This window comes from Hyla sarda, chromosome 12, assembly GCF_029499605.1.
Source record: "Hyla sarda isolate aHylSar1 chromosome 12, aHylSar1.hap1, whole genome shotgun sequence".
NCBI classification, from domain to species: Eukaryota; Metazoa; Chordata; class Amphibia; order Anura; family Hylidae; genus Hyla; species Hyla sarda.
The window spans coordinates 12579086-12723264 of record NC_079200.1 but is presented as its reverse complement, the minus strand read 5'-3'; the positions used below and the strand labels follow the sequence as shown (position 1 = coordinate 12723264).

Here is a 144179-nt window from a genome sequence, read left to right as displayed (position 1 = left end):
ATGCACAATCCCAATTGGCCTTTTTAACGGTAATTTTGGAAAATAGGACTTGTACCCCCAATTAAATGTCACATGTGCAAACTTAAAGGGGTACTCCATTGCTAGACATTTTATCCCCCTAAGATGTCTGATTGCGGTGTCCGGCTGCTGTCACACCACCTCCCATAGACATGAATGGAGGGGGCGTGATGGGACGGCACAAGGGGGCGTGGCTTGATGTCAACCATGGCCTCCCAAACCCTGCATTATGAAAATAATGTTCAGAACGCTGGGTGTTTGCACAGAGATCGTGGGGGTCCCAGCAGCTGGACCCCCATGATCAGACATCTTATCTAGAGATGAGCGAATTTACAGTAAATTCGATTCGTCACAAACTTCTCGGCTCGGCGGTTGATGACTTATCCTGCATAAATTAGTTCAGCTTTCAGGTGCTCCCGTGGGCTGGAAAAGGTGGATATATAGTCCTAGGAGACTTTTTCCTAGAAATGTACCCACCTTTTCCAGCCCACCGGAGCACCTGAAAGCTGAACTAATTTACACAGGATAAGTCATCAACTGCCGAGTCGAGAAGTTCGTGACGAATCGAATTTACTGAAAGTTCGCTCATCTCTAATCTTATCCCCTAGCCAAAGGATTGGGGATAAGATGTCTAGCAACTTGGTACCCCTTTAAGGCCCTTTTACACAGGCTGAATGTCAACTAAAAAAATGTTTATTAAAAAAAAAAAAAAAAGACCAACAATGGAGAAACTGCTAATTTGTGTAAATAGGGGATGTGCGTCCGACGTTGATGAAATGAAAGGGCTGCACAAATGATTTGTACCTGCAGCCTGAACAATAATTGAGCTGACCGGGACCTGATCTGCTCATGTAAAAGGCCCCTTGGCTGTGTTTTTTTTTGCCTTAATTTTGTCAAATCTGCCGGCTCTCCAACATTGGTAGAATGTCCGCACAGAAATTTTCCATGCCAGAACATGGCTTTAGGCGAGACCATAATGATGGGGAGAGGCTGAATGGTAAACCACAAAATGATTCCAGGTCTCGCAAACATGGCCGCCCAATTTCTCGTAGGTCCATTTACAATTCCTGACATGATAGCGAACTTTTAGGCGCTTTGGAATCTACAAGAAACAATCCTATCACAGGGACAAAATGCCACAAAAAATGCCCCCTCTTTTTTTTATTAGTGTAGTGCAGTGGTCCCCAAACTGTGGCCCTCCAGATGTTGCAAAACTACAATTCCCAGCATGCCTGGACAGCCGTTGGCTGTCCAGGCATGCTGGGAATTGTAGTTTTGCAACATCTGGAGGGCCACAGTTTGGGGACCACTGGTGTAGAGTATTAGGCTGCATTCAGACCACGTTTTTGCAATACAGTTCCTGTATCAGGTTTTGGATGAAAATCAAATTCCTCAAAACCAGACTAGGGCTGCATTCACACGTTTTTACGTTACGGGTGCCGGATCCGGCTGGGGGCGGGGCAAACGGGCACTCTCTTACCCCAGCCGGGCCAGCGCTGAAATCCATTTACTTTAATGAGCCGGTGTCAAACGGTGACTCCGGTCGGTTCGTTTTTGCACCGTATGCGGTTTCCTGACCGGACCTAAAACCATAGTATACTCCGGTTTTAGGTCCGGCCACAAAACCAAATACGGGTCAAAAATGAGCCGACCGGAGTCACCGTTTGACTCCGGTCGGCTCATTAAAGTAAATGGATTTCAGCGCTGATCCGGCTGGGGTACGGAAGTGCCCGGTTTGCCCCTCCCCCAGCCGAATCTGGCACCCGTACAGTGAAAACGAGGTGTGAATGCAACCTAAACTGTATCAAAATGTGTACAACTGTTAACCCGTATACAGTTAAAAATCGTATACGGTTTGAAAAATGATGTCCGGTTGCATCTGTTAAGGAAAAAACTTTTCCTTTTTTAACTTTTCACTCCATTATGAATAAAGTTTCACTTGTTTGATTGAAATTCCAAGAAAAAAAACTGTGCTAAGTAAAAAACTGGACAGAACCGTACGCACATACGGTTCTGAACGGTTCACATTGACTCCCATGTTAATAAAAAATAAAAAGGTAAACAGTTTATTATTATTATTAATTTTTATTTTTTTTATTTTAAATCAACTGGTGCCAGAAAGTTAAACAGATTTGTAAATTACTTCTATTAAAAAATCTGTACCCTTCCAGTACTTTTTAGAGGCTATATGCTACAGAGGAAATTATTTTCCTTTTTCATTTTTAATTTTTTTTTGGTCTTGTCCACAGTGCTCTCTGCTGACACCTCTGTCCGTGTCAGGAACTGTCCAGAGCAGCATAGGTTTTGCTATGAGGATTTTCTCCTGGTCTGGACAGTTCCTGATACGGGCATCACGTGTCAGCAGAGAGCACTGTAGACAAGACAAAAATGAAATTCAATAAGAAAAGAATTTTCTCTGTAGCATAAAGCTGCTAAAAAGTACTGGAAGGGTAAAGATTTTTTAATAGAAGTCATTTACAAATCTGTTTAACTTTCTGGCAGTAGTTGATTTAAAAAAATAAAAAATAAATGTCTTTCACCAGAGTACCCCTTTAAGGCACTTACCACAGCCCTCTGGGCACTTTGACCCCCACCTTCCTTGATGACGGGAGTGATGGCCTGCTTAGCAAATCACCGTCTGGGTAGGTGACTGATCCCAGTATAGGAGAATGCAGGGGTGTCCCCTAGCAACAGAATGTTATTGGTGAAAGATTCTATTTAAAGGGGAACTGTCAGCTCTAGATTGCATTAAAGAGGATGTACTGAGCCGCAGCATGCATGCCTCTTTCCTCCCCCACCTTAAAGAGGTACTCGGAGGAAGAAAAAATTTTTTTCAAATTATCTGGTGGCAGAAAGTTATACAGATTTGTAAATTACTTCTATTTAAAATGTTTAATCCTTCCAGTAGTTATCAGCTGCTGTATGCTCCACAGGAAGTTGTGTAGTTCTTTCCAGTCTGACCACAGTGCTCTCTGCTGACACCTCTGTCCATGCCAGGAACTGTCCAGAGTAGGAGCAAATCCCCATAGGAAACCTTTCCTGCTCCGGTCAGTTCTATATTTCCCTATTGCACTGTTTCCCCAACCAGTGTGCCTCCAGCTGTTGTAAAACTACATCTCCCAGCATGCCCGGACAGCCGAAGGCTGTCCGGGCATGCTGGGAGATGTAGTTTTACAACAGCTGGAGGCACACTGGTTGGCAAACACTGTCACAGGGGGAGATTTATCAAAACCTGTCCAGAGGAAAAGTTGCCCATAGCAACCAATCAGATCGCTTCTTTCATTTTGCAGAGGCCTTGTTAAAAATGAAAAAAGCGATCTGATTGGTTGCTATGGGCAACTGGGCAACTTTTCCTCTGGACAGGTTTTGATAAATCTCCCCATCTCTTTTGACTCCCTGCTAACCATGAGGCGAATTTGGTGAGGACCAATTTAATCTAGGGCAGCCTTCGGCACTGCAGATGTTTTGGACTACATCTCCCATGATGCTTTTGCAGTAGTTTGGCTGTCAGAGCATCATGGGAGATGTAGTACCAAAACCCGAAGGTTTGCCTGCCTATGCCTGATCTAGGGGGGGATCACATGACTTAAGTGCATATAAGCACCGCCCCGAGCCTGACCGATCACGTGGTCTTGACACTATCGTCAACGCCCCACTAGCCAATAAGGCTTCGTCTAGCGCTGCGCTGAGTGTACCTATAGTAAGCCCCTCCCCTTATTGATGACGTCGCACCGGATAAAGAAAGATGGCGGCCTGTCACTCTCCGTTTGCCCTTACAGTGAGATAAACAGACCAATCGCTGTGCTGCACCGTACGCGAACCCGGAAGTGGGCGTGGCCCGTGTGTCAGGATGCTGTGAGCCGGTGTGTGATGCTCGGGCTGCTGTATGTCGGGTGTGTGGGGCTGCTGACTGCTGTGCTGCCGGGACACGATGCCAGGCACAGCCCGATCACACAGCAGGACATGGCTAAGTATAGGTAAGACCCCTGGCCTGCTGAATGATGGGAGTAGTAGTCACCTTGCACACTTAAAGGCTTCTATTTGTGGGGGACTACAATTCCCAGCAGACCCTGGGCATGAAGAGATCTGTATTGATCAGCTGCAATGCCTCAGACGTCTTCACATAACGTAAACACCGGCAGAGCTGCGCTTTTTTTTTTTTCTTGTTGCGGTTTGTACGTTTTTTGCCGTCACTTGAATATTTTTGGTGTCTATTAAAACCTAAAAAATTTATAAAAAGTGATCAAAAAGTCTCCTCAAAATAAAAATTGTACCGATCAAACCTTCAGATCACGGCGCAAAAAATGAGCCCTCATACATCCAACTATACGGAAAAATAAAAAAGTTATAGGGGTCAAAAGATGCCTATTTTAAACATACTAATTTTGGTGCATTTAGTTATCTATTTTTTTTATTTATTTTTTAACCCCTTAGGGGCTCAGGGCTTTTCCGTTCTTGCACTTTCGTTTTTTTTTTCCCTCCTTACCTTTTAACCCCTTAAGGACTCAGCGTTTTTCCGTTTTTGCATTTTCATTTTTTTCCTCATCACCTTCTAAAAATTCATAACTCTTTCAGTTTTGCACGTAAAATTCCATGTGATGGCTTATTTTTTGCGCCACCAATTGTACTTTGCAGTGACGTTGGTAATCTTACCGAAAAATCCACAGCGAAACAGAAAAATTTGTACATTTTTGGGGGCTTCCGTTTCTACGTAGTACATTTTTCGGTAAAAATGACACCTTCTCTTTATTCTGTAGGTCCATACGGTTAAAATGATCCCCTACTTATATAGGTTTGATTTTGTCGCACTTCTGGAAAAAAACATAACTACATGCAGGAAAATGAATAAGTTTAAAATTGTCAATTTTGACCCCTATAACTTAAAATGTTTCTGCATATGGGCGGTATGAGGGCTCATTTTTTGCGCTGTGGTCGGAAGTTTTTAGCGGTACCATTTTTGTATTGATCGGACTTTTTAATCGCTTTTTATTCATTTTTTCATGATATAAAGTGACCAAAAATGCACTATTTTGGACTTTGAAATTATTTTGCGCGTACGCCATTGACCGTGCAGTTTAATTAATGATATATTTTATAGTTCAGACATTTTCGCACACGGTGATACCACATATGTTTATTTTTATTTACGCAGTTTTTTTGTTTTTTTAAATGGGAAAAGGGGGGGGGAATCTTACTTTTATTACGGAAGGGGTTAAATCATCTTTTTACATTTTTTTTTTCACACTATTCTTTTTGCAATGTTATAGCTCCCTCTAGTGGCTATAGCACTGCACACACTGATCTTCTACACAGATCATTGCCGTGCATTAACATGTAGATGATCAGTGTTATCGGTGGTTGAATGCTCCAGCTTGGATTTCAGGCTTGGAGCAATCAATCGCCGATCGGACGTGCCGGAGGCTGGTAATGGACCCTCCGCTCGCGTTATAGCTGATCGGGACATCGCAATTTCACCGTGATGGTATCGATCAGCCCGACTGAGCTGTTGGGAGTGTATTTTTGTTACTTTAGACGGGGTGATCAACTTTAAACCCCGTGTCTAAAGGGTTAACAGTGCGCAGCACAACAATCGGTGACGCACACTATTAGCCCAGGGTCCCGGCTTTCATTAGCCATTGGGACTGACCCGCTATGACGTGACCCCGTGCTATAGACCAGGCGCAGGGCGTACAGGTACGCCTTGTGTCCTTAAAGGGGTACTACCGTGCTGACAACTTATCCCCTATCTAAAGGATAGGGGATAAGTTGCCTGATCACGCGGGGTCACGCCACTGGGGACCCCCACGATCTCGCACACAGTACCCCGCTCTCATCAGGCCCCGGAGCGAACATGATGACGGGGGCCGGTGATCGTGACGTCACAGCTCCTCCCCCGCATGACGTCATGCTCCGCCCCTCAATGCAAGTCTATGGCAGGGGGCGAGACAGCTGTCTCGGCGCCTGCCATAGACTTGCATTGAGGGGCGGAGCGTGACGTCACGATACTCCGACCCCATGAACGGCAGTCATCAGACCCGGACCGGATGTTCTGTGTGCGAGATCGTGGGGGTCCCCAGCGGCGGGACTCCGCGCGATCAGGCAACTTATCCCCTATCCTTTAGATAGGGGATAAGTTGTCAGCACGGTAGTACCCCTTTAAGAGGTTAAGTAGTAAAATAAAACCTATATATATTTAGGTATCCTTGTAATTGTATGGACCTACAGATAAAAGATAGGGTGTCATTTTTACCGAAAAAGTGCACTGCGTAGAATCGGAAGCCCCCAAAAATTACAAAATTGTGAAATATTTTTTGAAATTTTTTTTTTTTTTCATTTCTACCCCACAAATATTTATATATATTTTTTGTTTTGCTGTAGATTTTGTGATGAAATGATTGATGTCATTACAAAGTAAAATTGGTGGCGCCAAAAATCAAGCCCTCATATGGGTCTGTAGGTGATTTTTAGAAGGTGATGAGGAAAAAATGAAAGTGGCAAATGAAAAATTTCGTCGACCATAAAGGGTCAAAGCAACTTTGTGAAGGCCTATAAATAAAAAAGTCCACATTTCGTTCTTTTACCACTTACCTCGCCTCTGAAGAATGGTACGACCCTGTAATAGGTCACATGACCATCCAATGCTTCATCACATGACCATCCATGGTGTGCGCTAGGATGGAATAACCTGTGGGTTGTACCATTTTTGCTTACTAGAACGGAGGGAGGGGATGCGGTGCCTTCCTTAGTATAAAGAACGTAATGTGATCAGAATTTTTAATAAATGCATATTAGAAAACTGTACGATTTCCTATTCTGTACGTAATAAACAAAAACAATACCAAGCAGACAACTGATTCGCCAGCATCGGTTAAAACAGTCGGAGATGTATGGCATAAAAAATTTGTGTTTTGGCTACAATTTAACAAAGCGCTCTTCTGTCCCTTATGTCAAACTTTGACTTTCGACCACAGCTACTTCTGCCTGCAGATGTTTTGCCGCTCTTTGCTTTATGAGCTGTGATCAAGTAGACAATAGTCTCCGACACCATCAACTCGGGTCACGGACGAGCAATGAGCACAAGTAATAAAGTTTATTAACAGCAATATAAGCTAAAAGGAGTGATGACAGGGGTGTCAGAATTTAAAGGGGTATTCCGGGCAAAAACATTTTGTCCCCTATCCAAAGGATAGGGGATAAGATGTCTGATCGCGGGGGGCCCGCTGCTGCTGAGGCCCCCCGCGATCTCCAGTTTCGGAAACCTCCCGGACTGGGGACGTGACACCGCGCCACGCCCCCTCCATTCATGTCTATAGACATGAATGGAGGGGGCATGGCGCGACGTCACGTCCCCAGTCCCGGAAATCCGGAGGTTTCCGAAACTGGAGATTCAGCACCCGCATAGAATGAGTGCTGCAGAGAGATTGTGGGGGGTCCCAGCAGTGGACCCCCGCGATCAGACGTCTTATCCCCTATACTTTGGATAGGGGATAAAATGTTTTTGCCCGGAATACTCCTTTAAAATTCTGACACCCCTGTCATGACCCCTTTCAGCTTATATTGCTGTTAATAAACTTAATTACTTGTCATCATTGCTTGTCTGTGACTAGAGTTGATGGTGTCGGAGTCTGTCTACCGGCAAAACATCTGCAGGCAGAAGTAGCTGTGGTCGAAAGTCAAAGTTTGACATAAGGGACAGAAGAGTGCTTTGTTAAATTGTAGCCAAAACACAAATTTTTTGTAACTTAACTGTAAAAATAAGGGGGTTTCGTTATGGATGAATTATATTCAGACGGTGACTTTCATTTCCAGGGATCGGGTGAAGTCCATGTTCTATCACGCCTACAACAACTACCTGGACAATGCCTTCCCTTATGACGAGCTGCGACCTCTGACCTGTGATGGGCAGGACACGTGGGGAAGGTGAGATATAGTTATACGGTCATTTGAGAAGTTGTTCTGCTTATGGTTTTCCAGCTTTTGACATAGTGACGAGTAAAATGCATTTATGTAGGGTTGTATTTGACATTCCTATTTTTATACATTACTGGGGCTATTAAAGGGAACCTGTCAGCAGACATCCTTAAAGGGGTACTCCCGTGGAAAACTTTTTTTTTTGTTTTTTTTTTAATTTTTTTTTTTTTAAATCAACTGGTGCCAGAAAGTTAAACAGATTTGTAAAACACTTCTATTAAAAAAATCTTAATCCTTCCAGTACTTTTTAGGGGCTGTATACTAAAGAGAAATCCAAAAAAAGAAATGTATTTCCTCTGATGTCATGACTACAGTGCTCTCTGCTGTCCATGTTAGGAACTGTCCAAAGCAGGAGAAAATCCCCATAGCAAACATATGCTGCTCTGGACAGTTCCTAAAATGGACAGCAGAGGTCAGCAGAGAGCACTGCTCTCCTCTTTAGTTTACAGTCCCTAAAAAGTACTGGAAGGATTAAGATTTTTTAATAGAAGTGATTTACAAATCTGTTTAATTTGACACCAGTTGATTAAAAAAAAAAAGAAAAAAAAAGTTTTCCACGGGAGTACCCCTTTAAATGGTTACTGTCATTAAAACTAATTTTTGCTATTGCACTCCTTATGGTAAATAAAAAATCTTTCAATATACTTTGTTTAAAAAAAAATAAGTTTTCTATGTTTTATTTGTTTAAAATAGCTGCCACAAGGTGTCTCCCTATTTGTCCAGAGCACATTTTCCCCATCTCTTGCACAGACTTTGGACTCCTGGCTGGCCTGGCAGAAGTCTATAATCAGGAAATGCATTCTGGAGTGCTGAGGGGTGTGTGTGTGTGTGTGCAGCCTTAGCCAATCATAGCTCATCTCACACTGAACTGCTCTGGGCTGTGTGTAGCAGAGTGAGGGAGGAAGTTCTCCCCTGTATGGCTTCAGATGATGTCACGCCTGCTGGGGAACGCCCCTTCCCAGTCTGTGAATCTGACTGAGACTGAGCAGAAAATACAGAGCAATATCAAGGTAGAAAACTAAAAAAATATAAAAATAAAGGCAGGGGGAGGTTTATCATGATGGGGGCAGTGACCTGGGAGGGTTATAAAATGTAACAAGATCATGACAGGTATTCTTTCAACATAAACCCTAACTGTAATCAAATATTTACCCCTTAACCTAACCCACCCCCGAAGTGTAACTCCAGACCCTAAACCTGTATATTACTGCCCCTTATTGTTTTAGCCCTAGGTGGGAAAGAGCAGCAGTGTCAGGAGGAGCACGATGAGCAAAATGGTAATTGATTGCTTCTGCCTGCCATGTCAGTTTTTGCCAAACACAGCGGGATGTGCCCATAGTAGAACGTGGGGCCGATATTCTCAGGGGCCGATTATGTGACGCGTCACTGGCAGACTATTACGGCTTTTGTTATACCGCCACCCGGTGCACATTTGAATGTAGCCTCTGAAGTACCCCTTTAAGGCCTATATACCAATCTCTACATGTAGTTCCTGCTAATAACAAATGCTTGACTTATCAACTGCAATCCTTAAAGGGGTATTCCAGGAAAAAATGTTTTTTTTTTGTTTTTTTTTAGATCAACAAGTTTAACAGATTTGTAAGTGACTTCTATTAAAAAAATCTTAATCCTTCCAATAATTATCAGCTGCTGAAGTTGAGTTGTTGTTTTCTGTCTGACAACAGTGCTCTCTGCTGACATCTCTGTCTGTCTCGGGAACTGCACAGAGTAGAAGAGGTTTGCTATGGGGGTTTGCTTCTATTCTGGACAGTTCCCGAGACAGGTGTCATCAGAGAGCACTTAGACAGAAAAGAAGAACTCAACTTCAGCCGCTCATAAGTACTGAAAGGATTAAGATTTTTTAATAGATGTAATTTACAAATCTGTTTAACTTTCTGGAGCCAGTTGATGTATATAAAAACATTTTTTCCTGGATAACCCCTTTAAAGGAGTACGCTGCCCCTAGACATCCCACCGCTGGGAACCCCTGCGATCTCTGCTGCGGCACCGCAGTTGTCCGGTGCACGGTGAGAATTTCGCTCCGTGCCTGATGACTAGCAATGTGGGGCTGATGTCACAGCCACGCCCCCTCAATGCAAGTCTATGGGATGGGGCGTGGCGACCTCCACGCCCCCTCCCATAGACTTGCATTGAGGGGGCGTGGCCGTGACGTCGCGAGCCTCTGGTGCAGCTGCCGGCGTTCTAAACGAACGCTGGGTGCTGCATGGAGATCGCGGGGGTCCCTTTGGATAGGGGATAAGATGTCTAGGGGGCGGAGTACCCCCTTAAGTACATGGGTGTTTTACGCTAAAGGCTTTTCTATACATCGTTACATTCACTGTCTTCTCTTTCATTTTGCAGTTTTTCTTTGACTTTAATTGATGCGCTGGACACGTTATTGGTGGGTATATACCTCGTGGAGCTCCTATACGCCAAACCTAGTTTATTGCACGTTCTTTTATTTTACAAAAAATAAAAAAAAACTTTTCACATGTCAGAAGGTTTGATCGGTCGGGGTCTCATTCCTGAGAACCGGCGGGGAGACATGAATGGTAGGGTGCTTCAAAATTAACTTTTTTTTAAATCATCTGGTGCCAAGTAAAACAGATTTGTAAATGACTTCTATATAAAATCTTAATCCTTCCAGTACTTATCAGCTGCTGTATGCTCCACAGGCAGTTGTGTAGTTTCTTTTCTGTCTGACTACAGTGCTCTCTGCTGCCACCTCTGTCCATGTCAGGAACTGTCCAGAGTAGCAGAGGTTTGCTGTGGGGATTTGCTTCTGCTCTGGACAGTTCCTGACATGGACAGAGGTGTCAGCAGAGAGCACTGTGGGCAGACAGAAAAGAATAACACAACTTCCTGTGGACCATACAGCAGTTGATAAGTACTGGAAGGATTAATATTTTTTAATAGAAGTAATTTATAAATATATTTTTCCACCGGAGTACCCCTTTAAGGAGGCAGCCAATTAAAATTTGTAATGACAATTGTACTATATACATAACACCTTCCATTTTACCATAAAATGTACGGCATATGATTTAGGGGGGAGGGGGGAATTGGGGGAAAAGAAACGCTATTAACCTTGCGGGTTTTTATTTTTATGCACTGCTCTTTATGGTAGATCTGGCATGTTGTCTTTATTCTGTGGGTCATTATCATTACAACGATCCCCATATTTGCATTGTTTTTGTATAATTTTACTACTAATTTTATAAAAATGTAAACAAAATCGGTATGCTTATATTCGCTCTATTCTCACCCCTCTAACTTTATTTTTTGTATATGGGGCTGTTTGATGTATTTTTTTTATTTTTTATTTTTTTTGCGCCGTGATTTGTAGTTTTTATCAGTATTTATTTTGATATATAATATATATATATATATATATATATATATATATATATATATATATATATAATTAACACTTTAGAAGTCTAAGTGTAGGGTCACACGTAACAGATCCGCAGCATATTTTCCGCTGCGGATCCGCCGGTGACCCGACCCATAGTTTGCCTCTCGGCGCCTCGCCTCGCCCCGCCCCCTGGCCTGCTCGCAGCAGAGCAGCCGTGATGTCTGAGTACACTGAACATGCACGCGGCGACTCGTAGGCCCCTGTGTGGCTGCTCATCAGATTGCTGCTGCGAGCAGGCTAGGGGGCGGGGCAGGGGGTGTTACCAGCTGGAGGCACACTATGGGTCAGGTCACTGGCGGATCCGCAGCATAAAATACGTTACGTGTGACCCTACCCTTAAAGGGGTACTCCGCTGCTCAGTGTTGGGAACAAACTGTTCCGAATGCTGGAGCTGGCGCCGGGAGCTTGTGATGTCATAGCCCCGCCTTCTCATTACGTCACGCCCGCCCCCTCAATGCAAGTCTATGAAAGGGGCGTGACAGCCATCACGCCCCTTTCATAGACTTGCATTGAGGGGGCAAGTGCGTGACATAGTGAGGGGGTGGGGCTATGACGTCACAAGCAGCGGAGTACCCTATTAACTAACTACTTCCGGCTGTCACGCCCCCTCCCATAGATTTGCATTGAGGGGGCGGGACGTGATGTAGTGAGGGGGTGGGGCTATGACGTCACAAGCAGCGGAGTACCCTATTAACTAACTACTCCCGGCTGTCACGCCCCCTCCCATAGATTTGCATTGAGTGTGCGTGGCCGGGTTATGACATCACGAGCTTCCTGCTCCAGCGATTGCAACAGTTTGTTCCAAACACTGAGCAGCGGGGTACCCCTTTAAAGGGGTTGTCCAGAAATAGAAAACCAGAGCTAATTTCTTGTTAAAAACAGCGCCAACCTTGTCTACAGGTTGTGTGTAGTATTACAACTTGTTCTCCATTCACTTCAATGGAACGGAGCTGCATTACCACACACAACTTCCGGACAGGGGTAGCACTGTTTTTGGAAGAAATTAGCTCTGGTTTTCTCTTGCTGCACAGCTCTACTCTGTGTGATCGCCGATCTACTGGTAGAGTCTGCCTAGGATTCTGCTGGTAGTAGCTTTCCCTTAGTCTATAAAGCCAGTACGGTACCTGTTCGTTTACTATCGCACGTACGGTTTCACACCCCTAGGGGTTAAAGTTTATTCTGTGTGAAACCGTATGTTCGTAAGTCTATTGCTGTTCTGTTGAGTTAAAGGAGTAGTCCAGTGGTGACCCAGTGATGAACAACTTATCCCCTATCCTAAGGATAGGGGATAAGTTTGAGATCGCTGGGGCCTCCCGAGATTTCCTGTACGGAGCCCCGACAGCCCGCGGGAAGGGGGCGTGTTGACCTCCGCACGAAGCGGCGGCCGACACGCCCCCTCCATACAACTCTATGGCCTTCGGCAATCTCCGGCTCTGCCATAGAGATGTATTGAGGGGGCGTGTCGGCCGCCGCTTCGTGCGGGGTCGACACCCGCTATCTGGCCGGAGAGCCTGGCCCCCGTACAGAGAGATCGCAGGGGGCCCCAGCGGTCAGACCCCCCGCGATCTCAAACTTATCCCCTATCCTTAGGATAGGGGATACGTTTTTCACCACTGGACTACCCCTTTAATAGAATGTTACAGATCCCGTACAATATATGAGAATGAATCTTTTCTGATTTGGAATTTTCACAGATTATTGGGAATGTCTCCGAATTCCAGAGAGTAGTGAACGTCCTACAGGACACCGTGGATTTTGATATCGACGTCAACGCTTCGGTGTTTGAGACCAACATCAGAGGTTCGCTGCATTTTAAATCTGTTTTATTGAAGGAGAAAAAAACCTTTGACAGTAGAAATATACATGCAAGGAAGACGTGTAAAAAAGACACTAATAATATGCATACAAGGCTACGTTTCTACTTGTTCTTTTTCTGGCAGTTTTTGGATTTCTGTCACTGCAGTTTTTGAGCCAAAGCCAGAAATGTATTCAAAAGGAATAGGACATATAAAGGAAGGACTTACACTTCTCCACCCTTATGGATCCACTTCTGACTGCAGTGGCGGTTTTCTAAAAACTTCCAGAAACAAAACCAGGTGTAAACTTAGCCTAAGGGTACGTTCAGACGAGCGGGTTTACAGCGTATTTCGCTGCGCATCCGCCACTGAAGGACCTCTATATGCTGCCTTTACACGTGCCTGCTGGGAATGGCAATACGCCGCTACGAGCAGACACACTGTGATGTGCGAGTCGCCGCCCGCATGCGCAGTATACTCGCACCTCGCGGCAGCTCTCGGCCTAGCTCATTGAGCAGGGGGGAGCGGCCGCGATGTCTTGCGAGTACACCGCGCATGCGTGGCAGCTCACACATCGTTTCAGTGTGTCTGCACGTAGCGGCGTATTGACGCTCCAAGCAGGCACATGTAAAGGCACCATACAGCAGTCCTTCAGAGGCGGATCTGCAGCGTAAAATACGCTGCAAATCCGCTCGTCTGAACGTACCCTAAAGGTACGTTCACACGAGCGGATCCGCAGCGTAAAGTACGCTGCGGATCCGCTCGTGTGAACGTACCTTTAGGGTACGTTTAGACGAGCGGATTTGCAGCGTATTTTACGCTGCAGATCCGCCGCTGAAGGACTGCTGTATGGTGCCTTTACATGTGCCTGCTTGGAGCAGCAATACGCCGCTATGTGCAGACACACTGAAATGATGTGTGAGTTGCCGCGCATGCGCGTTGTACTCGCACACATGGCGGCTGCTCCCCCCTGCTCACAGTGTGTCTGCTCGTAGCGGCGTATTGCCACTCCCAGCAGGCACGTGTAAAGGCAACATATAGAGGGTCCTTCAGCGGCGGATCCGCAGCGAAATACGCTGGAAACCCGCTCGTCTAGGCAAAATAGAGAACACATATCCGCCCATGAGCAAGACAGGTGCATGTCAAAAAACAAGATAAACAGACATTCGCCAGGGGCATATAAGAATGTACAGAAAAGGAAAAAAAAATAGAACAAAAAAACACAGCCCATAATAAAGCCCATATAAAAATAAAAGGAAAGAGACTGGGAAAGCCCACAATACACATTTAGGGGAAACGCCACAAGTAGAAAATGGGGGAGATTTATCAAAACCTGTACAAAGGAAAAGTTGACCAGTTTCCCATAGCAACCAATCAGATCGCTGCTTTCATTTTTAACAAGGCCTCTGAGAAATGAAAGAAGCGATCTGATTGGTTGCTATGGGCAACTCAGCAGCTTTTCCTTTGCACAGGTTTTGATAAATCTCCCCCGATGTCTACAAATAGGGGAAACCAATCAGAAATTCAATTATGGTGCAGGGGGGAGAGTCGTCCCAAAGTATTATAGGAGCACTGGGTCAGGGGAGAGGAACACCAAGGTCCCCGTACCTTAACCAATTTAGCAGGGCACTTCCTATGTTTGTAAACAACATGAGAGAAGGTTACAATAGCGTTAAAGGGGTACTCTGCTGCTCAGCGTTTGGAACAAACTGTTCCAAACGCTAGAGCCGATTCCGGGAGCTCGTGACATCATAGCCCCGCCCCCTCATGACATCACACCCCACCCCCTCAATGCAAGTCTATGGGAGGGGGCGTGACGGTTGTACATTGGCATCAATGGGAAACGCACATGTATACGGTTCCATACTGGAAACCGTATACGGTTTTTACTTTTACTGCACTGCGCATTTGCATCCTAAAGTCCCCACCCAACACCCCTCTCATTAAAAAGGGACAACATTTTCAAAAACTTATGTTTTTTTTTTTTTTATAAAAACGGACAGAACCGTATGCACTTTTAAAAACGCATACGGTTTACTTTTTTCCATACGGTTCTATCCGTTTTTTGCCATACGGTTTTCTTTAGAAAAACATATTGAAAACAGTATGATAAAAACGTGGTGTGAACCCAGCCTTACTGAGATAATAACCATGTTGTGTATTAGTTTTTCCCGAATATAATTTTGCTTCTATTCCAGTGGTCGGGGGGCTTCTGTCTGCTCACCTCCTGTCCAAGAAAGCTGGCCTTGAGCTGGAACCTGGTTGGCCATGTTCTGGCCCTTTACTTCGCATGGCAGAAGACGCAGCCAGGAGACTTCTTCCAGGTAAATACCGGGAGTGTTTGAGGGCTCATTCCCATTCAGAGTTGAAATTCCACCTAGAGCAGGCGCAAAACAAGTTGGTGCTAGGACCGCTCGGAGCTGCACAATCTCAATAGATGGCAATGCATTTAAAGGGGTACTCCGCTGGAAAACATTATTTTTTTTTATTTTTTTTTTTAAATCAACTGGGGCCAGAAAGGTAAACAGATTTGTAAATTACTTCTATTTAAAAATCTTAACCCTTCCAGTACTTATCAGCTGCTGTATGCTACAGAGGAAGTTCTTTTCTTTCTGCCTGACCACAGTGCTCTCTACTGACGCCTCTGTCCATTTTAGGAACTGTCCAGAGTAGGAGCAAATCCCCATAGCAAACTTCTCGTACTCTGGACAGTTCCTCACATGGACAGAGGTGTCAGCAGAGAGCACTGTGGTCAGACTGAAAAGAAAATTAAAAAGGAAAAGAACTTCCTGTGGAGCATACAGCAGCTAAGTACTGGCAGGGTTAAGATTTTTTAATGGAAGTAATTTAAAAATCTGTACTTCAAATAACATCCTGCAGGGAACACCGGCTGCAAGGTACCATATAATCAGAATAGTGTCCCAAATTGTAAAATTTAACTTTCAGGCATCAGTGGATTTAGAAAAAAAAAGTTTTCCAGCGAAATTCCCCTTTAAAGGAGAACTGCAGTCTTAGACACTTATCCTCTATCCGCAGGAGGTCCCAGCGGCCAGATACCTGGCGTACGTGGACCCGGCATTGCTTCTGCTTTGCGCGGCTACTGCGCATGTCGTCATCCATACTGAGGTCAATGACTCGCCCCCTCCATACAGCTTTCTGGGAGAGGCGGGGATGCACAATCGCTGCCTCTGCCATGGAGATACATAGAGGGGGCGCGTCGGCCGTGGTGTCATGCTGCGGCTGACATGTCTCCTGCACAGGAAAGGTGTCCGAACGTTGGGACCCCCCCCCCCGCGATTAGACACTTGTCCCCTATTCTGTCATTAAAGGGGTACTCCGCCCCTAGACATCTTATCCCCTATCCAAAGATAAGACCGCGGCGATCGGACATCTTATCCCCTATCCTTTGGATAGGGGATAAGATGTCTAGGGGCGGAGTACCCCTTTAAGGGTCTTTATTTTACCATTTTATTTACAGCCTTTGATACTCAGACGGGAATGCCTTTTGGAACAGTCAATCTCCTGAGAGGTGTTAACCCAACAGAGACTCCGGTGACCTGCACAGCCGGTATTGGAACCTACATCATTGAATTCGCAACCCTGAGCCGCTTAACAGGAGATCCAGAATTCGAAATGGTAGCGCGGCGAGCCCTCCGAGGATTGTGGGAGAGTCGCTCAGAGATTGGATTGGTGAGGAGAAGGTTTGGCTGTGAATCTGATGGAGATCGGAGGTGACTCTATGGGGGGATTTTACTCTGCTGACTTGCTAGTTGTAGAAAATAGAAAGATGTTAAAGGGGTACTCTGGTGAAAAACAATTTTTATTTATTTATTTATTTTTAAATCAACTGGTGCCAGAAAGTTAAACAGATTTGTAAATTACTTCTATTAAAAAATCTTAATCCTTCCAGTACCTATCAGCTGCTGTATGCTCCACAGGAAGTTGTTTTCTTTTAAAATTTCTTTCCAGTCTGGCCACAATGCTCTCTACTGACACCTCTGTCCATGTCAGGAACTGTCCAGAGCAGGTGCAAATCCCCATAGCAAACCTCTCCTGCTCTGGACAGTTCCTGAGACAGACAGAGGTGTCAGCAGAGAGCTCTGTCTGACCAGAAAATAAATTTAAAAAGAAAACAACTTCCTCTGTAGCATACAGCAGCTGATAAGTACTGGAATGATTAAGATTTTTTAATAGAAGTCATTTACAAATCTGTTTTAACTTTCTGGCACCAGTTGATTTAAAATAAAAAATAAATAAATTAAAATTGTTTTTCACCGTACCCCCTTTAAGGCTTTGTGTAGAGATGAGCGAACTTGCAGTAAATTCGATTCGTCACGAACTTCTCGGCTCGGCAGTTGATGACTTTATCCTGCGTAAATTAGTTCAGCCTTCAGGTGCTCCGGTGGGCTGGAAAAGGTGGATACAGTCCTAGGAAAGAGTCTCCTAGGACTGTATCCACCTTTTCCAGCCCACGGGAGCACCTGAAAGCTGAACTAATTTATGCAGGAAAAGCCATCAACTGCCGAGCCGAGAAGTTCGTGACGAATCGAATTTACTGTAAGTTCGCTCATCTCTAGTTTTGTGTTAAAGGGGTACTCCGCTGCTCAGCGTTTGGAACAAACTGTTCCGAATGCTGGAGTCGGCGCCAGGAGCTCGTGACGTCATAGCCCCGCCCCCTCATGACATCACACCCCACCCGCTCAATGCAAGTCTATGGGAGGGGGCGTGACGGCCGTCACGCCCCCTCCCATAGACTTGCATTGAGGGGGCGGGGCGTGACATCACGAGGGGGCGGGGCTATGACGTCACGAGCTCCCGGCTCCAGCGTTCGGAAAGCGGTTTGTTCCAAACGCTGAGCAGCGGAGTGCCCCTTTAAACATTTTGTTTTTTAATGTGTTTCCCTTACAGGTAGGGAATCATATAGACGTAATGACTTCCAAATGGGTGGCCCAGGACGCAGGGATTGGAGCTGGTGTTGACTCCTATTTCGAGTATCTTGTCAAAGGGGCCATTCTTCTACAGGACGAGGAGATGATGGCCATGTTTCAGGGTAAGGGGGGCAGCAGCGAGTCATTCTGAACTTCTACAACAAGATAGATGACCTAGTATAAAATGCAAAATCACCGAAATCAGTCCTAAAATAGGAATTCTGTTATGTAAAGGAACGGCGGCCACCTAAAACTGGTCGCGCACGTGAGAGATCTGTGGCTAAATGTTATTTCTGCTCCACCACATTCGTGCGAACTGAACCAAGTTTATTGCGACACTCCTGACTCCACCTGAAACAAAGGATCGGAGATGCTATTTAGAAAAAACATGTTCGTTCCTGTTTTTGTTTTTTTATTTTTTTATCAAAATCTTTAAAGGGGTACTCCAATGAAAAAAATGTTTTCTAATCAACTGGTGCCAGAAAGTTAAACAGATTTGTAAATGACTTCTATTAAAAAAAAAATCTCAATCCTTCCAGTACTTATCAGCTGCTGTATGCTCCACAGGAAGTTCATTTATTTTTGAATTTCCTTTGTCTGTCCACAGTGCTCTCTGCTGACACCTCTATCCATGTCAGGAAGTGTCCAGAGCAGGATAGATTTGCTATGGGGATTTGCTTTTACTCCGGACAGTTCCTAAAATGGACAGCGGTGTCAGCAGAGAGCACTGTGGTCAGACAGAAAGGAAATTCAAAAAGAAATTAACTTCCTGTGGAGCATACAGCAGCTGATAAGTACTGGAAGGATTAAGATTTTTTAATAGATGTAATCTGTTTAACTTTCTTCCACCAGTTGATTTAAAAAAATTTTTTTCCCAGCGGAGTACCCCTTTAATCATGGGAGAGTCTTAGGAGACCACTAGACACATTAAAGAGCCTGTCATCTGTTTTATGCTGTCCAAACCTCGGGCAGCATAAAATTGGATCAGGAATTGGGTTTCGGGCACACCGTGTATTACTCTGAGATGCTCAGGTGTTTCAGAATAATCATAGTTTTAGAATGCCACCGGGATCACAGGGGAGGGAAGAGGGTGCCCCTAGTTAACAGGGTCCCGAGGGTTTTGAGTAATTTAAAAGGGGTATTCCCGCTATAGACATCTTATCCCCTATCCAAAGCTTTCTATGCGGGACTGCTGCTCCAGTCTTTGAAACCTCCGGGACTGGAGACGTGATGTCACACCACGCCCCGTCCATTCATGTCTATGGGAGGGGGTGTGACTGCTGTCACGCCCCCTCCCATAGTCATGAAGGGACGGGACGGGGCGTGGCGTGACATCACGTCTCCAGTCCTAGAAAAACAGAGGTTTCCAAGACTGGAGCCACAGCCCAACACAGAATGCGGAGATCGCGGGGGTCCCCCCGCAATCAGACATCTTATCCATATATATATATATCTATCTATCTATCAATCTATCTCACCTGGCTTCAGAAAGTTAAACAGATTTGTAAATTACATCTATTAAAAAATCTTAATCCTTCCAATAATTATCAGCTGCTGAAGTTGAGTTTTTCTTTTTATGTCTGACAACAGTGCTCTCTACTGACATCTCTGTCTGTCTCTGGAACTGCAGAGTAGAAGAGGTTTACTATGGGGATTTGCTTCTACTCTGGACAGTTCCAGAGACACGTGTCATCAGAGAGCACTTAGAAAAGAACAACTCAACTTCAGCAGCTCATAAGTACTGAAAGGATTAAGATTTTTTAATAGTAATTAAGTAATTTACAAATCTGTTTAACTTTCTGGAGCCAGTTGATTTATATAAAAAAGTTTATTTTATTTATTTATTTTTTTTTTTTTTTGGATAACCCCTTTATAGTGTGTAGCAGCGCTTTCCACTCCTCGGCCAGGCTCCCAATCCAATTCGTTTACTCCATAGCCTGATGCAGTCGGATTTGATTGAGAGCCGGGGAGTGAAGCGCACCATACCACACACTTCACCTGGCTATTATTTATATTGATCGCAGCAGGTCTAAGGACTGAGACCTAGTGTGATCTAAACATTTGGCGTCTCTGGAGGACAAATGACAGTAGCTATTAGATTAGAAGTAGAGATGAGCGAACTTACAGTAAATTCGATTCGTCACGAACTTCTCGGCTCGGCGGTTGATGACTTATCCTGCAAAAATTAGTTCAGCTTTCCGGTGCTCCGGTGGGCTGGAAAAGGTGGATACAGTCCTAGGAAAGAGTCTCCTAGGACTGTATCCACCTTTTCCAGCCCACGGGAGCACCTGAAAGCTGAACTCATTTATGCAGGATAAGTCATCAACTGCCGAGCCGAGAAGTTTGTGACGAATCGAATTTACTGTAAGTTCGCTCATCTCTAATTAGAAGCTTTGGTCCTATCGGTTTCCCCGATCTCATAGTCACGCCTTTTGCTTTCTTTAGATTACAACAAGGCTATTCAGAACTACACCAAGTATGACGACTGGTATGTCTGGGTGCAGATGTATAAAGGCACGGTCTCTATGCCAATATTTCAGTCCCTGGAAGCCTTCTGGCCTGGATTACAGGTAATAATGCTGCTTTAAATACTTTCATGTAGATTTTTTCTTTTTTTATTCAGACTCTAGTCCAGTGTTTCCCAACCAGGGTGTCTCCAGCTGTTGCAAAACTACAACTTCCAGTATGGCCAGGCAGCCTTTGGCTGCCTGGGCATTCTGGGAGTTGTAGTTTTGCAACAGCTGGAAACACTGCTCTAGTCTAAAGGAAGAGGCCGCTTTATAGCTTGAACAATTGGTGGGAAAGATAACAACTAGAGATGAGCGAACTTACAGTAAATTCGATTCGTCACGAACTTCTCGGCTCAGCAGTTGATGACTTTTCCTGCATAAATTAGTTCAGCTTTCCGGTTCTCCCGTGGGCTGGAAAAGGTGGATACAGTCCTAGGAGACTCTTTCCTAGGACTGTATCCACCTTTTCCAGCCCACCGGAGCACCTGAAAGCTGAACTAATTTACGCAGGAAAAGACATCAACTGCCGAGCCGAGAAGTTCGTGACAAATCGAATTTACTGTAAGTTCGCTCATCTCTAAAAACAACCAACTTATTAAAAGGGGAACTCCACTGGAAATCATTTTTTATTTTATTTATTTATTTATTTATTTTATTCAACTGGTGCCAGAAAGTTAAACAGATTTGTAAATGACTTCTATTAAAAAAATCTTAATCCTTCCAGTACTTATCAGCTGCTGTTATGATCCACAGGAAGTTCTTTTCTTTTTGAATTTCCTTTCTGCCGGACCACAGTGCTCTTTGCTGACACCCCTGTCCATTTTAGGAAATGTCCAGAGCAGGATAGGTTTTCTATGGGGATTTGCTTGAAGACTGGACAGTTCCTAAAATGGATAGAGGTGTCAGTAGAGAGCACTGCGGTCATGCAGAAAGGAAATTCTAAAAGAAAAGGACTTCCTGTGGATCATAACAGCAGCTGATAAGTACATGGAAGGGTTAAGATTTTTTTAATAGAAGTCATTTACAAATCTATTTATCTTTCTGGAACCTAATGATTTAAAAAAAAGTTTTTCAGTGGAGTACCCCTTTAACCCCAACGCCCGCCCCCCCCCCTCGGTCTGCTGTCAATAACATTGAATGGGCGTGATGACAGGCGGAGCAGATGGGACTAGAGGTAAGCATATGAACATGTAATTTTTACCGAAATGTACAATTGGTCATACAGAAAACAAGCCTCATATGGATCTTTAGGAGGAAAATTGAGTGTTATGGCTATTAACAATAGTGCAAAATAAAATGCAAAAACAATAAAAATGTTTAAATGTCCTTAGGGGGTTAAACATTTTATTAAAAAAAGTTTTTGACTCTTTCACTTTCATAAGAAAAAACTTTTACTCACGGTTCAGAGGCTTCTGGGCTCCTGTGAAAGCAATACACTTGGGCAATAAAAACAAGGGAAGGGCTACTTAAAGGGGTATTTCAGGAATTGTTTTTGACTGTGCTACAGGGGCTGTAAAGTTAGTGTAGTCCATAATATAGTGTCTGTACCTTTGTGTGACGGTTTTCTCACAATTCTTCTGTGATTTTTGTCCCAATATTTATTTTTAACAGCATACAAAATGACTCAGGTCTCGTGTTTTCCCAAGTTGCAGTGCAGCTGAGACATGACATCACTAGTCAGGTGTGCAAAGGGAGCCTGTCCCGCTTCAATGGGTGGAATGACCGCTGGGTGGGAGAGAGTTAATTCTGCAACTTGTATTTTTGCAATAGCTGGAGGCACCCTGGTTAGAAAACACTGGTCTTTTGAAGGGAATGCAGCTCATTTGTGTTTTAAGGAGTGGGGTGGCTGATGTGTGGGAGGGAGGAAAGTGACCTCACACTTAAACAAGGAATCATAGGATTTGTAGTTTGAGAGAACGAACTCCAACAGGAAATGGCCAGTTCACAAAAAGAGAGCCTCAGTGTTATGGTAATCGCACAACATAGCCATTTAGCACCAAGAAAGCACACATCCTTCCTAAGCATGTCCATTGTCTGGCAGGTCCACTGTCTGGCAGGTACGTACTAAAATCACCTTATGGTGGAGAACCCCTATAAATCTCACTAATCCTATTTCCCATACAGTTATTTCTAAGCACTCCACATTGCTAAAGTACTTTTTTTTTTTTTTTATAAAATTTGTTTATTAAAGGGTTTTTCAGAATTTTATACAAACGAAACACAATGAAGAGTACTTATAACAATGGTACAGTGGAAAATGGACGGGATGCAACCCACCTAACATTAATGTACGGCTATCAAGCCAGTATATTCACCAGGGTCTATGGCCCATACAACCTCAGTCAAGCAGAATATTTGTATGGATAATAAGTTCACCAGACATGTACCCTACCCAACGTCCTAGCCACCAGTTTTGACAAGCAACCACTTGGACACCACATATTTCACGCATCCACACACTAAACAATAAAAATAGAAAATGGAGGGGAAGAGGGGGGGGGGGGATGAAGCGTAAAGGAAATTCAGGAGAGGATAGCCAAAGAGAAGAAGAGTCGCTCCTACTGTAATATCAGTCGCCCAGAAAGTCAAGCCAAATGAGCCGAGAGGCGCAGGGGACCCAGAGAGTCGCTGAGAGAGGCGAGGGAGTACCACTCCATATGACGGAATGGCCATACAATATCATCCATTTGGGCTCTAGTGAGGTGAGCAATCATAAAAGTGCGCCATTTGGCGAATAATTTATTCGCATTCTGTTCTCTGTGCCTTTCTGTGTCCAGTCTATCGACCTCCAGAAAATCTTTGAGTTCCGCAATCACTGCAGCAATGAAAGGCATAGCCGGCTTAATCCATTCCCGCAGGAGTATGCGCTTGGCTACTAAAAGAACAACATGAATACATTTCGGGACCGTATGAAGACCCACATCCTCGGGTAAGGAAGGATCGACAGACTGGAACAGGAGGGCCAAGGGTGTCAGAGGAAGACGAATAGTCAAGTAGCGAGATATATAATCCACCACCTCCCTCCAAAAACATTGTGACCTGTCACAAGACCATATGCCATGGAAAAAGTCAGTGCCCGGGACGTTGCACTTAGGGCAGGCTGTAAGCCATTCTGGGAAGGAGGGGGTGGCTGGCAAATTGAAGTCTAGATAGCCGAAGTGCATTAATTTAAAGAAAGTTTCGCGCCAGCGCTCACTTATGACATTCGCCCTGACTTTGGTCCACCCCTCTAAGATATGTTCCCCGACGTCCGGGACCTAAAGCAACGTGGCCCATTTGGCAAAAATGTTGTGTTTAGAAACTTTCAATATTTTATCATTCAAGTTCCTATACAGGGTAGAGATTGACAACTTCCTAGGTTGTAGTCGTACAAGGTCCTCAAAAGATGAGGGAGACACCTCAGGAGAGGGGTCGCGCAGTCTGGAGGTACAAAATGATAACAGTTGAGACACCTGGAGGAAATGAGTAGGCGGCAGATCAAAGGTCTGCAGGATTTCCTGTGGGGAAAGCCACCCCTTCTCCTCGACATGCATCAGCTGTTTGGCTACAGTCAATCCCCTGTCTCGCCATGCCCCAAATAATCTATTGTCCCTCCCCGGGATAAATTCCGGGTGGCCCCACAGATTGAGTTGCCCAGACAGCAGGAAGGGTAAACCATGTGCCTTACATACTGCTCTCCATGTCATGATGGTGTCTCTAAACAATACGGAGCGCTTAACATGGAGGGGAAGGCCCGAGATCCGTGCGTGGAGACAGGATGTCAAATTCCAGGGGGAAGCAAAGTCGGCTTCCAGTGTGAGATTAGAGTGGTAGTCAGATCCGTAGGTCCAGTCGAGCACATGGCGGAAAAGGCAGGCCAAATTATAGCCGCGCAAATTGGGGAGCCCCACTCCTCCGTCATGACGACTTAGCATTAATTTTTGTAGAGGGTTGCGCGGGCGTTTCCCCGACCATATGAAGCGAGTAAAGACAGAGTTAAGCAAATTGACGTCTTTGTGTTTAAGTAAGACAGGTAATGTTTGCAATTGGTATAATAATCTGGGAAAACTGATCATTTTAATTAACTGACATTTACCGAGGAAAGAGATCGTGAGATGGCACCACCGATTCAATTCGTCCTTAATAGTCTTAAATACGGGAAGGTAAATGAGGGCATACAGGGAGGAGGGCAGCTTACCTATCCTGATCCCCAAATAGGTGATGGATGTTTTAACTAGGGTGGTCGGGATGCCCATAGCAGTCCAATAGGAGGAGGGCTTGGGAACCCCTAATGGAAGGAGTTCACTCTTCAGTTGGTTAATTTTGTAGCCAGAAAAAGATTCAAAGTGGGCTAAGGCAGACATCAATTCAGCATAGTGGGTCTGCGGGTCAGCTAGAAAAATAAGGATGTCGTCTGCAAAAAGGGTTAATTTGATTGTTTCCTTCTGAATTTTAATGCCCCTATACACCAAGGAGTCCTCCAGGTGGCGGGCCAGTGGTTCCAACGCTAAGTTAAATAGTAAGGGGGACAGGGGGCAACCCTGTCTCGTCCCCTTAAACAGGGGGAAGGGGGAAGACAGGATCCCAGAGGTGAATACCCGGGCCATGGGCGAAGCATATAGGCTACTCAAAAATGTTCTGAAGTCACCCGTCAGGCCTATCTTGTCCAGCACCATCCCGAGCCAGTCCCATCTTACACTGTCGAACGCTTTTTCGGCATCTAGCGCCAAAAGTACTGGTTGCTCTCCTGGCTCGGGACAGTGCTGCACCCTATCAAGAACAGTGAGGACCTTGCGAATACTGGTGACTGCTGACCTATTGTGAACAAAACCAACCTGCTAGGGTCCAACCAATGAAGGCAAGAGCACACTGAGACGATCTGCCATAATTTTGGACATTAATTTAAGGTCCTGGTTAATAAGCGAGATGGGGCGGTAGGATTGGGGGAGCAAAGGGTCTTTACCTGGCTTCAACAGGAGTTTGATGACCGTTGTGGTGTTATAATGGAGAGGTAAGGAGCCAGTGTGGAGGACATGATTGAAGTAGGTCATCAGTGGAGAAACCAGTTGCTCGTCTAGAATTTTGTAAAACTCGCCCGAGAACCCATCCGGGCGCGGTTCCTCGGAGTTATGAAGAGTCTTAATTGTTCTGCGGACCTCATCCTCAGTAAAATCCGCGTTCAGAGCATCCCGATGCTCAGACGTCAAAGAGGGGAGGCGGACTGACTCCAGGAACAACCCACCAGCAACCATGTCCACCGGGGCAGAAGAGTAAAGCGATGTGTAGTAAGAAGATAAAAGAGAGTTAATGGTCTGGGGGTCATGATGTAGGGTCCCTGACTCGTCACGTAGGGAAGAGAAATGTTGAGGGGCTCGACGGCCTTTGGCCAGCTTCGCCAGGAGATGGCCAGATTTATTCCCAAACCGAAACAAATCAGCCCGGTATCGGCAATATGCTGCCAAACATTTGCGTTCTGACCATAGGTCAAAAGTGGTTTTAGCTGCCAGGCCCGACAAGCAGCCTCCGAAGGTTGGGAAACAAAAGGCGCCTCACACCGTGTTATTGGCTTCACTTTTTTTCTGCCGGTGGACGAATACAACCCCCGACACAATGTACCAACATAGACAAGGCAAATAATTCCCCACCTGTGCAATGCCCCCCACCCAGAGACCCGACCCCCCCCCCCCCTCTAAACCTGAACATATAAACAGTCCCGCAGACACGTACTTAGGACAAGCAAATAGAGGAAAACAGTCCTCCTAGGCAGCAGACGTCCGCCAAGGTAAAGATGTCAATAGACGAAGGCTAGAATGGAGAAACATAGTGAGCAACATTGAAACGGGACGCCCACAACACTGTCCAGGTTATAATCAAGAAATGCCCGCAAGTCCAGATCGAGTTCTCATATTGGGGACCTTGTCGCCTAGGGGAGCAATGTGGGGATTTCTCCCTAGGGCCTCCTTGTGTCCCCCTCAAACGTCCAGCGCCCTCAGGGCTATGTAGTGCAGCCTCAGCTGCCGTGGGGTTATTGAAGACTGATGAGGAGCCGTCACTGTGAAACACCCGCAAAATGGCCGGAGACTGTAGCTGAAATTTGATCTTGCGATTAAAAAGTTCAGAGCAGATGCCGCTGAATGCCCTCCGTCTCTTCGCTACAGGAGCCGAGAAGTCCTCAAATATAAGAACTTGGCTGTCCCAAATTATCAATGGAGCAGAGCGTTTACGGAACGCCCGCAAGATAGACTGGCGATCATTGTAGTCGAGGAGTTTAAGTATGACCTGTCTTGGGCGGTTGTGTTGTCCAGATTGAGAAGGTCTCAGAGCTTCCCCCCGGCCCGCCGGGTCCGGTCCCAGCCTATGAGCCCGCTCCACTCTACAATAATGGTCTAGGCCTAAAGCCTCAGTCAGTTCGATTTCGCACAGGTGTAGAAGGTCCATACTAGGCACTTGTTCAGATAGACCAACAATGCGCAGATTTTGCGCCGCGACCGATTTTCAAGATCGTCCAATTTCGCCCATAAGCTAACATTTTCCTGTCTGAGAGTTGAGTAGATAAATCAGACTGATCATGTTGGAGTGTATTAACATCAGTTTTAAGGGCAGCCACAGTAGCATTAGTTTGAGAGAGATCCCATCTCATAGAATCAAAGGAGGCCTGCAGAGTAGCTTCTAGTGATTTCTGAATATCAGGTACCACCTGCGCCATAATTTGTGCAGCCAGAGATTTAAAGTCAAAAGTCATGGGGGCCATGGAGTCGGGTGGCAAGGTGGCCAGGGCACCCGAAGCTCCCTCAGGTGGGATCATGTGAGTAGGGGTTCCTGGAGATAACAAGGTCTGCTGAGAGTCTGCATTGTGCGGTGCCTGGGCGGGAGGGGGAGCAGGACAACTCCCGGACGCCATTTCCCCACTATCTGCCGCAGCAGCATGGAGGTGAGCCCAGCAACGTGGTCACTGACCTGTACAGAGAGGATCGCTGGCGGAGAAGAGCGGTGAACTCCCTCTGGAGGTAGGCTGAGCCGGTCCGGAGAATGCCCGTAAGTAAAGCGCGACAGCCGCCCCTGCGCTTGTAATTTCGCGGCCGCGGACCCACGTGTTCACGCTGCCGCACACTGTGAGGAGGCCGCTTCGGTAGTGGCTGGAGCCGGGGAATTGCGGAGGCTTCGGAGCAGGTACCGCTCCATACAGGATCCCAGGTCAGGGAAGCGGACGTCCGGGAGGCTAGGGCGCCCAGGGGGGAGCTGAAGTGCCGGCAGAGAGGAGCGTTCAGGGTCGGGGGATGCAGGAGCTCCACTAGCTGTGTCCCACCATGGCAGTGCCGGAACCGGAAGTCTTGATAAAGTACTTTAATGAATCTGGTGAATAAAGGTTAATTATCCAACAATTGGACCCAAAAGCTACACTCAAATGGGAACTTGACTTTCACTAATCATTCACCTCTGTTATCATGATCCTAAATTTGTAATCCACTTTGTGCAGGGAAAAATGCATGTATAACCAAAGCTACCCGTGTCATAGTGCTATACAAAAATTATATACAAACCACCCAGTCCCAATGAGTTTTCTCCCATTAGTTTAGGGGTTTCTCAAGTGACACAATACCTATATACCCCATGATGGGGATAATGATGATCCTTCTAAAAAGGCAAGCTTAACCCCTTAAGGACCACAGGTTTTTCCATTTTTGCTTTTTCGTTTTTTCCTCATCACCTTCTAAAAATCATAACACTTTCAATTTTGCACCTACAGACCCATATTAGGGCTTATTTTTTTTGTGCCACCAACTGTACTTTTTAATGACATCAATCATTTGACCACAAAATTTACAGCGAAACCAGAAAAAAAAAATATTTGTGGGGCAAAATTGAAGGGAAAAAACGCCATTTTGTAAATCTTGGGGGATTCAGTACACTTTTTGGTAAAAATGACACCATATCTTTATTCTGTAGGTCCATTTGGTTACAAGGATACCCAATTTATATAGATTTTATTTTACTACATAAAAAAAGTATAACTACATGCACCAAAATAAGTATGTGTAAAATTGTCATCTTCTGACCCCTATAACATTTTTTATTTTTTGGAATACAGGGATATTTGAGGGCTCATTTTTTTTTGCACCATGATCTGAAGTTTTTATCGGTACCATTTCTGTTTTCATGGGACTTTTTGATCTCTTTTTATACATTTTTATGACCGTGCGGTTTAATTAACATTATATTTTCATAGTTCGGACATTTACGCACTCGGTGATACCACATGTGTTTATTTTTATTAACAAATGTATTTATTTTAAAAATGGGAAAAGGAGGGTGATTCAAACTTTTATTTTTTTTGCAATGTTATAGCCCCCATAGGAGACTATAACATGCAATACCTTGATTGCAGACACTGATCAATGCTATGCCGTAGCATTGCATTGATCAGTGCTCTGCTGCTCCAGCCTGGATCTCAGGTATGGAAAAGCAGAGCGACGATCGGACGGCGGGAAACAAGGTAAGAAGCCTCCTGCTGTCCTCTCAGCTGTTTGGGATGCCGCGATTTCACTGCGGTGGTCCCGAACAGCCCACTGAACTAACTGGCAACACTTTTCTTCCGTTTTAGACGCCGCAGTCAACTTTGATTGCGGCATCTAAAGGGTTAATACCGGACCTCAGCCTGCTTAACGATGTCCGGTATTGGCCGCGGGTCCTGGCTGCTGATAGCAAACGGGACCTGCCGGGTATGAAGCACACTCAGCTCCTGAGCGTGCTTCACATAACAGGAGCCGTCCACGAGCGTATATATACGCTCATGGTCGTTTAGGGTTTAAAGGGGTACTCCTGGGAACTAAACCCATAGCCCATACTTTTCCTCTCATCAACCTATTTTATTGTATAAATATTATTCATTAGCTATATAGAGCAGTTTCCCCTTTTCGGTTGTCACTTACCTGCATGAAGTGAGGATATGACACCATCCAGCCATCCACTCTGTCCACATCCCTCTCTGAAAGTAGCCCCCACCCTCCTAAGACACAGACCATGTGGTTTCTGCCCTGCACAGATGAGTCATGCTCTCTCTTATGCTAAGAAACTGGGAGGTGTGTGCAGCCTCTGCCAATAAGACACTAAACCTCTCTCTGCTCAGAGAAGGAGGGTGGGGGCTGCTCTCAGAGAGTGAGCTTGCTGGCAGAGCAGGGCTGCAATGATTGCTGGGAGATGTAGGCAAGGCGAAAGAAGGATGGCAAAGAATATCAAGCAACCAGAGAAGACGACAGGAGCCATGCATATCTGGCAGGATGTTTTACAGGGAACATATCCAGGAAGTGTGGTGGCTTTGGAGCTTTATATATACTTCCCTGGAGTACCCCTTTAATGGGGCCATTACTTAGAACTGGGTGACTGTATCTATCTTACCTATCGCTTTTCTTTGCGTACATTTCTCTAGAGCTTAATCGGAGACGTTGGAAATGCCATGAGAACGTTTCACAACTATTACACCGTCTGGAAACAGTTTGGCGGTTTACCAGAATTCTACAATATCCCGCAAGGATTTACTGTGGACAAAAGAGAGGGCTACCCACTTAGGCCCGGTAGGTTCTTCCAAAATCTTGATGATAGATTTGATGGAAAATCTTAGGGGAAAAAAGGGTTTCTAAAAACTCCATTTTGGACTAAATGCTTACAGAAATCCGTAGGATTTGACCTTTTGCTTGTGTTTTCTTCCAGAACTGATTGAGAGCGCAATGTATTTGTATAAAGCCACCAAGGACCCGACTCTGCTGGAACTAGGAAGAGATGCTATAGAGTCCATAGAGAAAATAAGTAAAGTGGATTGCGGATTCGCCACTGTACGTCCTTTTTATTGCTATACAGATAAGTCTAAAACAAAACGGTCTGTGTACTGTGTTGGGAACTATGAAATGCCTCGCCCACAGGTTGGGGGTGGTATTGCAGTTTTACTTTAATAAAACTGCAATACCAGGTGCAAATCATGAACTGGGCCATGCTGCTTACATATATATTTTACATTATATTATAAAGTGTGTATGTGTGTGTGTGTGTGTGTGTGTATATATATATATATACAGCAACAGGAGAATAATATATATAATATAGTATAATCTATAATATATTCAACTGAAATAGCAGCAAGAAAATCCAAGAAATAGGTCTCCCTGATTTAGTATTAGTGTCTGAGTCAATTGGGAATCTTTAAAACTTCACTTTTAATAAATCCTGTTAAAATATTATTGTAGAAAAAACTTGATAAAAAATTTCTGCAACTCCAACCGCCACCTTGATAGTAGCTTCTCCGATTGGCAGTATTGATAATGGCCACCTTAGAGGTCAGTCACTAGGTAAACAATATGTACGGTGTCCATTTTAGGACATCGTCAGTCGTAACTAGGTCCTCCGTCAGGTGAAACGGCGTCCCGCCTCCTCCCTTGGGCCAACCTCCGTCAGGTGTCAGCCATAACTCCCTCCTCCCTCCTTTGTCATCCTAAAGCCTTTCATCCGTAACTCAGTCATCCCTCAGACGAAAAACTTTCCTGCCCTGTAGCAGAGTCGAGTCAGTGTCGGCTCTCTGCTATACGGTTCCTGCTGTACGCGCTATTCAACGTCGGCTCTGCTATACATGCTGTGCAGCGTCGGCTCTGCTATGCGGCAGGAAGTTACGTCTGAGGGAGAATTGTCTGAGGCATGACGGCGTTTTGGGCGAGAGAGTTTCGGATGTGGGAGGATGGAGTTGTGGCTGAAGGAGGACGGCGATTGGTGTGAGGGAGGAACATGATGGAGGACGGAGTTGCGGCTGACGACTGACGGCGATTGGTCCAATCGAGGAGGCGGGATGCCGTTTCACCTGAAGGAGGACGGAGTTACGACTGACGATGTCCTAAAATAGACACCGTAAATATGACTTATTCACATCCTCTGTGACTTATAATGTCCATTTAAACACTCGACTCGCTTGGATACTGTTCACACTTGCAGCGTTCCCGGTGCTCAGTACAGGTTTGCATCGATATTCATAGAGACTTAGTACCGCTTTCAGTTATGCACTACATCTAGATTATCTTGTGATCAACACTAGATGCACTATGAATGGAACTTACGCAGGTGTGGACGGAGTCTACTTTCACTTTTTGACTTCAGGTGCGTTTTTGGCACATAACACTGCACATTGCGATACTTGTAAAAACGCCAATAGTCATGATGCTTGTATCACTGAACAGCAGTGACGTACTCAAAACTAACTCGGAGTGAAGCGTCGGGTACTAGAAGTGCATTCCTTTCCCACTTGTATTGCACTTGCCCCGTGCCGTACGTACACCTTTAGAAATTACAAGTGGGAAGTATGTTAGCGTGTTGCTGGCGTCTTTTACTCTTTGCCTTTAGTGTTAAAGGAAATCTGTCATCAGAATCACCTGCACTAAACCTGTTACACGGGCTTGTTGTGCGGGTGATCCTGATTAAAACGCTTCTTACCTGGTTAAAAATGGTTCAGCGGTTCTTCAGATATCTTTATTTTTAGTTTTCTGTTATTCCCTGGCTTGGGACTCAGTGGGAGGAGTTATCATCTGGGACTCGGCCACACGTCATTCTAGCTGCCGCCCGGCTCATGAATATTCATGAACTTATCCTCGTAATCTAACTCCTTTTTCTAGGTCTGGTGGGGAGGGCCGCGCATGCGCCGCGTTCCGTTCACCCGGAAGCAGCGTTCTCCCCCCGGCTTTTCACTCATGCAGCCCATCTTCTTACTTGTATTGGGCCGCAGCTCGAGTGAAGCCGGGGGGAGAACGCCGCTTCCGGGTGTACGGAACGCGGCGCATGCGCGGCCCTCCCCACCAGACCTAGAAAAAGGAGTTGGACTACGAGGATAAGTTCATGAATATTCATGAGCCGGGCGGCAGCTCCGCCCAGCTAGAATGACGTGTGGCCGAGTCCCAGATGATAACACCTCCCACTGAGTCCCAAGCCAGGGAATAACAGAAAACTAAAAATATAGATATCTAAAGAACCGCTGAACCATTTTTAACCAGGTAAGAAGCGTTTTAATCAGGATCACCCGCACTACAAGCCTGTGTAACAGGTTTAGTGCGGGTGATTCTGATGACAGATTTCCTTTAAAGGTGTACTCCGCTGATCAGAATTTGGAAAAAAAACTGTTCCGAATGCTGGAGCCGGCACCAGCAGCTCGTGACATCATAGCCCTGCCCCTCATGACGTCACACCCCACCCCCTCAATGCAAGTCTATGGGAGGGGGCGTGACAGCTGTCACGCCCCCTCCCATAGACTTGCATTGAGCCGGTGCCGGCTCCAGCGTTCGGAACAGCAGAGTACCCCTTTAAAGTGCATTACTTAGATTGCATATAGTCCTCAAGGTGCATGACTTAATCATTGCGTTATTGGACCTGCCCCATCCCATATGTGTTTGTTTTAGGACTATAAAGCGCTATTTCCTATACCCCTGTATTCACATTATGCAGTCCAACAGGGTAGGGATTAGTCTGTGTACAAGTCTTATGGCGGCTGTAGCAGATAAAAGAAATGGAAAAACCTGATAATTTCTCACGTGTGCAGATCCATTTCTGTTCATCGTAGATGGTATTCCGGTTCGACGCGTTTCTTTCAGCCAAAAGGTAATGGATTTAAAGGGGTATTCCAAGAAAAAACTTTTTTTTATATATCAACTGGCTCCAGAAAGTTAAACAGATTTGTAAATTACAAACCTACAATTCCGGTCATACACCGACTAAAGTCCATAAGTGCTAGAATAAACTAACTATAAACCTACAACCAGCATTCAATAAGAGTCCAAAAGTATAAATTCAAAAAGTGAAAAAAGCTTTATTTAGAACAATTCAAAAACACAATATGGGACCCACCCAATTAAAACAACCCACCCTTAACCCCTTAAGGACTCAGCCCATTTTGGCCTTAAGGACAATTTAATTTTTACGTTTTCATTTTTTCCTCCTCGCCTTCTAAAAATCATAACTCTTTTATATTTTCATCCACAGACTAGTGTGAGGGCTTGTTTTTTGCGCGACCAGTTGTCCTTTGTAATGACATCACTCATTATATCATAAAATGTATGGCGCAACCAAAAAACACTTTTTGTGGGGAAATTAAAACGAAAAACGCAATTTTGCTAATTTTGGAAGGTTTCGTTTTCACGCCGTACAATTTATGGTAAAAATGACATGTGTTCTTTATTCTGAGGGTCAATACGATTAAAATGATACCCATTATTACATACTTTTATATTATTGTTGCGCTTAAAAAAAAATCACAAACTTTTTAACCAAATTAGTACGTTTATAATCCCTTTATTTTGATGACCTCTTTTTTTTTATTTTTCCGTATAAGCGGCGGTATGGGGGCTCATTTTTTGCGCCATGATCTGTACTTTTTTTTGATACCACATTTGCATATAAAAAACTTTTAATACATTTTTTATAATTTTTTTTTAAATAAAATGTATTAAAAAAGTAGGAATTTTGGACTTTTTTTTTTTTTCGTTCACGCCGTTCACCGTAGGGGATCATTAACATTTTATTTTAATAGTTCGGACATTTACGCACGCGGCGATACCAAATATGTCTATAAAAAAAAAATTACGCTTTTTGGGGGTAAAATAGGAAAAACGGACGTTTTACTTTTTTATTGGGGGAGGGGATTTTTTTTACTTTTACATTTTTTTTACATTTGTTTTTTACACTTGAATAGTCCCCATAGGGGACTATTCATAGCAATACCATGATTGCTAATACTGATCTGTTCTATGTATAGGACATAGAACAGATCAGTGTTTTCGGTGATCTTCTGCTCTGGTCTGCTCGATCACAGACCAGAGCAGAAGACGCCGGGAGCCAGACAGAGGCAGGTGAGGGGACCTCCGTGCGGCGTTATGAATGATCGGATCCCCGCAGCAGCGCTGCGGGCGATCCGATCATTCATTCAAATCGCGCACTGCCGCAGATGCCGGGATCTGTATTGATCCCGGCACCTGAGGGGTTAATGGCGGACGCCCGCGAGATCGCGGGCGTCGGCCATTGCCGGCGGGTCCCTGGCTGCGATCAGCAGCCGGGATCAGCCGCGCATGACACGGGCATCGCTCCGATGCCCGCGGTTATGCACAGGACGTAAATGTACGTCCTGGTGCGTTAAGTACCACCTCACCAGGATGTACATTTACGTCCTGCGTCCTTAAGGGGTTAAAAATGAACCCCACAAAATAGACAGGGGATAGCTCATCTCTAGACCCTAGCAAAGATTTGTAAATTACGTCTATTAAAAAATCTTAATCCTTTCAGTACTTATGAGCTTCTGAAGTTGCGTTGTTCTTTTCTGTCTAAGTGCTCTCTGATGACACCTGTCTCGGGAACCGCCCAGTTTAGAAGCAAATCCCCATAGCAAACCTCTTCTAAACTGGGCGGTTCCCGAGACACGTGTCATCAGAGAGGATTTAGACAGAAAAGAACAACCTTAACTTCAGAAGCTCATAAGTACTGAAAGGATTAAGATTTTTTAATAGAAGTAATTTACAAATCTGTTTAACTTTCTGGAGCCAGTTGATATATATATAAAAAAAAGTTTAAAACTTTGTCTATTTTTTTTGTGCCAGTTTTGCTACCAGAACAGCTTTTCTCCGACCTACTTCAATAACGTTTCCTTTTATTTGCACCGTATTATTTCTTTCCCCCCCCCCCCCAGATCAAAGATGTTCGAGATCATAAATTAGACAATCGAATGGAGTCCTTCTTCCTGGCAGAAACGATAAAATATCTCTACCTGCTCTTCGACCCGGACAACTTCATCCACAACGACGGCTCAGCGTTTGACCTAGTAGTGACCCCCTATGGGGAATGTGTGTTGGGCGCTGGTGGCTACGTGTTCAATACAGAAGCCCACCCCATCGACCCAGCAGCGCTGCACTGCTGCAAACGGGACGAAGAGGAGAAATGGGAGGTGGAGGACCTGGTCAGCGAATTCTTCTCTGTGGAGCCAAAGACTGGGAAAGTCAGAAAAGAGAAAGCTGATGACGCAACGCGACCAGATCCGTTTCCTACTAGAAGACACAACAGAACAAACGCCAAGCGAACGTCTCTCCTCCATTGTCCCAGCCAACCATTTAGCTCTAAACTGTCCGTTTTGGGACAGGTTTTTCTGGAGTAATCCTATAAACTGGATTTTTATTTTGTTTAACTCCTTAAAGGGGTACTCTGCTGCTAGACATCTTATCCCCTATCCAAAGGGTGCGGGATAAGATGTCTGATTGCGGGGGTCTTGCTGCCGGGGCCTCCCACGATCTCCCATAGTACACGGCGTTCTAAACAAACACCGGGTTCCTGCAGCAGTGGTCGTTACGTCACATCCCCTCCATTCATGTCTATGGGAGGGGGCGTGTCGGCTGACACGCCCCCTCCCATAGACATGATTGGAGGGGGGTTGCGTGACATCACGAGGGGCGTGGTCATGACGTCACGGCCTCCGGCGCTGAGCGATCTGAACAAAGTGTTCAGAGCGCTGGAGCACCAGAGTACCCCTTTAAAGGGGTACTCCGGTGGAATTTTTTTTTTTTTTTTTTTTTTTAAATCAACTGGTGCCAAAAAGTTTAACAGATTTGTAAATTACTTCTATTAAAAAAAATCTTAATCCTTCCAGTACTTATTAGCTGCTGAATACTAAAGAGGAAATTCTTTTCTTTTTTGAAACACAGAGCTCTCTGCTGACATCATGACCACAGTGCTCTCTGCTGACCTCTGCTGTCCATTTTAGGAACTGTCCAGAGCAGCATATGTTTGCTATGGGGATTTTTTTCCTACTCTGGACAGTTCTTAAAAGGGACAGAGATGTCAGCAGAGAGCACTGTGGTCATGATGTCAGCAGAGAGCTCTGTGTTTCAAAAGAGAAAATAATTTCCTCTGTAGTATTCAGCAGCTAATAAGTACTGGAAGGATTAAGATTTTTTTAATAGAAGTAATTTACAAATCTGTTTAACTTTCTGGCACCAGTTGATTTAAAAAAAAAAAAGTTTCCCACCGGAGTACCCCTTTAAGGACATTGGGCGTAAATGACCTGAGCGGGCTTCATACCCGGTGGGTCCTGGCAGCTTCTGCAGTCAGGACCCACGGCTTATGCATTGATCGGTTCGATGTCTGCCATAAACTCTTTAGACTTCGCAATCAAAATTTGTGGTGTCTTAAATGGAGTGGAAAATAAACTAATGGCGGTCATGATAACCGTGACAAAATTGCGAAGTCCCGATCAGCTGAGAGGACGAGTAGAGGTCTCTTACCTTCCTTCTGCTTTTCCAATCAGCGCTGCTTTACTGTTGGCAGCCTGTAGCAATGGATCACCGATAAGACTGATCAATGCGGTTTTATGGCGCAGCGTTGTTCAGTGTTTGCAATCGAAAGATTCCAATAGTCCTCTAAGGGGACAAAAAAATTGTGAATTAAATGTAAAAAAAATAAATAGTTAATAAATGTGAATAAGCCCCTTTATTAATAAAAGTTAATATCAAATTTTCCTAAATAAATTTTTTTTAATAATGTTAACAAAAATAAACCTATGTGGTATCGCCGCATGTGGAAATGTCAGAACTATAAAATATGATGTTAATGAAACCGCACAGTGAAAGGTGTATACATAAAAAAAAAAAATAATAATAATAATAATTTGAGAATTGCTGATTTTTCCTCATAAAACAATAAATAAAAAAACGATCAAAAAGTGCCATCAAAACAAAAATAGTACCAGAAAAAACTACTGATCATAGCACAAAAACGACCCTCATACAGCCCTGTATGACAAATGTTATGGGGGTCAGAAGATAATTTTCATACAAAAAAGTAAAAAAAAAAATTTTTTTGAAAATAGTAAAAAGAAAAAGTAACTGGGGTAAAGTTGTAAACATAATAAATGTCATTTTTACCAAAAAGTGCACTGCGTGGAAACAAAAGCCCCCAAAATTAAAAAATGGCTTGTTTTTTTTTTTCCACCAAATATATTTCCACGATTTTTATTTTTTTTCCACTGTAGATTTTGTAGTAAAATAAGTGATGTCATTACAAAGTACAATTGGTGACGCAAAGAACAAGCCTCATGGGTCTGTAGATGGGAAATTGAAAGCGTTATGGCTATTAAAAGTCGAGGTGGAAAAGAAAAATCGCTGCGTCCTCAAGGGGTTAAAGGGGTATTCCAGGAAAAAACTTTTTTTTTTATATAGATAGATAGATATCAACTGGCTCCAGAAAGTTAAACAGATTTGTAAATTACTTCTATTAAAAAATCGTAATCCTTTCAGTACTTATGAGCTGCTGAAGTTGAGTTATTTTCTGTCTAAGTGCTCTCTGATGACGCCTGTCTCGGGAACCGCCCAGTTTAGAAGAGGTTTGCTATGGGGATTTGCTTCTAAACTGGGCGTTTCCCGAGACAAGTGTCATCAGAGAGCACTTAGACAGAAAAGACCAACCTTAACTTCAGAAGCTCATAAGTACTGAAAGGATTAAGATTTTTTAATAGAAATAATTTACAAATCTGTTTAACTTTCTGGAGCCAGTTGAGATATATATATAGATAGATAGATAGATAGATAGATATACATATATATTCTATCTATCTAAGTTTTTTCCTGGATAACCCCTTTAAATTTGTTTGTAAATATGAATAGAGTTGTTTAGATTAAACAAATTTGAATAGCAGAATGAATATAGTTGGATAAATACATTGCCTTGTATTATTTGTCTTGCTCCAATATTTCAATACCGTATATACTCGAGTATAAGCCGACCCGAGTATAAGCCGAGACCCCTAATTTCAACCCAAAATCCCAGGAAAAGTTATTGACTCGAGTATAAGCCTAGGGTGGGAAATACCTCATCCCCCCCTGTCATCATCCAGACCCGTCATTAACATCCTCATCATCATCCCCTTGTCATCATCCCACACATCCCCCCTTCATCATCCCCTTATCATCCCACACATCCCCCCTTCATCATCCCCTTGTCATCATCCCACACATCCCCCCTTCATCATCCCCTTATCATCCCACACATCCCCCCTTCATCATCCCCTTATCATCCCACACCCCCCCCTTCATCATCCCCACCCCCCTTCATCATCCCCACACCCCCCCTTCATCATCCTCTTCTCATCATTCGCCCTTAGTGGTCTTCAACCTGCGGACCTCCAGAGGTTTCAAAACTACAACTCCCAGCAAGCCCGGGCAGCCATCGGCTGTCCGGGCTTGCTGGGAGTTGTAGTTTTGAAACCTCCGGAGGTCCGCAGGTTGAAGACCACTGCGGCCTTCAACATCATCCAGCCCCCCTCTCACCCCCTTTAGTTCTGAGTACTCACCTCCGCTCGGCGCTGGTCCGGTCCTGCAGGGCTGTCCGGAGAGGAGGTGGTCCGGTGAGGAGGTGGTCCGGGCTGCTATCTTCACCGGGGGCGCCTCTTCTCCGCGCTTCCGGCCCGGAATAGAGGCGTTGCCTTGACAATGACGCAGAAGTACGTTGGCAATGAACGCACCTCTGCGTCGTTGTCACGGCAACGTGACTATTCTGAGGCCGGGCCCGAAGCGCTTAGAAGAGGCCTCCCCGGTGAAGATAGCAGCCCGGAACCAGTATCCCACCGGACCACCTCCTCACCGGACAGTCCTGCAGGACCGGACCAGCGCCGAGCGGAGGCGAGTACTCAGAACTAAAGGGGGTGAGAGGGGGCTGGATGATGTTGAAGGCCGCAGTGGTCTTCAACCTGCGGACCTCCGGAGGTTTCAAAACTACAACTCCCAGCAAGCCCGGACAGCCGATGGCTGCCCGGGCTTGCTGGGAGTTGTAGTTTTGAAACCTCTGGAGGTCCGCAGGTTGAAGACCACTGCGGGTGGGGGAGTTCACTCGAGTATAAGCCGAGGGGGGGTGTTTTCAGCACGAAAAATCGTGCTGAAAAACTCGGCTTATACTCGAGTATATACGGTAATTAATTTTGGTGTTTATGTCTTTTGGGTGTTGAAATTCTTTATACTCGCCCTTCCCTATATTAAAGGGGTACTCCACTGGAACACTTATTATTATTATTATAATGTTTTTTTTGTTTTGTTTTTTAAATCAACTGGTGCCAGAAAGTTAATCATATTTGTAAATTACTTCTATTTAAAACAAATCTTAATCCTTCCAGTACTTATCAGCTGCTATTTGCTCCACAGGAAGTTCTTTTCTTTTTTTAATTTAATTTCTGTCTGACCACAGTGCTCTCTGCTGACACCTCTGTCCATTTTAGGAACTGTCCAGAGTAGGAGAAAATCCCCATAGCAAAAACTATCCTGCTCTGGACAGTTCCTGACATGGACAGAGGTGTCAGCAGAGAGCACTGTGGTCAGACAGAAAGGAAATTAAAAAAGAAAATAACTTCCTGTGGATCATAACAGCAGCTGATAAGTACTGGAAGGATTAAGATTTTTTAATAGAAGTAATTTACAAATCTGTTTAACTTTCTGGCACCAGTTGATTTAAAAGAAAATGTTTTCCAGTGGAGTACCCCTTTAAAAAAAAAAAAAAAAGCATTCCTAAAGGCAGAATTGAAGACATTCCTCAAAGGCAATGTATCACCTAGAGCAGTGTTCCCCAACCAGGGTGCCTCCAGGTGTTGCAAAACTACAACTCCCAGCATGCCTGGACAGCCAAAGGCTGTCCAGGCATGCTGGGAGTTGTAGTTTTGCAACATCTGGAGGCACCCTGGTTGGGAAACACTGACCTAGAGGTTGTTTTTTTATTTTTTTATTGGAATTTTATAATCTATTTAATCTTTTCTTTATTATTTTGGAGGTAGCCAGAATTGTGAACTGAAAATTTCAGGATTATTTAATAATATAAAGAGAAAAATGGAAACTTAGAGAATTCTTTAATTCATAAAAATTATATATTTTATATAAATATGTTTTGCATAAAAACGTGATTTATCCGATAGATCATGTTCTGATGACATCTTCCTTTTAAAGGGGCACTCTGCTGCTAGACATCTCATTCCCTATCCAAAGGACAGGGGATAAGATGCCTGATCGTGGGGGTCCCACTTCTGCCCCCACCCTCCGATCCCCCACAGCACTCGGCATTGTAAACAAACGCTGGGTTCCTGCGGCAGTGGTCGTGACATCACAGCAACGCCATTCAGGTCTACGGGAAGGGCCGTGTCAAGCCAGCTAAAGTGCGCAGCGTTCTTCACTCCCCAGCTAATGCAATGACAGTCCAATTCTATTGCCAGCCGGGGAGTGAAGTGCATGCTGTCACACACTTTACCTGGCTATAACTCAGGACTGAGACCCAGTGCGATCTAAATCTTTACACGTCAAAAGTTTTTACAAATGACTATGAATATATGAAAGAAAAAAAATTCCAACGGAGTGTACCCCTTTAACCCCTTAATGACCAAGATTTCTCCCGTTTTTGTACTTTTAGTTTTCTCCTCCTTAAAAATCCATATGATGGCTTTTTTTTTTTTTTTTTTTGCGCCACCAATTCTACTTTGTAATGACATCAGTCATTTTACCCGAAAATCTACGGCAAAACGGGAAAAAAAAAATCATTGTGCGACAAAATTGAAGAAAAAACACCATTTTGTAATTTTTGGGGGCTTCCGTTTCTATGCAGTGCATTTTTCGGTAAAAATGACACCTTATCTTTATTCTGTAGGTCCGTACGGTTAAAATTATCCCCTACTTATATAGGTTTGATTTTGTCGCACTTCTGAAAAAAATCATAACTACATGCAGGAAAATGTATACGTTTAAAATTGTCATCTTCTGACCCCTATAACTTTTTACAAATTTTCTGCGAATGGGGCGGTATGAGGGCTAATTTTTTTTCGCCGTGATCTGAAGGTTTTATTGGTACCATTTTTGTTTTGATCGGTCTGTTTGATCACTTTTATTTTTATTTTTTTTATTCAAATTTTTTTTATGGTACAAAAAGTGACCAAAAATGCGCTATTTTGGACTTTTGAATTTTTTTGCATGTACGCCATTGAATGTGCGGTTTAATTAACAATATATTTTCATAGTTAATACATTTCCACACACAGCGATACCACATGTTTGTTTTTTACTGTTTTTTTTTTTTATGGGAAAAGGGGGCGATTCTGACTTTTTAGGGAAGTGGTTAAATCACATTTATTAACGTTTTTTTATTTTCTTTACACGTTTTTGTTGCAATGTTATAGGGGGCAATAACATGCATTCCACTAATTGCAGGCACTGTTCAATGCATTGCCATAGCATTGCATTGCTCAGTGTTCTCTGCGCTTGATTGCTCAGGCCTGGATCTCTGGCTTGGCGCAATCAAACGCCGATCGGACAGAGTGGAGCCAACTGTCCTCTCAGCTGTTCGGGACACTGCAATTTCACCAAACGGCTCTACTGAGCTAACCGGCAGCATATTTTCCCATTTTAGACACCGCAATCAACTTTGATTGCGGCATCTAAAGGGTTAATATAAGAAATCAGCCCGATCAGCGATGTCCGGTATAAGCCCCGGGTAGAAGCGCGTCTGTGGTCGTTAAGGGGTTTATGGGCCGTACACTGTCTAAACTGGTACACCAGACTCCGTTCAGCCATGAAAGGGGTACTCCGGTGGAAAACTATTTTTTCTCAAATCAACTGGTCCCAGAAAGTAAATTACTTCTATTAAAAAAATCTTAATCCTTCCAGTACTTATCAGCTGCTGTATGCTCCACAGAAAGTTGTGTAGTTCATTTCTGTCTGACCACAGTGCTCTCTGCTGACACTAGAGATTCGATTCGTCACGAACTTCTCAGCTCGGCGGTTGCTGACTTTTCCTGCATAAATTAGTTCAGCTTTCCGGTGCTCCGGTGGGCTGGAAAAGGTGGATACAGTCCTAAGAAAGAGCCTCCTAGGACTGTATCCTCCTTTTCCAGCCCACGGGAGCACCTGAAAGCTTTACTAATTTATGCAGGAAAAGTCAGCAACCGCCGAGCCGAGAAGTTCGTGACGAATCGAATTTACTGTAAATTCGCTCATCTCTAGCTGACACCTCTGTCCATGTCAGGAACTGTCCAGAGCAGGAGAGGTTTGCTATGGGGATTTCTTCCTACTCTGGAACAGTTCCTGACACGGACAGAGGTGGCAGAAGAGAGCACTGTGGTAAGACTGGAAAGAACTACACAACTTCCTGTGGAGCATACAGCAGCTTATAAGTACTGGAAGGATTAAGATTTTTTTTTTTTTTTTTTTTTTTTTTTTTTACAGAATTAATTTACAAATCCGAAATAGAAAAAAAAAAATTCCCACAAGAGTATCCCTTTAAAGTCAGTGAAGATGTGTGGGGGGAGAGAAAAAGAGATGCCGGGGGCGCTCCCTGTAATAGTATGTTCACTGATGTGCACCCTCCACCACACCAATCAGTGATATACCGACTTTAGGAGGGCCGCACTGGAACTAGTGCAGTCCTTACGACGTGGATAATGACCTTTAGTATGAGCCGCAGCTCTCCCGCCGGCATCGGACTTCTATGTAAGAAGCCGATAGGAAATGCAGGGAAACCATGGAAAAAAAAGCCGGGCTAATGAAGTCGCTGCTCACATGTCGAATTGACGGAGAGACTCAGGCGGTACAGGATAACGATTTTTATTAATGATAGGACAATGCGTTTCGGCATCTGCTGATGCCTTCCTCAGGTCCACTTAACAGTTCCCAAACTTCATTGGTGTTCAGTGAGGGACAACTGGTTATCGATCCTGGTAGTGTCTGTACCGCTGCAGACTTGTCAAAGTTAAGTCAGTGGCCAAGCCAGCAACACATTGGGCTATACACCAGAACCCCTTTTTGGCAGGTTGCCAATATATAGTCTGATATATATGTTGTTATGGGGGTATTCTGGCAAAATAGGATATTTTTTATGTTGCTGGGCATGATGTAAAAATAATAAACATTGGATACTTACCTACCCTGCTCCCCGGCAGCTCCTGTTCCATGCACTTCCAGTCCTGTTGTTTGTTTCTAGTGCAGTGTTTCCCAACCAGGGTGCCTCCAGCTGCTGCAAAGCTACAACTCCCAGCGTGCCCGGACAGCCTTCGGCTGTCCGGGCATGCTGGGAGTTGTAGTTTTGCAGCAGCTGGAGGCACCCTGGTTGGGAAACACTGTTCTAGCGGGGGCCTGCCAGCTCAGCCAATCACTGGCCAAGACCCTACACCGGGAACAAAATGAGTGTCATAGAGACGGATTCATGAAATTGTCATTTTCATCCAAACACCCCCAACTCCCTCATCAAATTTTTTATTTTTTTTTTTGGGGGGGGAGGGGGGGGGCTGAACAAAAAAATGTTCTTTATTAAAAATACTTGGCGCTGCACCCGGCCTATCTTGTCTATGTAACCAAATCTCGTGTTCTGATCCGGACAGCACACGACTATCACGGCTTCTATTTTTCAGCTGCTCGTCTTCAGAAACCGATCCGGCCATCTGGTAAAAGTATTACTTAAATAGTGTGTGCCTAAAATTGCAGTACGGGTAGGGCCAGCTAAACTTGTCAGACAGGCTTCTCTACGGTTCAGGCTGTGACACATGGATGATCTGCTTATTAGATCATGCTGAAGACTTTTTAGTGGCAACACAACCAAAAATGAATCTGTTCAAGTACAGATTAGTTATATTGAAATGCAATGTCAGATCCCCTAAAAATTAAATAACTTTGTTTTCCATCTGGGGGCATCAACTCCCATCATGGTCAGAAACTCCAGCATATCCCAAGCATGTTTAATGCTGTTACAGTCTGGTGAGTTTGGAGGCCAAGGCTGTGTGGGGAATGAATTAATTGTTGTGTTCCTCTAACCACTCCCTAGAGCCCGATGACATGGACCACTGTCCTGTTAAAGGGGTTATCCAGGAAAAAAAAACTTATATATATATATATATATATATCACCTGGCTCCAGAAAGTTAAACAGATTTGTAAATTACTTCTATTAAAAAATCTTAATCCTTTCAGTACTTATGAGCTGTTGAAGTTGAGTTGTTCTTTTCTGTCTAAGTGCTCTCTGATGACACGTGTCTCGGGAACCGCCGTGTTTAGAAGCAAATCCCCATAGCAAATCTCTTCTACTCTGTGCAGTTCCCCAGACAAGCAGAGATGTCAGCAGAGAGCACTGTGGCCAGACAGAAAACAACAACTCAACTTCAGCAGCTGATAATTATTGAAAGGATTAAGATTTTTTAATTAAGTAGTTTACAAATCTGTTTAAGGCTAGGTTCACACTGTGGAATTTCTGGGCAGAATTTCTGCCGGAGATCAAGCCGGCGGCATTAGGACCGCACGGACTACATTGCTGTCCCCATAGATGGCAATGCATTTCTGAGCAGATCTCCCAAAAGATTTACCCAGAAATGCATTGCAGTCTGCTCGGTCCTGGTGCCGCCGGCTCGATTTTCGGCAGAAATTCTGCAGTGTGAACCCAGCCTAACTTTCTGGATCCAATTGATAGAAAAAAAAAAGTTTTTCCCCGGAATACCCCTTTAAAGAGGACCTGTGGCCAACCCCCCCAAAAAAATTTAGATTTCAATGTCAATAAATAGTGTGGGGTGTCCTGATTACTCACCTTTTTAGGGTAGGGTCACATGTAGCGCATATTTTACGCTGGGCATGTGCTGACGCCAGTCCCTAGAACAAGCTCCCTGCTGCAGCCGGTGGCTGCAGCAGGGAGCTCACATTACTGACTGGAGTCGGTCCATCCGTAGCATGTAATGCACTGCGAATGCGCTACGTGTGACCTTACCCATACAGTTTCTTGATACGTCCTTCTGTTCCTGAGATATGATTTTTTTTTTTTACATTTTTTTTTTTTTACATTTTATTATATCTCAGTTACAATAATTATAAATTCGCCATCAATATCGTCACATATAATAGAAAAAAAAAAACCCTTACAATTCTCAAATTTGGGTCCAGTGCCCTTTCTATTATATGTGAAGATATTGATGGGGAATTTATAATTATTGTGACTGAGATATAATAAAATGTTGAAAAAAAACAAAAAATATATTTAATTTTTTAATTTTTTTATTTCATGCCAATCTGACTGATTCCTAAATTCCTAAAACCTCACCTGCATTTTTTCATGCACCTTATATCGGTAATTCCTCTTCTTCCCTCCTCTTCTTCCCTCCTCTTCTTCCCTCCTCTTCTTCCTTTTACCAAAAATAAAATATTAAAAAAAGAACCAACTCTATTTTCTTCCTCTATCTAGAGATGAGCGAACTTCCAGTAAATTCGATTCGTCACGAACTTCTCGGCTCGGCAGTTGATGACTTATCCTGCATAAATTAGTTCAGCCTTCAGGTGCTCCCGTGGGCTGGAAAAGGTGGATACATTACTAGGAAAGAGTCTCCTAGGACTGTATCCACCTTTTCCAGCCCACGGGAGCACCTGAAAGCTGAACTAATTTATGCAGGAAAAGTCATCAACTGCCGAGCCGAGAAGTTTGTGACGAATTGAATTTACTGTAAGTTCGCTCATCTCTCTCTATCTCTATCCTCCCCTCATTCTCTCTCATCTTCCAATTTTCAGTTTGGGCCCTGCCACACAATTCACAATCACCTCCTTCCATTTTCACGACTATCCTCTTTCTCCTATTCCCAGCTGCTTATTGTTTTCCAATAAACCATCAATTATGTTTAATTTAGCTTAGCTTACTCCTCTTGCCAGAAAGACATGTTGCCTTTCCGCGCCACCATCCTTCCTGACTCTCATGATCAACTGATGATATCTTTATTACACATTAGAGATGAGCGAACTTCCAGTAATTCGATTCGTCACGAACTTCTTGGCTCAGCAGTTGATTACTTCAGCCTGCATACATTAGTTCAGCTTTCAGGTGCTCTGGTGGGCTGGAAAAGGTGGACACAGTCCTAGGAGATAGTCTCCAGGCACCGGAGCACCTGAAAGCTGAACTCATTTATGCAGGATAAGTCATCAACTGCTGAGCCGAGAAGTTCGTGACGAATCGAATTACTGTAAATTCGCTTATCTCTATTACACATCCTCCAGGATCGGCAAGCGCGAGGAGAAACTACTACTTATTCAACTCCTGTTATTCAACTTTCTCCATTTTCTAAAAGTCTGGAAGAGGCAAATCTTCATTCATTCATCCCTTCGTTAATATAGTGGAAGGGCCCACAATCCCACATCATCCAATCCAATGAGGGGAAAGAAAATAGAGAGAAGAGTGGAAAAAGAAGAAAAATAATAATAATAATTATACCTTCCCTCTCCTCCTCGCCCTTTAAAAATTCCCATTTTACAATTTCTACGTTCCACTATATTCTATCATTGGGGTTGTCTTTGGTCGGACAGAGCACCTCCCTACAAAACAGTAATCCCCTACCAACCCCTCCCTCTACCCTTCCCAAAATACCCCCCACTCCATAGCAGAAGGGGAAAAAAAAATGTTAATAATGGGAGTGATGGGCCAGATTATACGGTCAGGGGGTGTGGATGTTTTACATTGAGGGGCCTGTTAACTCACCTTCCTTTGTTCCCCCGTTCCGCCGATATCGGTTTCCTGTTCCTCCGGAGCTGCTCTGCTTCCTGGGCTCGGATCGTCACACTGCAGTCAGCGCATCACCGGCCGCAGCGATGTCCCGCCCGTCATGTAAGGTGCCCGGGCAGCAGTGAGAAGGCGGGGCCCAGGCTCCTTACATTATAGCAGCCCCCTGTATGTAAACCCCTGTATAAGCTATGTAGGTAGACCACCGTATTTAGTTAGAAAATAACTCCCTCCCCCTTCTTCTGATGTTAAAGAATAAGAACTAGATAAATCATGGCACAACAGAGACATAAAAAAAAACTGGACGGACCTCCAAAATAAATAAAAAGATGAGGTAAACTGGTCAGGGAGGCTTCCGAGCAGCCTACTGCAACGTGACAAGAACTGCAGAAATTTCTGGCAAGTACTGGCTGTGTGCTACATGTGACAACAATCTCTTGTATTCTTCATTTGAATGAGCTATGGGGTAGGATGGTAAGACGGAAACTTTTTTTGTTTACAAAATAAAACATCCAAGCTCAGGGGGAGATTTATCAAAACCTGTGCAAAGGAAAAATTGCCCATAGCAACCAATCAGATCGCTTCTTTCATTTTTAACAAGGCCTCTGCAAAATGAAAGAAGCGATCTGATTGGTTGCTATGGGCAACTGGGCAACTTTTCCTTTACACAGGTTTGATAAATCTCCCCCATGGTCTCCCAAAAGCACGTGAGAAAGTGTGTCATGGTCTGATAGAACCAGAGTTAAACTTTTTGGCCATAATTCCAAAAGGTATGTTTGGCTCGAAAATAACACTTCACATCACCCAAAGACCACCATACCCACAGTGAAGCATGGTGGGGGCAGCCTCATGCTTTATGGCTGTTATTTTTTAGCTAGAACCGGCCCCTTAGTAAGGCTGTGATACGAGCGCAGGAGTTTCATTCCCGATCGCACTGATGTCTGCCATTAACCCCTCAGGTGCTGTGATCAATACAGATCACGGCATCTGCGGCAGTGCGGCACTTATAATAGCTGATCTGATCGCCAAGATGGCCGACGAAGGTGCCCTCACCTGCCTCTGTCTGTCTCCCGGGGTCTTCTGCAGACCAGAGCAGAAGATCGCCGATAATACTGATCAGTGCTATGCCCTATGCATAGCACTGAACAGTATTAGCAATCTTATGATTGCTATAAACAGTCCCCCATGGGGACAAAATATAGTGTAAAATAAATGTAAAAAAGAATGTGAAAAATCCCCTCCCCAATAAAGTTTTAAATCATCCTTTTTCCCCATATTAATACATAAAAGCGTAAAAAAAATTATAAATAATAAACGTATTTGGTATTGTTGCATGCGTAAATGTCCGAACTATAAAAATATAATATTAATGATCCCCTACAACGAACGGCGTAAGCGTAAAAAAAAAGTCCAAAAAACTGCAATTTTTTTTAATAAAAAGCGATCAAAAAGTCATATTAACGCAAATCTGGTACCAAAACAAACTACAGATCATGGCGCAAAAAATGAGCCCTCACATATCCCTGAATACGCCAAAATAATAAAGTTAAAGGTGGTCACAGTAGGGCAATTTAAAACATAGATTTTTTAAAAGCAGTACAATAATAGAAATGTATAACCATGGGTATCATTTTAATCCTATTGACCCAGAGAATAAAGAAAACATGTATTTTTACCGTAAAGTGTACAGCGCGAAAACAAAAAACCCCAAATTTACTAAATTATGATTTTCATTTACATTTCTTTACACAAAAAAAATATTTTTGGGGGGTTTACCGTACATTTTAGGGTAAAATGAGTGATGTCATTACAAAGTACAACTGGTCACGCCAAAAAACAAGCCCTCATATGGGTCTGGGAATGGAAATATAAAAGAGTTATGAATTTTAGAAGGCGAGGATGAAAAAACTAAAACGCAAAAATAAAATTGGCTGTGTCTTTAAAGGGGTACTCCGCACCCCTAGACATCTTATCCCCTATCCAAAGGATAGGGGATAAAATGTCAGATCGCGGGGGTCCCGCTGCAGGGGACCCCTGGTATCTCGGCTGCAGCACCCACCTGTACGGCTTCCACCTTACACCGGCAACGCTGGAGGCTTCGGATCCCGACCACAATGGCGGAAGAGCGTGACGTCACGACTCCGCCCTGTGTGATGTCACGCCCCGCCCTCTCCATGCAAGTCTATGGGAGGTGTGCATCCTGAAAGAGAAAGGGGGACTGTATAGGGAAACCATAAGTAATGTAGGTACTTGTCCCTACATTACTTACGGTTTCCCTATGTCCAGGACGGGTACAATGCACAACCTGCTGTAGTGCAGAGAGCTGGAAATTTTCAGCTAGGTGCCGACGTCACGCCACGCCCCCTCCATTCATGTCTATTGGAGGGGGCGTGACGCCGTCACGCCCCCTCCCATAGACATGAATGGAGGGGGCGTGGCTTGACATCACATCCCCAGTTCCGGAAACCCGGAGGTTTCCAAAACTGGAGACGCAGCCCCCGCATAGAACACGGGTGCTGCAGGGAGATCGCGGGGGGTCCCAGCGATGGGCTCCCCACGATCAGACATCTTATCCCCTATCCTTTGGATAGGGGATAAAATATTTTTGCCCGAAATGCCCCTTTAAGTGCACAGCTGCGCCTGCCTCCATGACGCGCATCTCGGGGCGGGCATGCGCTGAACCGGCTTCCCGGCTGTGCTCATGTCAGATAGAAGCAACTGATTATTCATGGCAGTGATTATATCTAAATTCTGGTTTATAGCAAACTGGTATAGTAGGCATATATTAATTGTTAGAATTGTGAAATAACTGGCATATGAGTATACAGATGTCAATTAATAGATGAAACGTGGGCAATTATCATTATGTGGTGTATATTTAAATCCCCAGGTATGTCCAGAAAACAGTACTACAAAGCCAGGATTTTCCAGGTACTTGCAGTACAATTAACAACATATGGGGGTAGGGTTGGGGGTATTTGCATCTAAAAAGGGGCAATTTCAAATCTGTATGTAGAATAGGGATACTGAGTTATAGAGTTAGGTCCCAGGGTACATCGGAGAGTTAACAGAATGGGAATAACAGTTATTATGGTAGTCAAAAGACCACCAAGTATCGATGTGCTCCAGGACTCTTTTCCTCAATTCCCTAATTGTTTTCCCTACATACCTAAGGGGACAAGAACAAAAAGCAACATATATAACTTTCGATGAACAGTTAATGAAGTTTCTAATTGGAATCGACTGTTGTTGATATGGAACCGTGTCACTTTTTAAAATGTATTGTCAAGCCCGACAATGACCACACTTAAAGCATCCAGATGTAGTATTCAATCTGTCCAACCAGGTTTGTGCTGAACTAGTATCTGGTTGGAGATGGCACCGGACAAACAGGTCCCCAATGCTCCGCCCCATCTGTATGTTATTTGGGGGGGTGAGGCCAATTATTTCCTGGAGGTTCGGGTCTATTCTTAGGATGTCCCAATGCTGGGTGATAATTTCCCAAATTTTAGGGGACATCCTATCAAAAGTTCCAATAAAACGTGCCACTTGGGAATTAGAAGTTGTTGGTTTCGGAACAAGTAAATCGTTTCTCGATGTAGTGGATGCATTATGGTATGCCTGTGATAGTACAAAATACGGCTAACCCCTATTTCTGAATCTCTGTCTCATGATTCTCGCCTCCCTCCTAAAGTCCTCTGGCAACGAACAGTTCCTCCTGAGGCAGAAATATTGCCCCTTTGGGATCCCCCTTTTTAGGGGACCCGGGTGGCAACTCTGCCACCTCAGAAGGCTGTTCGTTGCAGGTTTTTTTTTTACAAAAGATTGTGCTCTGTAAGTTATTATCTGTATCCTTATACATTTTGACATCCAGAAAATTGAGTTCACTCTCATGAGTTTCAAATGTAAAAAAAGAGTCCTAATTCATTAATAATAATGGAGTTGACAAGCTTTTCAAATTCCCCTCTGGTCACGCTCCACACAACAAACACGTCATCTATAAAGCGTAACCAGATGAGTGCCTGCTCAGAATTTTTTTTTCTTTTGTCACAAAACAGGTGTGTTGCCTCCCACCAGCCCAGGGTAAGTGTTTGCGTAAGTGGGGGCACATGGGGACCCCATGGCGGTCCCCCTGTGCTGGTGGAAGACGTGACCGTTAAAAAAAAAACTCATTTTTGGTCAGGACAAAATTAAGTAACTGTAATATTAGTGTATTATGTTCCTGAAAGCAAATCCCTCTTGTTCTAAGATAATACTCTACTACCTGAAGGCCAACTGAGTGGCGAATTGATGAATACAAGGCCTCCACATGAAGACTTGCGAGAATGGTGCCTTCTTTCATGTAGAACCCCTCAATCCGTTGGAGTAAGTCCATTGTATCTTGCAAGTGGGATGGGAGGGTAAACCCAAATAGTGTAAGGATTTTGTCTATATATTTATATATTTATATATATATATATATATATATATATACCCACATTTTGTGCTATGCCTCCTATGCCAGAAAAGATAGGTCGGCCTTTCAAGGGCACCAGGCCCTTGTGTATCTTCGTATGTTTTGTATCGGGGGCGTGGCTTGCCGCTGCCGAAGATGGCTGCCTAACTTCGGAGCTCCGCGCCTCGTGGCCATTAAATCTGTTATATCAGCACCTCTCTGCCCCATGCCGAGGGGAACCAGGCACCGCAAGAAGGTCCTGTTACCCGGTCTGGCCCAGCAATCAGCTTCTGGGGGGATCGTGCGCTACCTCCGCACTCCCTCCTCATCGGCCCCGGCCTCCCCGCCTACCTCTCCGGCATGTATACGCAGCCTGTGGTCGTGCTCGGTGGAACCTGCGGCTGCTGCGCACCGCCCGCTGCACCCCAACGACTCTCCTGGACCCCGGGGGTCTCCAGCATACCCCGGCCAGCTTCATATCTTGTGCCCGGGTCCCGGGCCGAAGTCTAGGGTGGAGGAGCTCCTGCCGCCGGCCTCCTCCTCGGCCGCTCGGCTCTCAGAAGGGTTGCCGGAGCAACCGCTGCAGGCCCCGGCTTCTTGTCCCCCTGCTGCCTGGGCTGCCTCTGTAGTTGGAGAAGCATCTGGACGGACCTCAGAGGTGGCTCCTACAGGATCCACGTCAGTTCCTGCCCAGCATCCCGCTCCTGTTACTGGGGGTGTCCACGCCCTTGGGGTCCCTCCTGCTTGTCCCCTGGGCCCAACATCGCACGGACGCTCTCCTGAGGCCATTCTTAAAGGGCCAGTAGCCCCTGCTATTACCTCCCCTGCAGGGGGAGAGGACTCACCTGGTGCTCCTTGGGCTCTGCCGGGGAACTCTCCTAAGCCACAGCGAAGCATGTCAACACGGGGGTGTAGTGGGGGATCCCCTGGAGTCCTACCCCAGTCGGGCCCCTCTCCTGAAGCTGAGTCCCCTGGCAGCCTCGGTGTGCCTGCCATTCTTGTTGAGAGGGATGGTAGCCCTGATGTTGCCTTGACCTGTTCTGGGGAGCCCGCCTCTACACCGCTTCCCATGGACTTCAGCCAATTACTCTCTCATTTCCCCTCTAGAGATGATTTTAGAACCCTCATTACAGAAGTTAAGGAAGCTTGTAGAGCTGAGATCTCAGCGATGCGTCAGGATCTCCAGCATCTCTCCAACAGAGTTGATGACTTGGAGGGGGCTCATGATTCTACCCGGTCCTACATTGCTGAGTTGCAGGGTACCCTTACTGCTCAAACCGACTTCCTCAATGACCTTCACTCTCATGTTGAGGACTTGGACAATAGGGGTAGACGGAACAACATCCGAGTGCGTGGCCTCCCGGAGGCGACTCAGGCAGAGGACTTACATGTTACCTTGGAGGCAATTTTCAACATGATGCTGGGTGAACCCCCGTCCCACAAAATCAAGCTGGATCCTGCTCATTGTGCCCTCCGCCCTTGCTCCTCCAATGGTCCACCCGGGGATGTCATTTGCTGTGTTGCGGACTTTCAGCTGAAGGAGCGCATTATGGCAAAGTCGCGCTCCCTCAGAACCTTTGATTTTGATGGAGCCCCCATACAGCTATACCAAGACCTCTCATGGATTACTCTTCGCAAGAGAAAGATGCTGCAGCCTCTCCTGTCATCTCTGAGATCTGCTCAAATTCCCTACTGATGGTCCTTTCCATTTGCCCTCCAGGCCAGACAGGATGGACGCTCTGCTGTCTTACGATCCTTTGCTGACTTGCCGGAATTCTGCGCTGCCCTGGATCTCCCTACTCCTCATCTAACTGATTGGGGCCTGGTCCCTCCCCCTCCAGCTCTTCCTCCGGTGTGGCAGCCTGTGCTGTGGAAACGCCATAAAGCTGGTTGTGCTGCATCCGCCGCTGGTTCCCCAAGAGTTGGTCCTGAGCCGCCTTGAGTCCTGCTTGGGTATTGATGCTGGTTTTCGGGACTTTGGCGTTACTTTCCCTTTGCATTGTTTTTACCCATGTGTTACATGCATTCTAGTTTTTTTTTGAGGTGCATGAAGAGGGCTCACACATTTATTGTTTCCATGGCCTCTGGGCGGGACTCTGACCCTCATGGGCGGTCTCTTTTTGGAGCATTCTTCCACTTTCCCCTCTGAGGCCATGGCACATAGTGAGCTACTGTTGTTGCCTGTTGTTTTATTGTGTAGTATTATCACTTTGGTCTCTTCACTGGCCAGTGTACCAGTGGTTCATTTAAGGTTCCCTTTGTTGTGTTCCCTTCCCCGTTTGTTCCCGTCCGTCTTCCTTTTTTGTCCTCTTTTCTTCCTTTTCCCTCGAGATGTGGTCTTTCTTTCTGGGTTTTTTTTCTCCTAGGCTGCCCAGTTTGTCAGTGCGGACACTCCTCTTTGTTGGGTCCCCCCTGAAATCCCCCACGCTACTGAGTGAGTACTTTACACAGCACATGACTTCCTCTTTACTATACCCTCATGGCTAAGTGTGTCTCCTTGAATGTGAAGGGCCTTAATACCCCGACTAAGCGGCGTTTACTGCAGCGGGAGCTAGTGGCCCTTAAGGCTGACATAGTATACCTTCAGGAGACGCACTTTGACAAGACGGGATCTTTCCACTTTTTACAGCATCTCTACCCACAGGCCTACATAGCCTCAACTAATAGGAAGGTACCGGGAGTGGCGATCCTGGTGTCTAGATCGTGTCCCCTGCAAGTCTCCTCCTCTTATGCTGACCCTTCAGGCAGGTTCCTCATATTGCAGGGCTCCTTCGGGGATAAACAGTTGCTCCTATGTAATGTGTATGCTCCTATTACTTCCCAGATCCCCTTCCTGCGGCGGGTTTTGAGGTCCTTGCCGCCCACTGCGCAGCTGCGCTTATCTACGCATTTTCGTCGACTGATCTGCTCGGCTGCACTTTTTGACTTGTGGCGCATTGACCACCCCACGGACCGCTCTTTTTCTTCCCACCCCTACAAGCTTTACACCCGCATTGACTATTTTTTCGGGAACCTCCCTATGGTACGCATGCTCTCCTCTGCTTCTTTCGCACCTATCTCCTAGTCTGATCATAGTCCTGTCCTAGTCACTTTCTCTCCATTCTCCTCTTTTCTCTGTCAAGGTCATTGGCGTCTTAATGATTCTTTGCTTAAATCCCCTCCTTCCCGGGACTCGATCCTTCAGAGCATCATTGAATATTTTGCCACCAATGATGGTTCTGTCTCCTCACAGGCCATATTGTGGGAGGCTCATAAGGCCGCGGTTAGAGGTCATTGCATAGCGCTGGGTTCCAAGCGGAAACGTGATGCTCCCGGGAACTAATTTCCGACCTCAATGCTCGTCTCCTCCTAGCTCCTTCCCTCCCTGTCCTGAGGCGTCTCAGTTGAGTGACTTGGCTCTTCCCAATGTGGAGCGTCAATTGCTCTATGCCAAACAGCGCTTTTATGAGAAGGGTAACAAGGCACACACGATGCTGGCCCGGCGCCTCCGGGACAGGGTGGTCTCTCAGACTCCCTCAGCTCTTAAGGACCCCGAGGGGACTCTTCACTACCATCCAGAATCCATCTCCCGCCTTTTTCAAGACTACTATAGTAAGTTGTACTCCCTTCCCTCTCAACTCCCCTCCGATCCTGAAGAGCGTGCAGCGGCCCTTCACTCTTTCCTCTCTAGGTGTAGCCTTCCGGCTCTCTCGGCAATAGACCGGGATGCCCTGAATGCTCCCGTCACTCTGGAGGAACTTTCGGCTGTCCTTAAGACTCTTCCGGTGGGGCGCTCTCCGGGAACTGATGGCTTCACTTACCTATACTATAAAACTTTCTCTTCTGTTCTTCTTCCCAAGCTTGTGCTATTGTTTAATTCTTTCCTGGGAGGGGAGAGTATCCCGCAGTCTTTTTTGCATACCCTAATTACGCTGATCCCTAAACCTGGGAAGGATCCCCACGATTGTTCCAGTTACAGGCCTATAGCCCTCCTTAATTCAGATTTTAAACTGTTTTCTAAAGTGCTGGCGTCTCGCCTGTGTACTTTTTTGCCTACCTTATACATAAGGATCAAGTAGGTTTTATCCCGGGCCGTCAGGGGGGTGATAATACAAGGAGGGTTGTTGACTTGATAGATGTGGTCAATCGGGGATCTGGACGAGCTCTGCTGTTAAGTCTTGATGCCGAAAAGACCTTTGATAGGCTGGGCTGGCCATTTATGTTTGCCACCCTGCAGAAATTTGGGATCTCTGGTAGCTTTCTTACAGCACTGCGGGGCCTCTACTCTCTCCCGACTGCTTCTCTTAAACTTCCCTATGGCTCTTCTTTGACTTTCCCCCTTTATAATGGCACTAGGCAGGGTTGTCCCTTGTCCCCCCTGATCTTCGCATTATGTATTAAACCGCTTGCAGCTTTGATCCTGGGAGACCCGGATGTCTCTGGGGTGTCTCTTCATGGTAGGGACTTCAAGATCTGTCTTTTCGCTGATGACGTCTTACTCACTCTTACTAAGCCCCTACTGTCCCTATAAACTTTTGCATGCCTATGGTGTGGTCTCTGGCTATAAAGTCAATCTCTCCAAGTCAGGGGCTATGCCCCTCAACCTTCCTCCCTCTGTGGTCTCTCTCCTGAAAGCCAACTACTCTTTCCGCTGGTCTCCCTCTGCTATTACTTACTTGGGAGTCTCTCTCTCCCCTTCATACTCCACCTTGTACTCAGCTAACTTTGCTTCCGTTCTGCGTGAGCTGCGTGCCTTAATGGAGAAATGACGCTCCCAATACATTTCCTAAACCATTCTTCCTAAACTGTTATACTTTTTTGAGACTCTGCCAGTGCGGGTCCCCCTGGCAGTCTTGCGCTCCCTTCAATCGGCTATTTTCTGGTTTATTTGGGATGCTAAGCGACATTGGTTGTCTATGTCGGTCATGCTGGCGAGTAGGGCTCTGGGGGGGCTGGGGGTCCCGGACGTAACCAAGTACTATTGGGCGGCCCACTTACGACACTTAGTGGTCTGGTCGACGTATCACGCCTACAGTAAATGGATGGAACTAGAGAAATTATGGTTAGCACCGCACCATCCTAATTCCCTCTTATGGACATACCCTCTTCCTTCTCCCCCTTGCCTTCTTCTCGGTTTGATGTCTCTTTCCCGCTATGTGAGGACTTATTCCTCTAGACGCTTCGGGCTCCTCTCCTCCTCCTTCCCTTTACAATCATTCCTTTATCGCCCAGACTTCCCCCCTGGAGTGACCTCCACTATGGTTAGAAAGTGGGGCTAATGTGGTGGATCCTCAAATCCGATCCCTCCTGCCTTTTGATCAATTGGTCTCCCGCTGGAGCCTCCCTTCCTCTGAGCTGACCCGCTATACGCAGCTTCGTCATTACCTGTCCTCGACTCAGGGATCTCTGACTGTATCTCTGCCCATGGGCTTCGAGAGGCTGTGTAGGAGCGGGCCGCAGACGAGGGGCCTGCTTTCCAGTATCTATTCCCTCTTAATTTCTCCTCTGGGTGGTGCAGCCCCGGCCCACCGCTACATGGATTGCTGGGAGTCGGCCCTTGGTACTACTATTACTATTCCTCAGTGGAGGGTGATCTGGGAAAGGGCTTCTAGGGCCTCCATTTGTACGGCCTATAAAGAAACGCAATTTAAGATGTTGATGGGGTGGTATCACACTCCGGTCCTTCTGAATAAACTGAATCACGATGTCCCTCCCCAGTACTGGAGGTGTGGGGTGGGCTTGGGCGACACCTTCCATATATTCTGGTCCTGTCCACTCATAGCACCATTTTGGGTTGGGGTTCAGAGGCTAGTTATGGGGGTATTGGGGATGACTGTTCCATTGGACCCCTTGATTTTCCTTTTACACTTATCCACTACTCTTTTGACTAAAAAAACATTCAAACTGTTCTTACATATTGTCCTGGCTGCCAAGACACTGATTGCAAAGTATTGGAAATATACCTTACCACCATCCGAGGATTATCTCTTAACTAGGATTCGAAAGATTCGCTCTCTCGAATCACTCACGGCCTCCTTAAACAATACTATTCCGTTGTTTCTTTCTGTCTGGGACCCGTGGGATAGATTCACTGATAGGCAACCTCCTTAATCTCTAACCTCTCTCCTGGGTTTGTTCTCTTTTCTACTCTCTCTCTCTCGTTTCTGTTCATTGTTTTTTTCGTTTTTTTTTTCGTATTTTGTGTTGTCCCCCCCCCCCTTTTTTTGTGGTCTGTAGGTGTTGTGTTCTCCATTCCATCTGATCCCTCCCTCCCCCTCCCCTATTTTTTCCTTGTTGTTCTTTGATAGTATTGGGTTAGCTGGATTTGTTACTGACTTAGCGTTATTTATGTTCTCTGTACACATTTTGTTCCACCTTGATGCTCGTATTTTATGCCATACCTTATGCTGTGTTTTATGCCATGGGGACTTGTTCTCCCTTGACTTTGTCTATGTATGTTCTTTATTTCAAAAAATTAATAAAAATTACAGTTTATAAAAAAAAGAAATGTGAGGTTATCTTTGTGATCGGAATGGGAGTTAGGGAGTGATTAAAGGTCCCTAAGTACAAGCTCTGAAAACACGTCTACGCAGGATCTGTCCCCTATGGGTGGAAAGTTTTAGGTCGGTGGATGGACCCTGACCTGCAGGACGTTCATTTTCATCCAGTAATGTTAGGGTGGGTTCACACTACGTTTTGTCCCATACGGGAGCGCATACGGCAGGGGGGAGCTAAAAGCTTGCGCTCCCGTATGTCACTGTATGCGCTCCCGTATGTCATTCATTTCAATGAGCCGACCGGAGTGAAACGTTCGGTCCGGTCGGCTCATTTTTGCGCCGTATGCGCTTTTACAACCGGACCTAAAACCGTGGTTGACCACAGTTTTAGGTCCGGTTGTAAAAGCGCATACGGCGCAAAAATGAGCCGACCGGACAGAACGTTTCACTCCGGTCGGCTCATTGAAATGAATGACATACGGGAGCGCATACGGTGACATACGGGAGCGTAGAGCTTTTAGCTCCCCCCTGCCGTATGCGCTCCCGTATGGGACAAAACGTAGTGTGAACCCAGCCTACTTAGTCTCTGGTGACAAGAAATTCCTCTGCAGAGGGGCCCAAATTATGACCCTCTCATCTATTACGTAGTTTGAAGAACTTGTGTCACCTGAGCTTTCGGGCAAATAGAATTATATCTTTTGTCCATTCGAAATGATCATGGTTAACAGTAGGGACAAAAGACAAACCCTTTAGGACAAGGTAACCTTGTTGGAGGTACTGAACCCCACCAGTTTCATGTGCACATTCACCGAACCCTTCTTAATTGGAAAAATAAAATATGATTTTTTCAAATGTAAAACATAGGAGGTATATATTTAAGTATATATTTATACATAGGTGCGCAAAATGAACAAAACCATTAAAAGAACAAAATCATTAAGAACAAAGAACAATCTACTGAGTAGATAAAGGCAGTGGTGATTCAGGTAAGTAACAAGGGCTGGAGGCAGGGATAGCTAGGTAGGGATAAGGTAAAAAAAGATTATAGGCACAGATAAACAAATATTGAATACAGGCCGTGGTGATTCAGTGTAAGGATAGGGTTAACTATGAAGTAGACACAGTTAGCCAGGCATTGAGTGAAGGCAGTGGTGGTTCAGTAAGCCTACCTGTTCCCGCAGTGTCCGTGCGTCCAGACTGTCTGCTTGTCAGAGGGACTGTCTGGCCGCGCCAGAAGTGGTGCGTTCCAGCGTGGGACGCATGCAGGCGATCGCGTAGGAGCGGTGCCACAAATGATAGGAGGCTTCCTTTACAGTAGGGTAAAACAGTACTCTGGGATCTGTTAGGTGGGACATGATCACCTGCAGACAATGATGGACAAGCGTGTCATCACGAATCATATGAGTTGGGTGTGTGTCTTGACCTCCGCCGAACCCGCCAGAATAACTCACTGAACCCCTGGGGTCCGATCGAACCCAGGTTAAGAACCACAGCTTTATAAGAACCGATTTCATTTTAATCCAAAGGATAGGGGATAAGATGTTAGATTGCGGAAAGGCATCGCGTGAATGGATGGGGCGTGGTGACCGGCATCGGCAGTCATCGGGCACGGAGTGGAGTTTGCTCTGTGCACCAAATGACAAGGGCGTCGCAGCGGAGATCACGGGGGTTCCCAGCAGCGGGACCCCCGCCATCTAACATATTATCCCCTATCCTATCCCTATCCAACAAAAAATTTTTTTTCTTCCCCCCTCAAAGATCTCAATTTGTTTTAAATTGTTCATGTTTTAGGTCACATTGAGGGTCTGTTCACCGATACAGTATCCTGCGCATATTCGATGCTCAGCATTTGAAGCTGCGTTCACTCATTTAGTTCATATTGAAATCTGCAGCATAAAATCATGTGCAGGAAAATGTACGTAAAAATACACCCTAAGGGTCTATTCACACGTACAGTATTCTGCGCAGATTTCAATGTAAACTAAATGACTGAACACAGCTTCAAATCCTGTGCATCAAATCTGTGCAGGATACTGTACGTGTAAATCGGGGCTAAAGGTGGAAACATTTCTGACATGATTTCCCCCATATTATGTAGGTGGTAGATAGTCCCCCATATTAGGTCGGTGGTAAATAGTCCCCTTTATTAGGTAGGTGGTAGATAGTCTCCAATATTAGGTAAGTAGTAGATATCCCCCATATTAGGTAGGTAGTAGACTGTCCCCCATATTAGGTAGGTAGTAGACAGTCCCCCATATTAGGTAGGTATTAGATATCCCCCATATTAGGTAGGTAGTAGACAGTCCCCCATATTAGGTAGGTAGTAGACAGTCCCCCATATTGGGTAGGTAGTAGACAGTCCCCCATATTGGGTAGTTAGTAGACACTCCCCCATATTGGGTAGGTAGTTGACACTCCCCTTTATTAGGTAGGTAGTAGATAGTCTCCAATTTTAGGTAAGTAGTAGATATCCCCCATATTAGGTAGGTAGTAGACAGTCCCCCCATATTAGGTAGGTAGTAGATAGTTCCCTATATTAGGTAGGTAGTAGATATCCCCCATATTGGGTAGGTAGTAGACAGTCCCCCATATTGGGTAGGTAGTAGACAGTCCCCCATATTGGGTAGGTAGTAGACACTCCCCCATATTGGGTAGGTAGTAGACACTCCCCTTTATTAGGTAGGTAGTAGATTAGATATCCCCATATTAGGTAGGTAGTAGACAGTCCCCCATATTGGGTAGGTAGTAGACACTCCCCCATATTGGGTAGGTAGTAGACACTCCCCCATATTGGGTAGGTAGTAGACACTCCCCTTTATTAGGTAGGTAGTAGATTAGATATCCCCATATTAGGTAGGTAGTAGACAGTCCCCCATATTAGGTAGGTAGTAGATATCCCCCATATTAGTTAGGTAGTAGACAGTCCCCCATATTGGGTAGGTAGTAGACAGTTCCCCATATTGGGTAGGTAGTAGACAGTCCCCCATATTGGGTAGGTAGTAGACACTCCCCTTTATTAGGTAGGTAGTAGACATTACCCCCATATTAGGTAGGTAGTAGATGGTCTCACCCCCAAAGCTGTGCTGTGATTGGTTGCTATAGGCTGTGCCAGTGCTTCCCAATCAGGGTGCCTCCAGCTGTTGCAAAACTACAACTTCCAGCATGCCTGGACAGCCGTTGGCTGTCCGGGCATGCTGTAAGTTGTAGTTTTGCAACAGCTGGAGGCACCCTGGTTGGGAAACACTGGACTGTGCTGTGAATAGTTGCTATAAGCTGTGATTGTTATAGGCTGTGTTGTGATTGGTTGCTATGGACTGGGCCGTGAACGGTTGCTAATGGCTACTAAGTGGGTTTTGCTTTACTTTTCAGACATTTACTGCTGATGTTATTTCAACTACAGGATTCTACTTCTGCACTGTCCTCACACACACATATATAAACATTTATGTATATATATGCTCCGAATATATATATATATATATATATATATATGCTACGATAATATATATATATATATATATATATATTAATGTATCTATGTATATGAATGTATGCTACGATAATATATATACATATATATATATATATATATATGTGTGTGTGCTGTGCATTTATATTGATTTATATTGATGTAGATAGATATATTGAGTTAATATGTAGGCACGCACGTTACGTTGGACTTCAATACCCAGCATACCCTGCAAATAACTTCCGGTGTGTCGTGTCAGCGCGTCCAGTCACATCCAGGAATGCATTACCCAACATGCTTCGCGCTGGATGTCGTTGAGCTGGACGGTAGGGGGCGCTGTATCCGGTTTATCCACACTTCCCGTTGTTCGCTGGTGGACGGATACATGGCCGCTGCTGGGGCTGCGTTTCCTCGGCTGGGCCCGGGCAACTGCCGGGTGGAGAATATCCTACACCGGGTCCGGCGGGGGCAGCTGACCGGGTGTGGCCTCACCCGCGGATCTCAGGTGAGCGGCTCCCGGAGGTCTCACCTGTGTGCGGGGCGGGGCGGGCCCGGGTGACGGCGACACTGATGCGTCTTAGGTGTTTGGATCTGGTGCGGTTCTTGTGTGTACAGTGACCACCTGTGTGCGCTCACCTCCCTCCTCTGTATAGCGCCCCCCTCTACAGCTGTCTCCTCTGTATAGCGCCCCCCTCTACATCTGTCTCCTCTGTATAGCGCCCCCCTCTACATCTGTCTCCTCTGTATAGCGCCCCCCTCTACATCTGTCTCCTCTGTATAGCGCCCCCCTCTACATCTGTCTCCTCTGTATAGCGCCCCCCCTCTACAGCTGTCTCCTCTGTATAGCGCCCCCCTCTACAGCTGTCTCCTCTGTATAGCGCCCCCCTCTACAGCTGTCTCCTCTGTATAGCGCCCCCTCTACAGCTGTCTCCTCTGTATAGCGCCCCCCCTCTACAGCTGTCTCCTCTGTATAGTGCCCCCTCTACAGCTGTCTCCTCTGTATAGCGCCCCCCTCTACAGCTGTCTCCTCTGTATAGCGCCCCCTCTACAGCTGTCTCCTCTGTATAGCGCCCCCCCTCTACAGCTGTCTCCTCTGTATAGTGCCCCCCTCTACATCTGTCTCCTCTGTATAGCGCCCCCCCTCTACAGCTGTCTCCTCTGTATAGCGCCCCCCTCTACATCTGTCTCCTCTGTATAGTGCCCCCCCTCTACAGCTGTCTCCTCTGTATAGCGCCCCCCTCTACAGCTGTCTCCTCTGTATAGCGCCCCCCCTCTACAGCTGTCTCCTCTGTATAGCGCCCCCCTCTACAGCTGTCTCCTCTGTATAGCGCCCCCCCTCTACAGCTGTCTCCTCTGTATAGCGCCCCCCTCTACATCTGTCTCCTCTGTATAGCGCCCCCTCTACAGCTGTCTCCTCTGTATAGCGCCCCCCTCTACATCTGTCTCCTCTGTATAGTGCCCCCCTCTACATCTGTCTCCTCTGTATAGCGCCCCCCCTCTACAGCTGTCTCCTCTGTATAGCGCCCCCCTCTACATCTGTCTCCTCTGTATAGTGCCCCCCCTCTACAGCTGTCTCCTCTGTATAGTGCCCCCCCTCTACAGCTGTCTCCTCTGTATAGCGCCCCCCCTCTACAGCTGTCTCCTCTGTATAGCGCCCCCCTCTACAGCTGTCTCCTCTGTATAGCGCCCCCCCTCTACAGCTGTCTCCTCTGTATAGCGCCCCCCCTCTACAGCTGTCTCCTCTGTATAGCGCCCCCCCTCTACAGCTGTCTCCTCTGTATAGTGCCCCCCTCTACAGCTATCTCCTCTGTATAGTGCCCCCCTCTACATCTGTCTCCTCTGTATAGCGCCCCCCCTCTACAGCTGTCTCCTCTGTATAGTGCCCCCCCTCTACAGCTGTCTCCTCTGTATAGTGCCCCCCCTCTACAGCTGTCTCCTCTGTATAGCGCCCCCCCTCTACAGCTGTCTCCTCTGTATAGCGCCCCCCTCTACAGCTGTCTCCTCTGTATAGTGCCCCCTCTACAGCTGTCTCCTCTGTATAGCGCCCCCCCTCTACAGCTGTCTCCTCTGTATAGCGCCCCCCTCTACAGCTGTCTCCTCTGTATAGCGCCCCCCTCTACAGCTGTCTCCTCTGTATAGCGCCCCCCTCTACAGCTGTCTCCTCTGTATAGCGCCCCCCTCTACAGCTGTCTCCTCTGTATAGCGCCCCCCCTCTACAGCTGTCTCCTCTGTATAGCGCCCCCCCTCTACAGCTGTATCCTCTGTATAGCGCCCCCCCTCTACAGCTGTCTCCTCTGTATAGCGCCCCCCCTCTACAGCTGTCTCCTCTGTATAGCGCCCCCCCTCTACAGCTGTCTCCTCTGTATAGCGCCCCCCCTCTACAGCTGTCTCCTGTAGAGCGCCCCCCCTCTACAGCTGTCTCCTCTGTATAGCGCCCCCCTCTACAGCTGTCTCCTCTGTATAGCGCCCCCCTCTACAGCTGTCTCCTCTGTATAGCGCCCCCCCCTCTACAGCTGTCTCCTCTGTATAGCGCCCCCCCCTCTACAGCTGTCTCCTCTGTATAGCGCCCCCCCTCTACAGCTGTCTCCTCTGTATAGCGCCCCCCCTCTACAGCTGTCTCCTCTGTATAGCGCCCCCCCTCTACAGCTGTCTCCTCTGTATAGCGCCCCCCCTCTACAGCTGTCTCCTGTATAGCGCCCCCCCTCTACAGCTGTCTCCTCTGTATAGCGCCCCCTCTACAGCTGTCTCCTCTGTATAGCGCCCCCCCCCTCTACAGCTGTCTCCTCTGTATAGCGCCCCCCCCTCTACAGCTGTCTCCTCTGTATAGCGCCCCCCTCTACAGCTGTCTCCTCTGTATAGCGCCCCCCTCTACAGCTGTCTCCTCTGTATAGCGCCCCCCCTCTACAGCTGTCTCCTCTGTATAGCGCCCCCCTCTACAGCTGTCTCCTCTGTATAGCGCCCCCTCTACAGCTGTCTCCTCTGTATAGCGCCCCCCTCTACAGCTGTCTCCTCTGTATAGTGCCCCCCTCTACATCTGTCTCCTCTGTATAGCGCCCCCCCTCTACAGCTGTCTCCTCTGTATAGCGCCCCCCTCTACATCTGTCTCCTCTGTATAGTGCCCCCCCTCTACAGCTGTCTCCTCTGTATAGTGCCCCCCCTCTACAGCTGTCTCCTCTGTATAGCGCCCCCCCTCTACAGCTGTCTCCTCTGTATAGCGCCCCCCTCTACAGCTGTCTCCTCTGTATAGCGCCCCCCCTCTACAGCTGTCTCCTCTGTATAGTGCCCCCCCTCTACAGCTGTCTCCTCTGTATAGTGCCCCCCTCTACATCTGTCTCCTCTGTATAGCGCCCCCCCTCTACAGCTGTCTCCTCTGTATAGTGCCCCCCCTCTACAGCTGTCTCCTCTGTATAGTGCCCCCTCTACAGCTGTCTCCTCTGTATAGCGCCCCCCCTCTACAGCTGTCTCCTCTGTATAGCGCCCCCCTCTACAGGTGTCTCCTCTGTATAGCGCCCCCCTCTACAGCTGTCTCCTCTGTATAGCGCCCCCCTCTACAGCTGTCTCCTCTGTATAGCGCCCCCCCTCTACAGCTGTCTCCTCTGTATAGTGCCCCCCCTCTACAGCTGTCTCCTCTGTATAGTGCCCCCTCTACAGCTGTCTCCTCTGTATAGCGCCCCCCCTCTACAGCTGTCTCCTCTGTATAGCGCCCCCCTCTACAGCTGTCTCCTCTGTATAGCGCCCCCCTCTACAGCTGTCTCCTCTGTATAGCGCCCCCCTCTACAGCTGTCTCCTCTGTATAGCGCCCCCCCTCTACAGCTGTCTCCTCTGTATAGCGCCCCCCCTCTACAGCTGTATCCTCTGTATAGCGCCCCCCTCTACAGCTGTCTCCTCTGTATAGCGCCCCCCCTCTACAGCTGTCTCCTCTGTATAGCGCCCCCCCTCTACAGCTGTCTCCTGTAGAGCGCCCCCCCTCTACAGCTGTCTCCTCTGTATAGCGCCCCCCTCTACAGCTGTCTCCTCTGTATAGCGCCCCCTCTACAGCTGTCTCCTCTGTATAGCGCCCTCCCCCTCTACAGCTGTCTCCTCTGTATAGCGCCCCCCCCCTCTACAGCTGTCTCCTCTGTATAGCGCCCCCCCTCTACAGCTGTCTCCTCTGTATAGCGCCCCCCTCTACAGCTGTCTCCTCTGTATAGCGCCCCCCCTCTACAGCTGTCTCCTCTGTATAGCGCCCCCCCTCTACAGCTGTCTCCTCTGTATAGCGCCCCCCCTCTACAGCTGTCTCCTCTGTATAGCGCCCCCCCTCTACAGCTGTCTCCTGTATAGCGCCCCCCCTCTACAGCTGTCTCCTCTGTATAGCGCCCCCTCTACAGCTGTCTCCTCTGTATAGCGCCCCCCCTCTACAGCTGTCTCCTCTGTATAGCGCCCCCCCTCTACAGCTGTCTCCTGTATAGCGCCCCCCCTCTACAGCTGTCTCCTCTGTATAGCGCCCCCTCTACAGCTGTCTCCTCTGTATAGCGCCCCCCTCTACAGCTGTCTCCTCTGTATAGCGCCCCCCCCCTCTACAGCTGTCTCCTCTGTATAGCGCCCCCCCCTCTACAGCTGTCTCCTCTGTATAGCGCCCCCCCCTACAGCTGTCTCCTCTGTATAGCGCCCCCCCCTACAGCTGTCTCCTCTGTATAGCGCCCCCCCCTACAGCTATCTCCTCTGTATAGCGCCCCCCCCTACAGCTATCTCCTCTGTATAGCGCCCCCCCCCTACAGCTATCTCCTCTGTATAGCGCCCCCTCTACAGCTATCTCCTCTGTATAGCGCCCCCCTCTACAGCTGTCTCCTCTGTATAGCGCCCCCCTCTACAGCTGTCTCCTCTGTATAGCGCCCCCCCTCTACAGCTGTCTCCTCTGTATAGCGCCCCCCTCTACAGCTGTCTCCTCTGTATAGCGCCCCCCCTCTACAGCTGTCTCCTCTGTATAGCGCCCCCCTCTACAGCTGTCTCCTCTGTATAGCGCCCCCCTCTACAGCTGTCTCCTGTACAGGTCTCTCCTCTCTATAGCCTCCCTTCTATAGGCCTCCTCTCTATAGGTATCTATAGCCTCCCTTCTATAGGCCTCCTCTCCTCTATAGGTATCTATAGCCTCCCTTCTATAGGCCTCCTCTCCTCTATAGGTATCTGTAGCCTCCCTTCTATAGGCCTCCTCTCCTCTATAGGTATCTGTAGCCTCCCTTCTATAGGCCTCCTCTCCTCTATAGGTATCTGTAGCCTCCCTTCTATAGGCCTCCTCTCCTCTATAGGTATCTGTAGCCTCCCTTCTATAGGCCTCCTCTCCTCTATAGGTATCTGTTGCCTCCCCTCTATAGGCCTCCTCTCATCTATAGGTATCTGTAGCCTCCCTTCTATAGGCCTCCTCTCCTCTATAGGTATCTATAGCCTCCCTTCTATAGGCCTCCTCTATAGGTATCTATAGCCTCCCCTCTATAGGCCTCCTCTCCTCTATAGGTATCTATAGCCTCCCTTCTATAGGTATTTATAGCCTCCTCTCCTCTAGGCCTCCTCTCCTCTAGGCCTCCTCTCCTCTATAGGTATCTGTAGCCTCCCTTCTATAGGCCTCCTCATCTATAGGTATCTATAGCCTCCCTTCTATAGGCCTCCTCATCTATAGGTATCTATAGCCTCCCTTCTATAGGCCTCCTCTCATCTATAGGTATCTATAGCCTCCCTTCTATAGGCCTCCTCTCCTCTATAGGTATCTATAGCCTCCCTTCTATAGGCCTCCTCTCTATAGGTATCTATAGCCTCCCTTCTATAGGCCTCCTCATCTATAGGTATCTATAGCCTCCCTTCTATAGGCCTCCTCATCTATAGGTATCTATAGCCTCCCTTCTATAGGCCTCATCTCATCTATAGGTATCTATAGCCTCCCTTCTATAGGCCTCCTCTCCTCTATAGGTATCTGTAGCCTCCCTTCTATAGGCCTCCTCTCTATAGGTATCTATAGCCTCCCTTCTATAGGCCTCCTCTCTATAGGTATCTATAACCTCCCTTCTATAGGCCTCCTCTCCTCTATAGGTATTTATAGCCACCCTTCTATAGGCCTCCTCTCCTCTATAGGTATCTATAGCCTCCCCTCTATAGGCCTCATCTCATCTATAGGTATCTATAGCCTCCCCTCTATAGGCCTCCTCTCCTCTATAGGTATCTGTAGCCTCCTCATCTATAGGTATCTATAGCCTCCCTTCTATAGGCCTCCTCTCCTCTATAGGTATCTGTAGCCTCCCCTCTATAGGCCTCCTCTCTATAGGTATCTATAGCCTCCCTTCTATAGGCCTCCTCTATAGGTATCTATAGCCTCCCTTCTATAGGCCTCCTCTATAGGTATCTATAGCCTCCCTTCTATAGGCCTCCTCTCCTATAGGTATCTATGGCCTCCCTTCTATAGGCCTCCTCTCCTCTATAGGTATCTATAGCCTCCCCTCTATAGGCCTCCTCTCCTCTATAGGTATCTATAGCCTCCCCTTCTATAGGCCTCCTCTCCTCTATAGGTATCTGTAGCTTCCCCTCTATAGGCCTCCTCTCCTCTATAGGTATCTGTAGCCTCCCCTCTATAGGCCTCCTCTCCTCTATAGGTATCTATAGCCTCCCTTCTATAGGCCTCCTCTATATGTTCCTCTAGCCTCCCTTCTATAGGCCTCCTCTATAGGTCCGATTGCTGCACTTGTACCAGGTTACAGCTATTTAACATTTGATCATTAAAGCGCTCGTTTCATTTGTGAAAACTTGTTTTCTGTCATAGTGACTAATAGCCAGCGGATGTGCGCACTTCGCTCCCTGGCTATCAATCAAATCCAACTCTTTCACTGAATAACTTGATGGCGTAAAAGGGTCTGATTGGTCGACCGACCTGGGATTGAATAGCGCTGCCGCACGCTTGATCACTGCGAGTCTCAGGAGTGAGATCCGGTGCGACCGAAACTGGACGACACGTCAATTGATGAGCGCAGTCGCCATCCGATGGTGGAGGGCACAATATCAAGATGAGGGGCATTCATCAATATTTTACTACTATATGTGCTATTATAGATGAGAAAAGTAATACGCCAAAGAATACACCTTCCTGCACCAAAATCACCAAAAGTCGCACGCCATTTAATGAATTTGGCGCACGAGAACATTACCTCAGAGTCCTCCTTTTTTTCCCACCTGTTCCGTCAGCGCGCGGCATCGGAAATAAACTAAGCAGCCAAGTGTCAGGCAATGGAAACAGTCCTCATCCTGGCGTCCGTTGTCCTAGAATTCAGTGGTCTTCAACCTGTGGACCTCCAGATGTTGCAAAACTACAACTCCCAGCATGCCCGGACAGCCAACGGCTGTCCGGGCATGCTGGGAGTTGTCGTTTTGCAACATCTGGAGATCCGCAGGTTGAAGACCACTGTCCTAGATGATCATGCGGGCGCATTTGTGGGGGGGGGGGAGCCAACATGGCATCAGTTCATCTGGGGGGAGAGTGTTCCACCTGTCCCCAATTTTACTGATGCCCCTGCTACTCGTTTAGACAGCTTTCCAGGGTTGACGTGACCTGCTGTGAGTTTGTGTCTAAATGGCGGCGCTGCGACTTTTTTGAGACTTTCGGAGAAAAGTCGCACATAATGAATCGGCGCCCACTGCATAAAACTAGTCTAAAGCCCTGCACATGGCGGTTCACGTATGATTAAAAGCAAAATCGCGTGGGAACTCGCTGAGACTTTTTTTGTGCGACAATTTTAGATTAAAAAAAAAAAAAAAGTTTCTAAACGGCTTGATGAATTCCCCTCAATATCCCCAGGTGGCAGATAAGATGGCGTCCTATTTTCCACAATTGCCGGTTACCCCCAAATTCGTCATGTGCCTGTGTCAGCGTGCGTCCCATAGATTTGCATTGAGGGGCGGAGCGTGAGGTCACACGGGGGCGGAGGCTTAACGTCACAAGCCGCCGGCCCCGTGATCAACAGTAATCAGACCCGGAGCGAACACGCTCCGGGGACTGATTACAAACGGGGTGCCGCGTGCAAGATCCAGGGGGTCCCCAGCGGCGGGACCCCCTCCCCGCGATCAGGCATCTTATCCCCTATCCTTTAGATAGGGGATAAGATGTCTAAGCACCGGAGTACCCCTTTAAAGGATCCATTGACTTAAAGCACTCCGGGGGAGGTTTATCAAAACCTGTGCAGAGGAAAAGTTACCCAGTTGCCCATAGCAACCAATCAGATCGCTGCTTTCATTTTGCAGAGGCCTTGTTAAAAATGAAAGAAGTGAGCTGATTGGTTGCTATGGGCAACTGGGCAACTTTTCCTCTGGACAGGTTTTGATAAATCTCCCCCAAAGGGGGAGATTTGTCAAAACCTGTCCAGAGGAAAAGTTGCCCATAGCAACCAATCAGATCACTTAAATTTTTAACAAGGCCTCTGCAAATTGAAAGTAGCGATCTGATTGGTTGCTGTTGTCATTACAGAAGCGTTCGTTTTTCAAGCCGGATCTGGTTCCCGTACAGTAAAATCGTAGTGTAAACGACCCTAAAACGGTCTCCCTCAGGTCCTGTAGAGGCGGCCATTGTTTGGACAGTAAGCATAGAGCAGGAGGACATGTTGGGGTCATGCAGTTCAGGGGTTATGTAACGCTCGACCGCAGGATTTCTCGCCCTCGTCCTCCATAGTACTTTAGGTAAAGTGTTGCTGTTTTGTATCTTGAGAACAAGAAAGTGAAACTGATAGTGTATTTGTTATACAGGTTTTCTATTAACCCCTTAAAGGGGTACTCGCGCCCTAAGACATCCTTTGGATAGGATAGGGTATAAGATGTCTAATCACAAGGGGTCCCGTCACTGGGGATCCCTGCGATCTCGCATGAAGCACCCACCTCTGGGAGCTGCAGGCAGCGCTGCAGTCTCGGAATCTGCCGGGTCATAACTACGGGGTCAGAGTATCGTGATGTCACGACTCCGCCCCCCCCCCCACGTGTCACTTCACGCCCCGTACCCGCAATGCAAGTCTATGAGAGGGGGCATGACAGCTGTCATGTCCCCTCCTAGGGCTGGTGCAAGGATTTTTGCCACCCTAGGCAGAAGCTAATTTTGTCTCCCCTTGACCCCACCCATTGGCTCTGCCCTTTGACAGGCCCCATCTTACCACTGGGGTGACACACTGTAACAAACCTCCTCTTGTAATCTCCTTACTACTGGGGTGACACACTGTAATAAACCTCCTCATATAATCTCCTTACTACTGGGGTGACACACTGTAACAAACCTCCTCCTCATGTAATCTCCTTACTACTGGGGTGACACACTGTAACACACCTCCTCCTCATGTAATCTCCTTACTACTGGGGTGACACACTGTAACAAACCTCCTCCTCCTCATGTAATCTCCTTACTACTGGGGTGACACACTGTAACAAACCACCCACTCATGTAAGCTCCTTACTACTGGGATGACACACTGTAACAACCCCACCCCCCGGGTCCAGTTACCAGATACAGAAATCGTGATGTTGCATGCACCTTAACTCAGGATCAGTACAGGATAAGTAATGTATGTACACAGTGACCTCACCAGCAGAATAGTGAGTACAGCTCTGGAGTATAATACAGGATATAACTCAGGATCAGTACAGGATAAGTAATGTAATGTATGTACACAGTGACCTCACCAGCAGAATAGTGAGTACAGCTCTGGAGTGTAATACAGGATATAACTCAGAATCAGTACAGGATAAGTAATGTATGTACACAGTGACCTCACCAGCAGAATAGTGAGTACAGCTCTGGAGTATAATACCGGATATAACTCAGGATCAGTACAGGATAAGTAATGTAATGTATGTACACAGTGACCTCACCAGCAGAATAGTGAGTACAGCTCTGGAGTATAATACAGGATATAACTCAGGATCAGTACAGGATAAGTAATGTAATGTATGTACACAGTGACCTCACCAGCAGAATAGTGAGTACAGCTCTGGAGTATAATACCGGATATAACTCAGGATCAGTACAGGATAAGTAATGTAATGTACAGTCATGTAGAAATTATAAATAAAAAATATTTATGTGAACCAGTCCTCAAAAGCACAGGGGAGAGAAAAAGGAAAAGACTAGTGGAGATGGGATCCAAGAAATGGTCTTTATTATATAAAAAGGATATATATTCCATTCGCCTTTAGCAAGGGCCCTGCTAGGCGATTGGCCATATATATCCTTTTTATATAATAAAGACCATTTCTTGGATCCCATCTCCACTAGTCTTTTCCTTTTTCTCTCCCCTGTGCTTTTGAGGACTGGTTCACATAAATATTTTTTATTTATAATTTCTACATATTACATTAGGCCTTTTGGGTGAAGGCAACACCTTTAACCTCAAGCACATTATTTCTTTTATCCTAAGTGAGCTACACATATTTTACAATGTACAGTCATGGCCATAAATGTTAGCACCCCCTGAAATTTTTCTAGGATTTGTGTATTGGAACTAAACCAAAAAAGGAGGAAAAAAAGCAAATTGGACATAATGTCACCAAACTCCAAAAATGGTCTGGACAAAATTATTGGCCCTTTTCAAAATTGTGGGGGAAAAAAAAAAAGATTTTCAAGCATGTGATGCTCCTTTTAAACTCACCTGGGGCAAGTAAAAGGTGTGGGAAATATAAAAATCACGGAGAGAAGTTCCCTTAGTCTTTGCATTGTGTGTCTGTGTGTGCCACACTAAGCATGGACAACAGAAAGAGGAGAAGAGAACTGTCTGAGGACTTGGGAACCAAAATTGTGGAAAAATATCAACAATCTCAAGGTTACAAGTCCATCTCCAGAGATCTAGTTTTCAACCCATGGCACTGTAGCTAATCTCCCTGGGGGTGGACGGAAGAGAAAAATTGATGAAAGGTGTAAACACAGGATAGGCCGGATGGTGGATAAGCAGCCCCAAACAAGTTCCAAAGATATTCAAGCTGTCCTGCAGGCTCCGGGAGCATCAGTGTCAGTGCGAACTATCCGTCCACATTTAAATGAAATGAAACACTATGAAGGAGACCCAGGAGGACCCCACTATGGAGGAGACCCAGGAGGACCCCACTATGGAGGAGACCCAGGAGGACCCCACTATGGAGGAGACCCAGGAGGACCCCACTATGGAGGAGACCCAGGAGGACCCCACTGCTTACACAGAGACATAAAAAAGCAAGAATACATTTTGCCAAAATGAACTTGAGTAACCAAAATCCTTCTGGGAAAACGTCTTGTGGACAGATGAGACCAAGATAGAGCTTTTTGGTAAAGCGCATCATTCTACTGTTCACCGAAAATGGAATGAGGCCTACAAAGAAAAGAACACAGTACCTACAGTGACATATGGTGGAGGTCACTGATGTTTTGGGTTGTTTTGCTGCCTCTGGCACTGGGGGCCTTGAATGTGTACAAGACATCATGAAATCTGAGGATTACCAATGGATTGTGGGTCGCACTGTACAGCCCAGAGTCAGAAAGTTGGGTTTGTGTCCGAGATCTTGGGTCTTCCAGCAGGACAATGACCCCAAACATACGTCAAAAAGCCCCCAGAAATGGATGACAACAAAGCGCTGGAGAGATCTGAAGTGTCAGCAATGAGTCCAGATCTAAATCCCATTGATCACCTGTGGAGAGATCTTAAAATTACTGTTGGGAAAAGACGCCTTCCAAAGGAAGAGTGCTCCAACATTCCGGCTGAGAGGTGTAAGAAGCTTATTGATGGTTATAGGAAGACACTGATTTCACTTATTTTTTTCCATAGGGTGTGCAACCAAATATTAAGTTAGCGGTGCCAATAATTTTGTCCTGTACATATTTTTGGAGTTTAGTGTGACATTATGTCCAATTTTGATTTATTTTTTCCCCTCCTTTTTAGTTCCAATACACACAAAGGGAATAAACCTGTGTTACTGCAATCCTTTCCTGTGAGGAATATTTCATTTTCTTGAAAAAGTTCAAGGGTGCCAACATTTACAGCCATGACTTTGTGTTCCAGCATCCCTTCCAAAGAGCTAGATATTAACATGAAACTTGGTCACATGTTACTTATATGTCAGCAACACACATAGGATAGGTGATTTAACCCTTACCCACCCCTATTTGCGAGAGGGTTTTATTTTTAAAGTCCCATACAAGTCTATAGAAAATATATGTTACTGCATAACTTCCAAACAGTTGGAAATATTTTAATACTTGGTCACATTTTACTTATGTCAAATAAAAATATATAATAGTTAAATTAACCCCTAACCTACCCCATATGTTAAGGATGGGGTTTTTGTTTCAAGTCCCATGACTGGTGCTCCGCTCTGCATCTCCTGGTGAATGTGTCAGTCCGGCTGGCAAGTAATTCCCCCCCCCCCCGCATTCCATGCCCCATCTTGAAAATACACGCCCACCTTTTAAGCCACATCCCTTTAACCCCTTGGGGACGGAGCCCATTATGACCCTAAGGATGTGAGCATTTTTTGCAAATCTGACCACTGTCACTTTAAGCATTAATAACTCTGGAATGCTTTTACTTATAAATTTGATTCCGAGATTGTTTTTTCGTGATATATTCTACTTTATGTTAGTGGTAAATTTTCGGCGATACTTGCATCCTTTCTAGGTGAAAAATTTGAAAATTTCATGAAAAATTTGAAAATTTAGCATTTTTCTAACTTTGAAACTCTCTGCTTATAAGGAATATGGATATTCCAAATAAATTATGTATTGATTCACATATACAATATATCTACTTTATGTTTGCATCATAAAATTGATGAGTTTTTACTTTTGGAAGACATCAGGGGGCTTCAAAGTTCAGCAGCAATTATCCAATTTTTGGCAAAATTTTCAAAATCGGAATTTTTCAGGGACCAGTTCAGGTTTGAAGTGGATTTGAAGGGTCTTCTGGTTAGAAATACCCCATTATAAAAACTGCACCCCTCAAAGTATTCAAAATGACAATCAGTAAGTGTGTTAACCCTTTAGGTGTTTCACAGGAATAGCAGCAAAGTGAAGGAGAAAATTCAAAATCTTCATTTTTTACACTGGCATATTCTTGTAGACCCAGTTTTTGAATTTTTACAAGGGGTAAAAGGAAAAAAATCCTCTCAAAATTTGTAACCCAATTTCTCTCGAGTAAGAAAATACCTCATATGTCTATGTAAAGTGTTCGGCGGGTGCACTAGAGGGCTCAGAAGCGAAGGAGCAACAATGGGATTTAGGAGAGTGAGTTTTTCTGAAATGGTTTTTGGGGGGCATGTCCCATTTAGGAAGCCCCTATGGTGCCAGAACAGCAAAAAACCCCACATCGCACACTATTATGGAAACGACACCCCTCAAGGAACGTAACAAGGGGTACGGTGAGCCTTAACACCCCATAGGTGTTTGACAACTTTTTGTTAAAGTTGGATGTGTAAATGAAAAAAAATATTTTTCCACTAAAATGCTGGTTTTTCCCCAAATTTTACTTTTTTACAAAGGGTAATAGGAGAAAATGCCCCCCAAAATTTGTAACCCCATTTCTTCTGAGTATGGAAATACCCCATATGTGGACGTCAAGTGCACTGTGAGCGAACTACAATGCTCAGAAGAGAAGGAGCGCCATTGAGCTTTTAGAGAGATAATTTGTTTGGAATGGAAGTCAGGGGCCATGTGCATTTACAAAGCCCCCCGTGGTGCCAGAACAGTGGACCCCCCCCGACATGTGACCCCATTTTGGAAACTACACCCCTCACGGAATGTAATAAGGGGTGCAGTGAGCATTTACACCCCACTGGCGTTTGCCAGATCTTTGGAACAGTGGGCTGTGCAAACAAAAAAATTTAATTTTTCATTTTCACAGACCACTGTTCCAAAAATCTGTCAGACCCCTGTGGGGCGTAAATGCTCAATATACCCCTTATTACATTACGTGAGGGGTGTAGTTTCCAAAATGGGGTCACATGTGGGTATTTATTATTTTGCATTTATGTCAGAACCGCTGTAAAATCAGCCACCCCTGTGCAAATCACCAATTTCGGCCTCAAATGTACATAGTGCGCTCTCACTCCTGAGCCTTGTTATGCGCCCGCAGAGCATTTTACGCCCACATATGGGGTATTTCCGTACTCAGCAGAAATTGTGTTACAAATTTTGGGGGTCTTTTTTTCCTTTTACCTCTTGTGAAAATAAAAAGTAAAGGGCAACATCAGCATGTTAGTGTAAAAATTTTTTTTTTTTACACTAACAGGCTGGTGTAGACCCCAACTTTTCCTTTTCATAAGGGGTAAAAGGAGAAAAAGCCCCCCAAAATTTGTTAGGCAATTTCTCCCGAGTACGGAAATACCCCATATGTGGCCCTAAACTGTTTCCTTGAAATACGACAGGGCTCCAAAGTGAGAGAGCACATGCGCATTTGAGGACTAAATTAGGGATTGCACAGGGTGGACATAGGAGTATTCTACGCCAGTGATTCCCAAACAGGGTGCCTCCAGCTGTTGCTAAACTCCCAGCATGCCTGGACAATCAGTGGCTGTCCAGAAATGCTGGGAGTTGTTGTTTTGCAACAGCTGGAGGCTCCGTTTTGGAAACACTGCTGTACAATACGTTTTTTTTTTTTATTGGGGGGGACAGTGTAAGGGGGTGTTTATGTAGTGTTTTACTCTTTATTAGGTGGTAGTGTAGTGTAGTTTAGTGTTTTTAGGGTACATTCACACTGGCGGGTTACGGTGAGTTTCCCGCTAGGAATTTGCGCTGCGGCGAAAAATTTGCCGCAGCTCATACTTGAAGCAGGAAACTTGCTGTAAACCCGCCCGTGTGAATATACCCTGTACGTTCACATGGGGGGGGGGGGGGAACCTCCAGCTGTTTCAAAACTACAACTCCCAGCATGCACGGTCTGTCAGTACATGCTAGGAGTTGTAGTTTTGCAACAGCTGGAGGCACACTGGTTGGAAAACCTTCAGTTAGGTTATGTTACCTAACTCAGTATTTTCCAACCAGTGAGCCTCCAGCTGTTGCAAAACTACAACTCCCAGCATGCACGGTCTGTCAGTACATGCTGGGAGTTGTAGTTTTGAAACAGCTGGAGGCACACTGGTTGGAAAATACTGAGTTGGGTTCTGTTACCTAACTCAGTATTTTCCAACCAGTGTGCCTCCAGCTGTTGCAAAACTACAATTCCCAGCATGTCTGATCACAGAAGGGCATGCTGGGAGATGTAGTTATGCAACAGCTGGAGGTACGCAACTACAACTCCCAGCATGCCGAGACAGCTGTTTGCTGTGTGGGCATGCTGGAATTTGTAGTTTTGCAACATCTGGAGTGCTACAATTTAGAGACCACTGAACAGTGATCTCCAAACTGTGGACCTCCAGATGTTGCAAAACTACAACTCCCAGCATGCCCAGACAGCAAACAGCTGTGTGGGCATGCTGGGAGTTGTAGTTTTGCAAGATCTAGAGGGCAGTATAGAGATCACTGTGCAGTGGTCTCTAAACTGCAGACCTCCAGCTGTTGCAAAACTACAAATTCCAGCATGCCCACACAGCAAACAGCTGTCTGGGCATGCTGGGAGTTGTAGTTTTGCAACATCTGGAGGGCTACAGTCTAGAGACCACTATAGTGGTCTCAGACTGTAGCCCTCTAGATGTTGCTATGCAACTACTCACCGGCTTCATTTGCATCCGGGAGCCGTCCTCTTCTGCCTCACGCCGCCGCCGATCCCCGTCGCTCCGCAGCCTCCGGAGGGGTAAGTGGACTTCGGCGCCGGTCCTCTTCGTTTTCCCCGTTCTGCCCCGCCTATTGTGGGAGGGCAGGACGGGGAAAACGAAAGTAAACCCCTCCGCCCCAGATCTGCTATTGGTGGTCGCGTCTAGACCACCAATAGCAGAGATAGGAGGGGTGGCACCCATGCCACCTCACTCCTATCGCTTTAGGGGGATCGTGGGTGTCTTAGACACCCGCGATCCCCCTTCTATTCCAGGTCACCGGGTCATCATAGACCCGTAATGACCCGGAATCGGCGCAAATCGCAAGTGTGAATTCACTTGCGATTTGCGCTGATCGCCGACATGGGGGGGTCTAATGACCCCCCTGGGCATTTGCACGGGGTGCCTGCTGATAGATATCAGCAGTCACCCCGGCCCGGTCCCCGCCCGGCGCGCGGCGGGGGCCGAAATTCCCACGGACGTATGGATACGCCCTTCGTCCTTAAGTACCAGGACGCAAGGGCGTATGCATACGCCCTTCGTCCCCAACAGGTTAAAGGACATCTGCAGTGCTGGGCAAAAAAAACTTTTTTTTTACCTCATTTAATAGGTCTTTGAAAGACCTTTCCAACGATGTCTCCCCCATCAAAATTGGCCCAGTCGTTCTCCCGTTATCAGCACACGAATTACGGAGGAGAAGTGAAAGTAAAACTACATCTCCCATCATGCCTTGTGCTTACTTCCTGTAAGCTGCTGCCCTCCCCCTGTTCTATCCCCCCGAGCAAATTATTATATTGTAACGCCCACATCTCCCTCCCCTTCTGCTCATCTCCCCCTCCCCATGCTGCCTCCGTGCTCACTGTAGTGCAGGCACTGGAGAGTGAAAGTAAAAATGGTAAAAAACATAATTGTTTGTCTATAAAACTGTCCTGATAGGGGTCCCTCCATCTTTTTCACAACTACAACTCCAAGCATGCCCAGTTATTTTATATGCTGTTCGGGCATGCTGGGAATTCCAGTGGTGCCTCCAGCTGTTGCAAAACTACAAATCCCAGCATGCCCTGTCAGCTTTCTGCTGTTTGAGTGTATAAAGGAGTTGTAGTTCACCAACACCTCTACTGTATCAGGAGACTCTTGGGAGTTGTAGTTCACCAACACCTCTATTGTATCTCTGTAGTCTCCTGGGTGTTGTAGTTCACCAACACCTCTATTGTATCTCTGTAGTCTCCTGGGTGTTGTAGTTCACCAACACCTCTATTGTATCTCTGTAGTCTCCTGGCTGGGAGTTGTAGTTCACCAACACCTCTATTGTATCTCTGTAGTCTCCTGGGTGTTGTAGTTCACCAACACCTATATTGTATCTCTGTAGTCTCCTGGGGGTTGTAGTTCACAAACACCTCTATTGTATCTCTGTAGTCTCCTGGGAGTTGTAGTTCACCAACACCTATATTGTATCTCTGTAGTCTCCTGGCTGGGAGTTGTAGTTCACCAACACCTCTATTGTATCTCTGTAGTCTCCTGGGAGTTGTAGTTCACCAACACCTATATTGTATCTCTGTAGTCTCCTGGGGGTTGTAGTTCACAAACACCTCTATTGTATCTCTGTAGTCTCCTGGGTGTTGTAGTTCACCAACACCTCTATTGTATCTCTGTAGTCTCCTGGCTGGGAGTTGTAGTTCACCAACACCTCTATTGTATCTCTGTAGTCTCCTGGGAGTTGTAGTTCACCAACACCTCTATTGTATCTCTGTAGTCTCCTGGCTGGGAGTTGTAGTTCACCAACACCTCTATTGTATCTCTGTAGTCTCCTGGGAGTTGTAGTTCACCAACACCTATATTGTATCTCTGTAGTTTCCTGGGGGTTGTAGTTCACCAACACCTATATTGTATCTCTGTAGTCTCCTGGGGGTTGTAGTTCACCAACACCTATATTGTATCTCTGTAGTCTCCTGGGGGTTGTAGTTCACCAACACCTCTATTGTATCTCTGTAGTCTCCTGGGAGTTGTAGTTCACCAACACCTCTATTGTATCTCTGTAGTCTCCTGGGAGTTGTAGTTCACCAACACCTATATTGTATCTCTGTAGTCTCCTGGGGGTTGTAGTTCACCAACACCTCTATTGTATCTCTGTAGTCTCCTGGGAGTTGTAGTTCACCAACACCTCTATTGTATCTCTGTAGTCTCCTGGGAGTTGTAGTTCACCAACACCTCTATTGTATCTCTGTAGTCTCCTGGGAGTTGTAGTTCATACACCAGTGTTTCCCAACCAGGGTGCCTCCAGATGTTGCAAAACTACTACTCCCAGCATTCCCTGGTTGGGAAACACTGGCATACACACACACATAACAGGGACTACAACTCCCAGCATGTCATTCAGTAGTCCCCCTCCCCCCTCTCACACACAGAATCATGTCCAGTATGATATTTATTCCCTGTATACACCACCAGCCCCTGCAGTGTAATATGTCTCCCTCACACACACGTCCTCCCCTCCCTGCTCTGTGGTTTGCTCTGTGTTTCCCCCGTGATAACTTGAATCCTCCCGGTGATAAGTGAGGTCCTGTGTAGACAGAGCAGGGGAGGGGGGAGGAGCTGTGGACGTCCTCATTCTCCCCCTGATTGAATCTTACAGATAGGGGCGTTTCTGAGGATGAGCCTATGGCTGCCTCAGAAAGCACCCGCTCATGCATATGCATAAGAGGGAGGAGCTGACAGAGGCTAGGGGGAGCACAAACACTGCTGGGAGGAAGAGATCTCCGTCCCCAAGATGGCGGCTGCAATGTAATGAATAGGGGACGGACGCAGGACTACTGGGCTATGCTGGCAACTCTAATATCTCAGAAACGGCTGCATATAGGTAAATAGGACTAATTGACTGAATTGTATAACTTTTGTTTGGGGAACATTTGGGCAGGGATTTTTGACCACTACAGTTGTCCTTTAATTTTCAGCTTACAATATGGGGACAAAGGCTTGCTCCTTTTTGTTGCTTTTCCTCCCCCATAAGGATTAGGTAGGAAAAAACGTGCAGCGCCGGGTACTCAGCTAGTTGCATTATATTAGTAAGTTGCTTTATTATACATTTTGACGTGCTAAACAGTTTTGTTTTTTTCACAGGACAACCCCTTCACTGTTCAAACCATATGATTTCCTAAAAAAACAAACACCCTTCCATGGTCAGGACAAGGTATTGTGATGCCCTCCTTCATAGACTACATCTGATCCCACCAGTAGCATCGCTAGGGTGCAGCAACAACTAACCCAGTTGTCCCACCCAGTCTGAAGCTCCTATTTGAAATCAATAGGAACTTCAGGATAGTCACAAATTGCTTGTTAAATTTTTTTTTTAAATTAAACGAAGTGTTTCCCAATCAGACACAAGACGGTTCAAAGGTTAAAGGGGTACTCAGGGTTTTGTTTTTGTTTAAAAACTGCTTTTTCGGTTTACACGTTTCAGCGCATCCCTAGTAATAAATAAATAAATAAATACATAAAAAAGTTCTCACCAAGATGACTCTGACAGCTATTACGTGGGTGTGAACAGAGGCTTACATTGTAGTGATCCAACAGTGCGGGTTTATTTTTATTTTTTAGCCAAATCCAAGGGTGGAACCAAATGAAATAGAATTTTGGCACAAAACGCTGCAGTCAGCTGTTCTGAGACTGTTCTGTGTTTTTTTTTGGGGGGGTTGGTGGCATATTTATATACTCAAAATGCAACTTAATAATTTCATATTTTCGGTGTGGGGGGGGGGGGGGTGTGTGTGATTATCTCCATTGATTGAAATGATAGAAGCTTAAAAATCTACTTGTGGAGAACAGGCCTAGAAATAACCCAGCACTACTACAAAAAAAATAACCATATCCTGCGAATACATTTTGGGCTATGTTCACATTAATGTTGTTCTCCAACCCATTTAGGGCCTGTTCAGCGCCAAACAACGGTATCGAACTGACCCTTTGCACAATGGACACTGCCGGGTTCTGAAGGGTCCTATTGAACCGAATAGGGTCGGTCGGATGTTATTTATTTATTTTTTTAAGGGGAGTTAAGCGTAGAAAAGTGTCTTTTTTTTTTTTTTTTTTTTCTCCTCCGTTTTTTTACTCATGTCCTTTCGGCGTGGAGCTCAACAGTAATGTGTACGTGGCCTTAAATGGGCACCGCTTGCAGAACCGCTGTAGAATTCCAGACTGTGAGAAAAGACCAGGCTAACTTCGGGGCGCACAACGCTGGTAGCAAGAACCACAGATGCCGTGGATTATACTAGAGTTGTTTTATTTCACATAGACAACGCGTTTCGAGAGCAGCCCGCTCTCTTTTCAAGTCCATGAAAGGACTTGAAAAAGAGAGCAGGCTGCTCTCGAAACGCGTTCTGTTTAGTAAAACAACTCTAGAATAACCTACGTCATCCGTGGTTCTTGCTACCAGCGTTGTGCGTCCCGAAATTACCCTGGTCTTTTCTTCCCGTCTGGAATTCTAAAGCGGTACCGTAAGCATTCAGAAGCCAACCCCTGCAGGTGGATCCAAATCTGGAGGCAGCCATGCATTGTAATTGCGTACATGCTTTACTAGATGTTGAGCTCTGAGCCCAACATCTCCAGGTACGTGAGTATTTGGCACGACTGCATACAATTCTCTCACCCTTGGTAACGGGTGTACAGGGAGGCAGGTGCGAGGGGAGCTGAGACGACAGAGCGATTTCGCATCACATGACGCTTCTTCCGGCCTCCTATGGAGGCCGGAAGAAGCGTCATGTGACGCGAAACAGTAAGAAGTTTTCCACGTATGGTGAGTGCTTTGTCCTCCTTTCTACATACCTTTATATTGTAACGAATTTGTCTTCCAACCTCAAGCACCCCAGTCCAGCGTTGTTGGGATCTTTTTCTCACTCCGAGTTACATGCTGCATATTAACACCTGCTGTGCCAAGGTGCTATTTCTTCAGACTACTTTTTTTTTATTTATTTTTTTACTTTTTCAGTTTTTACAGGTTATACTATGTTTCAATACATCCGTACAGCGGGATCACCGTTGGTGGACTGGGGGAGCCCCCTTCCCCCCGGTCAACTCCATAGATTCAGTGATCAAGGCTGATCACGGCATCTATGGGGTTAATGCTGCCGAGACCGGCGTGTGATATCCAGATCCCGCCGGCCATCTCTTGCAGCGCAGAGCAGGAGATCGCTGGGACATACGCATACGTCCATTTGCGCTAACAAGCTAGCAACTTGGACGTATGCATACGTCCTGGGGCGGGAAGGGGTTAAAGTAGTTCTGTCCAATTCTAGCACTGTGTATTATAATGTCGTTATCCGGGCATGCTGGGAGGTGAAGTTTTGCAACATCTGGAGGGCCACAATTTGAGACCACTGTTCTATAATTACATAAATCTCTCCAGTATTATCTTGTAGTTGTCTTGGAGGATTCCGTCTGTTCTTACTGTTGTTTCTTCTTTCTAGATTACCGAGGAGCTGCTGAAAGAAAGAGACAAACAGGCCAAGTGGAACAGTATCCCTCTATTCCTGCACAAGTTGTATGACGCCAGCCACCCCAACAGCGACCTCTCCCAGTGCCAGGCCATACTCAAGGTACACATTGTTCTTTCTTGGAACACTGGGTCGGGCATAAAATCACATTACACTGGGTCTTGTGCTGCAGACGGAGCGGGAAGTAGAGACAATAGCGCCATCTCTGTCCCCAGGATGTGTGAGAGATTACAACTCTGCCCCATTCACTGTAATGGATCTGATGTGCAGTACCACACAAACAACGGGAAGGCAGGGGTGGCGCTGTTTAGGGAAGGAAGCAGCTATGGTTTTTCTACTTCTGCATAACTCTTTTTAGGGCATGTTCCCACTTGGCGGATACGCGGCGTATTTCACACTGCGCAAAATCTGCACTAGCAGCGGGAAATACGCTGCGTATCCCTCGCTCACAATACACACAGGGCTTTCTGGCGGCAGCCCTATGTGTGCAGTGATTTTTGGAGGCAGAGCGTGCGTCAGTCACGCCGGCACACGGCCCCGCCTCCAAAACTCACTGCATGCATAGGGCTGCTGCCGGAAAGCCCTGTGTGTATGGTGAGCGAGCAATACGCAGCGTGTTTCCCGCTGCTGCTGCAGATTTTGCGCAGTGTGAAATATGCTGCGTATATGCCAAGTGGGAACATGCCCTTAAAGGGGTACTCCGGTGAAAACCTTTTTTCTTTTAAATCAACTGGTGGCAGAAAGTTAAACATATTTGTAAATTACTTCTATTAAAAAAATCTTAATCCTTCCAGTACTTATTAGCTGCTGAATGCTACAGAGGAAATTACTTTCTTTTTGGAAAACTGATGACATCACGAGCACAGTGCTCTCTGCTGACATCTCTGTCCATTTTAGCAACCGTATATAGCAAATGTAGGCTAAGAGCAGCATGGTGGCTTAGTGGTTAGCACTGCTACCTTGCAGTGCTGGGGACTTGGGTTCAAATCCCACTAAGGACAACAATAAAAAAAAGACTTATTATTATTATTATAATGTCAGCAGAGAGCATTCCAAAAATAAAAGAATTTCCTCTGTAGTATTCATCAGCTAATAAGTACAGGAAGGATTAAGATTTTTTAATAGAAGTAATTTACAAATATGTTTGACTTTTTGCCACCAGTTGATTTAAAAGAGAAAAGGTTTTCACCGGAGTACCCCTTTAAAGTGGTACTCCGCTGAAAACATTTTATCCCCTATCCAAAGGATAGGGGATAAGATGTAAGATCGCAGGGGACCCCTGAAATCTCCACTACGGCACCCCTGTCACTGGGTGCACGGAGCAACTCCACTCCGTGCCTTATGACTGGCGAATACAGCCGCCACGCTCCCTCCTATAGATTTGAATCGAGAGGGCGTGACGTCACGAATGCGGAAGCTGCAAGCTTCCGTGTTCCGGATGCCGCCGCTGCCTGGACCCCCGCGATCTTACATCTTATCCCAGATCCTTTGGATAGAGGATAAGATATTTTCAGCGGAGTACCCCTATAAGGCATTCTGGCACCAAATTCTAAACGAAAGTCATTTATAAAGGATACTACAGTGAGCATTACTGCACAGTAGTAATTAGTAATGTTACTAGTTAACTTTATAGTGTCTATGGATTTAATAAGATTTTAAAGGAATTGTTCATGGTTGACTGCACTCCTCTCACATGGCTAATGTAAGCTGCCTGATCTCTTTTATAGACTTCTCCAGGGGTTGTTATTCAAAATAATTCTGTCACCCACAGCGGCTCCAGGTCCCTGCTCATTCACCACTTTTTTCTGGTTTCCCTAATGTGTCATTGCCACAAAACCTACCGGCTCAGCCAATCCCTGATGCAAGACACTGCACGGCCCAGTAACTGGCTTAGCAGGCAGTTTCTGCAAAATGGCAGCAGCAGGAGATCGGGAGGAAGAAAACTTTATTTTTATTTATTTTTTTATCACATTTCATCCACCATGACAGCCCACATGAGATGGTCCCATAGTCATAATTCTAACTTTTTAATGTTTAATCTGCTCCAGACAGATAGATAGATAGATATGTGTATATATAGTGACCCCCCCCCGACTTATGATGGCCCCGACATATGATCATTTCAACATATGATGGCCTCTCAGAGCCCATCGTATGTTGAAGGCAGCATCGACATATGATGCTGCTGTGTGTCGGGGCCATCGTACAAACAGCTATGACAGCGCTGACAACTTCAGCAACTGACAGTTGTTTAATGTGCCCGTGTGCCCCGTTCTGCCTCCTGTTACTCACATGCTGTCCTGCTAACTCACGCAGGCTTCCACTGTGAGCTCCGTGTAAGCCCCGCCCCCCAGTGCAGCCATAGCCAATAGCCTGCAGCATCTTGCTGCAGGCATCCAATGAGCTGCTGGCTGCCCTTCCTTTCCTATAGAGCTGTAGTCGGCAGGATCGTAATGGAGGACATTCTGTCCCCCCTGAAGGTATTTAACCCCTTCCCGCTATTGGACGTATGCATACGTCCAGGCGAATTACACGTTCGCGCAAATGGACGTATGCATACGTCCAAGCGATCTCCTGCTCTGCCGTGGGCAGCGCAGGAGATCGCGGGTGGGACTCAGCTGTCAATCACAGCCGGAGTCCCACCGCAGCTGCCGGGGCCACGATCGCGCCGGTCCCGGCAGCATTAACCCCATAGATGCCGTGATCAGTTCTGATCACGGCATCTACGGTGTTTGCAGGGGGAGCGCTCTCCCCCTGCCCATCAACGGCGGGTCCGCGATAAAATAAGGGGGATCGAGGGTGTCCAAGACACCCTCGATCCCCCTTGAAGAGATAGGAGTGAGGTGGCAGGGCTGCCACCCCTCCTATCCCTGCTATTGATCGGCCGAGCGACCGACCAATAGCAGACTGAGGGCGGGGGGGTTAAAGTTTGGTTCCCCTCCGCTAAGCCCACCCATCGGTGTCCGAGCACAGCGGGGGGAACTGTGTAGTAGCGGCGGCGGCAGCGGCGGTCACTTACCCGGCGGCGGCTGTGATCACGGCGGCGGTGGAGGTGAGTATGACGCCGCGTGTCCGGGAGTCTGTTGCCTAGCAACATCTGCAGGGCGACAGTTTAGAGAGTGGTCTCTAAACTGTCGCCCTCCAGATGTTGCAAAACTACAACTCCCACCATGCCTTGACAGCTGTTTGCTGTGTTGACATGCTGGGAGTTGTAGTTTTGCAAGATTTAGAGGGGTTCAGGCTGGAGATCACTGACAGTGGTCTCTAAACTGTAGCCCTCCAGATATTACAAAACTACAACTCCCAGCATGCCCAGACAGCAGTTTGCTGTCTTAGCATGCTGAGAATTGTAGTTTTGCAACATCTGGAGGGCCACAGTTTAGAGACCACTGTCAGTGATCTCCAGCCTGAACCCCTCTAAATCTTGCAAAACTACAACTCCCAGCATTCAGGAACAGCAAATGGCTGTCTCGGCATGCTGGGAGTTGTACTTGCGTGCCTCCAGCTGTTGCATAACTACATCTCCCAGCATTCCCTTTGGCAATCAGTACATGCTGAGAGTTGTTAGGTTCTATTACCTAACTCAGTATTTTCCAACCAGTGTGCCTCCAGCTGTTGCAAAACTACAACTCCCAGCATGCACGTTCTGTCAGTGCATGCTGGGAGTTGTAGTTTTGCCCCCCCCCCCCCCTCCCATGTGAATGTACAGGTTACATTCACACTGGCGGCGGATTACAGTGAGTTCCCTGCTTCAAGTTTGAGCTGCAGCATCCGCAGCTCAAACTCCTAGCGGGAGACTCAGTGTAATCCGCCGTCAGTGTGAATGTAACCTAAAAACACTACACTACACTAACATAAAATAAAGAGTAAAACACTACATATACACACGTACACTGCCCCCACCCCATTTTGGAAACTACACCCCTCACGGAATGTAACAAGGGGTACAGTGAGCATTTACAGCCCACAGGTGTCTGACAGATCTTTGAAACGGGTCTGTGAAAATGAAAAATAAAATTTTTAATTTGCACAGCCCACTGTTCCAAAGATCCGTCAAATGCCAGTGGGGTGTAAATTCTCCCTGCACCCCTTATTACCTTCCGTGAGGGGTGTAGTTTTAAAAATGGGGTCACATGTGGGGGGGTCCACTGTTCTGGCACCACGGGGGGGCTTTGGAAATGCACATGGCCAAATTCTCTCTCCAAAAGCTCAATGATGCTCCTTCTCTTCTGAGCATTGTAGTTCACTCCCAGTGCACTTCACGTCCACTTATTAGGTATTTCCATACTCAGAAGAGATGGGGTTACAAATTTTGGGGGGTATTTTATGCTATTATCCCTTGTAAAAATGTAAAATTTGGGGGAAAACAAGCATTGTAGTGTAAAAAAAAATAATTTTTTTTTACATATGCAAAAATCGTGAAACACCTGTGAGGTATTAAGGTTCACTTTATCCCTTGTTACGTTCCTCAAGGAGTCTAGTTTCCAAAATGGTATGCCATGTCATTTTTTTTTTTTTCTGTCCTGGCACCATAGGGGCTTCCTAAATGCGACATGCCCCCCGAGCAAAATTTGCTCTCAAAAAGCCTAATATGACTCCTTCTCTTCTGAGCATTGTAGTTTGCCCGTAATGCACTTCAGGTCAACTTATGGGGTACCTCCATACTCAGAAGAGATGGGGTTACAAATTTTGGGGGGTATTTTCTGCTATTAACCCTTGCAAAAATGTGAAATTTGGGGGGAAACACACTTTTTTTTTTTTTTTTTTTACATATGCAAAAGTCATGAAACACCTGTGGGGTATTAAGGCTCACTTAATTCCTTGTTACGTTCCTCAAGGGGTCTAGTTTCCAAAATGGTATGCCATGTTTTTTTTTTTTTTTTTTGCTGTTTTAGCACTATAGGGGCTTCCTAAATGCAACATGCCCCCAAAAAAACATTTCAGAAAAACGTACTCTCCAAAATCCCCTTGTCGCTCCTTCGCTTCTGAGCCCTCTACTGCGCCCGCCGAACACTTTACATAGACATATGAGGTATGTGCTTACTCGAGAGAAATTGGGCTACAAATTCAAGTATAAATTTTATCCTTTTACCCCTTGTAAAAATTCAAAAATTGGGTCTACAAGAACATGCAAGTGTAAAAAATGAAGATTTTGAATTTTCTCCTTCACTTTCTCCTTCACACTGTTTCCAAAAATAAGCAGCAATGTTTCAGCGGGCTCACCCGGCGGGTGAGCCGGCTGAAACGTTGCTGCTTATTTTTGGAAACACTTTTTTTTAAATATGGAATAAACTCACTTTTTTGCACCATACTATGGACTGTGTGCTGCAGAAAGATCCTTTTGCTGTATGAACGTGGGGTTGATTTGGCCAATACTCCAGAAGCTACTTTGCACCACACACTTTTTTTCATGTGCATTTGGTTGTGCTGCTTTTCTACACACACGCACACACACGCACACACACACACACACACACTTTATAATTATATATATATATTTTTTAAATAATAAAAAAAAAATTGTATATACACACTCACAAATAAAATAAAATAAAAATTCGGTCCCACAACAACCTCTCTTTAAAGAATAAGGGAAAAGATGTCTATGGCTGGAATACCCCTTTTATACCTGCATAGGGAATACAGCTATTTGAAAGAGCTTTACTAGTTTATTGCTCTATTTCCTATGTGGATATAGAACTATATATGGGAACCAGGAGGTTCAGCGTTGGCCATGGAGATGTATACCCAAACCCAACGACCAGTCACCTCTCCTTACCTTTTTTAGTAACTTATTGTATTCCCCATAAAATACCTCTGGATCATGTTTTCTTATAGCGCCGTGTTGTGCCGTTCATCAGTTGGGGGCGTGTCCCTACACTGTCGTCTTATTTAATTGGCTAGTGTTAGTTTAAAGACACGCCCCCAGCTAGTAACACCCAGTTGGCTATTTTTGGGTTACATTTCTAGTAAGAATAACAAAGGGACAGCACCACAAAGAGCTATAAGAGAAGAGGCCTTAGAATTGTTTCATGGGGGCTACAAGAAGTTTGCTATAACGGAATGGTGACGGGTCCAATGATGTCGGTAAAGCGTACTCTCCCCAGGTCTGTATGGAGGGGCGCAGCTCATGCTGGGCGGTCAGTTTGCCAAGGCATCTGTACAGCTTCTGGAAAGTTCTGTGCGTGAGCCCAATACTTGCCTAGCCCGGTCCTTTTGCAGCTCCGGTTTGGCTCGTCCAGTCCCTCTATCTGCTACTGAGATCAGCGCCTGATCCAAGACCTGCCTACACCAAGTGCTTGTCTTCATAGCATTAAAGGGTACTCCGCTGCCCCAGTGTTCGTTGGGAGTCGTGATGCCACGCCCCCTCCCATAGACATGCATTGAGGTGGCGTGACATCACTTGGGGGCGTGGCCGTGACCTCATAACCCCAGTAGCCCACACCCAGCGTTCAGAACAAAATGTTTCGGACGCTGAGCAGTGGAGTACCCCTTTAAAGTGTTCGGCAGGAATCGTGATGTAATGGTCAAGCCCCCTCCCATGGATTTGTATTGAGGGGGTGTGGCCGTGACTTTACGCCCCCCGCCGTTTTAAAAGAACGCTGAGTGCTGCACAGAGATCACAGGGGTCCCAGCAGCAGAACCCCCGCAATCAGACATCTTATACCCTAGCCTTTAGATAGGAGATAAGATGTCTAGGGACAGAGTACCCCTTTAAAGAAGTACTCCACTGCCCTAGCATCCGAAACATTTTGTTCCAAACGCCGGGTGCAGTGAGCGAGGGCCGTGACATCATGATCACTCCCCCAAGTGACGTCACACCACGCCCCCTCAATGCAAGTCTATGGGAGAGGGCATGGCGGCTGCCACGCCCCCTCCCATAGACTTGCATTGAGTGGGCATGGTGTGAAGTCACTTGGGGTAGTGACCATGACGTCACGACCCCAGTAGCCCGCACCCAGCGTTCAGAACAAAAATGTTTCGGACGCTGAGCAGCGGAGTACCCCTATAAGAAGGCAGATGATTGGCAGTCCAGACAGAGCTGAGCAGGAACTGTTTGGACTCCTCATACTTATCACAAAACATATGGCTGCCTTCATGAGCCCCAATTGGTTTAACCACATGTTTCTTGATACAAACGATCATTTTTTTTTGCTTTTTTCCAACATGCAGGAAATTTCTCCCCTACTGTCTATGGAAGCGATGGCCATAGTGACCGATGATAAGAAGTCTGGACCGGAGTTTCCCTTTCCAAACACCTACACCTTTGACTTGTTCGGTGGAGTTGATGTAAGTTGACTTTTTCTCAATTTTGAAAGAATTTATATATATATATATATATATATATATATATATATATATATATAAATAATAGTGTGTATGTTCCACAAAAACTTTCAGACGGCTAAAGATATTAACATGAAACTTGGCACACATGTTACTTATATGTCAACAACAAACATAGGATAGGTAATTTAACCCTTACTCACCCCCATTTGCCAGGGGCGGGGCTTATGTTTAAAGTCCCATGCAAATCAATGGGAAATGTATGTTCCCACATAACTTCTGTACGGCTGGAGATATTTCATTACCTGGTACACATATTGGAGGACGGGATAGGAGGTCGGGGACACGGGGTCGGCATATGACAACAATATATGAGGACGGGATATGAAGTCAAAAGCTTCCTCCTTTGTTTATTTTCCTCCCCAAAAAGGATTAGGAAGGAAAAACCGGGCAACGCCGGGTACTCAGCTAGTATTATATATATATATATATATATATATATATATATATATATATATATATATATATATATATATATATATATATATATATATAAAAAATAATTCTCTGTAATGTTGTTGTGATACCTAAACCCTCTTCTTTCCCTACTTGTGTATCCGGCCGGGGATCGCTCTGAGGGCTCAGAGCACCATTCCCAGTACAGCTTGCAGATATGAATTTTATGAACAGATGCAGATGTATCATGTACAGTCCAACCCCCATGTGTTTTTGTAAATATATGAAATATATTAATTATATATATATATATATATATATATATATTTTTATATAATTATGTATATTAACACTGACAATGCAAACTGTTTTTTAAACAAAATTGGTATGCATAAAATTGTCCTTTTCTGACCCCTATTACCTTTTTTTTTAATATATATATTTTTTATTATTCTACACTCCATAGGGGACTTTTATGTGCAATCATTAGATTGCATTCACAGTATAATGCAATGCCAGGCTGCATCAGTGAGTCGCCCAACTGCAGCTGGTAAGGGGACCCGCCGCTGTGCCGTTCTAGCTGGTGTGTTATGGCCCAGGGGGTAAGGGCGTACCTGTACACCTGATGTCCCCAATGGGTTAATGTTGCGCCCCTTCAAAATAACTCTGCACACGGCCATTATGCAGGGTTATCCAGGAAAATCTTATTTATTTTTTTAAATCTCAACTACCGTATATACTCGAGTATAAGCCGAGGCCCCTAATTTCACCCCAAAAACCCAGGAAAAACTATTGACTAGACTATAAGCCTAGGGTGGGAAATACATCATCTCCCTCCCCCCCCCCCCCTTCATTATCACCACCTGTCAATCCCTTCATCAGTGGTCTTCAACCTGCGGACCTCCAGAGGTTGCAAAACTACAACTTCCAGCATGCTTCCGGGCAAGCTGGGAGTAGTAGTTTTGAAACCTCTGGAGGTCCGCAGGTTGAAGACCAGTGCGGCCTTCGTTATCATCCAGACCCCCCTTTAATTTTCTACTCTCCTCCCCTCGGTGGGAAGGAAGGGTGAGCTGGTCCGGGCCATCTATGCTGCAGGGACCGTCCGGTGGGGAGGGTTAGTTGTTCCGGGCTGTCCATTTTCACCAGGGGGGGGGGGGGGGGGCTCTACTCCAGCCCCGGACCAGTGACGTTGCCTTGACGACGACGCACAGGGACGTTCATGCGCGTCCCTGTGCGTCGTTGTCAAGGAAACGTCACTGGTCCGGGGCCGAGCCCGGAGCGCGAAGAGGACAGCCCAGAACGATTAACCCTCCCCACCGGACGGTCCCTGCAGCATAGATGGCCCGGACCAGCTCACCCTTCCTTCCCACTGAGGGGAGGGGAGTAGAAAACAAAAGGGGGGGGTCTGGATGATGACGAAGGCCGCAGTGGTCTTCAACCTGCGGACTTCCAGAGGTTTCAAAACTACAACTCCCAGCTTGCTGGGAGTTGTAGTTTGCCAACATCTGGAGGTCAGCAGGTTGAAGACCACTGAGAAGGGATTGACAGGCGGAGAGTTCACTCGAGTATAAGCTGAGGGGGGCGTTTTCAGCACGAAAAATCATGCTGAAAAACTAGGCTTATACTCGAGTATATACGGTAGCTCCAGAAAGTTAAACAGATTTGTAAATGAAATAGTAGTGAGACGAGAAAAGAGAGGAGGGCACACAAGAGGCAACTTCACCTTGGCTAGGATGCAGCACAGTCTTGGCAACCTATATAGTCGTCTCCTGCGGGGTGCACATACGAAGATATGAAGTATCAAATCTCAACAAAAAGGAAAGCACGTACATGCACTCACCGCTCAGCGGAGACGGTTCGGTGTGGGAGTCCGGTTCATGGGGAGCTGGATCACAGAATCAGTGCAGGTTTTTTGGTGCTCAGAGGCCGGGCCCTGAGCGTTGAGTGCACGTACGTGCTTTCCTTTATGTTTAGATTTGTAAATTACTTCTATTAAAAAAAATCTTAATCCTTTCAGTACTTATGAGCTGCGGAAGTTGAGTTGTTCTTTTCTGTCTAAGTGCTCTCTGATGACACGTGTCTCAGGGAGCTTCCAGAGTAGAAGCAAATCCCCATAGCAAACCTCTTCTAGTCTGTGCAGTTCCCAAGACAAGCAGAGATGTCAGCAGAGAGCGCTGTTGCCAGACAGAAAAAAACAACTCAACTTCAGCAGCTGATAATTATTGGAAGGATTAAGATTTTTTAATAGAAGTAATTTACAAATCTGTGTAACTTTCTGGAGCCAGTTGATATATTAAAAAAAAATTTTCCCCCTGGAATACCCCTTTAATGTCTAAATATTGGCAGCGAAATCCATTACACCCCTAAGTGCAAATGTCCAAATTCAAATCAATTAGCAATTTCCTCTCTCCGGTGTCGTGACTTACAAGGGATCATGTGGGAATGGGGTGCAGGTGTCTTAAATTTGGTGTTATCACTCTCACACTCGTATACTGGTTACTGGAAGTTCAACATGGCAAAAGAACATTGAGAATCTGTCAAAAAAAGTGGTCTAAGCTATAGAAAGATTGCCAAGACCCTGAAAATGAGCTGCAGCATGGTGTGCAAGACTGGTTTCACAGGACAGTTTCACAGGCTGACCAAAGATCATGGTTGACCAAAGAAGCTGAGTGCACGTGCTCAGCTTCATATTCAAAGATTGTCTTTGGGAAATAGACATGCGTACTGCCAGTATTGCTCCAGAGGTTGAAGGGCTGGTCAGTGACTTCAAAAGTGGATAAAAAAATATATGGATGTAAAGTGTCTGCAATGTATAGAAAGTCTAATTGTAACAATGTACATGCACTGAGTGACCCTCTGTTCCCTGCAGCTTCTAGTGGAGATACTGATGCGGCCGAGCCTCTTTCCCCAGAAGAAGAAACACAAAAGTGAGTGACTCTCTTTAGACATGAACCTCAAGGCTGTGTACATGTGACTGGTCAGTGTTAGTCATTTACCTGTTGTAAAACTGCCCTGCTTTATAAAGGCTTATAATCGTTTAGTCAGTGAACATCGTAAAACAGACTCTCTGAATCCACATGGAACGTGCACATCCAGTCTGTGTTCAGAGCGTTCTAGAGCAGGAGGATCTGAGCAGATAAATATAAAGGCCTTCTCAATCGACCTGAAACAATAACGGTCTTGTTACGGCACTGTTTCCCAACCAGGGTGCCTCCAGCTGTTGCAAAACTACAACTCCCGGCATGCCCGGAAAGCCAAAGGCTGTCTGGGCATGCCAGGAGTTGTAGTTTTGCAATTGCTGGAGACACCCTTGTTTGGAAACGCTGTGTTACGGCCGTAACAACCAATCACAGCTCAGCATTCATATCTTAATGATAGCTGGTAAAAAGAAAGCTGAGCTCTGATTGGTTGCTATTGGCAAAACCAGAACGTTTTGGTTTCAGATTGATAAATCTGGGCCATAGTGTTTAGGGAAAGATTCTGCATAACTTGTAATTGACTAATCTAAATCCCTGCTTATTCTGGGCTCAGGAGTCCAGTGGGCGGTGCCATCAGTAACACTGTTATTTCTGTGTGTACAGTTATACAGAGAAAGCTGTCAGTTATTGATAGGACTGCCCTCTGGACTCCTAAACTCAGTACGGATTAAATTTAATATGTTAAATTATACATAACCCCCCCCCCCTAAAATATTTCTAGAAAATGAAGTATTTCTCACAGAAAAGGATTGCAGTAACACATGTTTTGCTATACACATGTTTATTCGCTTTGTGTGTATTGGAACTAAACCAGAAAAGGGAGAAAAAATAGCAAATTGAACAAAAATGGTCTGGACAAAATTATTGGCACCCTTAACTTAATATTTGGTTACATGCCCTTTGGAAAAATGAACTGAAATCAGTGTCTTCCTATAACCATCAATAAGCTTCTTGCACCTCTCAGCCGGAATGTTGGACCACTCTTCCTTTACAAACTGCTCCAGGTCTCTTATTGGACGGCGCCTTTTCCCAACAGTAATTATAAGATCTCTCCACAGGTGATCAATGGGATTTAGATCTGGACTCATTGCTGACACTTCAGATCTCTCCAGCGCTTTGTTACCATCTATTTCTGGGGCTTTTTAGATGTATGTTTGGGGTCATTGTCCTGCTGGAAGACCCAAGATCTCAGACACAAACCCAGCTTTCTGACACTGGTCTGTACAGTGCGACCCAAAATCCATTGGTAATCCTCAGATTTCATGATGTCTTGTACACATTCAAGGCCCCCAGTGCCAGAGGCAGCAAAACATCACTGACCTCCACCATATTTCACTGTAGGTTCTGTGTTCTTTTCTTTGTTGGCCTCATTCCGTTTTCGGTAAACAGTAGAATGATGGGCTTTACCAAAAATCTCTATCTTGGTCTCATCTGTCCACAAGACGTTTTCCCAGAAGGATTTTGGTTACTCAAGTTCATTTTGGCAAAATGTAGTCTTTCTTTTTTATGTCTCTGTGTCAGCAGTGGGGTCCTCCTTGGTCTCCTCCATAGTGGGGTCCTCCTGGGTCTCCTCCATAGTGGGGTCCTCCTGGGTCTCCTCCATAGTGGGGTCCTCCTGGGTCTCCTCCATAGTGGGGTCCTCCTGGGTCTCCTCCATAGTGGGGTCCTCCTGGGTCTCCTCCATAGTGGGGTCCTCCTGGGTCTCCTCCATAGTGGGGTCCTCCTGGGTCTCCTCCATAGTGGGGTCCTCCTGGGTCTCCTCCATAGTGGGGTCCTCCTGGGTCTCCTCCATAGTGGGGTCCTCCTGGGTCTCCTCCATAGTGGGGTCCTCCTGGGTCTCCTCCATAGTGGGGTCCTCCTGGGTCTCCTCCATAGTGGGGTCCTCCTGGGTCTCCTCCATAGTGGGGTCCTCCTGGGTCTCCTCCATAGTGGGGTCCTCCTGGGTCTCCTCCATAGTGGGGTCCTCCTGGGTCTCCTCCATAGTGGGGTCCTCCTGGGTCTCCTCCATAGTGGGGTCCTCCTGGGTCTCCTCCATAGTGGGGTCCTCCTGGGTCTCCTCCATAGTGGGGTCCTCCTGGGTCTCCTCCATAGTGGGGTCCTCCTGGGTCTCCTCCATAGTGGGGTCCTCCTGGGTCTCCTCCATAGTGGGGTCCTCCTGGGTCTCCTCCATAGTGGGGTCCTCCTGGGTCTCCTCCATAGTGGGGTCCTCCTGGGTCTCCTCCATAGTGGGGTCCTCCTGGGTCTCTTCCATAGTGGGGTCCTCCTGGGTCTCCTCCATAGCGTTGCGTTTCATTTAAATGTCAACAACTCTATCTGTATAGTTCGCACTGACACTGATGCTCCCGGAGCCTGCAGGACAGCTTGAATATCTTTGGAACTTGTTTGGGGCTGCTTATCCACCATCCGGACTATCCTGCGTTGACACCTTTCATAATTTTTCTCTTCTGTCCACACCCAGGGAGATTAGCTACAGTGCCATGGGTTGTAAACTTCTTAATAATGTTGCTCACTGTGGACAAAGGCAAATCTAGATCTCTGGAGATGGACTTGTAACCTTGAGATTGTTGATATTTTTCCACAATTTTGGTTCTCAAGTCCTCAGACAGTTCTCTTCTCCTCTTTCTGTTGTCCATGCTTAGTGTGGCACACACAGACACACAATGCAAAGACTAAGTGAACTTCTCTCCTTTTTATCTGCTTTCAGGTTTCATTTTTATATTGCCCACACCTGTTACTTGCCCCAGGTGAGTATAAAGGAACATCACATGCTTGAAACAATCTTATTTTTCCACAATTTTGAAAGGTGCCAATACTTTTGTCCAGACCATTTTTGGAGTTTGGTGACATTATGTCCAATTTGCTTTTTTTCCTCCTTTTTTGGTTTAGTTTCAGTACACACAAAGGGAATAAACATGTGTATAGCAAAACCTGTGTTACTGCAATCCTTTTCTGTGAGAAATACTTCATTTTCTAGAAAAAAATGCCAACATTTACGACCATGACTGCATATATGGTACTCTAAGGTCCACTGGGAAGATGCGCTGGATAGAATTATACATTTACGCATCCAATAGCTCAGATTGCAGCACTGACGATGGCGTTGCTGCCTCCCAGGATATTAATGCGCAGGCGCTATACTAGTGCGCGCCGAATGAATGGACTGCCCATACTAAAGCTGATGCGGAGCTCCACAATCTGCAAGCGCGAATATACTGTCATTTCTGCCCGCACCGGAAGTCTTCACATGCCGGCGAGAACGCCAATGTTTGCTTCTGTTTTCTTTGTTTTCTTTTCTGCTACTTGATTACTTTTATGCTCAACATGGGATCTAATAGAACTCCACCTCCTGACCCCATCTGAAGGTATCGACGGCTACGGTTTTATTGTACTCTAGATGCACTGTTTATGGGATTGTAGCACGTGTAATTATCATACGCACCGTGTGTAGTTTCACATGCTTTATTTTTACAGTAAGGTTGGTCTCCTTAATGTATGCTGTATAGAGTACCGCTGCTGTAATCCTACATCACTATATTTGTTTACATATTATAATTAAGTTGACACCCAACAGGATGTGATGTCACTACCTGCACCCAATTTAGACTGCTCACTTTGTGAATTTTATTGCTTGATGATGGCCACGTGAGATGGCAGAAACATCACTGTAACACTTTTAATAACACTTTTAATAAAGCCACTATTGATCACTATTCCAGGAGTTCTGCTGCATATCCATTTGCTATATTTATATATAATATATATATATATATATATATATATATATATATATATATATATAATATACGGTATTATATTATATATAATATGAAATAATTATGTATATAGTTAGATAAAAAAAATTTTTTTGCTCACAGGTCATGTTTAATTCAATAGAAGCCATAGTAAAGATGTAAAATAGATGTACCGTATATACTCGAGTATAAGCCGAGGCCCCTAATTTCACCCCAAAAACCCAGGAAAAGTTATTGACTCGACTATAAGCCTAGGGTGGGAAATACATCATCCCCCCCCCTGTGATCATCCAGACCCTGTCATTAACACCTTAATCATTATCACCCTGTCATCATTCCCCCCTTCATCATCACCGCCTGTCATCATCCAGACCCCGTCATCATCCAGACCCCGTCATCATCCAGACCCCGTCATCATCCAGACGCCTGTCATCATCTTCTCCCCCCCCCCCGCCTTTTCATCAGTGGTCTTCAACCTGTGGACCTCCAGATGTTGCAAAACTACAACTCCCAGCATGTCCGGGCATGCTGGGAGTTGTAGTTTTGAAACCTCTGGAGGTCCGCAGGTTAAAGACCACTGCAGCCTTCGTCATCATCCAGACCCCCCCCCCCCCCCCCTTAAGTTTTCTACTCGCCTCCCCTCGGTGGGAAGGAAGGGTGAGCTGGTCCAGGCCATCTGTGCTGCAGGGACCGTCCGGTGGGGAGGGTTAGTCGTTCCGGGCTGCGAATGAATGTCCCTGTGCGTCGTCGTCAAGGCAACGTCACTAGTCCGGGGCCGGCCCGGAGCGCGGAGAAGAGGGCCCCCCCCTGTGAAAAAATGGACAGCCTGGAACGACTAACCCTCCCCACCTGACGGTCCCTGCAGCACAGATGGCCCGGACCAGCTCACCCTTCCTTCCCACCGAGGGGAGGCGAGTAGAAAACTTAAGGGGGGGGTCTGGATGAGGACGAAGGCTGCAGTGGTCTTCAACCTGCGGACCTCCAGAGGTTTCAAAACTACAACTCCCAGCATGCCCGGACAGCCGATGGCTGTCCGGGCATGCTGGGAGTTGTAGTTTTGCAACATCTGGAGGTCCGCAGGTTGAAGACCACTGAGAAGGGATTGACAGGCGGAGAGTTCACTCGAGTATAAGCTGAGGGGGGGGGGGGCGTTTTCAGCACGAAAAATCGTGCTGAAAAACTTGGCTTATACTCGAGTATATACGGTAGTCTGAAACAAAATGAGCATTTTAAGCTTCAAAATATACTAACAAATACCCTTCTGCTATCTAGTGCCCTTTTATGTGTATTTGTATGTGTGCGCCTGTACGTCCTGCTTCTGCTGATCTGTCACTTATTCTCTATATGATTGAAATAATTTGACCATTAATATTTTGCAGTCAGCGACGATCTGATAAAGGACTGTCTGAGCATCCTGTACAACACCTGCATCTGTGTAAGGACCTCTTCCTTTATTTCCATCATCACTGGGGTCTTATTTCTTCTATACAGATAAGAGAACTACTGGTAAAATTCTCATTAGTTGCCGGATGAATTCTGGATTGTACAGATGTAACCAAAACTTTACATTGCTGTAGGGCGGAGATCGCCAAACACACTGGTAAAAAGATTCCTTGCTCGATCTGGGTTTGGCGTATGCCCGGTGACACCTAAAGAGAGTCAGCGATCAAAGTAAACGTACAGTGGGGATCAAAAATTTGGGCACCCCAGGTAAAACTTTGGTATTAATGTGCATAAAGAAACCAAGGAAAGATGGAAAAATCTCCAAAAGGCATCAAATTACAGATTAGACAATCTTATAATATGTCAACAAAAGTTAGATTTTATTTCCATCATTTACACTTTCAAAATAACAGAAAACAAAAAAAATGGCGTCTGCAAAAGTTTGGGCACCCTGCAGAGTTAATATCTTGTACTGCCCCCTTTGGCAAGTATCACAGCTTGTAAACTCTTTTTGTAGCCAGCCGAGTCTTCCAATTCTTGTTTGAGGTATCTCTGCCCATTCTTCCTTACAAAAGTCTTCCAGTTCTTTGAGATTTCTGGGCTGTCTGTCACCCACTGCTCTTTTAAGGTCTATCCATAGATTTTCAATTATGTTGATGTCAGGAGATTGTGAAGGCCATGGCAAAACCTTCAGTTTACGCTTCTTGATGTAATCCCCTGTGGATTTCGAGGTGTGTTTAGGATCATTATCCATTTGTAGAAGCCATCTTCTCTTTAACTTCAGCTTTTTCACAGATGGCATCAAGTTAGCATCCAAAATGTGCTGAAATTTTTATTGAATCCATTTTTCCTTCTACTCGTGAGATGTTCCCTGTGCCAATGGCAGCAATACAACCCCCAAAGCATGATTGATCCACCCCCATGCTTAACAGTTGGACAGAGGTTCTTTTCATAAAATTCTGTTCCCCTTCTTCTCCAAACGTACCTTTGCTCATTCCGGCCAAAAAGTTCAATTTTAACCTCATCAGTCCACAGAACTTGTTTCCAAAATGCATCAGGCTTGTCTATATGTTCATTTGCAAAGTTCAAACGCTGAGTTTTGTGGTGAGGACGTAGAAGAGGTTTTCTTCTGATGACTCTTCCATGGAGACCATATTTGTACAAGTATCTCTTTATAGTGGAATAGTGTACCAAAATGCCAGTGTCTGCCAGATCTTTCTGGAGGGATTGTGCAGTCAAACGTGGGTTTTGAATTATTTTTCTCAAAATCCTGCGAGCTGTTCTGTCTGATATTTTTCTTGGTCTTCCAGATCATGCTTTAAATTCCACTGTTCCTGATGACTGCCATTTCTTAATTACATTCCGAACAGAGGATATTGACATCTGAAAACGTTTTGCTATCTTCTTATAGCCTTCTCCAGCTTTGTGAGCGTCAACTATTTTCATTTTCAGAGTTCTAGACAACTGCTTAGAAGAACCCATGGTGCTGATTGTTGGGGCAAGGTTAGATGAGTCTGGGCATTTAAAACCTTTGAGATTGACATCACGTGGTCTTCCCAGATGATGATTGAGAACAATCCAGGACACTGACAGGTCTCAGCTTTGCAAAGGGGGCAGTGCATGCTATAAATTCTGCAGGGTGCCCAAACTTTTGCAGACGCCATTTTTTTGTTTTCTGTTATTTTGAAAGTGTAAATGATGGAAATAAAATCTAACTTTTGTTGACATATTATAAGAATGTCTAATCTGTAAATTGATGCCTTTTGGAGATTTTTCCATCTTTCCTTGGCTTCTTTATGCACATTAATACAAATTTTTACCTGGGGTGCCCAAACTTTTGATCCCAACTGTATATATGTAACATATACAGAATATTCTCCATCCCTGATCCACACAGGAGGAGACAGATTATTCTATTTCTTCTTGATCACTGGTGATCTGGGGCGCGTCTAGTATAAAGGGGTCAGGATTGTTGTCTCTTCGGTTTATATTTAAAAGCGGTTTTACCTGTTGCTGGATATGCCGTCAAATTTCAGATATAAAAACATAGAATGTGTCAGCAGGTAAGAACCATTTGGCCTATCTGTATATAGTGAATATTTTAGGCCAACAATTATCTGTATATAGTGAATATCTTAGGCCAATACTTATCTGTATATAGTGAATATCTCAGGCCAATACTTATCTGTATATAGTGAATATCTTAGGATGATACTTATCTGTATATAGGGAATATCTTAGGATAATACTTATCTGTATATAGGGAATATCTTAGGATAATACTTATCTGTATATAGGGAATATCTTAGGATAATACTTATCTGTATATAGTGAATATCTTAGGATGATACTTATCTGTATATAGTGAATATCTTCGGATAATACTTATCTGTATATAGTGAATATCTTAGGCCAATACTTATCTGTATATAGGGAATATCTTAGGATAATACTTATCTGTATATAGGGAATATCTTAGGATAATACTTATCTGTATATAGGGAATATCTTAGGATAATACTTATCTGTATATAGTGAATATCTTAGGATAATACTTATCTGTATATAGGGAATATCTTAGGATAATACTTATCTGTATATAGTGAATATCTTAGGATGATACTTATCTGTATATAGTGAATATCTTCGGATAATACTTATCTGTATATAGTGAATGTCTTAGGATAATACTTATCTGTATATAGTGAATATCTTAGGATGATACTTATCTGTATATAGTGAATATCTCAGGCCAATACTTATCTGTATATAGTGAATATCTTAGGATGATACTTATCTGTATATAGTGAATATCTTAGGCCGATACTTATCTGTATATAGTGACTATCTTAGGACAATACTTATCTGTATATAGTGAATATCTTAGGACAATACTTAACCATTGAGACGACCCCCCCCCCCCCAATCTGACATTTATGGCCTATGTGGATGTTACTTTTTTATATTTTTTAATAAATATATTTTTATACAGCACAGGACTAACTCTCCTTTTTATTGGGGCTTCCATAGACAGAAGGTGTCACCAAGCGTTTGGCAGAGCGGAATGACTTTGTTCTCTTCCTGTTCACCCTCATGACCAACAAAAAGACCTTCCTGCAAACAGCGACGCTCATAGAAGACATCTTGGGCGTTAAGAAGGTACTGTGTGGTGATGGTCACTCCCTTCTCCATGCTTCACTTTTATCTATAGCCTGAATGTAGATTTGAGGAGCCGCATACGTTTTGTTTCTCAGGAGATGATCCAGCTGGAGGATATCCCCAATCTCGGGAGTCTGGTGTCCAGCTTTGATCAGCAGCAGCTGGCCAACTTCTGTCGGATCCTGTCTGTCACCATATCGGAGCTGGATACGGGCAATGACGATAAATACACCCTACTCGCTAAAGACGCCCAACAGAAGAAAACCCAGAGTCCGTCTAGAGCAGAAATCAACCAAGGTGAGCGGAGGGGGTGAGGTTGGTACTAATCCGCTTATGAAGAGAGAGGAGAAAAATAAGATTTTACTCAACCCCTTAAAGGCTTACTCCGCCCCTAGACAACTTATCCCCTATCCAAAGGGGACCCCCGAGATCTCTGCTGCGGAACCCCAGACATCCGGTGCACAGAGCGAACTTTGCTCTGTGCCTGATGACTGGCGATGCGTGGCAGAGGCTCATGATGTAACAGTCATGCCCCGCACGTGACGTCAATGCCACGCCCGTCAATGCAAGTCTATGGGAGGGGGCGTGATGCCCCCTCCCATAGACTTGCATTGAGGGGGCGTGACCTTGACGTCACGAGCCTCCGGCGCTGCATCCGACGCTCTAAACAAACGCCGGGTACAGTAGGGAGATCACGGGGGTTCCGCCGCCCTTTGGATAGGGGATAAGATGTCTAGGGGCGGAGTACCCTTTTAAGGACTAAGCGGGTTTTGGGCGCCACGAGGGCACAGCCAATTTTCTTTTTTGTGGTGTTTTTTTTTTAGATTTATTTTTTTTCCCCTCCTTGAAGAGCCATAACTGTGTTTTATTTTTCCATCAGCAGAGGCAAATGAGGGCTTGCGTTTTGCGCAACCAGTTCCTTGTAGGATCGGGCATGTTGGATTACAACTGTCGAGCCCCTTTGTTATCAGAGATAAGCCACCGCCAGAGCTGTCTGACAGCGGCTTACCCCTCCTCTCTCCATAGAGGACACGTAAACATTTTAGCCATGACAATATTGTTGTTGTTTTTTTCAAATTTGTTTTTAATGAACAGATTTTGTAAAAAGCATTTAACACAATTGAAAAGAAATAAGAGAACGCATAGAAGCATGTATCCTAGTCAGGAATATGTCAGCCCCACTGGAGCTGCCACAGGACTCGATCAGTGTCTATGAGAACTCGTGGTGAATAAGTCCCAAGCATGAGAGAACCAGAAAACCTCAGCGGAGGAGCAATGTCTTGAACCCCACAATCCCTTACAGTCTATTATACCCCCCTTGCCGCACTTCTGTCATTAGTACAAAGCGCAAAAGCGTCTGAGTGCGATCCATGAACTCTCCTTGGCTCTCAAGGGACCCGGCAGAAACTACTAAATGTTCGAAGGTCCCAATTGACTCGCTATCGGGTGCCATGACATTATTTTGTCTATGGAGAGAACTTGTTGGCTGAGCAAATGCTTGTCCATGAGCCATTGAGGCGGCCCCCAAATGGGATTTATTTTCAATTTAAAGGAAACTATCAGCAGGCTAGACCATGCCAACCTGTGCTCTGTTTTTGTGAAATAATCGGTTTTCTCAACATGCAAATTTAATAGTTTAGGTGTCACGGTGGGGGGGCGTTCCTTTACCCCCTTGGTGCACCATTCACCTGCTCCTTTAACCACATAATGACCCAGAGCGTACATGTAAATCCTGAGTCCTCTCCCTTTCTAGAACACAGGGCCATCAGGTCAGGACAACAGCCGGGACCGCTATTAACCCTTTAGACGCGGCGTTTAAAGTTGATCGCCGTGTCTAAAGGGAAAGTAAACTACCCCCGGCTAGCTCAGTGGGCTGTTGAGGACCGCCGTAGCGAAATCACGTTTTCCAAACAGCTGTAGGACACGAGGAGGGTCCCCCTACCTGCCTCCTGGTGTCCAATCGCCGAATGACTGCTCCGTGTCTGAGATCCAGGCATGAGCAGTCAAGCGGCAGAATCATTGATCAATGTTATCCTATGGGACAACAATGATCAATGTAATAGATCAGTGTGTGCAATGTTATAGCCCCCTATGGGACAACAATGATCAGTATGTGCAGTGTTATAGTCTCCTATGGGATAACAATGATCAATGTAAAAGATCAGTGTGTGCAGTGTTATAGTCTCCTATGAGATAACAATGATCAATGTAAAAGATCAGTGTGTGCAGTGTTCTAGTCTCCTATGGGAGCTATAACATTGAAAAAAAAGTTAATAAAGATCATTTAACCCCTTCCCTAATAAAAGTTTGAATCACCCTCCTTTCCCATTTAAACAAAAACCAGTGTAAATAAAAATAAACATGTGGTATTGCCACATGCGGAAATGTCCGAATTATAAAAATATATCGTTTGGCGCGTACGATCAATGGCGTACGCTCAAAAAAAATTCAAAAGTCCAAAATAGCGTATTTTTGTATCATGAAAAAATTAATTAAAAAGCGATCACAAAGTCCAATCAATACAGAAATGGTACCGCTAAAAACTTCAAATCACGGCACAAAAAATGAGCCCTCATACAACCCCGTACGCGGAAAATTAAAAAAAAGTTATAGGGGTCAGAAGATGACCATTTTAAACTATACATTTTCCTGCATGTAGTTATGATTTTTTCCAGAAGTGCGACAAAATCCAACCTATATAAATAGGGGATCATTTTAACCGTATGGACCTGCAGAATAATGTGTCAATTTTACTGAAAAATGTACTGCGTAGAAACAGAAGCCCCCAAAAGTTACAAAAAGTATTTTTTATTTTTTTTTTTCAATTTTGTCGTACCATGATTTTTCCTTTTTTTTTTTTTTTTTTTTTCGCTTCGCCATAGATATTTGGGTAAAATGACTGATGTCATTACAAAGTAGAATTGGTGGCGCAAAAAATAAGCCATCCTATGGATATTTAGGTGCAAAATTGAGAGGTAAGGGGGAAAAAAACTAAAGTGGGAAAACCCCCAGGTCCTTAAAGGGGTAGTCCAGTGGTGAAAAACTTATCCCCTATCCTAAGGATAGGGGATAAGTTTGAGATCGCAGGGGGTCCGACCGCTGGGGCCCCCTGCGATCTCTCTGTACGGGGCCCCGGCTCTCCGCCGAGATAGCGGGTGTCGACCCCCGCACGAAGCGGCGGCCGACACGCCCCCTCAATACATCTCTATGGCAGAGCCGGAGATTGCCGAAGGCAGCGCTTCGGCTCTGCCATAGAGTTGTATTGAGGGGGCGTGTCAGCCGCCGCCTCGTGCGGAGGTCGACACGCCCCCTTCCCGCCGGCTGTCGGGGCTCCATACAGGAGATCTCGGGGGGGGGGCCCCAACGGTCGGACCCCCCGCGATCTGCAACTTATCCCCTATCCTTAGGATAGGGGATAAGTTGCTCACCACTGAATCACCACTGGAATACTCCTTTAAGGGGTTAAAACACCTACTCATGAATTTTTATCATCTTCAGTGAAGTGTGGCACAAGTTTTTGTGAGTCGCTGCAGAGGATCTATTTATATGTAAGCATTTATAAATATGGGCGGATTGGTGCCTGAGTCCATGTCAGCAGGTTAGCACGGTCTGGCCTGATAATAGTTTCCCTTTTAGGGCTCATTCACACTACGGACGCTTCGCCTGAAGATATTCTGCATGTAGAGAAGAAAGAAAAGGGAAATCAAAGGGAAGCTCTTCGTGTGTTTCTGGCCCTGTTGAGGGGTCACAAGTGGATGATGACCTTTCACCTTGACCAAAGAAAAATTGAGCCTATTGCCCCCAATTAGTGGGTTGGCAGGTTGAAGAGGAGGAAGCTGCTCAGCCCTTGAGGTTACAGGAGATGGGGGCTACCCGTTCTGACCAAATGCAATGAGAATGAAGCAAAAAGCCTCTATATCAGGCGCTGCAAGCAGCGCCTGATATAGAGGCTTTTTGCTTCATTCTCATCGCATTTGGAGATATTCTGGGCAGAGATTCCATTTGTAGCAGGCGCTCGGACCGCTCTGAAATGTGCCATCTGAATAGACGATGCATTTCTAAGCAAATTCTGCTGAGAGAATAAACATGTTTGTTCTTTCTGCAGAGTTTGGAATGGAAATTCTGTAGTGTAGACATTGTTTTCATTGGTATTCTGCTACAATGGGAGGCTGCTGCACTGTATTTTCTGAGCAGAATTCCGGAGTGGCATTCCACTTGGAAAATATGTAGTGTGAATGAGCCTTTTAGAGTAGGGTCAAACATAACGGATACATAAAATACGCTGTGGATCTTCTGGTGACCCGACCCTATAGTGTGCCTCCCCCGTGTGCTTGGCCGCAGCGGCAATCCGCCTCTATGAGCAGCCGGACAGGAACGTGCGACTGGCCACGCCCTGTGTACTTAGACATTGCGGAACAGCCTTCATGTCTGAGTACACTGCGCATGGCGACACTGCTGTTACGTGTGACCTTACCCTTAAAGGGGTACTCCGCCCCTAGACATCTTATCTCCTATGCAAAGGATAGGGGATAAGATATCTGATCGCGGGGTTCCCGTCGCTTGGAACCCTTGCGATCTCTGCTGCGGCACCCCAGACATCCGATGCATGGAGCGAACTTTGCTCCGGGCTGAATGACTGACTGGCAATGCGGGGCGGAGGCTCGTGATGTCACGGCCACGCCCCCTCAATGCAAGTCTATGGGAGCTGGCGTGGCACTTGCCACGCCCCCTCTCATAGACTTGCATTGAGGGGGCACGGCCATGATGCCACGATCCTCCGGCGCTGCACCAGACTCTCTAAAAGAACTCCGGGTGCAGCAGGGAGATCGCGGGATCCCCAGCGGCGGGATCATCACGATCAGACATCTTGTCTAGAGATGAGCGAACTTACAGTAAATTTGATTCGTCAGGAACTTCTCGGCTCAGCAGTTGATGACTTATCCTGCATAAATTAGTTCAGCTTTCCGGTGCTCCCGTGGGCTGGAAAAGGTGGATACACTCCTAGGAGAATCTTTCCTAGGACTGTGTCCACCTTTTCCAGCCCACCGGAGCACCTGAAAGCTGAACTAACTTTTGCAGAATAAGTCATCAACTGCCGAGCCGAGAAGTTCGTGACGAATCGAATTTACTGTAAGTTCGCTCATCTCTAATCTTGTCCTTTGGATAGGGAATAAGATGTCTATGGGCGGAGTACCCTTTTAAAGTCTGTAATAGTAACTCCAATAGGCTTCATTGAGGAGAGCCACCTCTTTATACGGTATCCTATATTTTTCGTCTTGCCGTATTCAGTGGATGCACAATAAATGTGTAAAGTGGTGATCTGTGAAGAGTTAATTAGAATTTCTGAAGGATAATATATTTGGCATTCTACAATATAACCAATAATTAATGATTGAGTTGTATTTTTATCCTTCATCCACAGCCACCCTCCTGAACATCCCCGGGTTTATTGAAAGATTATGCAAGCTTGCCACCCGTAAAGTGTCCGAATCTACGGGCACGGCCACCTTCTTGCAGGAGCTGGAGGAGTGGTACACGTGGCTGGACAACGCCTTGGTGTTAGATGCCTTGATGCGCGTGGCTCACGAGGAAACGGAGCAGAGTGGAACAGGTTAATACCTGTGGGGGAGAAATCTGGCGCTCTTCCAGAAGTGTTGGCTGTCGGGCAATGATTGTGTTATGTGTCTTGTAGAATCGTCTGATGAGAGCGGCCTGGCTAATCCTTCCTCCAGGACGCAGCTGCCGCAGTCCATGAAGATCATGCACGAGATCATGTATAAAGTGGAGGTTCTGTACGTGCTCTGTGTGCTGCTGATGGGCCGGCAGAGGAATCAGGTCAGTGCAGTTCGGATCAACTTTATCTCTAGCAGTGGTCTCAAACTGTGGCCCTCCAGATGTTGCTGAACTGTGTAGGGATTGTTCTACAGGTGAAAGTCAACTGATCTTAGAGGATTTGAACCTGGGTCTCCATTATGTAAGGCAGAGCACATAACCCCTGAGCGACCATGCTGCCTGTAAGAAATTGTACATGCAGCATTATAGCTCAGGGGTAATGTGCTCTTCCTTACATAATAGAGACCCAGGTTCAAATCCTCCAGATATTGCAAAATTTCAATTGTTCTACAGGTGAAAGTCAACTGATCTTAGAGGATTTGAACCTGCACAAAATATGGTGTGTGTGTGTGTGTGTGTGTGTGTGTGTCTACATGCAGCTTCTGTTGTGTGTGTGTGTGTGTGTGTGTGTGTGTGTGTGTGTGTCTACATGCAGCTTCTGGTGTGTGTGTGTGTGTGTATATTATAAAAAAAAAAAATATATATATATATATATATATATATATATATATATATATATATATATATAATACACACACACACTCTGCTCAATAAAATTAAGGGGACACGAAGATAACACATCCTAGAATGAATGAACTAATCGTATGAAATCCTTTCCTCTTTACATAGTTGAATTCGCTGACAACAAAATCACACAAAAATTATCAATGGAAATGAAATGCATCAACCCATGGAGGTCTGGATATGGAGTCACAGTCAAAATCAAAGTGGAAAATAATACTACAGGCTGATCCAACTTTATGTAATGTCCTTAATACAAGTCACAATGAGGCTCAGTAGTGTGTGTGGCCTCCACGTGCCCGTATGACGTCCTTACAATGCCTGGGCATGATCCTGATGAGGTGGAGGATGGTCTCCTGAGGCATGTCCTCCCAGACCTGGAGTAAAGCATCCGCTAACTCCTGGACAGTCTGTGGTGGATGGAGCGAGACGTCCCAGATGTGCTCAATCGGATTCAGGGGAACGGGCGGGCCAGTCCATAGCATCAATGTCTTCCTCTTGTAGGAACTGCTGACACACTCCAGCCACATGTGGTCTAGCATTGTCTTGTATTAGGAGGAACCCAGGGCCAACCGCACCAGCATATGGTCTCACAAGGGGTCTGAGGATCTCATCTCGGTACTTAATGGCAGTCAGGCTACCTCTGGCAAGCACATGTAGGGTTGTGCGGCCCCCCAAAGAAATGCCACCCCACACCATTACTGACCCACTGCTAAACCGGTCATGCTGGAGGATGATGCAGGCAGCAGAACGTTCTCCACAGCGTCTCCAGACTGTCACGTGCTCAGTGTGAACCTGATTTCATCTGTGAAGAGCACAGGGCGCCAGTGGTGAATTTGCCAATCTTAGTGTTCTCTGGCAAATGCCAAACGTCCTGCACGGTGTTGGGCTGTAAGCACAACCCCCACCTGTGTATGTCGGGCCCTCATACCACCCTCATGGAGTCTGTTTCTGACTGTTTGAGTGGACACATTCACATTTGTGGCCTGCTGGAGGTCATTTTGCAGGGCTCTGGCAGTGCTCCTACTGCTCCTCCTTGCACAAAGGTGGAAGTAGCAGTCCTGCTTCTGGGTTGTTGCCCTCCTACGGCCTCCTCCACGTCTCCTGATGTACTGGCCTGTCTCCTGGTAGCGCCTCCATGCTCTGGACACTACGCTGACAGACACGGCAAACCTTCTTACCACAGCTTACATTGATGTGCCATCCTGGATGAGCTGCACTACCTGAGCCACTTGTCTGGGCTGTAGACTCCATCTCATGCTACCACTAGAGTGAAAGCACCGCCAGCCTTCAAAAGTGACCAAAACATCAGCCAGGAAGCATAGGAACTGAAAAGTGGTCTGTGGTCACCACCTGCAAAACCACTCCTTTATTGGGGGAGTCTTGCTTAATTGCCTATAATTTCCACCTGTTGTCTGTTGACTTGGAGTTACGTTGTGTTTGTGTTCCCTTTTATTTTTTTGAGCAGTGTATTTAAAATATAATATTTTTTTTAAATAAGCATTTTTATTTTACTTTTTTAGTTTTTTTGTTAATTTCCCTAGACCCCTCATAATACACACTTTTTATACAGCCACACCCCTTTTAATGGCCAATCATAAATACTGCCAATGTTTACATCCGAGAGAAGGTTAAATGGTGCGGGGGGGAAAATTCGCAGCCTCTTTATCCGGCACCATTCTAGACCTTGAGCCCTTCTTTAACCCTTTTATATTGTGTACGATTATTTAGAGGTTGTTTCCTTGTTTGCTTACGTTTACTGTTTTTTTTTTTATTCTAAAAAAGGTCCATAAGATGATAGCGGAGTTTAAATTGATCCCCGGACTTAATAATCTCTTTGACAAGCTGATCTGGAGAAAACATTCTGCGTCCACCCTTGTCCTCCATGGCCACAACCAGAACTGTGACTGCAGTCCGGTAAGTATTATCATTTGGGTTAAAGGGGTACTCCGCTGCTCAGCGTTTGGAACAAACTGTTCCGAATGCTGGAGCCGGCAGCTTGTGACATCATAGCCCCGACTCCTTGTGCCATCACGCCCCGCCCCCCTCAATGCAAGTCCATGTGAGGGGGCGTGACGGCTGTCACGCCCCCTCCCATGGACTTGCATTGAGGGGGCGGGGCTATGGCATCACAAGCTTCCAGCTCCAGCATTCGGAACAGTTTGTGCCAAACGCTGTACAGCGGAGTACCCCTTTAAAAAAAAAGTGGCAACGTAGCTTCCAAATACTATGTCCAGACATTTTTTATTTCTCCCAAGACTGACTGTATTGTGTATATAATAGAAAACTAACTCAAAATAAGTAAAGGTTTATATGACTGGTGTGGTAACACATTAGTAAGTATGTAACTGCTGCTGTTTCATTTATATATTTTTGTTTTAAATTTTTTATTTTTTTTTTTTATTTTTTTTTTTAGGATATATCACTTAAAATTCAGTTTTTGAGATTGCTCCAGAGTTTCAGTGACCATCACGAGTAAGTGAAGTACATCATTCTACTTTAAATGGAATCTTTAAGCTGTTTGCGCTGCTATGAACTGCAGACACTAGAGATGAGCGAACTTACAGTATATTCGATTCGTCACGAACTTCTCGGCTCGGCAGTTGACGACTTTTCCTGCGTAAATTAGTTCAGCCTTCAGGTGCTCCGGTGGGCTGGAAAAGGTGGATACAGTCCTAGGAAAGAGTCTCCTAGGACTGTATCCACCTTTTCCAGCCCACGGGAGCACCTGAAAGCTGAACTAATTTATGCAGGATAAATCATCAACTGCCGAGCCGAGAAGTTCGTGACGAATCGAATTTACTGTAAATTCGCTCATCTCTAGCAGACACCATTGGATCGCTGTCGGGGTATAAAAGCAATATGTAGCTTTTCTGTAGCTAATGGTGGTTGCCAAATTTATAAAAATCCCCTTTATATTTCCCAGCCAAGTGTCAAGGAGGTGTGGCCAAGCTTCTTAAAGGGGTACTCCGGTGAAAACCTTTTTTCTTTTAAATCAACTGGTGGCAGAAAGTTAAACATATTTGTAAATTACTTCTATTAAAAAAATCTTAATCCTTCCTGTACTTATTAGCTGCTGAATACTACAGAGGAAATTTTTTTCTTTTTGGAATGCTCTCTGATGACATCACAAGCACAGTTCTCTCTGCTGACGTTATTATAATAACGCTTTATTTATTGTTGTCCTTAGTGGGATTTGAACCCAACTCCCCAGCACTGCAAGGCAGCAGTGCTAACCACTGAGCCACCATGCTGCCCTTAGCATACATCTGCTATGCATGGTTGCTAAAATGGACAGAGATGTCGGCAGAGAGCACTGTGCTCGTGATGTCATCAGTGTTCCAAAAAGAAAGGAATTTCCACTGTAGCATTCAGCAGCTAATAAGTACTGGAAGGATTAAGATTTTTTTAATAGAAGTAATTTACAAATTTGTTTAACTTTCTGCCACCAGTTGATTTAAAAGAGAAAAGGTTTTCACCGGAGAACCCCTTTAAAGGGGTACTCCGTTGCTCAGCGTTTGGAACAAACTGTTTCGAGCGCTGGAGCCGGGAGCTTGTGATGTCATAGCCCCGCCCCCTCATGATGTCACGCCCCACCCACTCAATGCAAGTTTATGGGAGGGGGCGTGACAGCTGTCACGCCCCCTCCCATAGACTTGCATTGATGGGGTTTGACATCATGAAGGGGCGGGGCTATGACGACACGAGCTCCCGGCTCCAGTGTTCGGAACAGTTTGTTCCAAACGCTGAGCAGCAGAGTACCCCTTTAAGTGCCACAGCCTGGCAACACCTTTACTGCACCTTCTTGATTGATGTATGTTAGTCAAAAAGGGGCATGGAGGTGAGGAGCGGTGCCAGGCTGTGACATTTGAGCAGCTCGGGTCCACCTCCTTGACACTTGGCTGGGCAGTAAAAAAATAAAAATATATAAATAAAAAAAATAGTGATTTTTATTTGGCAACCACCATCAGCTCCAGGAAAGGTACCATTTGAGAGAGACAGAGTGTGTGTGTGTGTGTGTTATATAGCTTGTCTAACATTTTTCCTTTTATGGCATGCAAACAGTAATTTTAATAGAAATATTGTAAAAAAAAAATAACTACCGTATATACTCGAGTATAAGCCGAGTTTTTCAGCACGATTTTTCGTGCTGAAAACACCCCCCTCGGCTTATACTCGAGTGAACTCTCCACCCGCAGTGGTCTTCAACCTGCGGACCTCCAGAGGCCATCGGCTGTCCGGGCTTGCTGGGAGTTGTAGGTTTGAAACCTCCGGAGGTCCTCAGGTTGAAGACCACTGCGGCCTTCGACATCATCCAGCCCCCTCTCACCCCCCTTTAGTTCTGTACAGTACTCGCCTCCGCTCGGCGCTGGTCCGGTCCTGCAGGACTGTCCGGAGAGGAGGTGGTCCGGTGGCATAGTGGTTCCGGGCTGCTATCTTCACCGGGGAGGCCTCTTCTAAGCGCTTCGGGCCCGGCCCCAGAATAGTCACGTTGCCTTGACAACGACGCAGAGGTACGTTCATTGCCAACGTACTTCTGCGTCATTGTCAAGGCAACGCCTCTATTCCGGGCCGGAAGCGTGGAGAAGATGCGCCCCCGGTGAAGATAGCAGCCCGGAACCACTATCCCACCGGACCACCTCCTCTCCGGACAGCCCTGCAGCACCGGACCAGCGCCGAGCGGAGGTGAGTACAGAACTAGAGGGGGTGAGAGGGGGCTGGATGATGTCGAAGGCCGCAGTGGTCTTCAACCTGCAGACCTCCGGAGGTTTCAAAACTACAAGTTTTGAAACCTCTGGAGGTCCGCAGGTTGAAGACCACTGAGGGCGGATGATGCGAAGAGGATGATGAAGGGGGGGGGGTGTGGGATGATGATGACAAGGGGATGATGAAGGGGGGTGGGGATGATGACAAGGGGATGATGAAGGGGGGGATGTGTGGGATAATGACAAGGGGATGATGACAGGCGCTGATGATGATGAGGATGTTAATGACGGGGGTCTGGATGATGACAGGGGGGATGATGTATTTCCCACCCTGGGCTTATACTCGAGTCAATAACTTTTCCTGTGATTTTGGGTTGAAATTAGGGGTCTCGGCTTATACTCGGGTCGGCTTATACTCGAGTATATACGTTATGTAAAATATTGGGCAAAATCATTCTTAAAGGGGTACTTCCCGGTAAACATTTTTTTTAAAGAATTAACTGGTGCCAGAAAGTTAATCATATTTGTAAATTACTTTACTATTAAAGAATCTTAATCCTTCCAGTACTTATCAGCTGCTGTATAATCCACAGGAAGTTCGTTTCTATTTGAATTTCCTTTCTGTCTGACCACAGTGCTCTCTGCTGACACCTCTGTCCATTTTAGGAACTGTCCAGAGTAGGATAGGTTTTCTATGGGGATTTGCTCCTACTCTGGACAGTTCCTGACATGGACAGAGGTGTCAGCAGAGAGCACTGCGGTCAGACAGAAAAGAAAAGCACTTCCTGTGGAGTATATAACAGCTGATAAGTACTGGAAAGATTAAGATTTTTAAATAGAAGTAATTTACAAATCTGTTTAACTTTCTGGCACCAGTTGTTTTAGAATTTTTTTTTTTTCCAGTGGAGTACCCCTTTAACTCCTTGGGGAGAAAAATCCCCCCCCCCCCCCCCACAAATTTGTAACACAATTTCTCCCGAGTACGGAGATACCCCATATGTGGCCCAAAACTGTTGCATTGAAACACGACAGGACTCTGAAGTGAGAGAGCGCCATGTGCATTTGAGGGGTAAATTAGCAATTTGCAGTAGGGGTGGACCCGGTTACATGGATGGGGCTGGTCTCCACCAAAACCTTAAGTGTTTCCCAAACAGGGTGCCTCCAGCTGTTGCAAGACTCCCAGCCTGCCAGGACAGTCTGTGGCTGTCCGGCAACACTGGGAGTTGTGGTTTTGCAACAGCTGGAGGTGCCGTTTAGGAAACACTGCCGTATGTGACGTTTTTTATTCGGTGGGGGGGCGGGCGACGTGTAAGGGGGTGTATGTTTAGTGTTTTACTTTTTATTATTTGTTAGTGTAGTGTTTTTAGGGTACATTCACACAGGCAGGGGTTCACAGTAAGTTTCCTTGAAGGAATCCCACTGTAAACCCGCTTGTGTGAATGTACCCTGTACAATGCCCCCCCCAAAACTTCAGCTGTGGCAAAATGACAACTCCCAGAATGCACTGACAGACCGTACATGCTGGGAGTTGTAGTTTTACAACAGCTGTAGGCACACTGGTGGGGAACCACTTAGTTAGAAAACAGACTCTAGCTCAGTGATTCCAACCCATGTGCCTCCAGCTGTTGCAAAACTACAACTCCCAGCATGCCCAGACAGTCAGGGATGCTGGGCATGCAGTTCTGCAATATCTGGCCCTTCATATGTTGCAGAACTACAACTCCCAGCATGCCTGGACAGTCTGGGCATGCTAGGAGTTGTGGTTATGCAATAACTGGGGCAGAACAGTTTGGAGACCGCTAAGTAGTGGCCTCCAAACTGTAACCCTCCAGATGTTGCAAAACTACAACTCCAAGCATGCCCAGACTGTCCAGGCATGCTGGGAGTTGTAGTTCTGCAACATCTGAAGGGCCAAATATTGCAGAACTACATGCCCAGCATCCCTGACTGTCTGGCCATGCTGGGAATTGTAGTTTGGCAACATCTGGAGGGCTACAGTTTAGAGACCACCGTATTGTGGTCTCCTAACTGTGCCACTTCAGATGTTGCAAAACTACAATTCCCAGCATGGCCAGACAGTCAGTGCATGCTGAAAGTTGTAGTTTTGCAAGATCTGGAGGACCACAGCTTAGAGACCACTACACAGTGGTCTCTGTGTGGGCATGCTGGGAGTTGTAGTTTTGCAGCTTTTAGAAGGCCACAATCAAGATCACTTACCGCCGCACTTTCCGGCCGCTGCCCCTCCTGCTGCAGCTGCTGCTCCGGGAGGCCGCCTCTGAAGGTCCGGGTAAGCCGGACCATGCTCCTTCCTCGCCGCCAGTGTTCCCCGCTCTGCCCCGACTTCGATCGGTGGCCAGAGCGGGGGAAATTGACTCTAACCCCCCGCCCCCCTCCTGCCATTGGTGGCCTGACCGACCAATGGCAGGGGATAGGAGGGGGTGGCAAAACTGCCACCTCGCTCCTATCCTTTAGGCTGGTCGGAGCTGTCTCTGACACCTCCGATCAGTCTTATTTTACGGGAGATTTTGTCACCAGTGACCCGATTTGCCCGGATCGCAGCAAATCGCAGGTCTGAATTGACCTGCGATTTGCTGCGATCGCCGACATGGGGGGGGGGGGTCTCAGGACTCCCCCTAGACATTGCCACGGGATGCCTGCTGATAGATATCAGCAGGCATCCCGTTCCGATCACCGCCCGGCGAGCTGCGGTGATCGGAAATACGGAGGGCGTATGGATACGCCCCCCCGTCCTTAAGTGACGGGACGCGAGGGCGTTTGCCCCAAGTGCATTGATCTGCCTTTTCACACTAGACAAGTGGTTTGTTCCTAGAAATAGACATCTAGTTTGTATGTCAGTATTTGTCGCGCAGAATCTCGTTTGTTTTGTGGTGGTTTCCATTGTTTTCTAATAATGTGTTTTTTTTTTTTTTAAATACAGGAACAAATATTTGCTTCTGAACAGCCAAGAATTGAATGAGCTGAGTGCCATATCCTTAAAAGCGAATATCCCGGAGGTGGAGGCTGTGATGAATACGGACAGGTAGGTGCTGGCTTCATCCCATAGCACAAAGCTCCATCAGGATGTTTTTCTTCTAAGTTGTGGCTTATTAAAACAATATTATTCTGTCCATAATAAAAACTCTGCAATGTGTTATTTTATTTTTTGTTTTGTTTTAGGAGTTTAGTGTGTGACGGGAAGAAAGGTTTATTAACCCGACTATTACAAGTCATGAAGAAGGAGCCGGCAGAGTCTTCGTTCAGGTGCGTTAAGTAAAGTTTTCTTGTCTGAAATTCTGTAATCCTTCCAGTACTTATCAGCTGCTGTATGCTCCACAGGAAGTTCTTTTCTGTTTGAATTTCTTTTCTGTTTGACCACAGTTCTCTCTGCTGACACCTCTGTGTCCATTTTAGGAACTGTCCAGAGCAGGAGCAAATTCCCAAAGCAAACCTATTCTGTTCCGGACAGTTACTAAAATGGACAGATGTGTCAGCAGAGAGCACTGTGGTCAGACAGAAAGGAAATTCAAAAAAAGAAAAGAATTTCCTCTGGATCATACAACGGCTGATAAGTACTGGAAGGATTAAGATTTTTAAATAGAAGTAATTAAAAAAAAAAAAAGTGATTTAAAAAGAAAATGTTTTCCAGGGGAGAGTACCCCTTTAATCCTTTCATTCCTTATCAGCTGCTGTATACTCCACAGGAAGTTGTTTAGTTCTTTCCAGTCTGACCACAGTGCTCTCTGCTGCCACCTCTGTCCATGTCAGGTACTATCCAGAGTAGGATCAAATCCCCATAGCAAATCTCTCCTGCTATAGAGAGTTCCCACCATGGACAGAGGTGTCAGCAGAGAGCAGTGTGGTCACTGGAAACAACTACACAACTTCCTCTGCCTAACACCATGTTTACTATATGGGATTTAGCCACTTTTGTACTACGCCTGACAAAGGGTACGGAATATCAGAAATGAAGCCTGGCTTGTGGCATCGGTGCAAACTGATAAGCACAAGAATTTTGGTGGACATTTTTAACCCAAATACTAGTTGTCTAAAGAGGCGCAAGATTTTCTAAACTGTCCTGGAAAAAAACAAAGAAAACAATGGTCAGATGCATGGAATTGTGTAAGTAATAGATCCCAACAATGAGGATCTCAGACACTAGGTAGCTATTACCCCCTTGAATTGAGCTGTATATGTTTTTTGTGCATAATCTATTTCACTATTTCTTCATGTAGGTTCTGGCAGGCCCGAGCAGTAGAAAGCTTCCTTCGGGGTGTGACGTCCTATGCTGACCAGATGTTTCTTTTAAAGAGAGGCCTATTAGAGGTGAGACAAAAATCATTAAAGGACATCTGCAGCAGGGGGATCAGTGTTTGATCGCAGGGAGTCTGACCGCTGGGACCCCTCCCGCGATCTCCTTCAGGGGACCACGGCTCTCCCATGCAGGAGGCGTGCCGGCGCAGCGTGACGTCGTGGCTGATACGCCTCCTCCATGTATCTTTATGGGAGAGGCGCAGAGGCAGCGTTCGTGCCTCCCCGCCTCTCCCATAGAACTGTATGGGGAGGGGGGCGTACCCTCCCAAACGGGGCCCCCGCATTGCCGCTCTATGCGAGCGGCTAATGCGCGTAGCGCATTAGCCGCTCACACAGAGCGGCAATGCGGGGCCCAGTTTGGGAGATCGCGGGGGATCCCAGCAGTCGGACCCCCCACGATCAGACACTTATCCTGTGGATAGGGGATAAGTTGTCCTTTTTAAAGTGGTATTCCAGGATTTTTTTTTTTTTTTTTTTTTTTTTTTTTTTTTTTTTTACTGTGCTACAGGGGCTGTAAAGTTGGTGTAGTTCATAATATAGTGTCTGTACCTATGTTGTTTGGTGATCTCACAATTTGTGATTTTTGCCCCAATGTTCATTTTTAACAGCATACAAAATGTGTTGTCTCTGCTTTTCCCAGGTTGCATTGTGGCCGAAACATTACATCACTAGTCAGATGTTGAAAGGGAGCGTGTCTGTGCTTCAATGGGTGGAGAGACTGCTGGGTGGGAAGGAGATCATTCTCCACAGGGCAGCAGGGAATGGTAGTTTCATGAACTGCACACATGGAAGGCTGCTCAGGTGTGATTCAATTGGTGGGGTGACTGATGTGTAGGAGGGAGAAAAGTATCCTCACACTTACAAACAAGGAATCCTGGGACTTGTATTTGGAGGGAGGGAGCTCTGACAGGAAATATCCATGTTACAAAAGGAAAGCAGCAGCATTATGGTGGTTTCACAACATAGCCATTTAGCCCCAAGACAAGTCCGGATCCTTCCTGAGCATGTCCATTACGGTCTGCCAGGTACGTACTAAAGGGACCTCATGGTGGATAATTAATTCACTTAAGAACAAAAATCATAATATTCATTAACTCCTTAAAGGGGTACTCCGCCCCTAGACATCTTATCCCCTATCCAAAGGATAGGGGATAAGATGTCATATCGCCGGGGTCCCGCTGCTGGGGACCCTGGCGATCGCTGCTGCAGCACCCCGCTATCATTACTGCGCAGAGCGAGATTGCTCTGCACATAATGACTGGCAATACAGGGGCCGGAGGATCTTTACGTCACGGCTCCGCCCCTCGTGACGTCACTGCCCGCCCCCGTCAATACAAGTCTATGGGAGAGAGTGTGGCGGTCGTCACGCCCCCTGCCAGAGACTTGGATTAAGGGGACGGGCCGTGATGTCATGAGGGGCGGAGCCATGACGTCACGATGCTCTGGCCCCTGTATCGCCCCTCATTACGCACAGAGCGAACTCTCTCTGTGCTGTAATGATAGCGGGGTGCCGCAGCGGCGATCCCCGGGGTCCCCAGCAGCGGGACCCCGGCGATATGACATCTTATCCCCTATCCTTTGGATAGGGAATAAGATGCCAGGGGCGGAGTACCCCTTTAAGGATGGACCCATTTTTTAACTAATGACCAGGCTCTGTTTTTTATTTTACATGACTCTCTGGCAATAACTTTAGAACTCTTTTTTCATGAGCGGAGCGATTCTGAGAGTTTTTTCGTGACATATTGGAATTTTTATAAGTGGTGCATTTTTGTTGACACGTGCAGCATTTTTTGTGAAAAACTGGAAAATTTGTCTTTTTTTTTTCTTTCTTTCTTCATTGGGGGACACGGCCCTCACTGTTCCCCCATATGTGATGAAGGGGCACAGGCATAGAGTTACGCACTGTCAACCCCTTCTTGCCAACGGTCAGAGCCTGGGGTTGTACCTTGGTCCAGGTCCCCCACCTTCCCTGCTCATCTCGCTGTCTCAGCCCGGCATGATGCAGGTGTCTAATAGCTGGCTGAAGACTTCAGTAGGTAAGTTTTCTCTGGGACAGGGTGAGTATTCTTCAGACCCAGTTCCTGAAGTTTCCTGCCACCGCTCCTGTCGCTCTCCTAAGGTATTCAGCTCTCTTGATAAATTCGACTCCTTACTGTAAGCGGCATGGAAGCATCCAAACGCTTCCACAGGACTAAGGGTGCATGCACACCACATTTTTGCAATACAGTTCCCCTATCAGGTTTTTGGTGAAAAACAGATTCTTCAAAACCTGACTAAACTTTATCAAAACGTGTGTACAAATTTTAACCCGTATACAGTTGAAAAACATATACGGTTTGAAAAATAATGTCCGTATGCGTTTTTAACTTTTCACTCCATTTTGAATAAAGTTTCACTTGTTTCACCAGTTTTTCACCCGGACCAAAGAACGTGGTAGACTACGGTTTTGGGTACGGGTAAAAAAAAGAAAAAACGGACAAAACCGTGTGAGCTGCAAAACGGACTTAACCCGGATGATGCGTTTGACATATGGTTTACAATGTTAAGTCAATGCATACAGTGTTCTATACAGTTCCATACGGTTTTTAACTTGAAATAGCAAAAACGTGGTGTGCATGCACCCTAAGAGGGTTCAGGCGCAAAATGGACAACGCCGCCGGCTGTGGATCCTCCGGGATCCCACCTGTCAAAATCGACTACTCTTCCTTTGGTGGACGCATCCTCCTTTTAAGGATCTGATGGACAAGAGAATCGAGAATCTGGCCAAGTTCGCTTTTGAAGCGGCGGGTTCAGCTTTGCTTCCCGCTTTTGCTTCGGCTTGTGTGTCAAAAGCCCTATCTGTTTGGGCTACCCAACTCCACCAGGACATTTTATCTGGGGCCCCTTCAGAGGAATTGGCGGATCTTTCTCTTCAACTCTCCAATGCTGGAGACTACTTGTGCTCTGCTTCCTAGCAGTCTGCCTGTTGTATGGCTTTTGCAACAGGTAACCTGGTGGCAAGTCGTAGCTCCATGTGGTTCAAGGCCTGGGACACCAATGCTACTTTTTCTCTTTTCTCCCTTTTCTCTGGGACCTGGCTCTTCGGAAAACTCCTGGATGAGATTATCTCTGAGGCTACTGGAGGTAAGAGCTCCAGAACAAGTCTCGCGGTACCGATTCCCGCCGGAAGTCTACCTCCTTTCTGCCCTTTCGGTCTTTTGGGTCGGGCAGCCGGGTCAGCACCCTCACAGGATAGGAAGACTCCTTCCTTCAAGGCTCGCCCTTCCTGGAAGTCGGATAACCGTTTCGGCTGCTTTGCGGCCAAGTTGGGCACCCGTAAGCCTCCCTCTGCCTGAAGGTACGCCCCCACCCGGAAATTTATTTTCTTGTGGGAGGTAATTTTGTCCCTGTTCCGGGACGTTTGGATTGCCAAAGTGCAGGATTCTTGGGTCTGAGATGTCTTTTCTGACGGCTATCTGATAGTTTGCTTCCTTTCCAAGGGACCGTTTTTTTTTCGATCCAGACCTCCTTGTTCTACTTCCTTGGCGGCGGCTTATCGGGTCTCACTTTGGACCCTTCTCGCTCAGGGAGTGATTGTCCCAGTTCCTCCCAAGGAGCGTTTTTCGGGGGTCTATTCAAACCTGTTTATTGTCCCCAAAAAGGGGGGTTCTGTCCGCCCGATCCTGGATCTAAAGGTCCTCAACCGCCACCTACTCCTGCGTCATTTCCATATGGAGTCACTCCCTTCTGTGGTGGCGTCCATGGATCAAGGGGAGTTTCTTTCCTCGGTGGATATCAGAGACGCTTACCTTCACATCCCAATTTTTCCTGCTCATCAGCGCTATCTCCGCTTTGCCGTTACGGATGGCCATTTTCAATTTGTGGTCTTTCCTTTTGGCCTGGCTATGTCCCCAAGGTTCTTCACCAAGGTAATGGCAGCGGTGATCGCCATCCTGCGAGCCCGGGGTGTGTCAGTGATCCCCAACCTGGACGACCTCCTGATCAAGGCTCCAACCAGGGACCAGAATAAGGTGAGTCTCCTTCTCACTCTTCAGATCTTGTCCCGTTTCGGCGGTGTGGTCAACCATGAAAAGTCCAACCTTATTCTCACCTAGTCTCTGATCTTCTTTGGACTCCAGTTCGACACTGCTCCCGCCGGACAAGTGCCGCTCTCTAAGAGGAGTTCGCCTTGTCTGTCGTTCTGTTCCAGTTTCCATTCGGATCTGCATGGAAGTCCTGGGTCGGATGGTGGCGGCTATGGAACCCGTTCCCTTTGCCCAGTTTCAGTGTTGACCTCTTCAACTTACTCTTCTGTCCCGATGGGACATGTCTCTGTTTTGCCTCGATCGATGACCTCATTGCGTCTCGCCACAACCAGAAAGTTCCTCGCTTCGTCGCAAAGTCCAGCGATCCTCTGGCTTTGGCCCTAGACTCCTTAGTGATCCCCTTGTCACACTTTGTCCTCCCCTTATAGTTACATAGTTACATAGTTAGTACGGTCGAAAAAAGACATATGTCCATCAAGTTCAACCAGGGAATTAAGGGGTAGGGGTGTGCGCGATATTGGGGAAGGGATGGGATTTTATATTTCTTCATAAGCATTAATGTTATTTTGTTCCATGAATGTATCTAATCCTGTTTTAAAGCTGTTAATTGTTCCTGCTGTGACCAGTTCCTGAGGTAGACCGTTCCATAAATTCACAGTCCTCACGGTAAAGAAGGCGTGTCGCCCCTTGAGACTAAACTTTTTCTTCTCCAGACTCTTCCCTCCTCTTCCTCTCCTTCCCAGGGTCCTGAGGAAACTCAAAGCGGAGGACGTCCCCGCCATTCTCGTGGCTCTGGACTGGTCCAGGCGCACGTGGTACGCAGACGTTGTTCTCCTAGTGGCCGACGTACCACTGCACCTTCCAGTTCGTCCCAACCTGCTCTCTCAGGGTCCCCTTTGCCACCCCAATTTACGGTTGCTGCATTTGATGGCGTGGCAGTTGAAACCGCGGTTCTAAGAGCCAGGGGGTTCTCTTCCAAGGTGATCTGCGCAATGATCAGTGCACGCAAGCCTTCCTCTGCGAAGATTTATCACCGTACTTGGGGGTCCTACTTTCGATGCTGTGAGTCTCAATCCTTCTCACCAGTTGTTTTCTCCCTTCCACGCCTTCTTTCCTTTTTGCAGTCTGGGCTGGAACAACGCTTGGTTCTCAGTTCCCTTTAGCGTCAGGTGTCTGCTCTTTCCATTCTCATTCAGCACTCCCTGCGTCCGACCCTTACATCTGCACTTTTCTGCAGGGCGTAGCTCATGCAGCTCCGCCGTACAGATCCCCCTACTCCCCCTCTGGGATCTGAATCTGGTTCTCAGTTACTTGCAGGGTATTCCCTTCGTGCCTCTCTGGGACATTTCTCTTTGCGGCCTTCTTCAATGTGGTCACTTCCATCCGGAGTTTCAGAGCTGGCGGCTCCCTCCTGCCGTTTCCCCTACCTGGTCTTGCACCAGGACAAATTTTGTTTTCCGTCTGGTCCCCTCATTTTTGCCTAAGGTGGTCTCTGCCTTTCACCTAAATGAGGATATCGTCTTCCCGTCCTTCTGCCCAACTCTGTCCCATCTCAGGGAACGGTTGCTTCAATGTCTTGACATGGTACGGCCTGTTCAGATTTACCTTTCGGTCACTTCATCCTTCCGTCAGTGTGACTTTTTCTTTGTGCTTACAGAGGGTCGTCGTAAGGGATCATTTTGTAAGTGGATCCATTCTGCCATCTCGGGAGCTTACCGCTGCAAAGGGAAGACTCCACCTTTCCGGGTCTCAGCTCATTCCACTCGTTCCGTTGGGGCCTCCTGGGCTCTCCGCAACAGGGCTTCGGCCTTGCAAGTCTGTAAGGTGGCCACCTGGTCGTCCTTGCACACTTTTTTACAAAATTTTACCAGGTGCACACTTGTGCGTCTGCTGACGCTGGTTTGGGTCGCAAGGTGTGGCCCAGCCTTCCACCTGAGTTGCTTGAGTTCTCTCCCACCCCGGGGACTGCTTTGGTACGTCCCAATGTCTGTGTCCCCCAATGGAGCTGAACGAGAAAAATAGATTTTTATACTTACCGTAAAATCTTTCTCGGAGGGTCCATTGGGGGGGGACATATCACCCACCCATTATTTGTTCTGGGGTCTTTGGTTCGGTTGCCTGTCCGAGGGTTGGTTCGGTTATTTTTTGTCTGTGGTTTTCTCGCACAGCTGCTGTTTTTTTTTTTTTTTTTTCTTTCTGTCGGTCCTCTCCTACTGCTTTGGGACTAAACTGATAGCTCAGAGTCTGTAGGCGGGTATATCCTGACATGAAGGTCCGACTTTATTTTTCTTGCCTAGTGTCAACCTCCTAGTGGAAGCAGCATATACCCACTGTCTCTGTCCCCCAATGGATCCTCTGAGAAAGAGATTTTACGGTAAGCATACATTTTTTTATGGCATTCACTGTGCGGTATAAGTGATATATGTATTCTGCGGGTCGGTACGATTATGACGATATTGCGTTCTGTGTTTTTTCCTTCTCTGAGCAAAATTAATTTTTTCCCTTCTTTTTGGGTAATAATTTTCCAACAGCTGTAACTTTTTTTCTTATTTTTCGTCCGTCATTGAGTGACGGCTTATTTTTTGCGGGACAAGCTGTACTTTATTAGTATCATTTTTTGTGATACATGCTACCTTTTGCATCATTACGGATGTGGCAATACCTAGTTGATTGGTGTTTTTGTTTTTTAGGATAAATACAGGGCTTTTATTGGGAAAGGGGCATTTTTTTTAATTTTTTTTTTTAATACTTATTGAAGAACCTTTTTTTTATTTTATTTTTCAATTGTTACAGGTTATACTATGCTGCAATACATTTGTACTGCAGCACAGTATATATACTGATGAGCTGCACACACTACAGATTGTGGCTGGATCTCACAGGCTTCTGAAGCTGACCTCCTGCTGCCATAGCAACCAATGGCGACCCGCGATCGTATCACGGCGCCGCCTTTGGTGAGCTGGGGGAGCATTCTCCCCCTGTCAACACCATATATGCCATGATCAGGATTGATCACGGCATCTGTGGGGTTAATGCTTCCGGGGACCGGTGCGATCACGGCCCCAGCTGCTGCGGCGGGACCCCGGCTGGGATTGATTGACAGCTGGGTCCCGCCGCTTATCTCCTGAGCTGTGTGTAGCAGAGACGGAGATCAGCAGGGCGGTATCATACATCCCAGCGTGCAAATGTGTTGGGTGCTGGGACTGATGCATATGTCCTGTAGCGGGAAGGGGTTAAAGGTAGGGTCACGTGCCATATTTTCTGCAGCGGATTTTTCTACCCAATGACTTTAATGGGTAGGAAAATCCACAGCAAAATCCGGCACTTGTGTCCCTGCCCTAAGAATAGGAATCATAAGACAACTTTTTAGTGTAAAGGAAATGAGTTGTCCCCTCTCTTGTATTGGTCTTTTATCTGCCTTTGTTTTATACTTGTCCTGTTTATTGTTCTAGAAGACGTTTTTTTCCTGCGTTGTAATAATTCTGTATGTGCTGAAGCCTAGAAGGTTCTTGCTCGTAGATAACAGCGACTTTCTTCTTTCTCAGCACATCCTGTACTGCATTGTGGACAGTGAATGCAAATCGAGAGACGTCCTTCAGAGCTACTTCGACCTCCTCGGGGAACTGATGAAGTTCAACATCGACGCCTTCAAGAGATTTAACAAATATATAAATTGTGATGAAAAGGTAGGAAAAAAAAAAAAAAAATATATATATATATATATATATATATGTATATGTGTATGTGTATATATGTGTATGTGTATATATGTATGTGTATGTGTATATATATATATGTGTGTATGTGTGTATATATATATATAATATATTATTCCATTATTGTTTTCCCTGTTAGTTGAATAAATCTTGTGGCCCCCGCACTGTCATATGGAGAGATATGGACCATGCTATTTCTTCGCAAGTGGGGGGGGGGGAAGAAAGGAAAGAAAAGTCTAAACTCTATAGGACTAGAAAATAATTTAAAAAAAAATAAAAAAAAAAGACCAGGTCTGGAGGAGAGCTCAAGACCTGCGTCTGCCTCCTAGGACACTAAGCTAAAAACTGATTAGCTCAGTGGGCGGGGTATATCCTGCTGGGAGGAGCCAAGCCTCCTAGTGGCAGCAAGATATACCCACGGTTCCTGTGTCCCCCAATGGAGCCTAACAAGAAATACAGTGAACCATCGTTTGTTGAAACCATCGTATGTTGAGGGATCCGTGCATTGTAAAGTATAGGACAGTGGTCTACAACCTGCGGACCTCCAGATGTTGCAAAACTACAACTCCCAGCATGCCCGGACAGCCAACTGGTATTGGAGGTTATACTCTCGTGTCCCCGCCGCTCTGGACCGTCACCGCTGCCCTGGATGTCGCTCTCAATCGCTGTCGCCGCGTCCCCGTGGTGACCCCGACGCTCCGGGAAGGTCTCTGCTGCCTGGGAACATCTCTCCGTTGCCGCCATCACGTCGCCACGCACGCCGCTCCTATTGGCTAATCGGCTAACATAGCGGCCGTAGCTGCCTACACCGTAGAACGCACTGGAGGCGCTCCGCTCCAACAAGACCACAATCAACGTAATAATGCGTAAGATCGAATGAGCGGGCACTCGCCAACTCCGTTGCAACTTGGTATTCACATTTGATGTCGCAGGAAGGCTGGCAAGAAATTGCAGGGGCAACCAACAGTTTTCGCGTACAGCCGTGCACTTCTTCCGACCTACTTTGTTTTCATGAGCTTCTTCCGGCCTCCAAACGACAGTTTTTGTGTACAGCCGTGCCGGGGGAACACTTTAACTTTCTGGCACCAGTTTAAAAAAAATAAAAATAAGTGTTCCACCGGAGTCCTTCCAGTACTTATTAGCTGCTGAATACTACAGAGAAAATTCTTTTCTTTTTGGACCACAGTGCTCTCTGCTGACATCTCTGTCCATTTTAAGAACTGTCCAGAGTAGGAGAAAATCCCCATAGCAAACCTATGCTGCTCTGGACAGTTCCTAAAATGGACAGAGATTTCAGCAGAGAGCACTGTGGTCATGATGTCAGCAGAGAGCTCTGTGTTCCAAAAAGAAAATAATTTCCTCTGTAGTATTCAGCAGCTAATAAGTACTGGAAGGATTAAGATTTTTTTTAATAGAAGTAATTTACAAATCTGTTTAACTTTCCGGCACCAGTTTAAAAAAAATAAAAATAAACCAGATTTGTAAATGACTTCTATTAAAAAATCTTAATCTTTCCAGTGCTTATTAGCTGCTGAATACTACAGAGGAAATTTATTTTCTTTTTGGAACACAGAGCTCTCTGCTGACATCATGACCACAGTGCTCTCTGCTGACACCTCTGTCCATTTTATGAACTGTCCAGAGTAGAAGAAAATCCCCATAGCTAAACATATGCTGCTCTGGACAGTTCCTAAAATGGACAGAGATGTCAGCAGAGAGCACTGTGTTCCAAAAAGAAAAGAATTTTCTCTGTAGTATTCAGCAGCTAATAAGTACTGGAAGGATGAAGATTTTTTTAATAGAAGTAATTTACAAATCTGTTTTTAATTTTCTGGCACCAGTTGATTTAAAAAAAAATAAATAAATAAATAAATAAAAAAGTTTCCCACCGGAGTACCCCTTTAAGTAATTTCTTTTCTGCTTCAGTTCCAGGTTTTCCTGAACCAGATAAACAGCTCTCTAGTGGACTCCAACATGTTAGTGAGATGCATCGCGTTGTCTCTGGACCGGTTCGAGAATCAGTCGGATGATATCAAAGGTGGGAACCTGCACCATGTGATACCCAAGTATTTTAGGACCGCACAGATGTCTGACCGTTCTGGTCTCTGTGTATTTTGCCTCCGCAGTGGCTGAAGTTCTGTCCGAGTGTCGGCTGTTGTCCTATATGACTCAGGGGTCCGTCCGAATGTCTTTCCTCTTCCGTCTTATTAACATAATTCACGTGCAGACGCTGACACAGGTAAAGTCTCTGATATCCTCGTTGCGGTTTCTGTAACTTAGAATAAAGCCGAACAACCATGGCTTATGAAGACTTTAAAGGAGTTATCCGGGAATAGAAAAACAGAGCTAATTTCTTTCAAAAACTGCTTTACTTTTGTCCCCAGGTTGGGTGTGGTATTACAGTGTGGCTCCATTTACTTCAATGGAACTGAGCTGCAGAACCACATTCAACCTAGAGACAGGCAGGGAGCTGTTTTTGGAAGAAATTAGCTTTTTTTTTTTTATATTCCTGGATAACCCCTTTAAGGTAGAGAGAGAGAAGACCGGTCAGATCTTGTCTGATGAATAATAGACTTTCCAATCTGCTCAATAAAACCTTTATCCTGCCCGTTTCCCAGTCCTATATAAAGTGGACCTGTTATTTCAGGTGACTCTTCAGGATAAGCTGCCCTGAGTGTGTACATGAGGAACAGCACAATTTTTGGCCATTATATAATTTGTACTTGACATTTTTCAGAAGATTTCTGCTCTGCATGCTTCATCTATAATTTGCAGTTCTCCCAGAGCTCGAGGGCTGAGCTCCGTCCTACCCCCCCCCCCCCCCCGCCTCTCTATAGACTTGTATTGCTTGTCTTGCAGACAGAAAGCTGAGCTGACTTTCAAAGTGGAATACGGTCTTAAGGGAGAGGAAGGAAGCTTGAGAACAAGAGAAAGAAGCATTTTTCTCCTCTAAGATATATTACAACGTTTCTTATATTCGCTTGTACTAACTATCTATGATAACTTTGTTAAAAAAAAAAGAATTTAATTGGTAAAAAAAGTCCCTTGACTAATACCCCCCAACCCCCCCCCCCCCCTCAAGTTTACAAGATGATGTATTTAATCTTTGGGATCTGCTTGTATGAAACAGGAGAACGTCAGCTGCCTGAACACAAGTCTTGTCATCCTGATGCTGGCGCGAAGGAAAGGCCGATTACCGTGCTACCTGCAGAACATCCGCGACATGGAGTGTATGGAGAAATACCCGGGCTTCATACTCAACAACTTCCATAATCTCCTGCGGTTCTGGCAGCAGCATTACCTCAACAAGGATAAAGACAGCACTTGTTTAGAAAACGTGAGCTCGGACCCTCCCTTTTTTTTCTTTTTTCTTGGCGTGGTTACACCAGTGTTTCCCAACCGGGGTGCCTCCAGATGTTGCAAAACTGCAACTCCCAGTATGTCTGGACAGCCAAAGTCTAAGATGAGGGGGAAACCTTTTTTTACCTTTAACCCCTTAAGGACCAAGCCCATTTTCACCTTAAGGAAATTTTACGCCTTTTTGGGGGTAAAATGTGAAAAACTGACAATTTTTTTTTTTTTATTGGGGGAGGGGATTTTTCACTTTTTAATTACATTTTAACTTTTTTTTTTTTTTTACACTTTTTATGTCCCCATAGGGGACTATCTATAGCAATCCTTTGATTGCTAATACTGTGCAGTGCTATGTATAGGACACAATAAACCCAAAGAAAAAAGGAGCTACTCAGAAATTAGAAGTCAAATATAAAATATAAACTTTATTTCATAATATTAAAAACATAGTGCAATGTGTTAAAAAAAGAGTGCAACTACTGCTAAATCTCATTAAATTTGTATGTACAATTACTGAGGCAGAAAGGTACAATAGGTGCATATGCTGGCAATTCCAGTAAAAGTGCAAGTGCAAACAGGATAAGGCCTAAGCATTGATCATATAATAATAAATAACATATACATACCGCAGTAATATAGAGAAGGTACTGCAAGTCCCAGGATGCCGCCACCCCTACACGTGTTTCGGTCTGCTGACCTACATCCGGGGGTCAAAGGTCGAAGTATTATCGGTCATCTTCTGCTCTGGTCTGCTCGATCTCAGACCAGAGCAGAAGACCCCGGGAGACGGCCGGAGCCAGGTGAGGGGACCCCCGGCTGTCATGCTGGATGATCGGATCCCCGCGGCAGCGCTGTGGGCGATCCGATCATCCAATCAAGGTACCGCAATGGTGCAGATGCCATGATCTGTACTGATCACGGCATCTGAGGGGTTAATGGTGGGCATCCGCGCGATCGCAGGTGTCGGCCATTACAGGCGGGTCCCCGACTGCTAGCAGCTGGAACCTGCCCCCCGGGATCTTGCACGCGGCACCCCATTTGTAATCAGTCCCTGGAGCGTGTTTGCTTCGGGACTGATTACCGGCGACTACAGGACGGGCGGCGTGTGACGTCACGCTCCACCCCTCAAAGCAAGCCTACGGGAGGGGGCGTGACAGTTATCACACGCCGCCCGTCCTGTAGTCGCCCATAATCAGTCCCGGAGCGAACTGATTACGAACAGGGTGCCGTGTGCATGATCCCGGGGGTCCCCAGCGGCAGGACTCCCGCGATGACGCATCTTATCCCCTATCCTTCGGATGGGGGATAAGATGTTTAAGCACCGGAGAACCCCTTTAAGGCACGGTGTGGATCCTCTGGGGAAGGCAGACAGGCCAAAGGCTGCTAAGATGACAGGGAAGCCTTGATTTAACTTTTATGGGACAGTGTGGATTTTATGAAGCAGGCGGACAGGCCAAAGGCTGGGAGTTGTAGTTTTGCTACATCTAGGGGCACCCTGGTTGGGAAAACGTTGGGTTTCAGGAAAGATGTTCTTACGTAATGATGCTAGATCTCATTTCTGCTTTCTCCTTTTTCAGAGTTCCTGCATCAATTTCAGCTACTGGAAAGAGACTGTTTCTGTATTGTTAAATCCGGACAGGACATCCCCGTGTGCCATAGTAAGCTACATAGACGAGGCATATATGGATGTAGATAAAGAATTTCTGGAGGAATAAACGCAGTTTGGTAACATGGACCGATCCTCCGATGGTATTTCAGGTATCCAGGGACTTGTGTGTGCGCGGTGTTCCTGAGTTGTACCCAGCGGCACTGTGCCCCCAGCACTAACCAACGATGCCACTTACCAGGATATATTAAATCTGTGCAATACATTCAGGGACATCATCAATGAATTTACCTTTTTTTTTGTTTTTGTTTTATTTCTTTTGGACTAAAGATTTTAATCGCCCCCTTTTTTTCCCTTTCTCGCCTGTGCCCTTCACCCATTTATACAGAATGATAAACCTCAACCATTAAATTTTTCCAATATTTTTTTTTTTTTGTAGAAAAGGACGCACCTTTACACTGCAGCCATCAAGGACACATTTATTATTATTATAATTTTATTTTATTTTTTTTTATCTGGCGACTTGTCTTCCCATTTCCACTGGTCTATATCCTGAATCGGGCTTTGGGAACCCAGCAATAATTAACAATATGGAAAACGGCAAAAAAAAAGCTCCATCTTTTTTTTATTTTTTATTTTTTTAATCGCCTCCATAAACGTATTTATGACCCGAATACACGCGGTGATGGACGGATTCTTGTTTTAATCTCCATATGACAGGAAGGTAAAGTAATTTCAGGGGGAACCACAACCCGGTTTACTGTAACAAATGTCTGTTTTGTTATCGGAATTGAAAGTTGTGCTTTCCACTAGGTTTATAGGAGAGCCCCGGCCAAAATTAACTTATCCCCTATCACAGTTATCCCCCCCCCCCCCTGTGATCTCCAGAATGTGACCCGGTGACACCTGATCTATTGATTTCAATGGGAGCTCTGAAGAGACTGGAGTACAGTGCTCCGACATCTTCGGCGCTCCCATAGAAATGGATGGAGCGCGTTGCGTCTACCGATTGTTTCCCATCCAGTGTGCCTCCAGCTGTGGCAAAACTACAACTCCCAACATGCCCGGACAGCCTTTGGCTGTCCGGGCATGCTGGGAGTTGTAGTATTGCCACAGCTGGAGGCACACTGGTTGGGAAACACTGCGATAGAAGATACACGCCCTTCATGGAGACGGTCAGGGACCTGTTCTGGTGATCGCGGCGGAACCCCCCCCATCCCCCCACAACCCCCCCCCCCCTTGATTAGCTACTTACCCCTATGCTGTGGATAGGGGATGAGTACATTTTTTTTCTGTAGTTCTCCTTTATTGAAGCTGCCATACCCATGACCTCGCTCCTATATTTCCTAATATTTCTGACCCCCCCCCCTTGTTGCATCATTATCAAAATTTTAAAGGGGTACTCCACTGGCCAGCATTCGGAACATTTAGTTCCTAATTCGGTGTGTGTGTGGGGGGGATGGCCACGCCCCCTGGGGGACGTCACTCCACGCCCCCTCCCATAGACTTGCATTATGGGGGCGGGGCATGACATCATGAGGGGGTGTGGCCGACACCCACAGCGTGCGGAACTGAATGTTCCAAATCCTGGCCAGTGGAGTACCCCTTTAAGGCGTCTCTTCTCAAAAGAACCTTACTGCTGTGTTAAAAAAGAAAATCAGGAACAAGGGTGTCAATGCGTAAATTTTTTTTCTTATTTTTTTTTTTTTAAATAACACAAATTACATCGTTAACAAATATTTTTTAAATCTATTAGCAGAATGTTACACGTTCTATAACGCGTCCTTGATTTTTTTTTTATTTTTATTTTTTTTAAAAAGCATATAGAGGGGCTTTTATCACTTGACACAAAATATGGAGATGGGGTCCTCCTGGTTTCCCCTGCCATATATTATGTATCGGGAATGTAGACATTTTATAATAATGCGATGGTGAGGTCTACTAAGGGCTGTATTGGGATCTGTTCACATCACGCTTAAAGGGGTACTCCCGTTTTTTTTTTTTTTTTTTTTTTTTTTTTTAAATCAACTGGTGCCAGAAAGTTAAACAGATTTGTAAATCACTTCTATTAAAAAAATCTTAATCCTTCCAGTACTTTTTAGGGGCTGTATACTACAGAGAAATCCAAAAAAGAAATGCATTTGCTCTGACATCATGACCACAGTGCTCTCTGCTGACCTCTGCTGTCCATTTTAGGAACTGTCCAGAGCAGCATATGTTTGCTACGGGGATTTACTCCTGCTCTGGACAGTTCCTAAAATGGACAGCAGAGGTCAGCAGAGAGCACTGTGCTCGTGACATCAGAGGAAATGCATCTTTTATTTTTTATTTTATTTTTTTTCTCTTTAGTATACAGCCCCTAAAAAGTAATGGAAGGATTAAGATTTTTTAATAGAAGTGATTTACAAATCTGTTTAACTTTCTGGCAGCAGTTGATTTAAAAAAAAAAAAAATTCCACGAGAGTACCCCTTTAAAGCCGACTGTCAGGTCTGTAAAGGAGGGCTCTACCTAGGTGTACCTCTGATGGAAGGCTGTAACCTATCCCAGTGTATAGGGTCTCATACATTGCCCATAGAGCCCTGTTGTAAAAAAAAAAATTAAATATACTGCATGGTAAATGATTTTTAACTGTATAATTATGAAATTGCATAGTCTGATATATACCGGGCAGACTGATGATAAAAAAGGCCTCCGGGTGAATGTTACTCTATGGCAGTGTTTCCCAACCAGGGTGCCTCCAGCTGTTACAAAACTACTACTCTTAGCAGGAAAGCCTTGATTTACCTTTTCAAGGGTGCATTCACACGGTATTTGTTTTTGCGGGTTTTCCGCTGCGTATTTGAAAGTGGGCGGGCTCTTCTCGGCTGTCCGTAGCAGATTTTCCGCGGTGGAATTTACGCTGCGGAAAATCCACCGTAAACCCCGTTGAAGTCAGTAGGGACTGCGGCGGATTTTCCGCAGCGTAAATTCCACCGCGGAAAATCTGCTACGGACAGCCGAGAAGAGCCCGCCCACTTTCAAATACGAAGCGGGAAAACCCGCAAGAACAAATAGCGTGTGAACGCACCCTAAGGGACAGTGTGAATCCTCTGGAGGAAGCAGACAGGCCAAAGGCTGCTGAGATGAGAAGGAAGCATTGATTTTACTTTTTAAGGGACACTGGATGCTATGGAGGATGCAGACAGGCCTTTGGCTGTCCGGGCATCTTGACAGTTGTACTTTTTGCAACAGCTGGAGGCACACTGGTTGGAAAACACTGGTTTAACCCATACACTGGGGCAGTGTGTCCCAAACAGGGTTGCCTCCAGCTGTTGCAGAACTACAACTCCCAGCATGCCCGGACGGCTGTCCGGGCATGCTGGGAGTTGTAGTTCTGCAACAGCTGGAGGCACCCTGTTTGGGGAAACACTGCACTGGGGACTTATCCCAGTGCACATGCTAAGCGTACATCACTATCAAGATGTGAACACAACCTTACACGGCTATATATATATTTTTTTTCTAATTTGTATCCCCATAAAGCAGTGTGTCCCCAACCAGTGTGCCTCCAGCTGTTGCAAAACCACAACTCCCAGCCTGCCCAGACTTGTAGTTTTGCATCACGGGTTGGTAATCACTCCTGTACGTGAACGGAGATCGCAATTTCAAGTCGTCTTCCTCCAGGTAGAGATAAGGACCTCAGATACGACTGTGTGAACAAGTCCCTGTAATGTTTTTAACCTTTTGTGTTTTGAAGAGATGGAATTTTTCATATTTTTATTTATTTTATTTTTTACATATTTTTTTTTAAACCTCCCGTAAATACCGACCAACATTGTTACCGTACAGTAAGTCACCCCCCCCCCCCCCCCCCCCCCGCACAATATTCTGTCTTATAAATATGGTTCATTGGCAACAATCGCCCCCGGTTACTGTACGGCGATTACCGTCGATCCGGTTCCTTTTTTTTAACCCTCTGCAGTGGCGAGCGTCGGCTGTCCGTTACCATGTAATATTTGGTGAGCCCTGACGTATCTTATCAAGCAGTGTGCGCGCCCGTTTCCCGATGACTTTATATTAATGTTTTATAAACATTCTGTTTATCGGCGAAGGGTCCGCACATTCACATTTCATCCTCTCATGTTTACGTCTTATTACCAGACCCCCCCCCCCCCCCACACACACACGCTATATTTTTGTTTTTTTTGTTTGATATATAAATATATATATATATAGAGAGAGAGAGAGATTACTTGTGACTTAGAACTGGTGTAAATAAAGAGATGCTTCTAATTTAAATGTTTAACCTCTCGTGTCGTCATTCTTATCTCGCGCTCGTCCTACAGATGCGAATTATTCTGGTTCCTAGGCGACCAGTCACTATGGTCAGCGCATGTACGTGGTAAGTCACACGCTCACACCGTGCCGCTTCGTTTTCTAATATTCGTTATTTTATCATTTACTGCTTCATGGAAAGTCACAATTTTATAATCTAGATATAGATACCGTATATACAGTGGTCCTTCAAGTTACAACATTCGGTTCCAGGACGACCATTGTATGTTGAGACCATTGTATGTTGAGACCATAACTCTATGCAAACCTGGTAGTTGGTTCTGAAGCCCCAAAATGTCATCCAAAAATAGGAAAAAGTGAGGACTAAGGAAAAATAAGTAGATAACTAATATAGATAAAGCAAATCCTTACATATAAAAGTAATAAAGATCTGCTGGGAGCTGTAATCACTGTCTATGGAGAGGACAGGAGCTTCTTCAGGGTCCTGTACAGTACACGCAATGTCCTAAAAATATAACATGGAGCCGCCCTCACCTGGTGTCCAAAGGAGCAGCTAACCCTGGTACAGGTAAAGTGTACAGAACATGTAATACCTCCCTGTACTGTAGGGGGCGCTACCAGACACCAGTCAGTGCATACACTTCAGTAATACAGGTATAGAGTACAGAACATGTAATACCTCCCTGTACTGTAGGGGGCGCTACCAGACACCAGTCAGTGCATACACTTCAGTAATACAGGTATAGAGTACAGAACATGTAATACCTCCCTGTACTGTAGGGGGCGCTACCAGACACCAGTCAGTGCATGCACTTCAGTAATACAGGTAAAGAGTACAGAACATGTAATACCTCCCTGTACTGTAGGGGGCGCTACTAGACATCAGTCAGTGAATATGCTTTAGTAATACAGGTAAAGAGTACAGAACATGTAATACCTCCCTGTACTGTAGGGGGCACTACCAGACACCAGTCAGTGCATACACTTCAGTAATACAGATGTTTTACCAGTGAATGCACATTCTGATTGGTCGGTTCTTCCAGCCATTGACCGGTATCACAGATCTGGACTGTCCGTACATTGCATGTTGAGTCTGGTTTCAAGTTAAAATCGTCCAGAAAAGACCATTGTATGTTGAAACTATTGTATGTTGAGGCCATTGTAAGTTGAGGGATCACTGTATAGAGAGACATATATATATTTATTTTTCCCTGGTGAGAGGTTTTGCAGAAAACGTAGCGCCAAGGACAAAGCTTCACTAATATGTTCTGTGTCTAGAAACCAGGATGCCGCACGTCATCGCCTCTATAAACGTATCTATGACCCGAATACACGCAGTGATGGATGGATTCTTGTTTTAATCTCCATATGACAGGAAGGTAAAATTGCAGGGGGAACCACAACCCGGTTTACTGTAACAAATGTCCCCTCATCTCTCCCCGTGTCAGTCATTACTGTCCCCTCATCTCTCTCCATGTCAGTCATTAGTGTCCCCTCATCTCTTCCCATGTCAGTCATTAGTGTCCCCTCATCTCTCTCCATGTCAGTCATTAGTGTCCCCTCATCTCTTCCCATGTCAGTCATTAGTGTCCCCTGATCTCTTCCCATGTCAGTCATTAGTGTCCCCTCATCTCTCCCTGTGTCACAGTCATTAGTGTCCCCTCATCTCTTCCCATGTCAGTCATTAGTGTCCCCTCATCTCTTCCCATGTCAGTCATTACTATCCCCTCATCGAAGAAAAACACCCAGTTGCCTCTGTTCCAATGCTAATCTCCTATTCCGCCTTTGGTTCACTCCTAGTACGGAATGTGACGGCTGAGGCCACTGATTGGCTGTGGTGGTCCTCTGACGTTCTCCGCTCATATAACACTGTAGTGCCAACCCAAGGCAGAACAGGTGATTAGTGCGGGAAACATGTTTTTGGTGTTTGATGATTTTTATATATATTTTTTCTCTGAGGATTGAAAGGCTTCGAATAGAGTGCGGTCTCCTAGACGCTACGTTTTCTGTGCCGTCTCTAAAACGCTACGTTTTCTGTGCCGTCTCCTAGACGCTATGTTTTCTGTGCAGTCTCCTAGATGCTACGTTTTCTGTGCAGTCTCGCCTTGGTGAATATATATTCTGTAAAGTAGTGAATTGATACGAAGCTGTGAATGATGGACTATTGGCAAAATAAGCAAGTGTGCTAGGATCCATTCACATTGCAGACAGGCGTTCTGTGTGCATGAGGCAGCAGACTACCATTGAAAATAATAGAACGTTGCAGTGTGAACGGCCCTTACTTTGGATACTGGACTGTCTGTAGTGTGCAGCGCCTCCAGTGTGCACCCAGGTGTTTACATGCTACATTCTTCTGTATATGGTTAGGCCGGGCGCATACACAGTATTTTGGGATAATTTTTTGAACCATGAAAGGACTGCTGAAAAGAAATCAGGCCATAGCTGAAAACTGCACCAAATTATATATATATTTTTTTTAAAGCTCATTAAACGTGCGTACACATAACCTTCTCTTCGGCTGTCTGGCATGCTGGGGGTTGTAGTTTGGCCACAGCTGGAGGCACCCTGGCTGGGTAACACTGCCCTAGTAAATACAGTACTCCTCGAGCGTCTCCTCTGGGGTACAGTCACACTTAACCGTATCTGACTTGCATCTTGAGATTTTGACACCACATTGACCAATCCAAAACATTTGACACTCCCCTATAGGAATCATGGCTATGCAGGTACAAGTGGTAAAAAAAAAATGTAATCAACTGGTGCCAGAAAGTTAAACAGATTTGTAAATTACTTCTATATAAATCTTAATCCTTCCAGTACTTATCAGCTGCTGTATGCTCCACAGGAAGTTGTGTATGTAGTTCTTTCCAGTCTAACCACAGTGGACAGTTCCTGACACGGACATAGGTATCAGCAAAGAGCAGAGTACAAGCAAATCCCATAGCAAACCTCTCCTGCTCTGGACAGTTCCTGACCTGGACAGAGGTGTCAGCAAAGAGCACTGTGGTCACACAGAAAAGAACTACACAACTTCCTGTGGAGCATACAGCAGCTAAGTACTGGAAGGATTAAAGGGGTACTCCACTGGAAAACATTTTAAATAACTGGTGCCAAGATAAGCAGATTTGCAAATTACTTCCATTAAAAAAAATCCCAATCCTTCCTGTGTATTATACAGCAGCTGATAAGTACTGGAAGTTCTTTTCTTTTTAAATTTCCTTTGTCTGACCACAGTGCTCTCTGCTGACACCTCTGTCCATGTCAGGGACTGTCCAGAGCAGGAGAGCTTTCCTATGGGGATTTGTCCATGTCAGGAACTGTCCAGAGCAGGAGTTGAGGTGTCAGCAGAGAGCACTGTGGTCGTGACGGAAAGGAAATTCAAAAAGAAAAGAACTTCCTGTGTAGTATACAGCAGCTAAGTACTGGAAGGATTAAGATATTTTTTAATAGAAGTAATTTACAAATCTGTTTTACCTATTGGCACCAGTTGATTTAAAGGAAAATGTTTTCCAGTGGAGTGCCCCTTTATAAGATTTTTATATAGAAATAATTTACAAATCTGTTTAACTTTCTACCACCAGTTTATTAGAAAACATTTATACCTTTTCCTCCGGAATACCCCTTTACAGGGGTACTCTGGGGAAAACTTTTTTTAATCAACTAGTGACAGAAAGTTTAAACAGATTTGTAAATTTACTTTTTATTTGAAAATCTTAATCCTTCCAGTACTTCTGTTGTTGTATGCTCCACAGGAACTTCTTATATTTTTTAATTTCTTTTCAGTCTGACCACAGTGCTCTCTGCTGACACTTCGGTCTGTGTGAGGAACTGTCCAGAGCAGGAGAAGTTTGCTATGGGGATTTGCTCATTTTCTGGACAGTTCCTGACATGGACAGAGGTGTCAGCAGAGAGCACTGTGGTCAGACAGAAAGGACATTTTAAAACATAAGCACTTCCTATGGAGCATACAGCAGCTAAGTACTGGAAGGATTAAGCTTTTTAAATAAAGTAATTTACAAATCTGTTTAACTTTCTACCACCAGTTGATCTAAAATAATTGTTATCCACCGGAATACCCCTTTAAAGACTAAAATATGTGGCATTGTGTCACAGTTACTCTGTATTTTAAGGTCCGTATCATTAAAGAGAGAAAGATATCTAGGACTATAAAAGCACCACACCTTGTCCTCAGGTTGTGTGTTTGCCAATCAGGGTGCCTCCAGCTGTTGCAGAACTACAACTCCCAGCATGCCCAGACAGTAAACTGCTTGTTGTTGTTTTCCACATACATTTTTGAGTATAGCAGAGAAGCGCAGCACGTGTTTATTGGGTTTGTTCCATATTGTGATTATCCTATCACTGAGTGTATGATGTGGGGTCGGATCACAGAACACAGATACCGGTCTTTGCGCCTCAGTAGATTTTATTGGTTAACAAGGGGGTGGGATGAGGGGATCGGGCACAGCTGTTGCAGCCATCCCGGAAGCCATTGTAGCGTCTGATCCGTTCATTCTTCGTGCTGCCGAGAGAGAGAAAAAGTTTGCTGTAAGTTTCACTTTAACGTGCACTTTATTTGCAGTGTTAATCTACCAGGCTGTCTCCAGCTGTTGCAAAACTACAACTCCCAGCATGCCCGGACAGCCGTTGGCAGCTGGAGCCACATCGGTCTAAATCAGTGTTTCCCAACCAGTGTGCCTCCAGCTGTTGCAAAACTACAACTCCCAGTATGCCTGGACAGCCTTTGGCTGTCCAGGCATGCTGGGAGTTGTAGTTTTGCAACAGCTGGAGGCACCCTGGTTGGGAATCATTGGTCTAAATGATGGTCCCCTGCCGGCTTACAGGGGCTACTACGCCCCCTAATACAAATCCACACCTGTCCAGGATTGAGGAAAAAAAAAAAGCTAAATGTTTGCACATTTTTGGTGAGGCACACATGCACGATACGTTCCCCTCTCATGGTGTTATCCTAATACAGGGCTAAAGGAAACTGTGAACCCCTGTGTTCTGTTCCACCCCATACCCTAGGTATACTACTATATGCCTATTATTAAAAAATAAAAATAAATACGCAAATCCCTCCAAAAACTCACAAGTCCAAGCCAGGTCAGATCTGTCTTACAAAAATGCCTTGTGAAGAGCTCTTTTAAAGTGGTAACATGTCTTATCGCACGGGGATCTGGCTGCTGGGACCCCCGTGATCTCCGTGCTGTCATAATTGTCATGGAAGCCTGGGCCTTCCGTGATAGAGACACCACACCCCCTCCATTCATGTCTATGGGAGGGGGAGGGGGCGGGGACGGATAGTACACCATTGTCACGCCTCCTCCCATAGACATGAATGGAGGGGACGTGGCAGCTGTGATCGCCAGTGATCCGGCAAGGAGCGGAGTTCACTTCGTGCACCGGATGACTGGGGGGGTTGTGGCGGAGATCGCAGGGGTCGCCGGTGTTGGGGACAGAAATGTTCCTATGCCGTTCTGCGTTTGCTCCTCCCCTCAGCTGGCTGGAGATTGCCGAACATACAGGAGGGGAAGGCAGAGCTGGTCAGGATGCCAGGGTGCACCTCCCTCAGCCCCGCTCCTGTACACAGCTCTCCCCCCGCACCACCATCAGCAGGAGGGACGTAGATCTGCACACGGCCCCGCTCCTGTCATGGGACATAGATCTGCACACGGCCCCACTCCCGTCATGGGGACGTTGATCTACGTCCCCATAACGGGAGCGGGGCCGTGTGCAGATCTACGTCCCCATGACGGGAGCGGGGCCGTGTGCAGATCTACGGTCCCATGACAGGAGCGGGGCCGTGTGCAGATCTACGGTCCCATGACAGGAGCGGGGCCGTGTGCAGATCTACGGTCCCCATGACAGGAGCGTGGGCTGTGTGCAGATCTATGTCCCCATGACAGGAGCGGGGCCGTGTGCAGATCTATGTTCCCATGACGGGAGCGGGGCCGTGTGCAGATCTATGTTCCCATGACGGGAGCGGGGCCGTGTGCAGATCTATGTTCCCATGACGGGAGCGGGGCTGTGTGCAGATCTATGTCCCCATGACGGGAGCGGGGCTGTGTGCAGATCTATGTTCCCATGACGGGAGCGGGGCCGTGTGCAGATCTACGTCCCCATGACGGGAGCGGGGCCGTGTGCAGATCTACGTCCCCATGACGGGAGCGGGGCCGTGTGCAGATCTACGTCCCCATGACAGGAGCGGGGCCGTGTGCAGATCTACGTCCCCATGACAGGAGCGGGGCCGTGTGCAGATCTACGTCCCCATGACAGGAGCGGGGCCGTGTGCAGATCTACGTCCCCATGACAGGAGCGGGGCCGTGTGCAGATCTACGTCCCCATGACGGGAGCGGGGCCGTGTGCAGATCTACGTCCCCATGACGGGAGCGGGGCCGTGTGCAGATCTACGTCCCCATGACGGGAGCGGGGCCTCGTGCAGATCTACGTTCCCATGACGGGAGCGGGGCCGTGTGCAGATCTACGTCCCCATGACGGGAGCGGGGCCGTGTGCAGATCTACGTTCCCATGACGGGAGCGGGGCCGTGTGCAGATCTACGTCCCCATGACGGGAGCGGGGCCGTGTGCAGATCTACGTCCCCATGACAGGAGCGGGGCCGTGTGCAGATCTATGTCCCCATGACGGGACCGGGGCCGTGTGCAGATCTACGTCCCCATGACGGGAGCGGGGCCGTGTGCAGATCTATGTCCCCATGACGGGAGCGGGGCCGTGTGTAGATTTACATCCCTCCTGCTGAGGGAGGACAGAGCTGTGTACAGGAGCGGGGCTGAGGGAGGTGCACCCTGGTGTCCTGCCCAGCTCTGCCCTCCCCTCGCTGTATGATCGGCAATCTCCAGGCAGCCGAGGGGAGGAGCGAACGCAGAACGGCATAGGACACAGTTCTGCACCTCACACCGAACCCCTGCGATCAGACATCTTATCCCCTACCCATTTAAAAGTGACCTTCAAAAGGCATTTTTGGAGGCCGGTTCTGACCTGGCTTGGACTTACGACTTTTTATGCCTACTTGCGACATTCACACTTCATACATTCGCAACTGCTGCAAAGTGATAACTGAACTTGGCTAGCGGCGGAGTACCCCTTTAAAAACACACAACTACATTGAGGATACCTGAATGGAATCCTGGAATCTGTGTTTTCCTTGTACAGTAAAAAAATGAGCCCTGGTACAGGATAAGTAATATAAGGTTCGTTATACAGACTTGTAAATTACTTATATATTTTATATAGACGTTATACAGTCTATATAAAAATCCTAATCCTTCCAGTACTTATCAGCTGCTGTATACTCCACAGGAAGTTGTGTAGTTCTTTCCAGTCTGACCACAGTGCTCTCTGCTGACACCTCTGTCCATGCCTGGAACTTTCCAGAGCAGGATAGGTTTGCTATGGGGATTTTCTCCTGATCTGGACAGTTCCTGACATGGACAGAGGTGACATCAGGGAGCACTGAGGTCAGCCTGGAAAGAACTACACAACTTTCTCTGTAGCATACAGCAGCTGATAAGTACTGAAGGATAAAGATTTTATATAGAAGTAATTTACAAATCTATATAACTTTCTTGCACCACTTGATTTAAAAGCATTTTTCCCCTCCGGAGTACCCCTTTAAAGAAGTTAGAGGCACTAAATTTAACAGATGATGATGATGATGATGATGATGATTATGATGTACAAAATAAAAATGGCTACCTTGGAGGAAGCGGCTTCTCTTGTCCGGGCCCGCAGCTTGTTGGCTTGTGCCTCTGCCACGTCCGCACGTTCTTCTGCATCGTCCAGTTCATGTTGGACCTTCCTGTACTTCTGTAGGTTGGAGTTGGCCTGAGTCTCCTGGAGAGGACGATTTTGGGCATTGATGACTTATTCTACAGTTTCTCAATAAACGGTGCGATCGATACGCGTTGAAGTGACTTACCGCCTCCTCAGATTGGCGTTTGTAGCTCTTGACCTTCATCTGCAGTTTATCGATCAGGTCCTGCATTCGGGCCAGGTTTTTCCGATCCTCTTCGGTCTGTAGGACACAATGTGAAAATGGAAGCCCATGTTCTTACATTACAGTATGTTTAGTTTTTTGTTTTTAAATATAACTATATGGTCTCCTTCCCAGGCTTGCAGCAGCCTCCCATTAATTTCATATCTGAACTTCCGACAAGGAGTTGGATTCCTTCAGAGAAGTCCCGTTGGTTTGCTGCAGGCTTCCAGGCAGTGTGAGGCGGCATCTACAACCAAACTCATTCAGTAAACTGCTGTGGGGGCTGCCGGGAACCGCTGCGTGCACACAAAGCCGCTGATCCCCTGCGGGCACTTTATATCCGTGCCCTGAGCTTCCCTCGGCATGCACCACCACCATCATCATCATGGGCTGAACTCCAAAAACTAACGCATTATGATGATGGTGGTGGTGGTGGTGGTGGGGCATGCCAAGGGAAGCTCTCAACATGGATATGAAGAGTCCTGCAAAGGATCAGCGGCTCTGATTGGGCAGCAAGAGACTTATCCCGCAGCAATGTCCGGCAGCCTCTATAGTGGTTAACTGAACAGGGGGTCATTGTAAATGCTCAGACTGTCTGGAAGCCCCCAGCAATCACCCCCATATACTGATAAGCAACGGGATATATATATTTATTATGTATACACACATACATAATAAATTATATATATATATATACACACACATACATAATAAATATATATATATATATATATATATACACACACATAATATATATACACACACATACATAATAAATAAATATATATATATGTATGTATATATATATATATACACACATACACACACATAATATATATACACATATACATACATTATAAATATATACACACATACATAATAAATTATATATATATATATATATATATATATATATATATATACACACACATACATAATATATATATATATATATATATATATATATACACACACATAATATATATACACACACATACATAATAAATAAATATATATATATGTATGTATATATATATATACACACACATAATATATATACACATATACATACATTATAAATATATACACACATACATAATATATATACACCCATACATAATAAATACATATATACCCATACATAATAAATACACATATATATATATATATATGTATATATATATATATACACACATACATAAATTTATATATATATATATATACACACACATACATATGTACTGTAGATGTGTATATATATTGTATTTTTTTATGATATATATTTTATAACAGTGGTCTTCAACCTGCGGACCTCCAGATGTTGCAAAACTACAACTCCCAGCATGCCCGGACAGCCAACGGCTGTCTGGGCATGCTGGGAGTTGTAGTTTTGCAACATCTGGAGGTCCGTAGGTTGAAGACCACTGTTTTATAATATACAATATATGATATTTTTTTATGCTTTGTGTAAGCACACACAAATTTTACAGCCGGAGCATACGCCTGTGCGCATTCTGCTACTGTCAATTTTATTTTAATTATTATTATTTTTTTAATAACTCCACATTTATTCATGAGACAACATGATGCACAATACTAAGATGAGCAGACGTTACCTGGTAGGTGAGTTCCTTAATCCTCCTCTCGTATTTCCTTATTCCTTTCTGGGTTTCGGCGTTCTTCTTCTGCTCGATTTCGAGTTCTCCTTCCAGTTCTCTCACCTGTAGTCGGGAACACGATGAACAGACATGATGCTATCTACTGAGCGTCTGTCATTACTTCGTATAACATTGTTTCCAACCAGGGTGCCTCCAGCCTTTGGCTGTCCGGGCATGCTGGGAGTTGTAGTTTTGCAACAGCTGGAGGCACCCTGGTTGGGAAACACTGTTGTATAATGTAGTGATTCCCAACTTTATTGCCCTGAAAAATGTTTCCATGGGTCACCGGATTCTCATACACCCAGTCAGCCCTGGGGACCTAACAAAAAAAAGACCCCAGGGCTGTCCGCTTGGTCTGCCTGCTACTAGGGTACAGTAA

The 144179-nt window shown here is 45.8% G+C and overlaps 3 protein-coding genes across 6 annotated transcripts in view; 2 read left to right on the top strand and 1 right to left on the bottom strand.

The window, feature by feature from the left end:
- The first annotated feature begins 3617 nt into the window (after positions 1-3617).
- On the top strand, positions 3618-36136 carry EDEM2 (ER degradation enhancing alpha-mannosidase like protein 2). The gene is made up of 11 exons (XM_056548004.1): positions 3618-3995; positions 7828-7938; positions 10351-10390; positions 13102-13207; positions 15402-15527; positions 16682-16893; positions 18112-18253; positions 20577-20701; positions 30048-30192; positions 30329-30450; positions 35322-36136. Exons 1-11 carry the CDS (start codon positions 3739-3741, stop codon positions 35781-35783), a joined length of 1848 nt encoding a protein of 615 aa, XP_056403979.1. The 5' UTR covers positions 3618-3738; the 3' UTR covers positions 35784-36136.
- A 25252-nt stretch (positions 36137-61388) lies between these two features.
- On the top strand, positions 61389-129999 carry TRPC4AP (transient receptor potential cation channel subfamily C member 4 associated protein). 3 transcript variants are annotated; one of them, XM_056548002.1, is made up of 20 exons: positions 61389-61414; positions 80357-80426; positions 82699-82827; positions 89899-90015; positions 93338-93395; positions 98578-98633; positions 101672-101800; positions 101896-102097; positions 107223-107411; positions 107493-107635; positions 109940-110071; positions 110571-110629; positions 115799-115900; positions 116038-116121; positions 117093-117183; positions 124742-124882; positions 126839-126950; positions 127039-127151; positions 128043-128249; positions 129844-129999. In XM_056548002.1, exons 1-20 carry the CDS (start codon positions 61404-61406, stop codon positions 129979-129981), a joined length of 2283 nt encoding a protein of 760 aa, XP_056403977.1. In that variant the 5' UTR covers positions 61389-61403; the 3' UTR covers positions 129982-129999. The 3 variants fall into 3 exon arrangements, with proteins under 3 accessions (XP_056403977.1, XP_056403978.1, XP_056403976.1); XM_056548003.1 differs by lacking the exon at positions 80357-80426 and having other exon boundaries at positions 61396-61414; XM_056548001.1 differs by lacking the exons at positions 61389-61414; positions 80357-80426 and adding an exon at positions 61803-62042.
- Positions 130000-138535: 8536 nt separating this feature from the next.
- Positions 138536-144179, bottom strand: part of MYH7B (myosin heavy chain 7B) — a 207982-nt gene continuing 202338 nt past the window's right edge. For both annotated transcript variants that reach the window (XM_056549301.1, XM_056549300.1), the window contains 4 exons: positions 143759-143863; positions 142086-142181; positions 141863-142000; positions 138536-138667 (listed from right to left, as the gene is read on the bottom strand). In XM_056549301.1, coding sequence (XP_056405276.1) covers positions 138656-138667; positions 141863-142000; positions 142086-142181; positions 143759-143863 — 351 coding nt within the window. In that variant the 3' untranslated portion in view covers positions 138536-138655. The remainder of the gene's footprint in view (positions 138668-141862; positions 142001-142085; positions 142182-143758; positions 143864-144179) is intronic.

Coding starts and splice junctions, on each gene's coding strand:
- EDEM2 (XM_056548004.1), top strand. CDS start 3,739: ATGACGTCGCACCGGATAAAGAAAGATGGCGGCCTGTCACTCTCCGTT. Junction 10,391..13,101: donor ATGCGCTGGACACGTTATTG/GTGGGTATATAC, acceptor GAATTTTCACAG/ATTATTGGGAATGTCTCCGA. Junction 13,208..15,401: donor GTTTGAGACCAACATCAGAG/GTTCGCTGCATT, acceptor CTTCTATTCCAG/TGGTCGGGGGGCTTCTGTCT.
- TRPC4AP (XM_056548001.1), top strand. CDS start 61,818: ATGCATTACCCAACATGCTTCGCGCTGGATGTCGTTGAGCTGGACGGT. Junction 115,901..116,037: donor GCTGTGATGAATACGGACAG/GTAGGTGCTGGC, acceptor GTTTTGTTTTAG/GAGTTTAGTGTGTGACGGGA. Junction 128,250..129,843: donor ACAGCACTTGTTTAGAAAAC/GTGAGCTCGGAC, acceptor CTCCTTTTTCAG/AGTTCCTGCATCAATTTCAG.